Below are 144,179 nucleotides of genomic sequence, written 5' to 3'. Positions count from 1 at the left end.
AATCAAGAATTTTACTCTTCATAATAAAGGCCAAGGTCTAAAATGTTTTTCTACAATAAATATGCAGTCAAGTTTTGTAACAAACAGATTTTGTTGTTGTTATTATATCAAATGCAACATCTATATATGAGTTTGTACTTGAACCATATTCATCTTGCCAGAAGTTCTTTAGTTTTTCATGACAATATCATCATAACAGCACTTATCTTACATATTATGGATTGTGGTGTGGTTTGTTTTAAACATCTTCTTCAGACTTTTCCAAGAGCAGGATTCAACTTACACTTCAAACCAAATATCAGATACAAATAAAAAAAAAAATCTTAACTATAACCTTACTGAATCTGATTTTTCATTGTTATCATTAAGGAATGTAAGCTGGATATACATGATTTCTCAAATTCCCTTACTTGTGCAATGATTGCTTAACACTTGCATTCCGACAGTATCTATTATTAAATTTTATTAATATTAATATTATTTCATTTGCTACTTATGTGAGTGGAAGATACTGATTTCTTTGTTAGGCAACTGAATGACTATAGAGATCACATTACATCCTATGTTCCTACCAGTTTTCCATTGCGACTGAATTTTCATTGGTCCCTTAAAGTCATGTGACAACTGAACAATGTTACATAGCAACTCTATTATGTAATGGATTGCTAGTTCTGATGAAGTCCTATCATGAAGGATGGAAGCAATTAACTTTTACCTGTTTTGCTAAAAGATACGTTTCTTGAACAAATTAAAACTATTCTTTTTATTTTAATACAGTCCTTGGTGTCATTTGTTTCTTACAACAACTGAATTATTTACCAAGACTGGGAGTAACCCACATGAGCATTTTTGATTTATTTGGTTGTTACTTGATTTTTGCTGCATGGGCACATTGCTATATCCTGTAGTTATAATTCACATACACGTGCACCCTAGTCCTGCAAAACCGGATTAAAGATGGTTTAAAAATGAACAGACTTTCATCCACAGAGAGTCCCACACCCACACCAGCAGTTATAGACAATTTGTTGACAATATACACCTCCTTATTACAACAAAAAATAAATTACATGTTCTTTATACATAACTTTGTATGAAATACTTAAAACTGTGTAAAGATCACTACCATAATGTCATAAAATCTGTCCATAAGCAGCACAGTTTAAATAAAATAATAATGTTAATAAAACCAAAAGGAGCAACTAGGCTGATGCAGAGTCACAAGTGTAAATGAAAAGGCAAAATCCTCAGGTTAAAATCCAACTTTAAATGAAGAGTCACAAGTGTAGATGAAAAGGCAAAATCCTCAGGTTAAAATCCAACTTTAATTCCACTGCAGGTCAGATAAGCGCTTTCACTCATTCATTTGAGCTTCATCAGATCATGTAACAAAGACCTTCAAGTACATAGGCTACATTTATACAGTTAAAACATCTCCTATTGGCCTATCAAAAGCTGCTTCTTGTTTACGTATTCATGAGTCAATCTAAGCTTAAAAATATATGCACATATAAACATGCTGAAATGTATAAAATGACAAAGTAGATATAAAAAATACATATAAAAACTCTCCATGAACACTCAAGATGCTCTAATAAATATGTATATATAAATATATATGTCAAAAGAAATATATTTCAAGGCGTAAAAACATATATATTTCATCATTTATTATAAAATCTACAAACATTCCTCCGTTTGTTTAACATAGGTTTAATAGAGGCTCTCTCATTGAGACCTAAACCCCTATCTGCTATCTATATCGTTATATCTACTTTGTCATTTTATTTAGCTTTATTTTTTCTCGCTGATTTTGGAGCAGAGTCTACTACCAGGGAATAGCGTTTGCTTAGCGCACAACTTTTGCTTATATTTTTACCCTGCATACAGCCATATTTGGCTATTCTATTTGTTACTGTGCCTTTGCACTACTTTTTTCCTATTATGCAGAGTCAGAGTGAAACTGTAGATATTGAGCTAGACTACGAGCCCCGAGGTGTAGACCTGGGCTCAGTCGCTCATCTACAGAAGAGGTTTGAACAGAATCTTGTCTGTTCAACAGTTACTTCATGGCAATTCGGCGCTTTGGAGCACTTTGATGACGTGGATACGGCGACACCCGACTTGGATGAGCTACAACGCCTGTTAGACGGTCTAGAGAAAGACTTTTCACATTTGAAACGCTTGCAAACACAGCGTTTGCATTTTCGTTATTGCCTGGACACAAAAATTGTACCGAGAGGATTACGTATATTAAATATGCCCAATCAGGGGGAACATTATCCAGAGTTTCTTTCAAGGTGGCAGCGCGTGAACTTGGAGGTAAGCAAACAGTACATGGAGTTACTTATTGACTTTTTTGCCTCTGAAGAGGAAACACTCACTAATAACATTAAGAAACAACAGAAGAGAATTTTTTCTTGTTTCCCAAGTACTGTAATAGAACCACTATTTGAAAGCCTGTTGGATGGAATATCAACCTTCTGAAAATGTTAATGTTGTCAATAATGCTTGTGAAGCTGTGGATATTACTAACTGTGTACATAACAATGTATCGCCTAGTAATAGGGTACAAAATATAGCTAACATTAATAACACTACTACTTCCAATGATACTGATGATGTAATTACTATTTTACATAGTGAGAGTGGATCTAGCTCTATTAATACAAATACTAAAGAAGTTAGTCAGCCTATTACTGGGAATAATATTGCAGACAGAACTAACTTATATCCTGCAGTACATGTTGTGAAGGGACCGATTAATAAGAGGTTGTCAGTAGATGATGGCATAGTGAGATCTAAGTTACCTCACAAAGTACATACTACCATCACTACAGGAGTAGTAAGTGAGCTCCCTTTTCCCTCCCAGTCCGAAAGGACAAGAATATAACAAGGGACGCTCAATGAGCAGGGGAGACAGAAACGCAAATTATCAGAAGAGTATGTACCACATCAGACAATAAAGAAGATGTGGAAGAACAAAGTAAATTAGATACAGCTGAAATTTTGATACCAGCAGATTCTATGGTACATAACATCTCAGGATATTTGTTGACTGAATGTGATGAGAAATTATTAAGTAAAGGCCTAAACTTTATACCAAGTGCACACAGTAACTTTACGGACACTGTAGTAGACATGAGACTTTTCTGTTGAAACCTTATGCTTAAACTGCTATTTCATGATAAAACTGATAGTGAATTGACAGACAATAACGTTACTAGACCACCAAAGTTTAAGAAGCTTAGCAACTTTGTCCCACCTAATCATCCGTTAGTTGAGGCATATTTGAAACTAACTGAGGATGATTTGTATGAATATTTTTCTCTAAAGAAATATAGGAAGAATGGTAATTTGACTAGAGGGGAGCAGACTAGCTTACTTAAACTTCAGTCATTACAGTCCATAACCATCAAACTAGCTGATAAAGGTGGTCGGATAGTAGTGATGGACGCTAGCAAATATCATGATGCTATGATTAAACTCTTGGAAGATGATTTTTATTTACAAGTTAATGAATAAATAGTGCAAGCCACTATTAGTCACGTAAGCAATATGTTATTAGATATGTTGAAAGGTGATATCTTGGATCAAGAATTGTTTGACTATCTCTTTGTTAAGAATCCACTTGTACCAACAATACATGGGTTACCTAAAATTCACAAAGACTCCATTGACCCACCAATGAGACCCATAGTGTCTGGTCAGGGTTGGATCACTGAAAACCTTTCTGTCTATGTTGAGAAACATTTGCGACCTATATTGAATAAGAACAAAGTTGTACTGAAAGATTCCAAACAGTTTTTAACAGATTTGTATGACTGTTTAGGTGGCATTTGTGACGTTGATAACTTGATTTTTGTAATGTTTGACATCAAGTCCTTGTTTACTGTGTTACCAAATAACATAGGCCTGATTTATATCACTGAGTATCTACTCTTACATAGCGAATATACATCAGTTAAAGTAGACCTCATTGTACATTTCCTTGAACTTATTTTGAATAACAATCTTTTCACCTATGACAACAAGTTCTACCAACAGCGAGGTGGCGTAGCCATGGGCACACCTTGTGCCAACAGCTATGCAAACATGTTTTTGGCATTTTGGGAATTTGAGAGTCTCTTTAATTTAGAAATGTTTAAACAATATGTAACTTTTTATAGACGTTTCGTGGATGATGTTTTTGTTTTATGGAGAGGCAGTGTTGATGATTTGTTTGTGTTCCATACTACATTGAACAACCTCACTGGCTATTTAACCTTCAGTATGAATCACTCTAGAGAGAAGATAGAATTTCTTGACTTGTATATAGAAAAATTAGCATGTGGTTTGATCAATACAGGTGTCTATAGGAAACCTTGCTATTTCAATACTCTATTACAGTGTGATAGTATGCACCCACAGCATATTTTTAAAAATATCATTAGAGGCCAGGGGATGAGAACCTCTAGGCTAAATGCCACAGAAGAAGGCTTCCTAATGGAAGTGAGTGACCTCAAGATAAGGCTAGAAGAACGGGGCTATAGCTCACAAGAGATTGAGTCCAACCTCTCGGATGTCAATAAACTTAGACTGAACAGAGCAGCCCCTTATTTTGGACCAGTTATTACTGGTGGATCCATTACAATAGACAATGGTAGAGATGATAGATCAACTCACGTAAGGGTTTCTTTACCATATAGTATTGATTGTCCAGCAATCAAGAATATTATTACGAAACACTGGCCTATTCTCTGTACTGATGACACCATTGGCAAACTTTTGGGGACTAAACCCTCTTTTTTATATAGGAATAAATTGAATTTAAGGAGAATGCTATGCTATTCAAAAAGGGATGAACGGTCAATACCTCTTGAACACACAAAACCATGTGGACGCTGTAATTATTGTAATTCTCTTGACCCCAGCCCATTTTTTGAACATCCTGATATGCACACTAACTTCAGTATACATGCTGTGATACTACTCATATAGTTTATTTGGCAGTGTGCCAAATATGTGATGCATTTTATGTTGGCAAAACCAATCGTCGATTTAAAGACAGGATAAGAGAACATCTTTACCACATTAGGAAGGCTTCACCTCACAATGCCTTAGCTAAGTACGTAGCCCAAGCAGGTCCTGAACATTATTTTTTATTTAGAGCTCTTGAGAACATTAAACACAGTATACGAGGAGGTGACATCAGGAACCATACTGAGAGCAAGGAGAGTATGTGGATAGTTAGATTGAGAGCAGATAGGGGTTTAGGTCTCAATGAGAGAGCCTCTATTAAACCTATGTTAAACAAACGGAGGAATGCTTGTAGATTTTATAATAAATGATGAAATATATATGTTTTTACGCCTTGAAATATATTTCTTTTGACATATATATTTATATATACATATTTATTAGAGCATCTTGAGTGTTCATGGAGAGTTTTTATATGTATTTTTTATATCTACTTTGTCATTTTATACATTTCAGCATGTTTATATGTGCATATATTTTTAAGCTTAGATTGACTCATGAATACGTAAACAAGAAGCAGCTTTTGATAGGCCAATAGGAGATGTTTTAACTGTATAAATGTAGCCTATGTACTTGAAGGTCTTTGTTACATGATCTGATGAAGCTCAAATGAATGAGTGAAAGCGCTTATCTGACCTGCAGTGGAATTAAAGTTGGATTTTAAACTGAGGATTTTGCCTTTTCATCTACACTTGTGACTCTTCATTTAAAGTTGGATTTTAACCTGAGGATTTTGCCTTTTCATTTACACTTGTGACTCTGCATCAGCCTAGTTGCTCCTTTTGGTTTTATTAACATTATTCAAGTTTATCTGGAGCACTGGGCGTTTATCCTGTTTGTCAGCGAGTGGTTTGTTCCTGTTAAATAAAAGAATATTCATGAGAATATAAGAAATATCATCTGCCTGATAACAGTAACTAAGTCAATGTGCACTATCTCTGCAGAAGTAAAATTCATCTTAATAATTCAGCATTGAAGAGAACTATTACTATTGCAGAGGTTCTTGCTGGCAAACAACTTTGAATTTTAGTGCTTTATCTATACATGCTGTACCTGCTGCCCTTGAAGAATAAATTACCCACAATGCATTAGAAAATGGTGTGCTGGTGATAGTGCCATAACATTTCCTGAACTAGTTCAGCTATGCAATAGGGAATCACTGTTAAACAACAACAGATTCATGGATACTAGGTATGCAATCATGGAGGCCATTGTGAAGCCTAGCACACATTTCAAATTGCTCCAAAGCACTGTCTGGTTAAGTGACTTGCTCAACATAATGCAGTGGGTAAATCAAGGTGAAAAGATTCAAAGCCTGCACCCTTGCCACAGGAATCAGACCATTAAGAAGCCAGCACATTAGTCCTCTGTCCTAACTGCCAGAGGAACAGTTTTAAGCTTAATGCAGAAATCCTTTATAATCCAACCTTTGTAGAGAAGGATGCATCACAATAATATACAACAATGATTTGACAGATGTGAACCCCTTTACAATTGCTGGAGGGTATTAAAAAGGTAATGCAAAATATATTACTAAGATGCAACATGGTTAGACTAATAAAATTCAGCACATTTAGACTATATTACAGAATCCATAGGTTCATAGGTTCATAGGTGTGTACTAGGCTAATGGCCCTGGAACCTTTACAAGCCTAGCCCATAGGATTACCTTGGCATAGTCTCACCCAACCTTAGTTCCTGGTGCCTATGTTGAGTAGAGCCAATGGAGTGATCCCTGGGGTGAATTGTTTATTTCCCATCCACTCATCAAGATTTCTCTTGAAGAGGGCAAGTGAGGTGCTCTGCTTGACATGTATGGGAAGTCTATTCCATAGCATGGGCAGTTTCTGGGTTATGCAACTGTCCCTCCAGCATGTCCTGTTGATTGTGGTAATGAGGTTGCTGTCTCTGGAGCGTGTGGTGTGGAGGGATTGATATTTCTTTAGATGTAGCTTTTCTAACAGAACTGAGTCAGACATGGCTTTGTAAGTCAAGCAGAGATCGCCTCTCCTTGATCCAGGCCTATTATTGAATAGATTCATTCTTTACTGCAGTAGATAAAGCAGAAAAATTAAAGACAATATAGGTGATGCAGTAGCCTTTGTTCAGTAACCCACAGGTCATACAAAAATCAGAACTATCACCACAAACAACATACTTTTTTTGGAGGGGGGAACATGCTTGCAGGGCACCTTCATCTCATTTCTTTACTTCCCTGTGTCTTTTCTGTCATCAAGAATAGCTATTTTCTTTCACATTACTCAATATAGGTCTGGTCTACTTGACTGGATAACAATGTGTTATTGTTGCAGTATATATCTCCAGCACAGCTGGATTATGAAGAAACAGAGCCCTAAGAAGGATAATGACTGTTCCAATATCCCATTACTTAACTGTTTCTCCCAGGTTATCATAAATACTGTTCAATGCTGTCAGTGTACATATGATTTGTTACTTAACTTTTACAATTACCACACACATTTTGATTTCATTTAAATCTTTAATCTCAAATTTTATACAAAAGCACTGACAGACATTTTCTAAACAAAACAAAGCACTCTCACATTGAAAAAGTAGGCTACTCATCGCTTGAAAATCACATTTAATCAAAATGCATCTGACTACACATTAAACAAGAGACATGCTGGGATTCATACTTAAATAGCATATAGTGAATTACTAATTAATGTCTGTGTGACAGGAGCAGGAATTTAAAAGACAAATATGTAAAGTATTTGCTAACCGTCTGGGTGACCGCACAGGACACACATGTCTCTTTTCAGGATTATCCTCAAAGTGCTGTCTGGTGAAGTAACTAGGCAGAGTAACATGGAAGACAAATGAATGATGATGGAAACAAACCATGTCCTACAATTCACAGCTCATCTATACCGTTAAACTGCTACAGTCCAACCACAACAATTTCATACGTGTGTCTGCAAAAAACAATCTAAATTCACAATGTATTAATAGTTAAAATATTAACATTACACTTAGATGTATGCTGTCCAGTTTATTCATAACTTTTTTTTTCTCAAAACATTTTTTATTTATTTCATATAGAAGAAAAACAAAGAAGTTAATGAGCATTACATGAAAAATTGAAAATGCAGGCATATCTAATATAATACAAAGCTCTAGAACATGATAAAATATATACAATATATATACATAACTAGACTAACCTACAACTAGACTAAACTAAACTAAATTTAACTAATTTCAACTAAGATGCTACCAAAAGAAAAAGTGAGATGAAAGAGGAAAATTGTGGATATGAAGGATCAAAAGGATCACCTGGTCTAGAAGTACAAAGAATTAGTTCGAATAACTTTTTCCAAATTTTTCAAAGAAGATTTTTTTCCTGGGTCCTATTATTATAAATTTCTGTGCTGATATATAAGTAAGAGCCATCTCCCTGAAATTATTCCAAGAGAGTTTGGTGCGATCCAGCCAATTTTTAGTAATATAACGTTTAATCAATGAGCATAAAGAGATTAAAATATGCATGTCTAGTTTAGAGAGGTTTATAGTAGGTATGTGGGGGATCGCTAGCTCCCAAGAGATTTGTGGTAATCCATTTTCTCAAGACGAACTTTTAATGAAGTCCAGAGTTTATGGGAATGTGTACAGGACCAAAGTATATGTAGCAGGTCAGTGTTTGGGAAAGAGCAGCATGTGCAGGAGGGAGTATTATTGGGATCAAATTTATTAAGTATAGTAGGAGTATAGTATAAGTTATTATTAACCATTAGTTGAGTATATATGAGCTTTTTAAATGGGGAGAGTTCTAAGGTGTTTTTATAGCTGACAGTTTTTGTTTCTCTGTGAAAGGGGTTCCAACATTGTCCCAGTAGTTAGAGAAAAAGCAAGCCGAGCTATGTGTTATGGAATTCAAGAGGTTGTATGATTTGGAAAGCATTTTCTCTGAACTTGAAAGAGCTTGTATAACCTCAAGTAGTTTGGTCATATCTTGATTAATGGTCTGGTTAGAAGGGAATATTGATGTTATTAATTCTCTTAGTTGGCGAAGGATCACTGTGTACTTATTATTTACTTTGAGAATTAGGCACAGGGCAGGAAGTGTTGTATTCTTGTATTTGAGAATGTCCCATACTACAACATATTTAATGAGAGGAAACTCTGATAGACTAATCATCAAGTTGTTTATCTTGATGTTGGGGTTTAGGTGAAGGGGTTGAAGTAAAGAAAGGGCTTTATCAAAGTGGATAGATCTCATCAAAGAATGGAATATTTTGATTTTATGTTTTAAATTGCTAGATAATTTGGAATTCTTAAGAGCTTCTGGAGAGAGGAAGGGGAGAGCTTTGGGATTGATTTTACTGTCTAGAACATGTTGATACCATAGTTTTATCCAAGAAGGAGCAGAGTTATAATCTTTCATATTTAGGTTAGAGATGGACAAAATTCTATTTGCACAGATAATCATATAGTAGAACTGAAAGTTAGGTAGTCCCAGACCGCCCCTACTTTTTGGGTAAACTAGTTTCAAGTATGATAGCCTAACTGATTTGGGAAACCAAATAAATTTGGCTAATTCTTTATTAATCTTAGAAAAAAGAGTATTGGATATCTTATGATCTGACGTTCTAAATTGGTAAAGAAGTCTGGGTAAAATATTCATCTTCACTATCGCAGCTTTGAATAGGAGAGAGAGATTCATTTGTTTCCATCTGTGGAGGTCTTGTAGTATTTTAGACCATAATCTGATTAGGTTGTTTTGAAGCATGGAATCTTGGTTATTGTCAAAGTGTATGCCGAGATATGTGATACTGAAAGTTGTCTGAAATGGAGATTCCGGAAAGTAGCAGTTTATTCATAACTTAATAATAAACATGATGTCCACAGCCAATAGGGCAATTAAACCAGGGATCTCACCAAAAAAAAAAAAAAACATGGCTCATATAATGAGTCATCTGTTTACTGCAGCCAGTTTCATTCCTTTACAGCATAAGTGTAAGGTTCTTAGGTGTTTACTAGGCTTACAGCCCAGGGCACAACTGAGGAGCATAGTCCAAATTTCCAGTTGCTCTAAAGCAATGTCTAGTGTCTGGTTAAGTGATATTCTCAAAGACAGGACATAAATATGAAGCAAAATCAGCTGTGTTCATCAAACTTGAAAAAGATAAAAACAGACTACTCTAAATCACTTAAAAAGTTAACAAAAGAACAGGCTTTGCATCAACATGTAACTTGGGAGCAACGCAAACTATGAAACACAAAAACTGTAATCCTTGGATATTTATCAAAGGAAATCAAAAGATAAAAATAATAGAGGTCTGGCAGTTGGTCTAGAGGATTGAGGTTCCTGACTCTAGCAGCAGAGTTAAGGGTTTGACTCTGATCTAGTCAGTTAAATAGAAAGACCCCGGGATTCACGAAGCTTGCGCCAGGTGCAGACGTAATGTTTGCATTCCAACACCAAATATGGCCGGTGAGTGATCCAGGTACGAACTGTTTCCACGTGCACTACCTGCGTACACTATGCCAGCACAGCTCCCAGCATCTGTATGCTAATTACCCCATTTGGAGCAGTGTAGCATGCAAATGAAGGTATTTAGCAATCCCGGAAGTGGTGCAGGCATAGTGTAAGCATGCAGAAATGTAAACCGTAAAAAAACGGTTTACGTTTTTGCAAACATAAAATCGGAGCCATGACAGCTGGCCAAATACATGTATTATATTGTTAATATATGCCAATGGCTAAATATATAGCCATTGACATAAAAAACATGTACAAAATATAAATATGACATTTAATTTTTTTTTTTCGCACTATTGCAAAGTTTAAGCATAGGGCACCAGCACACAAATGGGATCACAAGGAAAATAGAAAAATATAGAATAAAACTACAATGTAACACATATCATGATTTCCCCATAATAGTCAATGGCAGGCATGTTACACCACACTATGGTGCAGCAAGGGTTTCTAAGTGGCTGTGGCAGTGTTATGCGTGGTATCAAGGAATTAGTAGGCAATTTCATGCAAATGAGAAGAGTTATAGTGAATCACAGATTCCCCACTGGTGTAAGGATGCACCTCACAGTGTAGCATTATAACACCGAGGTGTGCCTATGAGATAAAGATGACATCAAGAGAGAGGTGTGTCACCTTTGCTGTAAGCACATTGGAGCATTGCTAACCCGGTTTGCCCGTAGCTAAGCAAAACTGCAGGAAAGGGGTGTGTTGAACTGGCTTTAGCTTTGCTTAGCTGAGAGCATACAAGGTAACCGAGTATGCATGTGAACAGAGATTAAAACACGCTTAAACTCGGTAAACGGGTTTGTGAGGAGTGCACTTGAGCTGAAACAGGAAGGATATAGGAAAAAAAATAAGGAAATGCTGCAGCAGGAAAATTGTAGTACAATTGACTAATTGACACCTAGGAACCTACAGTTGGCCATTGACAACAGCTAACAAGGCTGCAAGCAGCTACCTGCAGAACAGGAAAAGGGAGGGGCTGTACTGCAAAATAAACAGTAAAGTGTCACAGCAGAACAAATCAGAATTGCATTATATCAGCTACAAAACACATTTTGAAACACATGACTGGGTAGGGAAAGTACAAAACAAGAAAGCTGGCAGGTGGATGCATGCCTGACATTGGAAGGGGATCCAGGTTTAAAAGGGAATTAAAGGGCAACAGATTAATAAAGGCAGGCAAGCATAACTCCACACTACAGGCACTACACTTGCAGTACTCACTTTAAAACTCATAATTAAGATACCCTGCAGCTGGAATTGCTCATGCACAGCCAATGACATCAGCAGCATCCACAACACAATAGTATAAAGTGTAAAAGCACCTCACATACATTTGTGTATTCCCATACACTCTGACACCATTGGTGTATACATACGAGGAACTTTTAATATGTACATGTTAGGGGCTGCCATAGCTTTGATCCACCAGCATGTGTTGGAGACTGAAGGTGGTGTGGAGGATGATGCTGACAACCGCCTTTGGAGATAGAGCATTACAGGGTGGACAGGGACACCCTACTGCAACTTGTGGAGCTGTGCCAGTCATGCCTCAGAGCCAGAACAAACAGAGAGGAACCCATCTCAGTGGATACAAAGGTATGTGTAAGCCTGAGAATACTAGCCACAGGAACCTTTCAAAGTTCAACTAGGGATAGCATGGGGACCTCACAGGCATCAGCATCCAGGGTACTTCACCAGTTCCTGGATGCCATGTTACCACATGCCAATGATCACATATACTTCCCCCAAATACAGGAGGAGTTGGCCAGCAATATGCGTCTCTTCCACCATGTGGCAGAATACCCAGAGGTACTAGGTGCAATAGACTGCACGCACATACACATCAAGTCACCACCCAGTGAGCAGGGTAGGCACTGCATAAACCACAAGGGATACCCCTCCATCAGCTTCCAGGTCATGTGCAATGCCCAGGGCATTATCATGGATGTGTGTGCTGGCAGTCCTGGAAGCTATCACGACTCCCACATCTGGCATGTCTCACAGCTGTATTAGGTATTTGCCAGGGGGGGACATCCCATATGGCCACCTGGTGGGGGATGCTGGCTATGCACTGGAACCGTGGATGATGACTCCCATCAGAAATGCATACACACCCATGCAAGAACGCCATAATGAGGCACACACACAAACCAAAATCATCATAGAGTGTATATTTGGGATGCCTACATTCATGGTTCCATTGCTTGGACATATCTGGTGGAGCCTTGCAGTACTCTCCAGGCATGTGTGCCCACATCTTCATAGTATGTGCCATGCTACACAATATGATCCTGCAGAAACAGCTGTAGCAGGGACAGAATGGTGAAGGCCCTCACAGCCCACCACCATTGCCAAGGGCCCCACAGGCACAGAGGTACTCAGACCATGAACACCCTGAGCCAGCTCCGGTAGGCAAGGGGGGAATGTATAGCACACATATTGACTAGTGTAGGCACCTAGGGACTGACACCTTTCTCCATCTGCACACACAGTAAACATTGATGGCTCACACACACAGGACTACCTGTAAATTGTAATGTATAAGCAGTCTACTGTGTGCATCCAACATAGGCAGCCCTCAACTATTGCACAGACAACTGCTATTGGCACAAGGTAAGTCAACACCTGAGCAGGAAATTAAGCTATCAGCATGTGCTGATACTGTATGTATAAGTTCATAGGTTCATAGGTAGGTACTTGGCTAACTGCCCAAAGGCATTCATAAGCCTAGCCAAAATGTGTCAGCTGTTATCACCCCATTGATTAATTAACTGTCCCTCTGTGGAGCAGAGCCAATGTAGGGATCACTGGGGTGTATCTACTGTTCCCCATCCACTCTTCAAGGTTTCTCTTGAAGAGTGTTAATGAGTGTCTCTTTATAATGTAATTAGGGATGTTGTTCCAAAGCATGGGGAGTTTCTGTGACAGGAATCTGTTCCTCCAGCATGCCGTAGTTATTGTTGTGGCAAGGTTTAGCTCACTACAGTGTGTGGCTCACTGTGACATGGATTCCCATTGGTGGAGCATATCCATTAAGCCTGAAATGGGCATGGCTTTGTAAGCCAGCAGAGATCATCTCTAAGTAAACGAGATGCCACTGAGTAAAGCAAGAGTTTATTCAGTCTGGCTGCATAGGACATATGTTTGAAGCCAGTAATCCTCTTGACGAGGTACGTTCGTGGTCCTTCCAGCTGTTGGAAGTGTCTTCTGAGGTACATCCCAAATGGGTTATTATGCTCTATGATGGGACTGATGAGTGATGAGTAAAAGGGCACTATAACCTCAGTATGCCTAGATTTGAACCCTTTAGTAATCAGTTGGCCTACATAAAAGGATGTCCTAACTACTTTGGAGATATGATAGTCAAAGGAGAGATCACTATCTACCTTAGTCCCCAGATACCCTATTACCTCATCTGTATTAAGTTGGCTGCCACTTATGTGTTAATATGTGGGTGTTTAGTTTTCCCCACATGGAATGACCATGCATTTTGTGACACTTAGCTTGTGCCCATGACTTTGACATCCTGTGTCAGTCTCTGTGAGGCCCTTTGAAGGATGTCTCTGTCAGCTGGACTGTCAATTATGGCTACCAGTTTGCAGTCATTGCCAAACATGGTCTGCCGTAGTCCACCTGTGTTTGCCTGTACCTCTGAGAAGTATATGCCAAACATTAGGGTTCCCAGGACTGAGTCCTGTGATACACCAGTTGTGACTGGTTAAGAGTTGCACCTGGAGGCTGCTAGTCTTATCATGTGGGTTCTGTGTGTAAGCCTGTTGGCAACCCATCCTGTGATGTATGGGTTTATGTGCAGGCTGGTGAGTTTATCAATAATACCCAAGTGGGGAATAGTTTCAAAAGCCTTGGCGAGGTCCAGATAGTATGTGTGAACCACCTCTCCCCTCATCTAATGCCTTGGTGACTGTCTGTAAGATGTCAAACAGGTTCAGTAGGCATGATCTGCACTCAACCAAGCTGACCTGGGTTGGGTCAAGTGTTTGGAGGTTACCAATGTCTTTGTCAATGAGTTCCATGATGATGCACTCCATAGCTTTGCAGACCAGGCTAGTCAGGCTTATGGAGTGGTAGTTACCATGGTTAGTTGTGTTTCCACCTTGGTGGAGTGGAATAACTGTTGCTATGTGCCATTGTATGGGCATGTAGCCTGTGTAGAGGCTGAGGATGAAAGCTTATTTAGGTGGGGGCTTAGGTCATCTTGTAGGGTTTGCAAGACGCAGTCTGGGACACCATCTGCCTCCATTGATGCTATGTTTTGCCTTTTGAGAGGGCTATTTCCACCTGTGTGTGTCTGATGTCCAGGATACTGTACTTTTCGGGTATTGTTGTGGGCTCTTTAGGGGGTGAAGATTGCAATGAATGTATCTGCAAAGATGTTGGCAATATCAGTAGGTTCAGTATATTTTGTGCTATATTGCACCGGCACAGCACAAATCTGTGAGCTACCACTTGGATCCTTGACATAGCCAAAGAAGGCTTTGTGGTTATCTTTGAATCCTTGGCTGTTTTCCTGTTGAAGTTAGCCTTGGATGATTTCATGAGGGACCTAAGGTTCTTACTAATACTGGTCACGGATGTCTGTCCTTCTTGGGATTTGCTGTTTTTCTGGACTACTGTCCTACTTCTGTTGTATAGCCTGTTTATTTCAAGGAGACCAGCAGACTGGGGTCCTTGTCTTGGAGGAGCGAGTCTTGGTTTACCAGTGATGGCACGATCCATACATCCTTGTAGGTACTTATAGAGTGTATTTATAAATCTTTCTGTATCTTGAGCAGTGTTTTCCTTTAGCGTGGGGGCTGTGAAACCTCCCACCTCTGTCTTTAGTAGTGTGAAGTTCACTGTAGGAAAGGTTTTCACTGTGGTTTTCTTGGGTGGGGGAGATGGTTGGGTGTGGAATCAGTGAATAGTTCATGCTCAGATCTAACCAGTGACTGGTTTACCTCTGCTGTGGTGCACCTGTCGCCCATGTTGGTGATTACCACTTCTAGTATGTTTCCATCTCTGGTTGGGGAGTTTACCATCTGATACAAGGCATTTGAGGTGATAAATTCCTGGAAGCGCTGGGCCTGAAAGTGAGTACTCAAGTAAGTTTTCCAGATAATGATAGGGTAGTTGAAATCAACCAATACTAGGGTGTTCAGTTGGACTGTCATGTTTTTCACTGTCTGCAGGTCAGTGGAGTGGTGGTCCTGGGTCATGGAGGGTGATCTGTAGCAGGCCACAGTTTAAATTGCAGTTGTGGTTGATTTTAGCTGCACATGGATGATCTCAGAGGTATCATGCTGCCCCACTAACTTGGAGATGTAGGTATCCCTGATGAATATCTATACACCCCCTCCATTTCTGTGTCAGTCCATGTTCTGTGGCCAAAATGTGTGATATGGGTTGTAGTCCAGTAGTGCTGGTTTGCTCTCAGGAGCCTTAAAACAGGTTTCAGTTACTGCACAGATGTTGACGTTGTCCATACTGAGGAGTGGTGTGAGTGCCTGCATTTTGTGATTACAACTCAAAGCGTTGAGTAGCATAACCCTCATTGACTTTTCTATTGTGCTGTTTACGGAGGTAGAACTCAGCTTTGAGCCTTGCCTAAAAAAAGTTGATTTTCCGTAAAAATAGTTTTAAATCAATCGTGATTTAAAACTATTTTTACGGAAAATCAACTTTTCCTTGATATATCATGATAAAATTTATAACGAATCTAGTAAATTTAATATTAGTAGCATATTCAATCCACCCTTGCATCCGAAACTTTTATTGTACAAGAAAATGTGTGAATACCAATTGAAATGTTTAGACAATTATAGGAAAGTAGCTATTAGTGAATCCAATTTATCTTTTGAAGAACAAAATATTTTAATGGATTTAAAAAAACAAGAAGTTAGAGTCATGAAGCCAGATAAAGGAGGAGGAGCCGTTATAATGAATAATGAAATTTATAAATATAAGTTAAATTCAATCTTGGAAACCGATACATATGAACAGATATTTATTAATGAATTAAATATAGCTTATAGAAAAATAAACTCTCAATTATATGATTTATTTTTAGAAAAACAGATAGATATTAATTTGCTTAATTATCTTAATATTGTTTCTCCCAGAATTCCCATATTCTTTGGGAACCCAAAAATTCATAAGAATATGAGCGATCCACCGATGAGACCACTAGTTGATGGTCGGAATTCTATTACATCAGCTTGTGCTAAATATGCTGATTATGAATTAAAAAAAGATTATCAAGAATGAAGAACATATATGTAAAGACTCATGGACATTTTTACAGCACATGAATGAGGTTCAATTTGATGAGAAAGATATTTTGGTCACTATAGATGTATGTGATCTTTATACTGTTATCCCCCAAACAGTAGGACTTGAATGGATCAATGAATTATTTCAACGAGGTTTAAATCAACAATTAATTAATTTGATAATAGAACTTCTTGAAATTGTTTTAAATAATAATTTTTTGACTTTTGATAAAAAATATTATTTGCAGAAAAAAGGTATAGCAATGGGCTCCCCTTGTGGAGGCACATATGCAAATCTTGTAATGGCTTTCTGGGGGAAAAATATATTTTTAATAGTCAATATTTTAAATATATTAAATCTTACTATAGGTTCCAAGATGATGTTTGTCTTATGTGGAATGGTACTTTGGAATTTTTAGATGAATTTTTAATTTATATAAATCAAACTACAGACTTTTTAAAATTTACCTGGAATATTGACGAAAAAAGTATTAATTATGTAGATGTACACCTTACGAAAGATTTACAAAATGCAACATATATTGCAAATATTCATAGAAAAAAATCATATTCAAACAGTTTTCTTCACTATAATAGTTCTCATCCCGAACATCAGAAAAAATCTGTAGTGAAAGGACAATTGGTTAGAGCTACTCGTATGATAACTAAGTTTGATGAATTTCTAATAGAATGCGAATTTTTAAAACTATGTTTATTAATAAATGTTATCCAGGGACATTAGTTGATTCACTAATATTAGAAGTAACAAATAAGAGAAAATGTGGGCATTTTAAACCTATTTTGAGAAAACAAATTATGTTAGAGATGATTGATCAAAATAATGTACTGAGCATAAATGAAGATCATAATACTAATAGCTTAATAAACAATACCAAGAAAGATTTTACTAAAGCTTTAATAATTACTTATTCTCAAGAATATTATTTACTAAAATAAATATTTTATGATAGTTGGACAGTCCTTATGGATGATCCACAGTGTAAAAATATTTACCTGATCTACCTAGAATAGTGTATAGAAAAGGAAGATGTTTTAAAGATATATTAATAAATGGATCTAACATAACAACTAACAAAAGTTTAAATATGAGGATGAATAAATGTGTAGCTTGTAATTGGTGTTATAAAACTAAAGAAGGTAATAGTTTTTTTCTAAGAAATAAAAAATATTTTTTAAAAAGTAAATATAATTGTAAATCCAAAGCAATAGTTTATCTAGCCACGTGTAATTCCTGTCCTATATTTCATATAGGAAAAACAGAGAGAATGTTATCGCAAAGAATTTATGAACATGAATATTCTATAAAGAAAAATAAATTAAATAATGCTCTTGCGAAACATATTAATGAGTATATAAATCATCAATTTTATTTTATGGCTATTGATCATGTTGAAAAAGATGATAAATGCCCATGTGGACTGTTTTTAGAGAAGACAGAATTACAATGGCAAATCAAATTGCAGGCTGATTTATGGTCAGGAATAAATGAACGTAGTTCAATAATGCCAATTTTAAAACTAAAAGCATTAGATAGGAAGAAAATCAAAGATTAATCCTTTTATATTATTTATAATATTAATAAATTTATAATAATAGTAAGGTATGTATTTTTAAATATTTATTAATATATATTTATTTATAATTTGTATATGCTTAATAATTATTTATTAGGATTTTAAGAATTAATAATTTATTCTGATTTTATACATGTGTTATACATGTTTTATATGGATAATATATGAATCATTTATTTAATTAAGTATTCATTCCACATGACAAACATAATTTGATTGAATATATATATTTTTTATTCTATTTCCACATTTCTATTAACTAGGCATGCGCAAGTTTTACAATGGTTGTTTGGCGGGCTTTTTCAAATGTATAGGAAGTTATAAAAGGAAGTGATATAATATGGAGGTTGTCTGAAGAAGTTTAATACTAATTAAACAAAAGCGCTTACAGTTTCTATATCGTGATTTTTTAGCATTGTTTGTTATTTCAATAAATTGTTCGTGGATTTCCAGCTGGTGGCTTTTCACTTGTTTTTCGTTCCTCACAAGTAAGGCAAAGGGACAACGCCCAAATGGAGTACTCAATTATACTCCACTGTTGCCATGGTATTGGCTACTTTGGAACACCAGTTGGTGATCAAGATAGCACATGTCACTGATCTCTAACTATAAAAGGATGGCTTGTCACATGTTCAAACCATCTGTAAATACTTGCAGAACAGTGCAAAATACCCAACAGATTGAAACACAAACTGAAAAAGATTAAAATACTAGTAAATAACTCCTCCAGTTACCAATAAGGCATGTATAACTTTTAGTATGTCTGTGTATGTAGTACCTGTTCTGTAATAATTACAATGTAATCAATGCATATAGTGGAAATTGCTATCTTGTAGTGATGTATTGTTAAGCAGTAGTAATGCCTGTAGCATTCTATGTGTGTACTGCTGTAGGCCACAAGGCAAACTCCTCATACACCACAAGGGATGATTATATATGGGCTTGGAATTCACCATTTCTTTTCCAGCCACTGTCAGTATCAGGGTTGGTCCAACAAGTATGTGCTATAACAGGGGATAGTATATGTTGATATATTGTAACAGTAGACATATGTATGAGTATATTGGTGAGATGAACGTGTCAAATGTGGGCTTACTTTGCAAATATGATTTGCATTGTGGGATATTGTGCCAATAATTGTGTAATGTACAGTATTGTAGGCAGATCTGTATTCCATTTTACGTAGCATTTGTGTTATGTTATGCAAACATTAGTTATGTCTATTGGCAATTACAATACTCAGTAACAGGATACATATGAATTGTATTCATCTGACAGTTTAGCAGCATGATAGCAAAGACAATTGGAAGAGCTAGGTAACTATCCTTGCACATAAGACACATAATATCCACCTCTCTAGTATCATTTGCAAGCAATAACAGCTGTGCATGTGTACATGTTATGCAAATGTGTAGTGACCCTTGTTGCAGGGATGGGCCAAATGGCTATGTGCACACCTACATAGAGTGGATATTGAGAGTAGAGACACACTGGTTGAACTTTCAGGTTTGTGTAGCCTAACCTCGCATTGCCAACTGAACAGCCGCTTGCAAATATTGTATATAAGGCTGTGTACAGTATTGGTAATGAAACATGTTGCATATCATCTTTAACTCCAGTGTAACATCTGCAGTAGGAGTGGAAGATGTAGGAGACTGCTGCCCATGTGCAATAGCTACTTCATAGGAGATGACTTACACTATCTGATTATATCCTGATCATGTTGATAGTGGCAGCAGAGTCTATTGATACTTGACTCTGTTTGGGGAGTGGGTGTCCGTGCCCAACAGAGCTCATGGTTCTGGTGGATATGTGAGTATATATCTAGAAAAGGATACAGACCTGTTGACACTTGCATCATCTGTAATCAACTATCAGGATGTGATGTGCTCCTTAGAGGAGGATTGCTGCTAAAGTTAGCTACTATGTTACTGTAATAGCCAGTGTTGTCACGTCCATAACACAAAAGTTTAATTGTGAGCATCATCGTCTAAAACATCTTCATAAGCAATAAGTAAACTAAATACAGTACTTGGTACTTGTAGTGCTGAATGCTCATACAGGCATGTCCACTAGTCAGCTACTGATGTTTACTAATGTCAGCTTTGTGTATGTGACCATCCTGGGGGAATGTAATCTCTATGCCATGTACACTGCCAAACCCACCTACAGAGGTAAGCTTGGAGGCAGTCCAGTCTACAGCCATGACTGGACTGGACAGTCATGTGGTGTAGGTTAACACATGCATCTCATCACCACACTCAACACATACCCTTACCAGAACACAGTAAGGACACCCACACATACCACCAGAATTCACACACATTCACAGAGGCTTCTAAGTATCTGGCCAAGCAAGAGACCTCCCAAGCTGGATTAGACAGACAACAAAATACACCAACTGTATGACATAGTTTGCCTAATTGTGCCACTCCTTAGAACACGTGGCCAGAAACATGCCCAACAGTACTCATTTGTGAATGCAAACTCTAGCACTATGTTACACACCAAGCTATATGAAGGCAGACATACTGTCAGCTGCCTGTCTGCCATGATTAGCCACATACCCATATACTCAGACCACCTTGTGAACTATACACATGGCTCTGGCATATTCCTTGTTGTTGTGCAGGACCTGTGATGCAGTAGCCTGAACTGCATGGAAACACACATGTAGGAACTGTCAGGTCTTGTTGCCCATGCAAGTATGTCCCAAGGCCAGGGTAGCATTCTGCCATTGGCGAGAATGATGCTGCAGTACAGGAGCAAAAGGATTGTATTCCACAATTGTCTAATGTACTGGTGTAATTCAAAGGGTATCCAGTATCTCTCTGCCTGGGATAACATGGTTGACAGACCATGATGCTTTGCCAGACAGGGCCTGCACCTGTCACCTCTGGGAATCTGGATACTGGATAGGGCTCATGCTTCCCTTATAGTGCCTTCATCATGCAAGGTTCAAGTGAAAGTCCACTGCTGTAACAGGGACAGCCTAGCAATAAACTACAGACCTCGCTACTCAATGATACATTTCAGAAACTCAATATGGACTCACTTATGTCAATCCTTAACATGGAGAACATATCTCTGCAGTGACTGAGATATGGGTCAACACTCCGGAGAGCACCCCTGCATGACCATGTTATAATACATACCTCATCTGTTGGCCATTATCCTTTAGTGGAACACACAGGCCACAGGTGTGTCCATATTCCTGAAGGATATGTACACCCCCACACTAGCTCTAAAATGATTTTTGTTTGCAGCAAAACAGTTAGCAGAGTGCCATGTCAGCGAACAGTATCTGATGAAAATTGCCCTGAAGCATCCAGCCTGTGTAATGGCCATATAAACTCTGTGTGCACTAACATAATCGTGTGTGTGTAAGAGCTTATTAGACTGTCGCAGGACAGTCAGTACTGAATCTTGAGTTTGAAAATGCCAACTTCCATGAACATGAGTGCCAGTACTACAGATGTTTGTGATGTTAATAATGTCAATTCTATTTAAAATAACATCCCACAGCTTCCTTCCTGTTATGAAAATTATTTAGTTATCAGTTTAAACAGCAGAATGAATAAAAATTATATGCATGCGTCTTTTTAAATTGAATTGCTTCTCTTATGGCTTATACGAGCCGCATACATCAGGAAGTGCATCAAGTAAAAAGGTCACATCAGTTATCATTCAGAACGTTGTATCAATTGTTTTTTTGCTTACTTTGTGAGCATTGCATGGGCTCGTGAAGACATTCAAGTGAAGCTTTTACTTTTTTTAATATTCCAGCAGGAAGTCAAACTGAGAAAAAGAAGTTATGTCTTACCATAACATTCCATCTGTGTTGTAGATCTTTGTTCATTCATTACAATTAGGACTTCGGTTCCATCCTCAGAACTAATACAGCTGTTTCCAAGCTCGCACCAGACAAAAAACTCTCAGCTAAGACCTACCCATAATGCCCCTCTCCTAGTTACTCCAGATCAAGTTTGCCCACCCCTATATAATAGAGGAGTAATAGAAAAATAATAGACGGCTCTGTCTAAGCAAATACCCTAATCAGGAGTTCCTAAAGTCCACCAGAAGTCCAGGCAGGGGGAAGAAGGGCGGGAAGTAATGAATGAACAAAGATCTACAACACAGATGGAATGTTACGGTAACACATAACTTCTTTATCTGGTGTAAATCTCTGTTTATTCATTACAAGTAGGACCGAGTCCCCAGCTACTTGAGTCCTGGGTGGCCCTAAGGAAGGATATTCCTGAGCACCACAAAACCAAAAGATGCTCGTCCCCTGGAGGCCAGATCCAATCTGTAATGTGAGATAAAGGTATGAGGTCTAGTCCAAGTGGCTGCTGCCCACGTATCATCCATAGAGGCTCTGGAATGAAATGCTGCAGAAGTAGCCATATATCTGTTAGAATGAGCCTTTATTCTGGAAGGTAAGGATAGCTTTTTCTGTTGGTAGGTAAAGGTAATGACTTTTCTAAGCCAGGAGGATAACGTCACTTTGGAAACAGGTTTACCCAATCTGGGTCCAGCAAAGGCCACAAACAATTGACCTGTTTTCCTGAAAGATTTAGTCCTGTCCAAATAACAACGAAGCTGCCAATGCACATCAAGGGTGTGTAAAAGGTATTCCCCTCTATTAGAATGCTGAGGGAAGCAAATCGGCAAGCCAATAGATTGGTTAATGGAAAATCCAGAAATGGCCTTGGGCAAGAAAGAAGGGTCAGTACGAAGGGACAACCTATCCGTGTGGAAGATCAAATAAGTTCTATTGACACTCAAGGCCTGCAGCTCAGATACTCCTCTCGCTGAGGTAAGTGCTACTAGAAGTAGGGTTTTCCATGACAAAAACTTTAAATCACATGAATCAAAGGGCTCCAACTCATGCAGATCCAAACTAGTAAAAAAAGAGAACCTTGGAATACCACTGAGCAAGTTCTTTAATGAATTTGAGCACTTTCATCAGGCGTTCGCCCCTTGACATCTTCAGAATACTTTAACAAAGTCACACATATTCCTGGCCAGTTAAATACAAAAAAATACAGTCACGTGATGTTAAAACAGTCTATACATTGGTTAAAAAAATATTTCAGTATATTTCAAAATGAACATAACTAAATGTGTGGTTTCCTCCTTACTAACCATAAACTGCCTAGTTAGTACAACAAACAAGGTCCATCAATCAAATGTTCATCACAATAAAATAATAATATGAACACATATTGTAAAGACACTCCCTAAATATATGTCTATAAATTAATTACTATAAAACTAAACAACTGTACGGGACAACCTCCTACCTAAAAAGTTACTCAAATTTTCCATTTTATTTTATATTATTGTAAACTTTACAAATCCCCTATTCAGATGGTTAAAATGCCACATAGGTGTGAAAAACTTCTTGATAAATGACACCATATTGGTTGTAAACTAAACCTCATAATTGTCAAGAAAAATAAAACTCCTATTTAAGTTTTCAATAACTAGAAATAGACAATGTTTCATTCAACCCATAATTATTGTCAGTTGCATTGTACCTCAATTGCCAGAGCAACTCTTTGTATTCCAAGACTATTTCAGCTGGCCCACCCCTTGTGTCGTCACTTTGAACTTGTTCAAGCACAAAACATTTAAAATTATGTTGTGGGTACTCTAAAATGTGTTTGGCCAGTGCATCCTTTGAATTGCCTTTTCTGATGTCATATAAATGCTGATATATACGTTTGTATAATTTATTAATAGTTTTTCCTATATAGAATTTTTCACATAGCTGGCAAGTCACTATGTACACCAATCCTCTGCTCTGGCAATTGAATTTTTTATTTAGGTGCACATACCCATAACCTTTTATGTGTATTTTGTTAGTCTCTTCAATAAGTGGACATTGTGAACAATGTCCACATTTTTTTCATTTGTCCAACTTCTCTTCTTGTATTGTTGGATTCCAACGTGTTCTTGATACTTCTATCCTTTTTATAAATCACTTTCGGTTTTTCATCTAGCAAGGACTTACATTTGTCATCTAATGTTAACACTATCCAGTTGTATATAATTTGTTTGATATCAAAAAATGCACTGTTAAACATGAGCAACATTGCATGAGTTAAAGGGGTAACTATCCTTACTATTTGAGAATCATTGTAAGAATTCCCTAAAATAGGTCTATCCGTTTCTCCCCCAGTACCTAATAGTGGAAAAAAACTGCCCCAACATTCTTTTGTTCAGAACCTCATCTAAAATAGGGTCAATAAGACTAATGGGATAGTCTCTCCGAATTAACATGTCTCTAAGTTGTCTCATCTCATACATAAAGTTGGACAACTCACTGACCATCCTAGAAATTCTAACACCATGTCTCTTGATTAATGATTTCGTTTGATATATTGGATGGTGGCTGTCAAAATGTAACAGGGTGTTAGAATATGTAGGCTTTCTATAGAGAGTTGAGGAAAACTTCTTGTTGATCACATCTTTACTGATAGCAATGTCCAAAAAATTGATGGACATAAGGTTGCTTTCCATGGTGAAAGTAGAAAATCAGTACTTGTGTTCAAATAGTTGTAAAATTCTAACAACTGTTCCGGTATGCCCTCCCATAACACCAGTAGGTCATCTAAAAACCTGCCATAAAATTTGCATTTTTTTGAATAAATCATGTTTGAAAAAGTAATTAATTTCCCATTGTATGAGAACAATATTGGCAAATAAGGGGGCGCATGCTGGCCCCATTGCAACCCCCATTCTTTGCCTAAATAACTGTTTTTTAAATAACAAAAAAATGATTATGCAAAACAAGTTCCATCAGTGTTCTGTACATTAATAATCTAGAATGCCCCGGGTAGTAAAAGAGCACAAATAATCGTAGAACATTTAGAGTCCCTCTTCATGAGGAATGGCAATAAATAAATCTCTGATGTCCATGGTTACTAAAATCAAATTTTCCTGATATATATCCTTCTGAATTTTTTTGAGACAGTTCCTTGAATCTTTTAAGACATGTGGATGTTGCTCCAAAGTATGTTTCAAGTTGTTGTCAATAAATTTGGCCAAATTAAACATCTTGGATGCCTTTGCATCCACAATGGGTCTAAAAGGGGGATCGTTTATACATTTGTGAAGCTTGGGGATACTGAAAATGGTAGGTATCCAGGGATTTTTTTGCACCAAATAAGTACATTCATCAATAGAAATTTGGTCATTAAACAGTAGGTCTTGTAATATAATGTCAATATTTCTGTACGATATATTTAGCTGATTCCTTGAAACTTCTTCATATGAATTGGAATACAAAAGTGCAAACATTTTTTCAACATATCTATTTTGGTCCATAATAATTAACCCACCGCCCTTGTCGGGTTTCATAACCCTTATAGATTTGTTGTTTGCAATCTCATTCAGCAGTTCTATTTCCATGTCTGATAAATTATTTCCATCTTCATCATTTTTTTTCTTGTGTATTTTTCTTATTTGTTCCATACAAAGATTTTCAAATACTTGAAGTGTAGGATATAAAGGTGATAAACACTAGTTTTTTTACATGTGAAAGTGTTACTAGGTTGAATAGTTTTCTCAAATTGCATTCTTAAATTAAGTTTTCTAGTGTAAACTTTAAGGTCAAGTAAAGAATGCTCTATTCTAGGTCTCCTCTTGGGCACAAAGTTAAGCCTCTTTTGTAATAAATCGGCCCATTCACCAGAAATATTCATGTCAGTATAATTGAAAATTTTAAAATCACCGTTTTTATTCAAAATAATGTTGTAAGTCCCATCTCCCCTTTCTTCTGGTTGATCTACCATCTGTTCGTGTATCCCCACCACCTCCATCTCCCCCTGTACTTCCTGCCCTTGTTCGTGTGAAAGTCCTCATAGTTGCCATTGCCCATCTCCCCTTGATTGTAATGTTGGCGATTTCGATTTTGAAGGCGTTCTGACCTTCTTGGTCCTACATCTAAAGGGAACCTATGTTCGTTCATTTCACTATTGGTGTTGTCAGCTGTCCTAGTGGTCCCCTCATCATTGCTAACATACTCGTCTACATGCCCCCTGGTATTAACAAGGGGGTATGCTCTCCCTTGTTCATATTCCCCTTGTCCCTGTCAAGCTTTTTCATTTTTTTGTTTTTTTATAGACATAATAATTTTGTCCACATTCACCAGTACTGCATTGTAATCATTAATTTTTGTGTGAAATAATAAATCATTGCATAAGCCTTCATTTGTACAGTCAATAATAGATTTCAAACTCTGCATTTTTTTGTCATTGTCCCGTATCAAAACTTCCAATAATTCATATCCATGTCTGTTGAACATGGCAGTCAAGTCAATTCTATAAATAGTTCAGAGCCTGAAACAGTACCTGTGGGATACTTCCATGTCCTAAGTCCTTTTGGTACCTGTTACCTACGTAGGCACTCTTTTAGATAGGAATTCTTGACCTGAAGTTTGCAAAACTTCAAGACTTCTTTTTCAAAGTCTTTTAGTTGTTGGTCTATGGTACCGCTTTCAGGTGTATTGTTACTTCTTGTAATGTTCCATTCTCTCCCCTTGTTGATCTATTCAGTTAAAGGATCGAACGCTCACTCCATTGTTGCCAACACTGGTGGCTCCATTATTGCCACTCCCCATAGCCATTGACGTCATCAAGGGTTCATTCGAATTGGATAGCATGCATGTAAGACTGCTTGTCCCAGTGGAATAGAATCATTTAAAGAAGACGCAGTCACTTGCAAATAGGTTCTTAACCAGCCAGGCTGGTTTTGTAAAGCACTTAGATTCCTTCCAAAGGCAGTCATCTGAATCAAAGGGCTCGAAAGAAGGACCTGTGAGAGATTGAAACACCAAAGTCAAGTCCCAGGGTTCTAAGGGAGGCTTGACCAGAGATTTAACGTGTAATACTCCTTTCAAAAATGTCTTGCATAGGCGGTGTGATATAATTGAAGAATTATCAGATCTATTATGAAAATTGGCGATAGCTGCTAAATGTACAGTAATCATCGATGCTGAGGCTCCTGCATGTAAAAGAGTCATCAGGTATTGAAGGATCTTTTGAATAGACATAGAGAAGGGATCTATGTTCTGATCTTTGGCCGAAATAGAAAACCTAGTCAATTTACTAGAATAAACTTTCCTGGTGGAAGGTTTTTGTGAAGCCAGAAGAATTTCATGAACAGGAGATGGGATGTCAGGCTGCCTGGCAATCACTGGAAGTAGAGGAACCAAGCTGTGAGCTTGAGACTGTGGAGATTTGGATGAATCAGTCCCTGAGGCTGAGATAACAGGTCTTGGGAAAGATCCAGGATCCACGGGCTGTGAATCAGATGATGCCATAGAAATGGGAACCAGACTTTACTGGGCCAATAGGGGGCAATGAGGATCACTTTGGTTCTGAACCTCTGAGCTTCCTGGAGAAATTTTGGAATGAGGTGAAATGGGGGAAAGGCATTCAGAAGACCCGGGGGCCAATTGTGTGTTAAAGCATCCCTCGAGGGTTACCCCTGAGGGGGGATCAAGGCAAAGTAGCTTCTGCATTGGTTGTTTAGGGGGGAAGCAAACAGGTCCTGCAAGGCTTGCCCCAGCATCTGAAGATCTGATCCGCTGTTACAGGTTTGAGGGACCACTCGTGATGCATCAGGATGTTCCTGCTCAGACTGTCCGCAATAAGGTTGGAACTCTCAGGAATGTGCATTGCTATAAGAAAGCGGTTGGAAGCTATCGCCCAGTGCCAAATCCTCATGGCTTCCCAACACAGGGGGTAAGACCTGGTTCCACCTTGCTTGTTGATATATCAAATGACTGCCATGTTGTCTGACTGAATTGCAATGGTCCCAGAAGGTAGGGATGCTTGGAATGCTTGCAACGCTAAGAAAATTGCCCTCAGTTCCAGGACATTTATGTGAAAATTTGCCTCCATGGGGGACCAGGTGCTTTGTACAATCTTTCCTTGGAAATGCCCCCCCCCTCCCACACCCTAACAGGGAAGCATCAGTGGTCACCGTAGCCATGGACTGGGGAAGACAGATCAGTCGACACCAAAGATTCGTTTGTGGCTTCATCCACCATAGCATTTCTTCCTTGCAACAGTTTATAAGACATATCATGTGGTCGAGTGGGTTAGTTAAAAATGACTATTGTGCAGAAAGGAGCCACTGCAGGATTCTCATCTGCAACCTCACCAGTGATACTAGCATAATGGCAGCTGCCACGGAGCCTAAGTGTTGCAGTACAAGGCATGCTGGTACATAGGTCTGAGGAAGAAGGTCTTTGATTTGGTGTCTTATTTTTAAAAGCCTGTGAGGGGGGAGAGAAGCTTGACAGGATGTTGTGTCAAATACTGCTCCAATAAATTCCAGTGTCTTTCTTGGGGACATTTGAGAATTTTCTTGTTGACTGTAATCCCCAAGCAGAGAGTGAGACCTTGAGTGTAAGAAAGGCTGTGGACTAGGAGATCCCTTGTTGCAGTGGTAAGAAGCCAATCATCTTGATATGGAAACATCTGGAATCCTTGTAGTCGAAGATGAGCTACCACAACTGCCATACAAATGATGAACACTAAGTAGGCTGTCCAGATACTGAATGGCAGTGCCTTGAACTGGTAGTGATTAGCTCCCAGTTGGAAGCAGAGAAACCTCTGGGAGCAGTGATTGAACTTTATGTGGCAGTATGCATCCTGGAGGTCTATAGAACATATCCAGTTGTCCCTCCCTAGGAAGGGGAGAATGGACTGTACCATGACCATCCGGAAGTTTTGAGGTTTGATAAATTTGTTCAATAGGCTGAGATCCAGGATTGGTCTCCAGTCCCCTGTTATTTTTGGCACTAAAAAGAACCTCAAGTAAAACCCGGATCCTATCTGGTCTGGTGGGACTGGTTGGATAACTCTTTTTCTTACAGCTTTTCTATTTCTAAGGCTGTAAATTCCCTCTGATTGGGTGGGACATCGGGGATTCATTTGATGGGTTAGGGAGTTAAATCAAATGGCATTTGGTAGCCTCTGGATATTATTATCTTCACCCAAACATCGGTAGTAATAATTTGCCAGACTGGTAAGTGCTGAGAAAAACAACCCCTGACTGCTTCCAGAGGAAAGCAATTGGACCGCTGCTCAGGATCGCTGTTAGGGTCTGCCGAAGAAAGAATCTCTAGTGCCCTGGTTAGGTGGACCCCCTCTACCCCAAAAGGGGTGTTTTCCAGATGAGTTGCCCCCTCTGCCCCGTGGTGATTGCTCACAATGAGTGTCATGAAAAGATCCTTGGGATTTCTTGAACCACATTTTTCCTCCCTTCTGGTTCCTGGAGTAGGACCTCTGGGGGTTGTAAAAGCGTATGCCCACAGCAGACAAGGTCTTTCTGGCTTTCTCACTTTGTGCAAGTGTGTCTTGTACTTTGGGTCTGAAAAGTGCAGATTCATCGACAGGTGCATTGATGAAGGAAGATTGAAATGGGTCTCAGAAGTCGCACAACCGCATCCAAGCATTACATCTCATGACAATGCCTGATGCAGCAGCACAAGCTGCCCCCTCAGTGGTGTGAGATATCAAATGCATTGAGGAGTTTGAGATGGATTCAAGGATAGCTAGCTGCAAAGTGACTGTGTCACGCACCTCATCAGGCAGTACCCCGGCCAAAGAGGAAGACATTTCAGAAATTAGGTCTCTTTGGAGGTGAATGAAGTGTGCCAGATAGTTCAGTGACCAAATGGCGAAGGTCACTGAAACATAGGTCCACTTTCCTAGTCTGTCCATGGTCTGAGACTCCCTGTTTGGAAGATGGACAGTGGAACTATCTTCTGCCAGTTCCCTATTTTTGGCCACCGCCACGACCATGGAATCAACTGTCAACTGCTTGGATCAGTGGCGCTGGTCTTCAGGTGTAGATAAAATTTTGTCTGGCCTCCGGGGGACAGGTTCTACATTGTTCAGGGCCTTCCAGGCATGCCGTACAATGAGCCTAACAAGGTCATCTGCCAGTGGGGTCAGCCAGGAAGTAGATGACTGGGCATGGAAGGCCTGCAAGAACACCAATTCCTCAGAAGAAGGGTTAGAGGACTTCCAGTCTCCCTGCTGCTTGAGGATTTTGAGAATGTCTCCGAATGATACATCATCTAGGGAGACCATGGGGACCCTTCCCCCTCATCACAATCAGTTTCTTCAGTGATAGATTCCTCTGGGGAATCAAGGTGCTTCCTCTTACACCATTTCTTCCAGGGTGGCTACCCAGTGGGATCTTCTGAGGAGGACTCGGGAGAAGGTGCTCCCTTCAAAGGGGGGTCTTGTTGCTCCTGTGCCCGGGATCCTGAAATAGAGGGTTGGGACAGCTTCAGGCTAGGGAGGGGTTTTGATGCTGATGTCATTGGTGCTAATTGCAAGACTGCAGAGGCAAGGACCCTCTCCATCACCTGGAAAACAGGCCTGCCTGAAGAGGGATGGGAGCCCAGAACTGAGAAGGAAAATCTTGGAACCGGGGTCACACCCCACCCTGAGGAGCCCATGTCCAGGTGAGGAGCTCTGAGAGGAGTGGAAGCCATTGGAGCTGTGGACATAGATGGCACCAGCAAGGAAATAGGTGCCGGGCTAGGTACCAAGGTATGGATGGTCTAAGCACTGCTCCAAGAGAGCATCCGCTCCACCAGAACTGATGCAGCAAGGGTGGTTGGTGCCAAAAGGGGAAATACTACTGTTGGGGCTGAGACAGTATGCACCAGGGTGGACATCGATACCAAGATCTATGTGACCTGGGTAGAGGCTGGAGGAAGATAAACAGGGGAAGATGTTGTAAAAGATTCCAAGCCAAGACGGATGGAAGGTCTAGCTGGAATGGGCTATCCCTTAGCTGCCAGAAGCTGGTCCACAACCAGCACTAGGTCTAATTCAGAAAAACTCCTGGTGGATCTAAAGGAGACTGCTGAAGGAGAATCAGGTCTTTCTAGAAAGGGGCTAAACCCTTGCCCCAAAAAAGGGTTGTAAGTTGGAGAGTATCTTGTCCTTGGCAGATATTCAACTTTAGGAGCCGATGGAGCTGAAGAAACTATCGGCACCGTGGCTGGAGATGGTGCCAAAGCAGGTACAGTCATAGAAGCCAGTGTCGGATCCAAGGGCTGGAACTGAAATAGGGGTGAATATCATAGACAGCACTGAGGAGGACGATACAGAGCCTAGTGCCAAAGAGGTCTGTGCTGTGGGCACCGGAGAAGCACGGAGCCAACTTGGTTCCGTAACTGACGGAGATGCAGGATCCGAGTGACTCAGTTTTTCCTTATGTTTTTTGGTCTTAGGAGGGGGTGAGACCTCCAATCCAGATAGAGCCTCTAAAAAAGGTGTCTTAATTAAACCTTTTAAAATAAGCTTATTTTTATGTTCTGCTAGTGTATGATTACTAAAACTAGCCTAAATGTCACAGTCAGCTTTAATATGGTCCACGCCCAAACAGAAGACACAACGAGTGTGTCTGTCTGAGTTGGGCATATTACTCCCACACTTGCCACACTGTTTAAACCCTAACTTAGCTTTGTCTGACATAGTAAGGCAACAAGGCTATCGTAATAGAAGAAACAAAAGAAGGGAGAGAAAAAAGTGAGAGAATACCAATGATGATATTTAAAAAAAAATACCACAAGTGGTAAGGAAGGGCCTACCAAAACAGTACAGGTGATGGTAGGTATTTAATTACCAAGGTAAAGGGTAGGGAATAGAAGTAGGTTATAGGTGACAGTGAGAAAAGGCTAAATTGACTAAAAATAAGAAATTTTGAGGAGAAACTATATTAAAAATCACAATTTTCCACTTAGTTTTGAGAAAGATGGCTAGCACGTCTAACAAGGAATGCGGCAAATGAGATCTGGAGTTACTAGGAGAGGGGCATTATGGGTAGGTCATAGCTGAGAGTTTTTTGGCTGGCATGAGCTTGGAAACGGCTGTATCGGTTCTGAGGATGGAACTGAAGTCCTAATTGTAATGAATAAACAAAGATTTACAACATCAGATGCAGCCATTACTATACTATATGGCTCATACAATGTGAGATGATCTCGGACATGTTTGGAGGGCACTAGTCATGGTAAAAAAACAAAACAAAAAAAAAAATTTTAATATCCTTTAAAACTTCAAATATAGATTATATAAGCTAACCACATCAATGTATATCGCCTCTCCCTTTACCCAAATAATTAAAGCATTATCACAGTATATAACAAAAAAAAAAAAAAAAAAAAACTTCTATATTTTATTCCTTTTTCTGTTACTTAGTTACCAAAAACTTGTACAGGAACAGGAGAAGTGTTTCTAAAGGACCCTTAACTCTTACTACATTTTCCTATATATTACTAGACTCCCTATCAGATGATCTAAATTCCGTTTCCGCGAATACAAACTGATCGACATGAATTGCATGAACTACGTAAACTCCGAACATCCAAAAGAGCGAAATCCAAAATGATGAAGTGTTTTGGTTGGCCCATCTGCGGTATAGCTCCGTAAGGTAAGTGTGCGATAGGTATGGACCTTAGGGTAGGGTACGGGTTAAGGTAAGTGTATAGATAGGTAATTATGTAAGATTTAGTGTAGTGTTAGAAGTAGGGTTTTGTTAAATGTATTTATGTGTATTATTTATTGTGTTAGGGTATCTCTCCGTAGGGGAAGTGTGCGGTAGTTATGGACCTTAGGGTTAGGGAGCGGTTAAGGATAGTGTATAGATAGTTGTGTATGTGAGGTTTAGTGTAGGGTTAGAAGTTGGGTTTTGGTGCTTTACTTTAGGGTTAGGAATAGGTTTTGGTTAGTGTATGTATGTGGTTTATTTATTTTGTTTGGGTAGGTAGTATGTAGAGGGTGGTGGGGTTGGCCAACTATGACCATTCGATGTTTTAGATTTCGCAGTTTAGTGCATTCGGTCTATTCGCGGTTTGAGTAATACGTGTCACTCTTTTAGTATTCGCTGAAATGGATTTTGGCGGAACTGATATAGATCCCTATTATTATTATATAAAGCATTAGACTTGCACTAATATGCATCTAATTCCCCCTCCACAAACCCCACTGAATCATCTACAAGTATGACTAATAAACATATTTATTGTATGTAATATTTCTATATATCTTGACTTAATGAAAACAAATAATAAAAAAGGAACTATAATTTATAAATTAAGGCAATATATAGAATTGAGTTAATGTATTATAGTATGTATGATCTAGTCATACTAATATTTAATAGTGTATATATATATATATATATATATATATATATATATATATATATATTATTTTGGGGAAAAAAGGAGAAGATAGAGAGACTGATTGTGAAATAGAAAAAGGTGGAAAATGAAGGGAGAGGAGAGAAAAGAGCAGCTTACCTTAGTTGTAGTTTATACATGTGGTTTTGAAGTGATTTAAATTAGAACAGTTCCATGTTTTACTTGTCTCTAGATTTCTTGTTGCTTTTTTCTTTACTGCTTGAAGTATTTCTAGCAGCTTGTCTCATCAGACTGGGGAGAGAAATTTCCATATCTTCCTCCTTGTCTAACAGATTTCTATTTTTAACAAAGTCTATAGCTTCTTCTAAGGTATTGAAGATTCTTTGTCCTTCTGTTAGTGTGATTTTAATTCTACCTGGGAAGATAATTTGTGCTTTGATACCTGCTTTCTTAAGATTTTTGATGACAGGAACACATGCTTATCTTTTTGTAATTATTGTATTGGTATAATCATTATGAAACCTGATCTTTTTCCCATCTATTTGAATTGGAGTTCCCAACCAGGCAGCTCTAAGTATCACATCTTTGTCCTGAGATGACAGGAATTTAACAATTATAGATCTTGCTGCAGAAGGGCTTTTTGGGAATGAAATATTTCATAAGGATCTGTGAGCCCTTTCTATACCAAATGATAGAGACTCCGGTAATTTCAGAGCTCTAGCAAACCAGTCATTTAAAAATTGAACTACATTATTATCTTCCATCTTTTCTGGTATTCCATAAATCCTTATGTTATTTCTTCTATGTCTGCTTTCCAAATCCTGTTTTTTTTCAAATAATAAATTATTTTGCTTTAGAAGGAAATCAACCTGGTGTTCATTTTCTGTCTTCCATCTAGTTCATTTGCAGTTTCTTCTATTGTTATTTGATCTGTATATTTTGTTATTATTTCCCTCAACAAGTCTATTTGTCTTTTATTTTCTTTCTTCATATTATCTATAACTTGTTCTAAGTTATCCATCTTTGTAGATAGATCCTGGAGGTCCTTCTTCATTGAATTATCTTGAAGACAAGTCTCTGAGTGACTCATAGTTAATGTTGTTTGAATAACTTCTGACAGGAAAAAAACTGTTAAATGAGCTATTCCAGTTAGAATTTTCACTTCTTGTAGTTTCAGACAATAAAGCAATCCAGTATAACTGTGTTAATCCAATAGTTTAGTGATTAAATTAATAAAATCCTGTCAGAAAAAGTAACTAAAGAGAGAGCAAAAGATTTGTGGTATCAGCTCAGCATGCTGGCCACGGCCCCAATAATAATTTCTGATGATCATGCAATATGCCTTACAGAAATAAGCATTTTATGGAGGACCTCATCTGCCATTAAGTTGTACACTGTAAAGAAAAAAATTGTTGTAATAAAGAAATGTTTGGATGAAGACATGCTATAAAGAGCATAATGATTTTGGAAATAAGTAATTCCTGTGAGTAATGAATGACATAATAAAATATTAGCATCTTGTCATTTTCAAATGCATGTCATTAGAGATATCAGACAGATACATATCAATCATGGATGCTAAAGAAATACACATATTGGTTGTGTAATGAAGAATACCCTTGAAGGACTTGCAGTACTTTCCTATCATAAGGGGAATGGATACCCTACCTTGTAGGCATACCTCTCAGCCTCTTAGTACAAGAAATCTGAAAAAAAGACTAAAATAATGGGAGTTCAAAGGCCCAAACATATGGGCATATTTGAAATATTGCTCTTATAAACTTAAAAAGTTGATAGAATAGCAGAATTTCATAAAATGCGTTTTATGAAGGATATGAAGTCGGAAACTCAAATGTATGTCATTATTTCGTGACATCATTCCTCAATGATTTGCCGCAAAACCACAAATTTTATGAAGCAGAGATCAAAAATATGAGCCAAAATCTTGGCATTCTGCAAAAATCTGGACAGTTGAGAGCTATGCTTGTAGGGGATCTATGTTTACTCACAGAGGGTTCTTTCCTCAAGCCTCTTATAAAAGACAAATAGACTTGTTGAGGGAAATAATAACAAAATATACAAATCAAATAACAATAGAAGAAACTCTAAATGAACTAGATGGAAGACAGAAAATGAACACCAAGCCTCTTATGAATGAACTCTGGACCTCAAACATTCACTTCAGCAAAAGTGTGAGATGGGGAAAATAACTAGTTGGCTAATATTTTCCTGTCTCACACACCACGGTATTTCAAATCCTATATATATATATATATATATATATATATATATATATATATATATATATATATATATATATATATATGGGTTTACTTTGGAAGACCAAAATACCAGAAGACCAATTTTCAAAATACCTGGATGAGAAAGCCGACAACCTCAGAAAACCAACTCCCCGGAACATGACTTCCAACTCCAGGTAAGTAACCACCTGGCAAATAAAAATAAAATAAAATTAAATTAAAACCAAAGCAAATGAAACCAACTGATGTGGGAGCTTAATCCCACACACTCCCCCTAACTAAATTACCAACTCCAAGGTCACACTACTGTGGGGTCAAGGGGCAAAGTACAACATGGTATATATAAAAGCATAATGAATATCTGTGTTGGCTGACTAGATAATTAATGCCATGTCAGTCAGTATACTTATACAACTAAGGGTTGTTTACAGCCCTAACTTCAGATTGCCATTAGTTTAAGAGGTCCTGCTTGCACTTTTTCAGGTAACTACAATGGTGTCGACATTTTTTGCCAGTGCATGGAATTCCAGTTGTACTGGAGACAGCCTTGGCCAAGCTATTACAAGTTTCAGCCTTACACTGAGACCTGGTATAATTTCCCTTTAGCAGCTTATGTCTGTAGTGTTTTACAAGGAATACCACAAAAAAATTCTGGACTCCTCAACAACCCGCCTATGTGCTGTAAATTTATAACTATTCTCTCCATCACCTGCAATGTCTGCAGAAGTCAAGCTAACAGTATATGTCTGAATTAGCAAGCAATTCAGATCTCACATGTAACAGGTTATGCACAAAGAAGCAACACCTTGCCAACTGTGCTTGCACAGTTGTAAGCATATGGATTCCTTGGCATACACATTGACAGAACTTGCATGAAATAGAACTGAATGTGTAAAACATGGCAGTAAGATTCACTATTTGTGATGCTCAAACTATTTATACATGTTGCAGTGTTCAACAATGAAATATTTAATGGCTTGGATGTAACCCTTCATATTTAGAAGGATAAAAAGGATGCATTGTGGCAATTTTGATGTTGGGACTTAAACACTCATTGATGCAGGAAATTTCTTTTTAAACATGATAATTTGAAATATACTAATTTCAGAATGAATGGAAATACACTTGAGAGAGGCCTCTATGTGCATGACATTATGTAGTCCTGGGAATGCATTCCTATGTAAAGGGCAGAATTTCTATTTGTAAATATATTTCAGATGGTTGTATGACCTAAGTCATACAGGCTGGGGTGTGTTATATACATACTTCATAAGACATACCATCCTAAACACATAATTAGTATATGTGATGAGTAACGGTGATTAGAAAAAAATATTTTGCCCATCATACCATACATATGCAAGTGCATTATAAAGTAAATATCATTGTTGTCATGTTTAAGAAATTGAACACACATTAGCTTGAGCTTATATGTGAAGCTTTAATGCTATATTCTAAATAGAAAACTTTAGTTCTGCAAACATTACTGATACATTGTTTGTAATAAACATATTTAGCAATATCATATGTCTTTGGTTTTACATTCCTGTTCAAAATGTTGTGAGAAAGTGATTTTGACACACTTTGTAAAAGTATATTTAAGTTGGATTTGAACCATTAATCACTTGTGTTGTTTATCTAAGATCATTGCACTTACACCTTGTGCCACAGAAAATGTTACCTGAGCAGTGAACTTTCTTCACCATGTACTATCCAGAGTGCTGCAGTTGTGCATAAGTACCAGGCTTGTTTGTGCTGTAGAAGACAGCCTAAACTAAAAGTTTCACTTTGTTTCCTTAGGCAGTGAATGGTATTTGCATGCTGCTGAGTGAAGAGCAAATGCAAAATGCATTAGAAATAAATATATGAAACAGAATAAAGCTGGTAGTATAATGCATTCAATCAGTTGTTATATTTAGCAATACCAGAGCAAGAAATCCATTCAAGTGACACATTCATCCTTCTCCCATCTCCTTGCATTAGACATGTAATTTGTGGAACACATTATCAGACTTGTAGTTAATGACAAATAATGTGAAAGTGGTCAGACAACAGCTCACATGTTAGCAATACTGAGAATAGTTGATTTTTAAACAACATAATGGTATCACACAATGTGAGTAAATATGTATTCGAACCCTGCATTAGTTGTCCCTTTCCCTAAACACACAGCAGCCTAAACTAAATTTTTCACTTTTTTTCTTTAGACTGTGAACCATGTCTGAGCACTACCAAGCTGAGGTCAAATACAAAAAGTGCTAGAAATAAATACATGAAAGATAATATAGCTGACCGTGAAATGGAAATGGATTCAATCAATGGGTGTATGAATCAATGACAAAAGCAAGCAGTGCGTTAAAGTGACACATTCATCCTTCTCACATCTCCTTGCAACACCAGAAATGTAGTTTATGGAACACATTATCAGACTTGTAGTTAATGGAAAACAATGTGAAAATGGTCAGACAGTAGATCACATGCTTTTAGCAATTCTGAGAATAGTTGAGTTTTATGCAACACAGTTATAAAAAATAATTTGCATCAATATGTATGCATAACCCCCTCTGTGAACGTAACAATTAACTGTATTCAAAACCTGCATCACCTGTCTTATTTCTCTCAATTCACTTCAATGACACATTACACCACAGGGATATTTATTTGAGATGGGTTAGTCACTAAGTACTATGCAGACTACTGATATCCTTACATCATTGCCAGAAGAGTTTGCACTACAAAAGGCAGCCTAAAGTAAATGTTTCACTTTTTTCCATTGGTAGTGAACCCTGCTTCCACACTGCTGAACAGCATGTAAATGCAGATTACAAATTAAAAAAAATATGCAGAATAATTTAAACATGATCTGTAAACAGGATTTGAACACTGCACCATTTGTCTTATTTTTATCAAGCCACTTCATTAATACCTTGTGTGACAGACTTGGACATCTGTCATGTGCATTCTCTGCATTCCTTACTACCCAGTTTGCAGACAGACATGCACTGTTGCCAGGATTAATTACACTAGTGAAGGCAAGCCAAATTACATTTTTTACTTTTTTCCTTGTTATGAAAGCTGATTACGTGCTGCCAAGTGGAGTGGAAATGCATTTATAAAAATATTTTGGATAACAATTTAAAGGAACATGAAAATAATCAAAATATAAATCTAGCAATGATAACTAGTAGTGTATTCCCTGACACATTCGGCCTTCCTACATCTCCTTGCCACATCTGTATGATCATTTATAACTCACAATATCAGGACATTAGATAATACCATGGGAGTGGAAACATGGACAGGGGCAGCAGAAATGTTTTATTTTGCATGCAGCACACACAATTAATAGTGACATCATTTCAAATGACATATCTGTCTGTCAGGTTTACTCAATACTGACATTACCTGAGTTTGCCACCTCAACAGAGTCATGCACCAAAACAAGTGTCATATTTATTATGATCTCCCTCAGGAAAATTGTCTGTGAACATATTTTTAGCCCTGCATCACTATACCTACAACTTGCCAAAGAGATAAGTGTATGACAGCTTGAATTTCTTCACTCAGTACTGATCAGGGTGTTGATGAAAGCCCACTGATATCAGTCTCAACTGTGCTATTGATGGAATTCCAAATTAAGTGTGTCTATTTTTACCTTGGAAAGTGTACTGTCATTCACTGCTATTGGCCACTGTCAGTCAATGGAAAGCAGTGCCAAATGACAGACAAATAATCAAGGAAAAAGACACATTTTGAAAGCAGTATTTTAAATGTATATTTTATTTCTGATTTTACCCTAAACTTTATCTTACAACAAGAACCTTTATAGATTTGAACCAACAAAAAAAGGTTATTAAGAACAATTATTTAAGATTATTTCCATATTTCCTACAGACAATGACATATATGAGCAGGGAGAAAAAGTGATTATATGCACTCAGAATGTGACATTGTATCAAGTCACATTGAAAGTACAACAGAAACATGTTGTAAAAGTTCTTCTTTCTCATTTCCCTTAAATGTCTGGATGTTTGGGATATTGGCAGAAGTTAGGATATCCATGTTCTCACAAAATATTAAAAAAAGAGTGCAAACACTGCAAGAGTGTTCTTTTCTTTCTTTATAGTTCCTCATTCCCTTAGCTATGCTTTCATCAAAGCAATGCTATCTCATTGTTATTGTGCATGGTATCTGTATCAATGGTTAATGTACTCCCTTGAATATGCACAGTACTTCTTAGTAAAGGGTAGTAGCTGTCGTCATTAAAACAGCATTTTAATGTTAGGAATATTGTTTTCCAAATTCAGTCAATGCATTTTCAGCCAATGGGGTAAGTCTCTTTTCTCTGACACACTCTTAGTAAGTGGACATCAAAGAAAGGAGACTGTGAAACACTAATCATTCCTGCAGTCACACTATTCATAGAAAGCTGCAAGCCATTAGCAAGTAACACTTTTTAATGCTTGTCCTTGCAGTTCTAGGGTGTGTGCATGAATTGAGTAGCTCATTACACCATGTTTTCCTTCCCTACACTTAGTGCGGATTGTAGTATTCAGGAATGCTAATGATTTAACAACTCATTTGAATACTCAGAGTAATCAGAGGGCTGAATCTGCATTATATAAAGGTAATCATGTAGATATTGAAGGTTTATCATATTGGATCTCTTTGTATCCAGAGAACTCAGTACTGCTAAATACATACTTTGAGGAGAGTTATCTACTTTCTAAACTGCTTTATCAACAAAGTATGTTGATATTTTTGCATAATGCTTTTAGTTTAACATTAAGGATAGAGTGCAATGCCCAGTACAACCATTTTTATCTGTCGGCATTTTCTTTGTCATTTACGTTTGGCATAGCCCATGTATATCAGTTATCTGTATACATTACAAAGTTTGCTAAAGAGTACTACCTGACATAATTCTGTTATATTTTCTGGAAATTTGAACAGTTATTGTATTAGAGTATAGTATAACTTCATTGCAATGTTGGGTATTTTTACACTAGCATAACCCCACCCCAACTATTAACCATAAACAGACCCTGGCTACCCTTGATAAGGCCAAAAACACAGCCTCAGTGGACACCAACAATATCCTGGGATGCCTCCTAAATAACTGGAAACATAACCTATCAGGACTACTTGAGTCACTTTTCAATTATAGCCTCTGAACAGGTATTGCACCATGAGAATGGAGGGCTGCATTAGTTATTCCAGTTCACAAGGGTGGACCATCAACCAAGCCCTAAACCTACAGACATATTAGTATGACTAGTCTAATATGCAATGTCATGAATCAAATTATCATGGAAATGAACAACAAAGACATAGATAACCTTCAGACACTGTACCCAACTCAATTTGTCATTGTCAAGGGAAGATTATGTCTATTAAACCTAGTTGACTTCTTTGAGAAGGTCATCAAGGCAATGGATGAGGGGAAAGTGATGCAATCGATACAATACCACACTCATGCATAGTTGACAAACTCACTGAATTGGATATAAACCCCTACATAACTCAGTGAATTGCCAGCTGGCTCACAGACAGGACCCAGGAAGTCAGGACTGGTTATACCACCTCCACTAAGAGACTGATCACCAGTGGGGTACTTTAGGGTTCCATGCTAGGGCCACTCCTATTTGGCATTTATGTCTCAGAGGTAAAGGTTAATGTCAAGCTCCTTTGGCTAACCAAGTTCACAGATCACTGAGAATTGGGAGCTATCATAGAGTCCCCCCATGAAATTAACATCTTACAAGAGGGTCTAACACAAACAAATTACTGCTGCAAAAGTCATGGACTAAAACGCAATGCCAATAAATGCATTAGAGTGCCTTTCAGCAAAACTGCCACCAAGGTTAATTACACCATCAATAAGACAACCCTAAGAGTTGACCCAGTAGTCAGGGATTTGGGAATGTATGAATGAAAAAAAAAGGGTAATGTAGTTGAATATGTAAGCTATTATATTTGCTGAAATTTAATGATATACGTATGTGTGTTTTTTTGAGACATAATAATGTTGATAGATAATTCAAAATTAAAGCCATACAATGTTGCTAATGCAGTAACTTAAATGACAGTTAGGCAATTACATTGTTACTGCTCTGCAATTTTGTATTTACCACTGATATACTATTGTTACTATAGAATTGCATACAATATCCCCAGGATTCATGAATCCTCTGTGTAAGACTAAATTAGTCTTACACAGAAATGCCAGTTTGAGAGTAAGAAGGCAGCGCACCATGCATATTAATGAGGGCACACTGCCTCAACTCTAAGGCTAACACAGAACATGCACGAGTGCAGAGGGAGTGTCGGACTGCTGAGCAGTCCAAAAATCCAATCCCCTGCAAGTCTCTCAATTGGGAAATGTCAACTGACATAAGCGAGTCCGCTCAAATGTGTACATACCCAACACTACACTCCCCCACATTCTAAACCCCTGTATAATTATAAAATTTAAAACTTTTATTTATTTTTTTATTATTCCCGATATAGCTGCCCATATTTGCACATGTTTGCATGGGTTAGCCCATTGCTTAGCTACAGTTAGCAGTTTAGACATCAAAGAGGATAATAAGAAACTTATATGCAAATTAAGCGAAATAGCGATAGCATAGTGGTAGAACCTTCGCACAAAGAAGAGGCATTCCCAGTTCGAATCCCACCACTCCCCTTTCTATTTTCTGTTGGAAATCTGTATATAAAAATAATTCCTGACATTTATCATTTAAATTTTAGTATAAAGCATTGAAATGGCCTATGTAGTAGTGAACAAATTTTATATATATATATATATATATATATATATATATATATATATATATATATATATATATATATATATATATATATATATATATATATATATATATATATATATATATATATATATATATATATATATGAAGGTGAAATGGTTATGCATACTGATGAATGCATAAGTAACGTAACTTAAGCAATGTGAAGCACTGCTAAGCAAAGTTTACCAGTATTAAGCACATTTAAGTATAATTGCTCATCGCTTAGCACTGCTTTAACTAGCACAATACCTTTGTGCGGAGCTGCGCATCGTGCCAACTAACGCAAACAGAACATGTTTGCACGTAGCTGCGCACTGCGTTAACTAGCGCAATGTCGGGCAATGTCAGTCAATGCCGGGCAACATCGAGCAATGTAGAGCACCATAGAGCAATATAGAGCAATGTTGGGCAAAGTTGAGCAAAGTCAGCCAAACACAGCCACACCTCCTAGCCGGTCTGGCCAGTAGTAAAATAAAAAGCAATGACAGGCCTCAAACCCAGGATACTGTGCAGCATAATCAGAGTACTGAACCACTAAGCCATGACAGCTTTTCATATGCATGCACTTTCAACACACACATACATATCAACGGAAGTTTACACATTGCTAAGCCGGTGTGCTTTCAGCTGAGTTTTTTCAAAACCGGCCAATCACAGATAAGTGCAGGAAATGAGACATATTTAAGTTCCATAGGCGGGAATACTTGCCATAACTGGTTGTAGCTCCCATCTGCAGTCAGCATGGCTGGTGTTGGAGAGGGCTCTCGATTTCAAGTGCAATGTTGGGCCACTGAAGAGTCAAAAGTAATGGTTTGGCTCCTCGTCCATAATCATGAAGAGAGATTCCAGCAGGGCCAGTTCCAGGGCACCCAATACAAAGCGGAAACCTGGAACCATCTACCTCATGATCTCACCAGTGCCACAGGCGTCCCTCGGACTGGTGAGCAGGTCAGACACCACTACTCAGACCTGAAGAGATGCAACGAGGACCGACTGAACCAGTAGATACAGGAGGCATGGGGTGGAAAATGCCCCACTACTGAGTAGGTAGCCATGGAATGAAGTATGTAAGAATTGCTATTGTAGTCTATATTATGGATAGGTATGTCTCAATATCACTTAATTTACTTCACAGCTGCAGGTGTCCATGCTGAGAATCAGCAAGCCTATGCAGATAGGCTGCAAAGGCTGCGCCACCAGGCAGGTTAGTAATTATTCTGCATGTATTGTTATATAAAATAAGTGAGAGAGCCTGAAAAAAAGTGTTGTAGCCCAATAATAAAGGTATAATAAGTCTTGAATAACTTCTCTGCATGTACTGTTATATAAAATAAGTGAGTGAGCCTGAAAAAGAGTGTTGTAACCCATTAATAAAGGTATAATAAGTCTTGAATAATTTCTCTGCATGTACTGTTATATAAAATAAGTGAGAGAGCCTGAAAAAGAGTGTTGTAACCCATTAATAAAGGTATAATATGTCTTGAATAAGTCTTCTGCATGTACTGTTATATCAAATAAATGAGAGAGCCTCTAGAAAAGTGTGTTATGCAATTAATAAAGGTATAATTCCTGGACTGTGTCCGTGTCACTTTCTTTGATATGTTGTTGTACGCTTGCATTATAGAAGTAGGACTGTTGTATTAAGCGCTGTCAACCCACACTTGGGTAGGCCCATATAAAGTGGATGAAGGGAGTGCCAGTAGCTGTTAAGCATATGTACAGTCCTCAACTGTTGGTTCATGGCCGGTATGTACAGGTTAATCTGGCACATGAGTAACTTGTTATTGTGTTCCCCAGAAATGTCAGTGTGCTGCTAGAAATATAGGGGGCTGTTAAAATATAACTGATAATGTCACCTGAACACATCTAGATATGTAGATATATAAATATAAAGATAATATATAAATACGTAGCAGTAACATCTGCATCCTGGATAGTTTGTATGTCAGATACAGGTCAGGTAAATAAACAACTAGCAAAACCCATTACACAATTTAATGGACATTGCCTAGTGTAATAATACATGTAGGGGATATATACCTGCAGTCAATAGGAATTTAGTGTAAACTATAAGTATATATAAGTTGTTAATGGAGGTATCTTTTTACACCCTACTGTATGTGCATAAACAATGCAATTCCACACCTCAGTGGGTATGTCTAATCTCAAAACATTTGTTGGGACATATGTCCTATTGGTTTATAAATATCTGCATTTACTTTGATGCATGTGCCCTGTTCAAATACCACAATCCTGGTGGCCTGTTGCCACCAATTAATCCTGAATGCTGTTGGAATGTCCACTGTTGTTCCATATATGCATGTGTTATGCTTGCTGTTCAACTGTTGGAACCCTGGTGTGTTGGGTTAACGGGAATACTACTGCATGCTGTTACAACTAATTTGGAATGCTGTTGGCTGTTACCAACCCATATTGTCATTAAATCCTCCTAAACATAGAACGTATGGGAAGGCCGGTCCCAGCGGACCCACCTGTCCCACATCAGCTAGCGATGTCACCTTTCACCAGCAGGTCTGGTGCCCAGTCCGGGACCTCTTCCTCCATTGGGCCTGTGCCACCTTCAGGTGGAAGCGCGGCAAGGGATGGGGCTCTTACCCCCCTCCATTCAAGTGTGGGCAGAGGAGGGCCACCGATCACCCTCCGAACGGTCCGGGCTGTGGTGCGTAGGGGGATCCAGCGTTCTGTCACTGATCCTCTACGCCAGCTTGAGGCACGAGTGGCACGACTCATGGGTGAGTCTGCCCCTCCTATGGAGCCCCCAGCACAGCCACCCTCTGGGCTGTGAAGGTGGAGTGGTGACTGCTCATGGGTGGGGATCTCAGTTCCACTGTTGCCATCTGTGGGCTCATGGGCTTGTGGTTTCCAAACATCCTTCCCCATCAATGTTGTTCACCCCCACATGTGTCATATACCGCCCCTTTATGCGTCTTGTTTGTCCTGTCTGTTTACCTCCCCAACCTACCTCCCCAAATATACCTATATCCCCTACCCCACATTCCACTCTTACCTGGAAAAAAAAGGGCAATCTGCTCCAAAAAAAATTACACCCCATACATAGCTGCCCATTTTGCACACATGTCTGCTGGACATATAAAATGTAATTTAATTGGCAGTACAACATACTTTGTTGTCCTCACCCCTCTCTCAGGGGTGGAAATTTTCATATTTCCCTCCAAAATTATTGCATATGCACAGCTGTTGCTGTAAATGAAATGGGCAGCTATGGGCCTTCCCTACACCCGTCCTGCACATCCCGCGCTGTTTTCCCTACTGTCTTTCCCTCTTTGTGCCCCTTTTTCACCACTTTCCTATCTCCCCATTTTCTTTTCTTTCAAAGAAATGAGTGCGAGGGTTAGCGGGAGTAAGCAACTTTAAACAGTAGTTAGCAGATTTGCGCGAGTGTGCGCTTGAATGCGCTTAGCTAAGTATTGCTAAGTTTCGTGCAAACCCACTTACAACTGCTTAAAAGTGCCTTAGTCACCCTGCATGTGAGGGCCCTTGTTCTCCTCAGCAGCAAAATAAAACACCTCTGTCAATTTCGAACCCTGGACACACTAGACTGCATGAAGTATCACTAAGCCACTGTAGATATACAGCAGGTTGTTGCTGAAATAGATATATCATGCATCAGAATGAGTGAATGTAAAGGAAAAATAGGAATGCCATAACACAAAACCTGTTCTGTGGAACTTTACCAGCAGTTGTTGTGGAATTGCATTACATGACTGTGATAAGAGAACCAGCCATTCTAGCAGTAAATAATGTTACAGCAACACTTTACAACCCCCCACAGTATCATACCAGGACAAGCAGTGGCATATCTGATTAGGGCAGAGGACATACATCCCAACAGTGACTACATTTCAGGGATGGCCCTGATTTTGAAACATATGTCAGCTGTGTCCCTCTGAATCCCCTGAAAAGTACTGACATTAGGCAGAAAGGTGGGGTATTACACCTAATAAATAATGGCAATATGTAGGAGTTAGACACCGCTTGTGCTTCAGAAAAGGTGTAGTAATCCATATGCACTGGTTCTCTCAAAGTCTCCACTTACTGTCGCTAATATTTTGAAGGTGTACCACACTTTTACCTACCTTTACTTCACTCTGTTCAAATATGTACCTGAGTGTTTCAGAGGCCTGGCTGAGGCAGAAACACACATGCATATCAGCTTTTCTGCTTTTACACACTGTGCAAATAGCTTTGGAAGGAGTTCCACAAGCATACCCTTATGTAGGAGTACAACATAAAATACCAAAGGATGTAGACATGTACTGGTAGCAAATGACTGTAACAATGCCACTGTACCAGTGCTGAAAAGACCTGTGCATTTCACAGACAGAGAATAACAGTCTAACGTCTGGCTACCATCTGGATAGATCCATAGTTGGGAGCTATGCAGACAGACTACTTGCCTTGCTAAACTAGCAGATACACAGCAACCCTTTAAGTCCAGCAAGATAACATTCATACAATAATACATAATGCTGTCTGTATGTCTGCATCCCCACCCAAATGTACAATATACCTGTGTGTTCAGGGTCTACCAAGGATGTAGGTAGGCATAGTCAGTACTGGAATTGTCCAGTTTTCTTAAGCATCCTGTGCTAATGTCAACAATAAAAAAGCACAAACTGCGCAGAAGTGAGTACATTAATATTCACAGTATAGCAGTTCACAAACAGTTCATGTGCCAAATGAATACATCTCAATAACTACTTTTGTATGGCAGTTAATTGTATAAGTAGAAAATAATCTACATACTCCCATGTATCTTGTGTTAGCATTTTAGGGGTGAGTACAATTCTACACTGACAACTGTGTACTGGAAGTGGCAACATTCAGGTCTGAGTACAACATTTAAATCACTGGCTACACCACTAGCGTCAGATATAAGAACTATACCAACCTTCTGACTTAAACAACGGTGCCCACAGCAAACAAGCATGGGTCCCACTTTGGAAAGCTGAAAGGGCTACGCCTACCTGACTTAGCAATTTATAGCATTGGGTTGCTATGACAGTGAGTACTGCAATTACCACACAGCAGGCTGCATGCAGTTACCAAATGTTGGCCACCAATTAGTGCAGAGGCCATCACATGCACATGTGCAGATACCTATAAAAGCAGGCTGTACTTGCTGCCCACACACACAATCATTCCATTGTAGATATTGAGAGAGAGAGACAGAGACAGAGAGAGAGAGAGAGAGAGAGAGAGACACACACACCCAAATCAACAGAAAAAAAAAAAGCCAAAGACACACGGAATGTAATACTACTAACACATACAAAGGAAAGGTATGTAACAGATATGTATTTACTGGCATGTAGTAGATGTTTTTGAAGAGTACTCTACATACTTTGAAACATCCATATGTGGCAGCAGTACGTATCTATGCACAGATGCCCTGCATAACTACTGCCATGGACAAATCAGTGTGTAGCTGTGTGCAGTGGGACATAACTGTGACATATGTAGCTCAGCATTAAATGTCAAACATCTGATCCATGTTATCTGTGTTCTGTACAGTAGTGTGGACAATGGCTGTTTGGGGGAGTAGCGCATACAGCTATATAAACATGGATGTGACAGAGTAACACATGCATGATAGTCATATTAACGTGTAGCTTAGCACTGGCAACTGCTGTGCTAGGCTAGTATGCTAATCTAGCATTTGCAGCTATATATATATATATATATATATATATATATATATATATATATATATATATATATATATATATATATATACACCCTCTAATATTACTGTGTGCTCACATGTGACACCTGTTCATGTTGCAGCAAGGCCCAATAGGTCAGCCGTGAGGTCCACGGCCTTACAACAGTGTGGACCTTGTGTGTGTATAGCACACACACACACACACACACACACAGATATATCTGTGTCAGATATATTAGCATCTGTACATGTGCATAGAGCAAGGGACATACTGCAACTGTTTGTGAAGGGTGGACATATATATGTTAGTGAAGGTTGTTATGTGCATATTTGTATGTAGGTTGTTGTAGTGTGTGGCAAACAATCAGCATACAGTGCTGATATATGACATGTGGTGGTTAAACGCTGTGGGTGTGATTTATTAGGTTTGCAGTGTTGCAGTCAGTGAGGCCTGCTAAAGCTACATGGGCTGAGAACACCTTCAATGCATTTCGCACAAGACTGTGCAATATTATTACATAACTGTATACCTCACATCCTTCGCATAATTGATATTCCCACCATGAAAGGTGGACTGGATATGTGCTTATATGTATATCTATATGTACACCAATGGATATTTATATGTATGTGTGTGTATAGATATATATATATATATATATATATATATATATATATATATATATATATATATATATATATAGAGAGAGAGAGAGAGAGAGGGAGACAGAATCATATTTACTGCGACAGATACCTGGTGACAAAGCCATGGCCTCAAGCTCAATGTTGAAAATGCATTGGCATCCCTTTTGGTAAAAACTCTGTACCCATGAACTACCACATAGGTGGTAGTCTATTTAACACTGAAAGTGTGATAAGAGACCATGGGACACAGGTGGACAGTAGTTTCCCCTTTGATATTCACAGTGCCACACTAGTCATGTAATCTGTCTACGTGGCACATCTCATCACAAAACGTGTGTTATCCAGGGAAAAAGAGGTCAGTGTTCCCCTCTACTCATCACTCATAAAACCTATTATAGAGTACAATGCCCCTTTTGGTATGTACCTCACAAGACATCTACAGCAACTAGAAAAGCCGCAGACATACCTCACAAAGAGTATTACCGGCCTCAAACAGATGCCCTATGCAGACCGTCTCAAAAAACCACAGCTAGACTGTGTCACATACCGCCTACCCATAGGTGACCTCTGCCTAACATACAAAGCTATGTCAAACCCAGAGCTGTTGTACATGCTCCACATAAACAGATCACAATCCCTATGAGCTACATGCTCTTGGGACCTAAACCTTGTCACCTCAATAAACAGAACATGCTGGAGGGATAGATTACTATCTCAGAGACATCCCATACTCTGGAACAAACTACCTATCAATAGCAAACAAAGCTCCTCATTAGCAATCGTCATGAATAATCTTGATGATTGGATGGGAGATAGGAAATAAGCCCCAGAAATCACCTCTGTGGCTCTGCTTGACAGGGGCACATGAAATTAAATTACTTGGGTGTCAAAGGCCAGGGTACCATCTGGCTAGGCTTCTATAGGCCATAGGGCCAATAGCCTATTACCTACCTATGAACCGATACACACCCACATGTACTTGTTGCAATAATTGCTATGTGAGCTTGACTGAGTGTGATGGTGAATGTGTTGGTGAATGTGTCAAAGTTGTGTCTATGTGGGATAGCTTAGTGGGAAACTGTTTCTGTCATGGCATTTTGTGTCCTAGCTCTGATCCCAGCAAAAGATGTGTGTGCTAATGCTAGGCAGAAAAATCAGTATGGCATACGGTCTGACGTAGTCCCCTGGTGTTAACAGGAGTGTGCCATTGGAGGCTAAAGCAGTACATGTATGCTTATTGATTGGTAATGCTGGTGAATCAAAATCCTGTATGAACTGTAATACTACCTGAAGCTGTAGGCCTAAACAGCACAGTATGCTGTATGTCCACATTGCTTGGAACCACTGTTTTGTGTGTTCCCTGTAGTCCTCACAGATTACATACCTCAGGCATAACGTTTTGTAAGTACTGACACACAGTACTGTATGGTACACACGTAAAGCTCATCTGGGTTGCCATACCTTTGTGTCTTGTATGTATGTCTGATGTGTGTGTGGGTATGCCTGTAACATGCCCTCGGTCATATGTGTGTTACAGGATATAAGTGCGTATCTAGCAACATGTATAGTCTAGTACAGCAGTATGCCACCTATATTCATGAATGTTCACATATTTTAGGCAGGGGTTTGCCATCAACAACTAGTGTGGTATACTAGTAATACTGTAACTGGACTTTACAATCATTGCAATGGATGACATATTTCTTTATGCATTAGCTTGATATATACCTCCTGTGGCTAGGTGGTGCATTGTGTCGCATACAGTGTGCCATGTACTATTGTATAGTCTTGCATAGTGGTTTCTCTTTGTTGCTATGCAGAACATGGTTTAATATATAGAGCATGCCAGGCACTGTCAGGCAGTTGTGGGTTGAGCACTGATATGTGGTATTGAAAGTGTGTATCCTCTGACAGCCAATAGGTTGCTATATATGGCAGTTCAGTGATATCTGTACTGTAGAATGTTAAGTGTGCCACATGACTTGCTCACACATATTGTTTCATTGTCTTCCAGGGTTCATGGCTCATCATCACAACCCAGCCTATAGTCCTGCTGAGGATGACATCATAACAACCAATCTGGTTCAGCACTACACACTGCTTTTCTCAAGAACCAGCCAGGACCAACATGAGCGGACTGCACTGTGGCAAGATGTTGTCCATAGGGTAAATGTCATAGGCATGCATAACCGGACATATGAGCAGGTACGCCATCACTGCAGTGATTTACTTAGACATGTCTGGCAGCATGCGTCTGATGTCCTTAGACAACAGCTTGCCACAGGTGGTGAGGTTAGCATCCATCCCCCCCTCACCAGAGTGGAGGAGCTGCTCCTGAGTCTGGTGGCTCCTGGCCAACAACAACAACAGCAGACATGTATCATCATGGAGGGTGGAGCCACCCAGCAAGTTCACATGAAGCATGCAGGTAACATGGCATATGTGTAGACTACTGTTACCTCTATTGGTAGATCATGCATATGTGAGATGTGTACTGTGTAGTTAGAAGATGTGGAGCCTGGTGTTATGCAATACTGATAATTTGGAACATAATCTGTAGGCCTGTGACTGGCGACCATTGTACTACTGTAAGATTGCAAACCCACAGTAGCAATGCCACAGTTGTTGCCACTGACAAACTGTCTCATATCCTTGTAGGTCACTCTGGTGTGACAGCAAGGCAGCAGACCCATGCTGGTGAGTGTGTTCTACAGTTAATATTGCAAATAAAATGTGCATGTCATAGGAGAGGTGTAGGCCATGTACACATGTAACACACCTACGCATAATGCATGCTGTGCATGTTTGCTGTGAGACTATGCACATCTCAGTAACGTGAGTAGCTGTCTCAAACACATGCAATACACAGAGCATCCCAAACAATTGTGGCCACACTGTAGTGGACATTGGACAGACAGAGTCAATACACATGCATACAACATACACAACTTTGTCAAACGCCTTACATATTAATATGCTACACATGACGTATTCAGACACCCGCTGTAAGGTCACACTCCAGTATCCCAAATGTCATCCACACAGCACACATAATATACCTGAGGAGTAGAGGCCTATCATGGGGTGGTGCGACACTCTTCAACACACAACAAACTCATGTTAGGCAATGCTCTCTATTGGGCACCTAACAAACCCATATAACAACTGGCTGTGAAATGGTGAATGTAGCCATGGTACTGCAGCTGAGGTACAGCATGATAGGTGCCGGTCTGGCACACATTAGTAGCCTTGAGTGACCAGATGATGCTGCATGATGATGGCTCATGGTAACCACAGTACTACACATAGCATTCATTGCTATACACCTCAATGTTGTGTGTGTGCAAACATATGCACCTATACACAATATGCAGAGCAATCACCGTTTGCACAAAGTGACACATATATGTCTTATAATGCTATTGAGTGTATAGGTCACATGACACAAATTGGGTATGTGTGATGTTTAATGTTGCAGTTGTGTTGTAGCATGCCATGTCATGGCTGGCACTGGTATGTCCACAATATTTTCTACACTCACCATAACTACTGTACAATGGCTATGTTGAGCAACGGTATTCCATCAGGTATACATGCACCACTCATCCTGTGTGTATACATAGCATGCATGAGCTAAACATGTGTCCACAATTATCTGGTAAAGACACAGACGCTCTAATCAGAAATGGATATCTATGTGACACACAGATACACATCCAGCCATGGTATGTATACCTGTGAGTGATGGTGCACAAGACATTGAAGAGCTTTTAATACTTGCACAGCAATGTTGTGTCCATGTACACATTGCATTCCAGGGTGAGGCCAATCACTGAACAACAACACACATGCATCAAAGCCATGTATGCTGTTATTAGCAAGGACTGTCTACACTCGCACTGCATGCTGTTGAGCAACACACGTCCTGCATGCTGACATGTGTGATATGACTGTTTGGCTTGTGATACTGTACCCACCATCAACCGCTATTGAGTATGTTCTGGATTGCTGGTGGTGTGTGTGTGTGTGTGTGTGTGTGTGTGTGTGTGTGTGTGTGTGTGTGTGTGTGTGTGTGTGTGTGCGTGTGTGTGTGTGTGTGTGTGTTTGCTTTAGTGAGGAGTATATTTGTGTGCATGTGTGCATGTGTTCATGTGTGCATTTGTTCATGTGTGCATGTGTGCATGTGTTCATGTGCTTATGTATTCATGTGTGCATGTGTGCATGTGTTCATGTGTTCATGTGTTCATGTGTGCATGTGTTCATGTGTGCATGTGTGCATGTGTTCTGACATCATGTACAGGTTGTAAAGTGTGTTTCCTGTCTTCCTCTCACAGGTGCTGAGGTTGGGCTGGTTCACTGCAGCAGGGAACCTGATGTCACTGACACAAATAGTGATAATGAGGATAGGTGTGTTGAGGCACAGGCATGTTTGCCAGAGTCTGTTGTTGGGCCACCATTCGACAGTAAACAAGTGTCCACCCCATCCATGCACACAGTCATACTGCCAATACATCCATCATCACCAACGCCCTTAGCTGAGGGACAGTGTACAGTCAGCAATGGCCAGGACAGTGTGGTATCTATGGCACATGCATCCAGACACAGCAGCCATACCCAGATGTCTGGAACGGTACCACATAGGCAGATGTCCAGGGGATCTTGTCGGAGCACTGCTGGTCATCATGCCCCTGGCAGACATGCCACAGGTCTTACAACCTCATGCATGTTTCAGGCTGTCATGGAGGCACAGGCACGTATGGAACAGTACACCAGACAGGGACTAAGGGCACAGAGGGCACATAACACCTCTTTAAATGACAGTATCCATGACCTAGCAGTTGCCAATCCATAATTACACTGAATTCACTTATAGACGTTGGGGTGAGACATTAGATGTCCTCTGCAATGTCATGTCCATGTGTCACGACAGTGCGGGATGGTTGAGACGTGGACATGGATGTATGCCAGCAACATTAGCAGCTGGCAGACGCTGTGGACGTCCCTCAAGTCAAAGCCACTCTCGTAGTGCCAGTACCAGCCCTAGCAATGTTGGGTGTGGGCTGTCCATAGACTGTCCTAGAAGACCACGTGCATGTGGCTCTGGCCAGTCCCAGCAGGGACCTGGGTCCAGTGTACATTTGTCTACCTCTGAGGATAATACCCAGTCTGGCTTAGTACCTGATATTGTCAGTAGCACCCCTGCCAGGCACAGGTACTGTATCCATGGCCAGAGACGGTGATCTGTAAAGCCTGGCAGGTACAGTCTGTGGCTGTCTCACAAATCCCCATATATGGCAGCCACATGGTGGAACTGTGTGCATGCAGACACACACACACACATAAACCAGACACCTAGGGCTAACACATACCCGCACACATTACATAAACATTGGCCCATACCAGTACTCTTGGCCCTCACACACATACACGTTGATTGTATGGCTCATTGTAGGCCTCTGGCAATTTGAAAGACATTTATGATTTAAAACATTTACATTCTTTAAATTATACACAATATTCATATAGGTTTGGGACACAAACTATTATTTATAAAGTCTTAATTTCTGACAGATTATTCTACAAAATTCAAGATGTCTCAATCATTGCTTGCCCATTGTCTGACCACAGTGCAATAGTTTTAAATATTAATCTTAAATCGAATAACTTGGTGTTTTTGCAAACAATCCCAGCATACATAATTAAAATAAATGGGTTTATGGAGTGGTTGTTAAAAGAACTGAGCCTGTTTCTGGGAAATAATGAGAATATTGTATCTCCAAAAACTATAATATGAGATGCTTTGAAAGCATATCTTTATGGAAGAATTAAAACTTGGCATATAAATAAAAGAAATCAATGGGACAAAGAATTATTATATCTGCAAACAAAAGTAAACAACTAAAAATGTCAACTTAAAGCAAAAGACATAAACACAAATGTAGAATTAAAACAATTTAATTTGAAATGCCTTGAAATACTAAATAATAAGGTAGCAATAAGTTTGGGGAAACTAAAGATGTAATCATATTCAATACATTCAGAAAAGCTACATAGATTAGCTGTAAAGTCTAAAGGGATTAAAATAGAAATCACATTAATGAGATCTCCTATAAAATAAATAATAAAACTAAAAATGCCTCAGATTTAGAAGACATTCTAGAGATTTTTAAAAAATACCATAACAAAATAAATAGTGATAATATCTTTTCAATTAATGTTGATCTAAGAGATACATTTCTTATAGAAAATGTAAACAAAAAATGAACAAAAGAGCAAAATGCAAAATTAAACAAACCAATAAATTTTAAAGAAATAAAAGTCCAAATTAAAAGTCTCAAAAAAAATAAATCGCCAGGATTAGATGGCATAATACCAGAAATATGTAAATTAATACTAGATAATACACTGAAAATCTTACTACGAGTCTTTGAAGAAGTTAGAAATAATCTAAGTAGTTTCTCTTCATGAAAATATGCCATGATTTCTCCAATATTAAAACAAGACAAAAACCCAAAACTTTGTTCTTCATATCACCATATATCCCTTTTAAATGTAGAGTATAACATTTTATGCCCATTTTTGCTAAAAGATTAAACCAATTTCTAACAACATTAATAGATGAGGATCAGACAGGTTTTATTCTAAACAGAAAAGGTCAAGATAATGTTATAAGACAGATTTCATTAACAAACTCACCAAATAAGAAAAAGAAAGAAATTTCAATCATTAGCTTGAACACTGAAAAAACATTTGATTCTGTTAACTGGTCTTATCTTTTGCAGTCCTTAAATAATATAATTTTCCTCTAATTTTAACTTAATACCTAGAATCTATGAAAACTCAATTTCATATGTCAAAATTGGTGCTTATCTTTCAGGACCTTTACAAATAATGAAAGGTACAAAACAAGGATGTTCATTGTCTCCTCTTTAATTTGCTTTATCAATTGAACCATTAGTTAACTTAATAATAGCAAATTCTAGAATAAAAGGATTTTAAATAAGTGAAAGGTGTTGCTCTAAGTTACAACTCTTTGTTGATATCTTGTTGATCATTTGAGTTATAGACACATCCTTAAAACATATTATATATTCCCTCAATCTCTTTGAAGAAGTTTCTTATCTAAAATTTAATCAAAATAAAACAGTCTCTTTTGATAAACAAAGAAATAACATCCTTGTTAATGCAAAAAAATAGCTTTAGTTGGGGTAATGAACAATTAAAATATTTAGGAGTAATTAAAAAAGCCCAACTGAATGATTCACATAAAGGAAATGAGAAAAAATTAGCTAAAAGTATTAAACAACAATTACAAGAATGGAATAGAATATTCTTTACATTTGAGGAAAAATTGATGTTAATTAAAATGATTATCTTGCCAAAAAGTTTGTTCTTTAAGCAAATATTAGTAGCTACTCCTGCAAAAAAGTTAATTAAGCAAACTAACTAAAAAGTATTAAGATTTATTTGGCATCCACAGAAACCAAGAATCAGTTCCTTTTGGCATAAAAAGTGTTGTGAACAAGAGGAAATTGCATTCCCAAATATTAAATTATATGTTGATTCAATCTCCCTTAATTTAATACGTCTTTGGTTAAATGCAGAGTACTTTTCAAAATGGAAAACTATTCATAAATCTCTATTAATTTCTAACTTTATGATAGAAGCAGAAAACGCTTTTTTTTCTGATGCAGATAAGATATCACTATTCCTGAAAGATGCAATATTCAATAAAAAAAAAAAAACATGAAACGTACCCCTTTCTTAGTTCCATAAGACATAACTTCAAAAAAATAGTGCACAAGAATTACTTAATTAAAAATACACTGTTTTTAATGTTTCTAATAGCATTTATTAAAGGTTATTTAGACTCCTTTAGCTTACCAACATTAAAAATAATGAAAATTAATAGATTAAACCATTGTTATCAATTTTTGAATAACAATAAGATTTATGATTCAAACCATCTTTTGGCAAGATATAACTTAAAGGAGGGTAATTGGCTAAACATACAAACGTTTAGAGAATTTCTTGTAAATGAATTAAAATCTAATTTAAATACTAATTCTATAATAATTCCTAAGATATTATTCTTATTTTTGAAATTAACTCAATGACTAGCTCTAAGTTTATTTCTAGATCTATGATCTATAAAATACTGATAGGTGAAAAATGTTCCTCAAAACCCACCATTTGGAGATATTCAACTAAAATTAACACTAAACCTTTTTTTGAAACTGAAAAATCTTTAGTTTTCAAATCTATAAACAATTCATCTTCCTGTATGTATTGGAAAATCTTTACATGCAAGTTCCTTCATAGACGTTTGTTAACCCCGCATAAAATAGCTTTAATGTATAATAAAGAGGCAATTAAGAGATGCAGAGAAACACTAGATGCTGACTGGATGCACATGCTCTTAAACTGTTCAATGGTAATACCATTCTGGTCTAAATTTAAAGATTTTCCTAAAGCATTATGGTCAGATAACTGTGAAATATCTGATTCATGGGTTTATATTATGGTGGCAAAACACAGTAACATCAAACACCTCAATACTGACAAGTATGGAGCAAAATTCACTTCCGCAATTTGCTGAATACTTGTTAGGCAAAGATGCAGTTAGCCATCTACACAATGTTGCCCTTTTCTCCACTGTAGTGTGATCTCAGAGTTGGTATATTTAGTTAGGTGGGTGTGGGGGGGGCACATATCCCCACATCGGGGTGTGGAGGCTGCAGCCCCCCACACATGGGTGGGTTTAGTTTAGTTAGAATTAGTTCTGTTGAGTTTCAGGGCAAGTATTTATTTGCCTGACAAGTATTCAGCGAATCGTGGAAGTGAATTTTGCTGAATACTTGTCAGTGTTCAGGTGTCCGATGTTGCGGCGTTTCAACATCATAATATAGACCCCTAATTCATTAATCCTGTTTAATGCACCAATACCAGACTCATTTCCAAAAATGCAAACACATCTTTTATGGCTACTTCTTGCAGTTGCAAGAAAGATTGTTACAATAAATTGGAAATGTCAGAATCACCTCTCATTTCTAGATTTTTTTCTTTAGCCAAAATGACAGGTAATAGGGAATTACAAACAGAATATATCAGAATGCCAAATATTACTCATAAAATACTGTCATGGTTGAAACTGAAAGATCTTTTAGATAAATATTAATTTAGAAAAGGAATTTGCTTACAATTATGGACCTTGTATATAGTTTCGCTTTGGATTTGATGTGTTTTAATTTTGTTGATTCTTATTGTTATTGATGAGTATATAGTCATTGTATAATCCAAGTTCATTTAAAACTCAAAAAAAAATATTTTGAAAAAAAGAAATTGTCATTGGGCCACTGTTATGACATTTTCTTGTGTGTTGTTGCTGTTGAATTGCTGCTGTTATGTTACTGTTCCCTGTATTCACTTGTGAGCATGCCCAATGTAATATATGAGATATATGCCATTTACCAATGGAAAACCTGAAATCATGGAGTGTCATGCGATCTGTGTTGTCATTTGTCAGTTGTATAAACTGAGTGTTAATATATTATCATTTAGCATTTACCTGACTGTACAACCCATACTCACCTATTACATGCTTGTAAGTGATAAATCCCTTTCCTCCGGTTGCCAGTAACAGTTATTTGCAAAAATATGTCCATTTCTAGTGCGCCAGACACAAAAAGGTGCTTGCAAATGTGTAGATGCAAAGTGCAACATGCATATTTGATTAGCATTGCTCCTCGTCATGCTAACACGCTTAAATCATGTAGATTTAGAGTGAAGCCTATGTAACTTTAATGAATCCCAGGGTGTATCTATATCTATCTATCTATGCACACAAACACACACACACACACACACACACACACACACACACACACACACACACACACACACACGCGCACACTCTTGTGTTTTGATTACCATGTAGGTGGATAGGTCTGAAAACCCTTGTCATAGTTAAGCCATAACCTTAGTAAAGGCCTGCACACAAAATAGAAAAACACAAGCAGACATACATTGACTAGAAATATCGACAGAGAACAAAATAATTAGAGCACATACATCAAGTTGAAACAATTACTTTTAGTGATTATAGCCAGCAAAAATCTGATTTTGCAAGCAGGTATAGAATATTCATACAATCAGACAATTTTATTCAGAAAAAATAACATTTTCAGTTACAAAACAGAAAATAATATTTGTCAGGTTAGATCATATAGTTACTAAGATAATAGGTAAGAGCCAAATATTGTTTATGTTTAATCCATATGGTTTTAACAAGGAGGTAGATGATACAAAGGGAAGGAGGAAGGAGATGTTGCACAGAATTATAGTTAGCCGTTGTCATTGAAACATTTACAGGTTGTTTCATTATGTAAATGCTCAGAACAGGCGGCTTTGAAATCAGCAAGAATTTCTTTGTACAGTAACTTGGAGGCATAATTTTTATAATGTAGGACTTTGTCTTGAAAAGGTCTGCTCACCCATAACTATCTTAAATACAATTCTATTGTTTGGGGGTGGGGTGATGATGCCACCGTGGGTGTCCCTTGGAGTGTAAACCCAAGTACATAGAATGATGTTTCAGTCAGTGGGAGTGAAATCGGTTTATACAGCAGCAGGTAGCTGTGAGTTTTAGCAAGTGCTGGGAACATGCATATCTTATTTTCTGTTATCTGTAACCTCTGTGTATTTTTTAAACACCTTTATTGAATTATCACTTGTGACACAAATTTACATTTATATAAAAGTAATCAAACTATATTAACAAGTTCATGTTTGCAAACATTATACTTCACATATATTGCTGTGTATCATATAACCTAAGCGACATTACATAAATTATTCAATTCCTCCCCTTTTTTAAAATAAGAAACATCTTTATTAAACCATCACTTATGACATAGACAATCATACAGTTATATAAATAAAAATAAACCACACTGACACAATTCTAGTTGCAAGCATTATTAGTTGAATGAAAAGTCAACAGTGTTAAGACTCTATTCCAGTTTATGAAGAAGATCAATTCTGGCTAAGGTGACTCTACATGTAGGAGACAGAAGATGGGAAATTCTACAGCAGTTTCATTTGGGGAAAGGACTTTATTAATGATGGTGTTAGTATGGATAGAGAAGGAAAGACAGTTGACAAAGTTGAGGCCAATGCATTTGTACTTAGAAATAAAGGGGATAGTGCTGTTATTATTGTGTTGAATAGTTGTGCTGTTGTTGTTGTTTGTCTTTTGGCTTTTCCCGGTTAGGGGTCACCACAGCGAAGTCCGGACCGCTAATGATTGGCAGTAGACTTTCATAAATGCCAAAGTGCCAGCTCGACGTTCAACCTTCAAAGAAGGCACACCCATTTATGTATGTCTTTCGAATGCCCACCCAACCACGGGGAGGACATGCAGTCTCCACACAGAAGGCACCCCCCACACTCCAGTCGAGAATCGAACGGGAAAACCTCTTGCTGTGAGGCAGCAATGCTACCGTTAAAAGTATGAAATTGATGGGATTCATGCAGTATGAAGAATAACGTCACAGTCGTTTTATTGTAGTTGATCAAAAGCTGATTATTAAATGTCCAGTGACAGAGACTGGAGAAGGCCTGTTGAAGCTGACCTTGTAAACGACTGTGCACCTGTGTGATGGTAGTACAAGGATGTCATATGTGTATAGTATGATGTTTATTCAGGGATGATCTTGCTATTTTAATTTCTCCGCGTCTTTTGGGTTTCTAATACCATGACGGGAATGGACCCCATTCCTAAGTCAAAGTATGGTTAAAGTTCATGAAATTAGTATTGTTTCAATCTTTGATGTCAGCCAGAAGTGCTCTTCACAGCACCCACAATCTGCTCAATAATAACTCCTTCTGCAGTCCGTATGGAGTTACATGTATTGGTAACATATCTAAATACAACTGCAAATTCTTTTTTATAAGATCCATTACTCCTACTACTATTGGAATTGTCTAGGTCTCTTTCTTCCACATTGCTGCCTGCAGATCCTGATATTTTATGACATTGTGTCTCTCTGTATGCAAGACACTGTAGTCACTGAGTGTGTCAGTTTCAATGATCAATGTTACTTTTGTCTTCTTTTCTTGGACCACTATATCTGGTTTTCTAGCATCTGTCTTTTAAACTGTTGGTAATGGATGATTCCATGTGACATACACTTCTTCATTTTCTATGATGCTTTGTGGCTCATGTTTCCAGTGTTTTTCAGCCACTTCAGTACCATAATGTTTGCACAATCCAAAGTTCAACAGTCTTGCCACATTATTATGCCTTTCAGTATACAGTCCTTCTGCCATTAGTATGTCCAACCAGCAATGAGGTGTGCAACTGTTTCCAATTCGGCTTTACAAAACCTACATTTGTCTGTTTCTCCCACATGTTCAGTGTACTTTATAAACCAACGTGTATGAATCCCACTATCATGGGCCACTAATATTAACCTTTCATCTCTTGGTTTGAATATGCCTCTCCTTAAACATTCCCGTGTTCATTCCTGATCAAAACGAGGTTCTTCCAGAAGCTTTCTACACTTACAACTATGTTTATGCTTTTTTCACATTTCTTGCCATCTCATATGATCCTTCACCTTATATTCTTTCTTTTGTTTTTTGGGATATTCAGTTGCTGCCTGATATTTATCTACTTCTGGTTTGATTTCCATTCCTGCTTGACGCCGATGGTCCTATAGGAGGCTGTTAATTAATAAGTAGAATAGTAAGGAACCAAAGAATGATCCTTGAGTGAGCCCAATATTCTATGTTCCAGAGGAGGAGGAGAGATAGTTGTTAGAGTTGACTTGAAATGTCCTATTCTCAAGATAGCATTGGAACCAATTAATAGAGGTTTTCCCAAAGTTCAATTTTTCCAGTTTGGAAATAAGTAGGTTGCGGTTAACCATTTAGACTTCCCTATTCATATCTACAAATATTCCAGCTGAGATATGTCCATCACTGATATTATTATAGATGGAGTTAGTTGTGTAGATTAGAGCTGTATTAGTCCTGAAACCCAATTCTTAAAACCATGTTATTTGTATGAAAGGAGGCCAAAACTGTTTAGGTTTAGTAGTGACTGACAATTGCTTATTTTGCAAATATGTGGTTGAGTTACTTGTTCTTTTTTGTTTTCATAGACTGAGGTAAGTTTGCAAAAAAATTTTTTTTTTGCTTTGGTTCGACTCCCAGGTAGACCAGGTATTATCCCTCTGTTTCATGAGTTTCTTAATGTACTTGGATATCCATGGTCATGTATGTCCCCTTAGCCTCCTGCATATGCAGGGAAGGAAGGAGTCCTGAATTGTACAGAAGGTCCTGGTAAAGAAGGAGAGAGTTGCTACTGGGTCATTAAGAAGGCATACAGAAGATCAACTATTCTTTATAAAGTGGTAGTTCAGGGTGGAAAGTTTTTGTTCAGGAAAAGGATGACACATTACTACCTGAGACTGTTAGCTTTAAAGATCTGAAAGACAAGGAAGAGATTTGCCTGTTCAGGTACATTCCAAAGGGAGCATTTTACACAGTGATGGGCTGATGGATCTGTTGAGTTTTAAATCATGGTTCTGGTACCAGTTATCTGTCTGCATTTACCCTTTCTGGAGTATGTTAGTGACCTTGGGAGATTCTATGACTGCCCCTAGTGTGCAAACATCAGCAAACCTGGTCACCCCGAGGCCTGTAATGTTGGCCTTGACTTCTTTGAAGTAGATGGGGAAAAGGAGCAGATCCAGCATAGAACTCTGAGGGACTCTACTAGTGACCGGTTTCTTTGTGGAAGTGTACTCCCTGAATCTAACTTCTTGGGTCCTATCTGAGAACAAGCTTGATATTCAGCATGTAATACAGGGGTTTATGCCTAATTCTTTGAGTATGTTTACAAATACCTAAGTGAGAGATTGTATAAAATACCTTTGTCAGATCAAGGTAGGCAGTATGCATTATTTTGCCCTCATTTCATGCCTTGTTGACCTTCTCAAATAAGTCTATCAGGTTGAGTAGGCATGATCTTCCTTGACAAAAACAGATTAGGTTGGATCCAGTGTCTGAAGGTTTCCTATGACACTTTCATTTCCATCATAAGTCTTTTCCAAGTTTTTATATGCAAGGCTAATCAGACTTATGGTCTGTAGTTTCTGGGATCCATAGAAGGCCCTTTCTTATGCAGAGGGATGACCACTGCAGATCTCCATTCATGTGGCATGAAGCCTGACTGGAGGCTATAGTTGAAAATTAACTTCAATGGTCCTGATTGACAGTGTCCATGCTATATAGGAGGCTTCCTGGGATATTATCAGGGCCTACTGATGCAGTGTTCTTCACCCTGGAGAGCGCATTTAGAAACTGCTCCATTGTGATGGTTGGGAGAATTATGTTTGATAGTATTTGCTGAAAGATAGTCGGGGAGAGAGGTGGCTAAAACTGGAACTGAATTTTTCAGCCTGTAGATTTCTTCTGGCTTCATGTATGTGGTTCCATTTACTAGTAGTTCTGCACATTACTTTGCATTGTCTTTGAGGCTGTGGACATAGTTAACATAATACTTTTGGTTGTCCTTAACCTGGGATGCTATACAAACCTTAAACTTAGCTTTGATAGACATGATTTACCCTCTGAGGTGTTCACTTATATTGATGAGGAAGTTTATATAATTTTATTGCATTTCTTCTTAAGTTTTGGCACACAAAAAAAACAAAAGACACCAAACCAGCAACATCGAGGAATAAAATTTAATAGCACTCTCACAATGAAATCAGACACAAAGCTTTAAGATGATTATACACTGAAGAAGGGTTTTTTAAACCTGAAAGCTTTGTGTTTGATTTCATTGTGAGAGTGCTACTATTAATTTTTATTCCTCAATGTTGCTGGTTTGGTTCTTTTGATTTTTTGTGTGCCACAGTTACCTTTAACCAGCCTTTACACGAATTGCTTTCCACTTTTTCTGCATTTTTTAACTTTTCACATGATTGTCTTTCTTTTGCTTTTCAGCCATTTTATGTAAGGATTCCACCAAGGTAGCCTGTTTTTTGAGTCTGCTCTGAACTTAATTCTGGTGGGCACAACTGTCTCAATGCTTCAATTAATGTGGTTGGACAGAGTATTTGCAAAAATTTCTGCATAGGCAGCTGTGTTCTTAGGGGATTTGTTGTGTTTTGAACTCTTGTCAAGTTATCACTCAATATTAGGAAGTTTAACTGCTAGATGGTTTTCTGAGGTCACAAATTTTGTTTTTATTTTGAAGGAGACAGATTTATGTTCTGACCTTACCAGAGAGGACATTATACTAGGGTGGACTGCCTCATCCAGGTTGTTTGTATTTACAAAGTCGGGGATTTTTTTTGGGCCTCTAAATTAGTGGACATGTATGAATCCCAGTTTATAGTGTGGTACTAAAGGTCATCCATGAATATGGTATTGGTTTGAATGTTGAGCATCTCCAATATGTCAAAGTATGAATTATTTGTTTCCTGAGCCATAGAGGGAGAAATGTTGTGCTTCTGCATCTCTGAGACCCAGTTCTTTTGGCTTTAATTTTGTATGACTTATTTGAATTGGGGATGCACTTTCTGGCTTTCCCTCCTGTTGCTGACCATCTAGACTTGTAGCCTGCCAAATTCTTTGTCCTGCATGACTTGATACATTTTCAGATGGGCACCAGAGAAGCTAAGTCTAAAATAGTCATTCTACCTAGTCAAGGAAGACTCAAACATCTTCTAATGCACCCTGCCATGTATGACACACTGCATTTTAGTATATATCAACCAGGCCTGCCTTAGCTATGTAGTACTCCAGGTCCTTTGGATCCACATTCATTTAATAAAGATAGTCTAACATCCTTCACGATCCTGGCCAAGTATGGCCTTCTATTTCCCAATCAAGACAAGACCAAAATTCCTTTCAAACTATTCAAGGATGGCCTGCTCTATCATGGATCTAGGTTAACAGATTATTTAACAATATCTCTTTTCGCAAAGAAAACATATATATATGTATACCGAGATGATAAAACTGAAACTCCAGAAGACTGACCGCCTGGGAACACCAACATTTTACTCCAGCTAAGTAACCACTTGGCCAACCCAGAAAAAAGATTAAAAACCAAAGCAAAGAAAATCCACCTCCCTATGTGGGAGGCTGTGCCCCCCACATCCCCCTATCTAAATATATCAATTCCGAGTTTGCACTTCAGCAGGGGTAAGGGGAAAAGGTCAGCATGGTGGCCAAGAGGTTACTTACCTGGTGTGAACTGTCGGTGTTTTGGGTGGTTGGTCTTCTGGAGGTTTGGTTTTGTTGTCTTGGACATATAAAAGTCAGGTAAGTGAAATTTTGGGTTTGTGAAGTAGACCCATATATATATATATATATATATATATATATATATATATATATATATATATATATATATATATATATATATATATAGGGGGTGCATTCAGATGCTTTATGTAGAGCTAATTCTACTTCTAAAATCACATTGGTAAACAACTGACATGCACAAGTGATAATTTAAGATGCATTCGTACTGTTTGGTTTACTGACATGGAAACCAAATCACTAAATGAAAAAGCACAGACTACTAAACAAAAACTAAAAGGAAACAGCACTCAATGGTACAATAAAAACTCACAAATAACTTTAATGAAGTGAGTGCTTTCGTACAGAATAGTGTCGATGCTTCCTCATTCTTTACAAAAGGGTTAAAAGTAATGCATTTACTTACTAGCCAACATAGTCACATGATACTAATTGATTAATTATGGCCATCTAATTGACCTCAAAGAATTCCCATAGTACACAAAATGGAATACCATGATCACACACTGAATACTAAATCATAAAAATACCATAAATCTGCTAATCAACTTAATAAAATAATCACATAAAAAAGTCACTTAAAAGGGCAATAAAAACTTTTTATGGAAGATTGTGGTTTTCTTATTATAAAGATCACCTCATTAGACTTCATAACTTCAAGATGCATGCTATAGAGCATACATTATTAATGCCTGAATGCCTGAAGGCATCTACTTTGAGTTGCAATAATAATTCACATCTCTATAGCCATAAGGAAATGGGTCCTCCCCTAATTCTAGCTTCAACCTGGTCTATAACCTGAAAAGTAAAACTATGTTCAGGGTTAATAGCCACATGCTTTGCTAATGCATTCTCAACTTTCTTATTTTTGACTGCTTATTGATGCTCATATATCCAGTCCCTTAGTCTTCTATCAGTTCTGCCTATGTAATAGACTGGACAGAATTTACATTTAGCCAAATAAATAATACTCTTGGAATTACAGTTATATCTCCCATTACAGGAAAATCTTGTGTCTTTTATATAAAAATGTAGGTCTGTGTCAATAAGTCTGCTATAAGGGCAGGATTCACATTTAATCATGCCCCTGGTTCTAGAGCTGTAAGTCCTCCTGTATTCTAAATAGGACTTCAAATTCTGCCCTCTTCTAAAAATAACAGTTGGTTTAATTGGTAACCTATACCTAACATTTTCATCTGATGGAATTAAATTCCAATTCTTACTCAAAATTTGTCTCAACAAAAAAGCTTCATTACTAAACGGGGTTATAAACATTAAGGAATGATCTATGAGGGAAGATGTCATTGATGATACCCAGATCAAATCTAAGTTCCTCTGGATTTGAGTTGTCCCACCTGGAATCATTCAAAATAACTTCAAAGTACCCTGAAGCTCTTTTAGTTGTAACCTTCTTAACCAGGTTGTCAACTAGAAATAATGGGTAACCCCATTTCAAGAATAGATCTTTAAGAAAGTCACATTCATCAATAAAATCAGAATAGCTAGAAACCATTCTGGTAGCCCTAACTAACTGACCTTTGACAATGTATTTTTTCTGGCATTCCAAATGAGAGCTGGAATAATGCAGGAAGGAATTGGAATATGTCTTCTTTCTATAAATAGTGGTCACATATTGTTGCATAACCCTGTCTTTTTTTAAACAAATGTCTAAATAGGAAATCTTATCAGTCTGGAAATTGTTTGTAAATTCTAGGAATTCAGTGCTGTTATTCATATAGGTAACCAACTTTTGAACTAAATCAACTTCCCCTTTGAATATAATAAAAATATCGTCCAGGTATCACGTATAGTAATAAATGTATTCTAAAAAGGGGTTGTTGTTTAAAATGAATTCCTTTTCCTAATAAGACATAACAAGGTTAGCAAAGCTAGCCCCACATGGGGACCCCATGGCCACCTCTTTAGATTGTACATAGAAAGTTTCACCAAATAGGAAAAAGTTATTAGTTAGAATAAGGTCCAAAAATTATTGTACTAAATATAATTCATCAGTACCAATACCCTTCCTCTTAAGAACTCGGCCAATTCAGTTGATCCTGAGCTCATGCGGGATCACAGTGTACATGTCCCTAACATCTATGATGGCAAAATTGTAGCTGTCCTTATATACCAAGCCACTCACATTCTCTAGAAAGGACCTTGAATCCTTACAAATCTGGATTTCCTCAGTCAAATAGCTCTTCAGGATGTGATCCACAAAGTTCACTATAGGATATATAATGGAATTGCGTCCATTCACTATTAGACGAAGTGGAGGGTTCCTTATGTCCTTGTGAATCTATGAGATACCGAAGATGACAGGGACTTGTGGAGCTGGGACAGTAAGAAAATTAAACATTTCTAAAGAAATACGGGCTTCAATAAATAAATTGTAAAATAAAGTCCTAATCTTCCTGTAGGCAAAATTAAGTTAATTTAAAGAGACATTGGCATAGCAAGCAGTATCTAAAATCTTCTCCATTCTATGTATGGAATTCATTGTTCATTAATACAATGCCACCACGCTTATCAGGCTTAGAAGTCCTGAGGCCACTACTAATCAAAGTATTTAACACATTCTATTCTGTTCTTCAGGGGCATGTTTAAATGTGAATCCTGCCCTTATTGCAGATTTATTAACACAGGCCTATACTTTTATATAAAAGACACAAGATTTTCCTGTAATGGGAGATATAACTGTAATTCCAAGAGTATTATTTATTTGGCTAAATGTAAATTCTGTCCAGTCTATTACATAGGTAGAACTGAAAGAAGACTAAGGGACTGGATATATGAGCATCAATAAGCAGTCAAAAATAAGAAAGTTTAGAATGCATTAGCGAAGCATGTGGCTATTGACCCTGAACATAGTTTTACTTTTCAGGTTATAGAACAGGTTGAAGCTAGAATTAGGGAAGGTCCCACTTCCTTATGGCGAGAGAGACGTGAATTATTATGGCAACTCAAAGTAATTGCCTTCAGGCATCTAGGCATTAATAATGCATGCTCTATAGCATGCATCTTGAAGTTAAGAAGTCTAATGAGGTAATCTTTATAATATGAAAAACACAATCTTCCATAAAGGTTTTTATTGCCTTTCTAAGTGACTTTTTTATGTGATTAATTTATTAAGTTGATTAGCAGATTTGTGGTATTTTTATGATTTAGTATCCAGTGTGTGATCATGGTATTCCATTTTGTGTACTATGGGAATTCTTTGAGGTCAATTAGATGGTCTTAATTAATCAATTAGTATCATGTGACTATGATGGCTAGTATTTAAGTGCATTACTTTAAACCCTTTTCTAAAGTCTGAAGAAGTATCAATACTGTTCTGCACAAAACCGCTCACTTCATTAAAGTTACTTGGGAGTTTTTATTGTACAGCTGAGTGCTGTTTCCTTTTAGTTTTCGTTTGGTATACTGACATGCCAAATTCTCCCAAAATAAGCCTGCACCACTATTCTTGATCATCATCATATTTTCCTAGTTTGGAATGGTCATAACAAAGGGTGATCACTCCTTAAGTACTTTAGTTTTTCTAAACCACATCTGATTTTACCTTTGCATCCTGACTTTAAATACAACCATATACTTGCTTGCCTTACTTAATACTTTGGAGTGTAAGTCACAACACTGATCTTGTCCTTTGGCCATGGGAATCATTTTTCTCTTCCTGCTTAGTAAGTATGATGAGTATTATTTTGCACTGCTCCCAAATGCAGTTATACTGCTGTGCTATAGCTCTGATGACAGGTATTGTACTTCTGCAGTTATAATAAGTATCCTAATGTGAAATTGGTTCTGCATACAGCTGCTTGTTTTACAAATCATCTTTTTTTTGTAATTGTTTGTTTATTTTTTTACAGCCGATTGCCTTTGCAGCCAACAATCAGTATCACACGTTTGCAGATAAAATACCACATGATGCAAAATAGACCAATTTGAGGCTTTCATTAATGATTTGTGGGGAAAAAAGAGCGAGAGATTGTCTTGATGATAACTTTAGAAACTTGTGTTACAGAGTTCAAAAAACAAAGCAATTTTTACCCAGCCCCATGGCATAGAGGGATTAAGCCTTGCCTATGGCCTAGGTGAACTGTATTTGATTAGCATCATGAGTGCCTGAAGAATCAGTACAGAGGAGGGTATGCTTGAGTGGTCAATTCCTGCTTGCTGTACTGTTGCCTATATCTATCATCCAGGAAGGTTCTAAGGTAATATGTTTTTAGTTTTGAAATTTAATCACAAAACAAAAACTTGTAGTATTTTTTGTGAAAATATCACAATGAAAATATTCTTATTGCTTCTGAAGTTCAATATAGATTTTCCTTTATAAATTAGTAATGAGCAATGCTTTATGACACTTAAAATGCTCATCAATACAAGTGCTCACTTCCTTTCACTAACGCAGCTTCTCTGATTGAAAACATAGAGTGCTTTAGATCTCAGCTTATCTGCATTTCTTAAATGGTGTAATCAGGGATGTCATACAATTGTAGGTGCTCTATTGAGACAGTTTTGTTACATTGACTGAATAGCGAATGTGGTAACATACTTAACATATATGTTTAACAAAGGACTACGTAAGAATTGAATATTACTAGTAGCAAAACAGAGGATTATGATTGGCTCTTTAGTAATAACTGCATTATTATATGTCCAAGAAACCGAGTGAAAGAAATTCATCTCAGACATGGAGCCAAGCAAAGTCTGTGTGTTGAATCTTGGCATCAGTTTTTAGAACATGTGACTACTTTGTTATAATAGGAGAAATGGGATCATAATTCATTGTGTAATGCATTGGGCTTTACCTGCTATAGTTATTACCTGTTATAGACAAAGAGAGACAGTGAGAGAAAGTGTAATTGGATTAAATGTTTTAATCATTGTCACTGCATCACACTTAAAGCTATCACACAATTCTTCACATATTTATGCAATGAACTCTGCTAAATCATCCCTTTCAAAACTTCCAGGCTTCTATCTATGTTCCAGGTCATTACACTTTTAAATCAAATAAAGAAAGAAAGGCAGGAAGAAAAAAAAGAAATGCAAAAAAGAAAGGGGGAAATATAAATCTGTATTTTATCACGTTACTCCTTATACTAATTTTGTTTGAGGTTTGGTTGAGGAAAACATTTTTAGGCATGTCTTTAGACTCTAGCAACCACTCAGTAACCTCTTTCCAAACTGATAATGCCAACCCCCGGTAATAGCCCTCCATCAGCAAGGTACGTTCAGGAAATTCCTTTTTTACATTGTTTTTCTGTGACCTGTCTGCAAGAACAAGAATGTTACAATCTAGCACTATTCATACAATTTCAAGTATGTGGTGCTTAACTTATATTTTTAATAGCTTATTTCAGACATGGGGTGAAATATTAATTAGATCAACAGATACAACCAAGAATAGGATTAGAATATATTGAAAATCAGAACATAATCAACTCCAGGATAAAGATGAAGGTAATAATAAACTTTTACTTTGGTACTCAGAACTATTAAGATTTAGACATTGCTAGTACACTGAACATTTATTGTCATGCTAAGCTCAAAAATCTATTTATCCGGCTTCCTGTTTATTTCTGAAAAGTGGTGCCTAGAGGCATGTTATCTCATCCTAGCAGAAAAGCACCTTGAGTACCAAAGCAGTCTGAAGGCGACAGATGTATTTTGTTGAGGAGAATTGGAGAGGCAGTAAATGACACTGATATAGGTATTCTGTCTGTGTTTCTCCTAGCAAAGGGCTGAATCTGGTCAAATAGATATTGTTCTGATGAATTACAGGCTGCTTTTTCTTAGCTTTCTATAGAAAACAGTGAAGAGCAATTTGTGTCATAAATGTGAATGTTCCAGGCTTTCCTACAGTAGAGAAATATCATAGTTACAGCCTGTACTGTTAAAAAGTACAGAGTGTGTATTTGCTTCATAGAAAAAGATAGGTGCTATTCAAAGTTTTGCTCCTTGCCATTATGATGAGTAATACTCTGTTATTAACACTACAGCTTGAGTGTCACATGGCATTACTACATTACACAGGTCATAAACTGTGGTAAGAATTATTTAAAAGAGAAATAGTGAGTTGAAATGTTACAGTGAATGAATGTTTGAGGGTAGCACTGTGCTGCTTATGTGACCTGCTGGAAGTGTTAGCTTAAGGACAGTGATATCTGTGCACCATTAAAGTGACACTTTATACGTGATATATTAAGGACAGTGATGTTTTCTCATGTACCATTCTGTAAAGCACATGTAAAGGAACATCACAGTGTTGAAGCTTGCTTTATTAAAATGACATAGTTGAGATTATATCTCTTACATATCATGTTATGCTGAACAGACCATGAAGATATTAGTCCCTACCATTTCCTGCTGCTTGTCTTTGAATGATATTCTTATAAGATATACCACCTTTTGGAAATATTTTCTCTGAAATTACCTTGAATGGAAACATGCAGTACTGTTGGCAGCGATAGTGTAGTGTACTGGCTCACCTTCAGTTCTGCGCATGAGTGGGTGTGGCTACGTTGATTGGCATTAAAAGATGCATATGAAATGAGGCATGATTGATGTGCCATTCATATTAGCAGTGTCATCATGCATACAATTAAGGTGGCTGAATGTAAGTCAAGTGTACAAGTGTAAACTCCCGTTACAGTTATCTACTCTTCCAATGTACAATTCTATCATGAATTGCATATCATAAATGCATGTTTTCTCAGCATCAATATTCATTGACACCAGATGAATATTTAATCTGTTCAACTGACATATAACTACGGGGGAGGGTTTTGGGCATGGCTTGCTACTGCGCATCTGTTGAGCCAGTACACAACACTATCGTTCTGTTAGCATGTATGCAGCTCAAGGAAACATTTGAATTTTAAAGAAATATGCAGTTTTGTCCAAATGTATCAATTTCAAATAATTAATCTAATCTAAGAAATAAAGGCATTGAAGTTTATGACTTAAGATAAAAGACAAAACTGAACAGATATACAATTCTACAGTTTTTTTAAGATCTTAAAATGCATACATCTCCACAGAGTGCATTATGCAGAGAGGTCGTATTTTGAACAGAATTCTTCTAAGGTTTTATTGCCTGAGATGTGCTTTTTTGTGTGTGTTTTGTGTGTGTGCATGTGCTTGTGTGTGCATGTGTGCGTGTATAAGTGTGTATGTGTGTTTGCATGTATGAGTGTGTGTGTGTGTGTGTATATGTGTGGGTTTGGGTGTGTGGGTGTGAATATGTGTGTGTGAGTTTGCGGGTGTGGGTGAGTTTGCATGTGCGGGTTCGTGTAGTTTATGTACTTCACTCAAATTATGAGACAAATAATAGAACAGAATGTCATTGATTATCAGAGCTACAGTGTGGCATTGCAAATATGCCTTCTGAGCAAGATATTTAATATGCTGCCTGTCTTTTCCTTAATTCATATACATGGATCACAACAAGGACAGATGGCAAATATAAAAATGGATATGTGTGTGAACTGTGCACAAGTCTATATACTAGAGATAGGTGTACTATATCCACTGATACCAGTTAGGATAACCTCAGAATCATGGTTGGGGCATCATCAACCAGAATAATGCTTAAATGGGCTGCAGCGAGGTCTATATAAATCCCATCTTAAATACAGCCAGTGTACTTCTACTCATACCTGGCTGAAAAGTATAATTAGAAATGGCACTGGTGCATTCAGCATCAAATTTGGGATGAATCAAGAAGAAGAAGGAATGGTTAGCCACAAGAAGGAGGGTATCATTCAGCAATACAGTTAATTTACAATGTAGACAGAGAAGAAAAACCTAGAATGGATATCTGCCCAACAAACAGTAGACATTTTTCTTACTGAGAAATTATGACAAAGATTTTTAAAAAATGGACCGTATTTGTGGTACAAGCCTTCACTATAAAAATAAAAAATGGAAATGATGGTGTTACGCCACTCACACCAGATCTGAGATTTGCAAGGAGGCATTGCTGATTACCAATGTTGGTGAAGCATTGCTAACAGAAGATCTGAGACCCTGAAAGCAAGACTAGTACTATGCCTGCTGAGAGACTATCAGACCTGTGGGGCTATAGAATGCATGGAGTTGCAAATCCCTGTAAATTTTGTTAGATTTCTACTGTCAGATTGCACTGGAATAGATCACACCAAAACTTTGACTGAAAGGGCACAAAGATGTACTAATACCCCATGGACTGAAGCAGTTTATACTTCCAGCATACAATAATGCAGTTTGAAAATTGAAAGAGATCGATATCTCCTGTGGCCAGATACTGTATGCAGGTGCGATTGATGCATGGAGCTACTCTTGCACACTGGTTATAAACAATAACATGTCTAAAAATATGTAGTTTACTACCCAGAACTGTGGAAATTGCATCATTTAAATATCATGGTAATGAGGACATCTGATACACTGAGATGCAGCAGCATCATTAAGCTTGGACAGGAATAAGAGCGATTGTGGTAGTATGGTTACATGCACCATGATGAATACAATGCCATTAGGGTATCTCCTTTGTGCAAAGGATTATTTGTTATTTATTTCAGCACTGATGTGTTGCTAATCTCTCTTGGCAGTGCAGTGCATCATCAGGCAAGAGGGATCACTGTACTCACAACTCTAATGCAATTTGTTGGTTCATGGTTGCAGTTTCATGTGTTACCCCATTGGGACCAACCAGTATACAGATGCTGTTTCCTTTGTGAGTCATGCATAGTCACGGAGTGGGCAGATTTGCTTGTCTAATGAGTGGATAGCACCAAAATTGTAAACTGTGGGACTTGCCCTTTTGTATTGAAATCTTTCGTAATCTCAAATGACTTTGGCATGCAGACTGCGAAAGATCTCTAATCATTTGAGAGCAGTCTTTGTATCTGTGTCTCTTGCTGCTTCTGGAATGAGAAAAATGTCATAACAGAAATGAAAACAGAAGATTTAATGGCACTATTACTACTAGATCAGGTTTTTTTTTTGCCTTGTTCCTGATTACTTGTAGTTGTTTGAGATGCATGTAATGATGGAGTTTAACTGCATGCTGTAAGCGATGTCCTGGAAACAGATATTCTTTTTAATTTCCAACTTTAACCAAATCAAAGCAAAGAAGGGGAAAGAAAAGAAAGGGGAAAATATTTGGTAATATTCTAACTTTATTTGACCAAACCAAAACAAGAACAAGGAAAGAAAGGAAAGTGAAAGCAAGGAATCAAATGTAATAAGGCCTTGTCAAGCAAATATGTTAAAACCAAACTCTTTTGAACAAAACAGCCATGCATGCAGAATATTTACCTTTATTGCATGCAATTCACAGGCAGTTCTACACATCTGTGTTATCTATCAGACGGGCAGGCATTCCAAACCTAGATCGTCCATATTTTATTTAAAACAAAAGCTTGACCCCCTTCCCAGCTTAACCCAGAAAGATTTGGTCTTAGTAGGAGCTTTATGCCCAAAATATTCAGTGGTCTCCATTTAATAATATTTATAAACCATCTCTTGTGACATATATACAAACATGCTATAGATACATGTTTGCCTACATACATACATATGTACAAACATGCTTACAGGGATGCAGTTTGCTTCCAGCATGTGTACATTTGTTAATGTGTTATAGAACAATGGGACATGATATAATGGAATTGATTATGTGATAGTGCCCCCAATAACCTAACATAATTACTCAATCACACCTCTCTGAACCATATTATTCCACAAGCCCCCTCAATTTCTTTCAGATGAAGGAAAGCAGCATAAATCTGGAATGCACATGAATACAGTCCCAAGTGTTATCCTCAGAACTCCTCCCTCCAGCAATGATCTAAACACCATTGACACATTTTAGTTAACATATATGGGGTGAAAAAGAAGTGTATGCACCTTCCATGGAAATATTTGCAAATACCTCAAGGATAAGAACTAGAAATAGTATAGTAAACATCAGGGCTACACCTTTTTCAGTTTAACCATCATAATATAATTTCCCATTTTAATCAGAATGAGTGTGTTAGTTAATATATCTTATTTCCAAGTCTCAGTACATTGCTGTCAAAAACGTTATGCTAGTGTCATCTCCATTCTCCATATATTCCCATAAATTAACCATTGGTATTCTAATTGTTGTGGCACATTCCCCTCCTCATAATATCCTTGTGTACCATTACTGTATTATGTATTTATTTATTTATTAAAAGTAAAAACGTCTTCTCCACCTAAGCTAAACTGTAGTCTAGCCTCTCTAAACACATTACCTTCCCATCTATTAGTAACTGAAACCCACTCTTCATCAACCAGTTCCTGGTCCATCATCTTAATGCAAGTGCGCTTTCCACTGCACCCACCTCCTCCATTGTGATAAGATCAAGTGTAAAAGAAAGCTATATTCTCTTCATCTGTTGCTGTCAGAAATATTACTTGACTGTCAAAGTAATAGCTCTAACTAAAGGTTATTGTGAGGAAGTAGCACTAAATGTAATGCATGAACTTGCAAGCTAATGCAAAGGCCCAGGCTTATCATCATGTTACTGAACATCACCAGAAGGTCACTGTCTTAACACCAGATTATCTTCGCCCACTTTCAAGAAACAAAGCCCGTGCCTTCATCCACTGTGTGAAAAAGTAGATGTAATGAGCCAAAAATGTGAATTAATATCCAGAAGATGAATCATCCTCTCACTTAAAATTTACCATTATTTTGTAACTAATGCAAAGATGGTTACCGTCTGCTAAACCATACATTCTCATCTCTCAGAAGTGGGAAAAATAAATGTGCCAATTGATTTTTAAAAGCCTAAATGCAAAGGCACATTGGTATACCTAAAATCGTCCCAACGAATAATGACAGCATCAATAAAAAATGTCCTTAATTAACAATATTTACAGCATATGATGCCATCCTAGCTGTAGTAACTGAAATACGAATGAAAGAAATTAACAGACACCATTTGTTGAAGGCTAAATGGTCTAATATTGCAATAGTAAGGAGTATCACAGCATTGCAAGTGGAGTTTAATTATCGACAAAAGGCAACTGCAGAGTCAGTGATGCACAATATTTTGATAATGCAGACTGTGTAAATGACATTTTCTTAGTATATGAATGCCACATATATAAAGACCACTGAAGCAAAGAAACAGTAGCTGGAAGAAATTTCACATGATATGTGTTTAAATAATCTCCACACTTCTCAGTATATAAGTTCTCTACAGAATAGGCAATGTAGTACAGCTAAAACATTACTCTACTGAGCTATCACTGCAATAAAAAATACTAAATATCCTATGTATTTGTTAAACAAGCCACTCTTTCTTTCAATGCAAATATATCTGGAATGCAGTCCTGAAATCACCAAAGCTCCTTGGGTTGTCACAAGGATGTGGTGTAGTCAAATTCAACAATATGATGTAATGATAGCACAAAATGCAAAACAAATTCTTACTAGCATTATAGAGCCAAGTATTCTACTGCCTTTTATGAAGGTTTTGTTTGAAAGTTTAAAATGGAGGCCGGAATATGGCATGCTTAAGCAACAAAAGTAGGGTTCCACATGCTTTCCATTATCATAGTCTAGAATGCTGCTTTAAACTTGGTTTCCAAAATGGATGGACATATGACTTCTTCCCAGACTGGTATTTTCAAAACACAATTAGAATATACTCACTTGTCATTTCACCAAAAGTAAAATTCTATGCTTTCATCAGAAATAGCAAGACAGCAGTCTTGGCATCACAAAAAACTTCATCTTCAGAGGGAAGCAATTTGCTGATACCAGATGCAGTAAGAATGGAATTTTAGTGGTTAAAGTCAGTCATAGGTGTATTGTATAGCTGATTAACCTATACTTGTTTCCTAATACACTTGTAAAGCAATCTTAAAGGAAACTTGAAAAGTGGCTTTTACACATCAATATCAATCATAAGATTTCAGGAGAAGTTTGCTACCAAAGTCTTGCTCATTATATCATTCTTAATTTCCATTGCGTGTAACTATGAAATCTGCTTTACACAGTATATCTACTATATGTCTAAAAATACATTTACTGAGTTGTTCTTAAATCAAAAGCAAATATATATATATATATATATATATATATATATATATATATATATATATATATGTATGAAGTTCTGTTTGATACCCCAGTTTTTGGACCCACATGCAGTAAAACCTAATGCTTTTTGATGTACAATTACAGGTTCATAGAAGATTACTAGGCTAATGGTTCAAGTGCCCTTACATGACTAGCCAGTTTTACCCAGATTTTATCTAATTTGTTATCCCAAGGGAACAATAACAATGATCAACAAGCAGGGTTTTGACAATATTTACAGACTGCCTCTGTCCATAAGGGACATGGGTGCCACCACAGAAGTGAATTTGTGATTTCCAATCCATTGGTCCAGCTTGTGCTTGAAGAGGATCAGGAAAGGGCTCTATTTCACATGAACAGGAAGCCTTCTTCCAGAGAAGGGGGAATCTTTGGATCACAAATCTGTCTCTCTGACATGATCTATTCATGTCAGAGATCAAGTTTAGATATTTGGAGTGCATAACCCTTGTCCAGTTACTTTTGTGAATATGTAACATTTCCATCAGGGCTGGGTCACAGACTGCCTTGTAGGTCAGGCACAGATCACCCCTTAGTAGATGGTAGGAAAATGAATACAGTTATAGGGCTTTTAATCAGTCCATGTAAGACATCTTGGTTAAACCCTGTATTTTTTGGTAAGAAATATCTGAGAATGCTCCAACTGTTGCAAGTGCCTGGTTATGTACATGCCAAAGGGTGCATTGCACTCAATTATTGGTCTGATGAGGACTGACTGCACTTGTACTATGACATCCTCAGATCTGGATGCCATGCTCTTACTTATAAACTGAGGCACAAAGAAGGATTTCCTCACCACTGTGGACACATGGTGTTCAAAGTTCAGATTACTATCTATCTGAATACCCAGATCTGTCATCATTGGGTCCTCTTTTAGGGGGTTCTATCAGTGCTGTAATTTGCAGGAGTATTTGATGTCCCAAAAGAAATTATTATACACTTCTTCACCAATCATTAATCTGCATCAGACCTTTCTCTAGAATATCAACATCATTTGCAGTCAATGATTGCCCCCAACTTGCAAGCAACAGCCAACCTGGTCAGCCAAAAGCCATCTATGTTTACCCTGATATCTGAGAAGTATATGTCAAACAGGCATGGCCCCAGCACTGAGCTCTGTTGTACTCCACTGATAACTGGCCTGCTGCTGGATGTGGATTCCCCCACTCTAATAACATGTGTCCTATCCATGAGCCATTTGACTATCCATTAGTGATGTAGAGGTTTATGCCCAATTTTGAGAGTTTATCTATAATGTCCAAGTGGGGTATTGTGTCAAATGCCTTGGCCAGTTCAAGGTAGGTTGTATGCACTATCTTATCCTCATCCATGGCCTTGGTGATCTTCTTAAAGAAGTCCACCAGATTGAGTAGGCAGGACCTGCCCTTGATGAAGCCAAAATGGGTTAGGCCTACAGTCTGGAGATGTCCTATGTTGCTGTTAATCAAGTCCATGATTATCCTTTCCATAGCCTTGTATATGAGGCTAGTCAGACTTATAGATTGGTAGTTTCCTTGCTCCGTTGATAGTCCACCTTGTGTAGAGGGATGATTGTTGCTGTCCTCCACTCTACTGGAACAAAGCCTGTCTGCAGACTGTGATTAAACAGAGATCTGAGTGAGTTTGCTAGATCATGTTTCAAGCTATATAATAGATTTCCTGGAATTCTGTCAGGGTCCATTGATGCTGTGTTTCTAGCTTTAGACAGAGCAGTAATGTCCTTGTGTTTTGTGATAATAGGAAAAGGAATGGTAGAGAGTATTTCATGGGAGTGACCAGAGATGATGAGGGGGTAGAATGTGAGCTGAAGATGCCAGCCAGCAGGTTTGTTATTTCTTCTGGCTGAGTATATGTAGTGCCATCTACAGCCAACTCAGCACATTACTGAGTGTTTCCCTTAAGATTTCAGACATAAATAAAAATATTTTGTGGTTATCCTTTGCTTGCGAGGTTATTTTAGTCTTGTATTTACCTTTTGAAGACTTGACTAGTTCCCTAATTTGCCTATTGAGACTAATGAGGGATTTTTTGCTCTGTTGTGTACTCTCCCACTTACTTCTAGGCAGGTGTTTCCTCCTTCTGTTGTGTAATCTGTTTATGCCAGGGGTCCACCAGGGTGACTTGTTTTTCCAACTAAACCTTAGTTTAATTCAGTCAGGTACTGCTATTTTTATGCAGTTAAGTGCTTGCATAGAAAGTTCATGTACACTTCTGCACAGGCCTCTGAGTTTTCAGGGTTAAGAGGATCTTTAGAATTACCTATGCTATCACTCAATGGAAGGTAATTTGCCTTGGAAAAATTCTTTGGGGCTTTAAGGTTTGATGGGGTTTCTACCTTTACACTCATTTCAAAAGCAACTGACTCATGATCCAATATTACCAATAAGAGGATTACGCTGGGGAGGGGGGATGCAATGCTCCCTCATGTTTGTGAGTACTATGTTAAGGATATTTGAGCCCCTAGTGGGAGTGCAGACCAGCTCTTCCAGAGCATTTGCATTGACAAAGTCCAGGAATCGCAGAGCCTGCATGTCAGAAGTCATGTATGTTTCACAGTTTATGGAGGAGGAGTTAAAATCATCCATAGTGATTCTAGTAACTTCAGGTATGTGAAGTAGTTTTCATGGGTCATGGTTTGGAACCTGTAGCTAGCTATGAAATGGTGGGGTGATTTTGTCTATGGTCAGCTGGAAATGGATTAGATCATGCGAGTTATCCTGCTTGACCAATCTAGAGGTCTGATAGTTTATTATGTAAATCAAAATGCCACCTCCTTTTCTTTTTTCCTTTTCAGAAAGCTTTGTAACATTGCACTGCTGGGGTGTTTTCCACTATCTTGAACCATATCTTTGTAACTACATAGATGTCAGCATTCTGCAGAATGAGGAGGGCTTTGGAATCCACTTTCTTGTTATGATGCCTAGTATTGAGCAGTACTACCTCCAGCTTGGCATTAGAAGAATGTGTTATGCTGGTAGGTCTGTTGGTTTGGCATTGCCTAATAAAGGTACTGGCTAATGCCTTGGCCAGTATTTGAAAGCCTAGTGGCAACAGGTGTAGAGCATCTCTGGAAAAGCAGCATGGTCTGCTGATCATGTTGTCCCAGGATGACGAATAAGAGATCCCTTTGGAATGACACTGGTAGCTATGCCAATTATAGAAGTCAATCATTTCTCTTTGTATTGTGGTATAATTCCTGGTGAGGGCAGAATGCTGCTCATTGCGAGGCTCATACCAGATTGTAACACATATTCAGTGAGGTCCATCTTGTCCCTCTGCATATAGTCCATAGATTCATAAGTTCATAGGTGCTTACTAGGCTAACAACCACAAGGGCCTTTTTAAACCTAGCCATGCATCCCAAATCTCTGACAAGTTCTGATACCATTGAAGAAAGTAAGTAGGGGGTTTGGGAAATGAAACATTAACACTCAGGGTATGAGGGAAGAACCATTTACAGGTTGCCTGTGTCCATTAGAGACATAGGTGCCAAACGAGGGATGAATTTCTTGTTCCATATATATAGGTAAGTACTAGACTAATTGCTTTTGTGGAACATTTAAAGTCTACCCAATTTCCTTTAGTGGGAATCAAACCCTGTACCTTTCATATGTGAGGTAAACACATTAACCATTTTGCCCAGAGAGGTACGTCTCAGGTTATTCACACCCACATGGAATTTGACTGAGTCATACTGGTACTTGTGGATGAGTAACATAAGTTCCTGCATGATCTGACAAAACGGGGCCTCTGACAGGCAATTGACTGCAACCTTATCTTTATCCAGCCTGGTGAGAGGGCATCAGTGTGTCTTACGATGGAGTCTCCTATGACCAAGATGTTTGAATGTGTGGTGTTTCACCTTAGGGACTTGCTTGTGGAGATACTGTGATGTTCATTTTTATGTGTAGTGGTTGGTGTTGAATTGATTTTGTTTCCATGTGGTTTCTGAGAGCAGTACATGTGAAGCCTTTGAGATCTCGGTTAGCTACACTTGAGTAACTCTCCATATGTGGGTTTATGTGTCAAGACCTTATTTATGGATGAAAATGATGTGCACATGTTGACAACCTGGATGTCATTTGATTTGTCTGTATGTGAGAGTTGTGTCTCAATTTTCATAATGTAACTACTTCTCTCACATACTGTGTTTGTTTGCTTGTTTATTTCAGGAATATGTGCTTGTCAGTGTACATGACACAATTGCTACATTGCCTCAGGATGCCCCATGTTCACTAGGCTGGCCACAGAGATAGCAGGAAAGTGATTATCCATGATTTCATTTTTTTTTACCATAGATTTAACCAGGGAGAAGAGTGGGGAGATTTAACTGGACTGGGATGATACCACATGGACAAAGAATGGGTGCTATACCCTGTGTGAACTGCAGCTATCCAACAAGGTGATGTTGCTCTGCCTAAAAGCTCAGATGCTCCTAGAGCCACAGGGGGACTAGGTTTATTGCAGGTATAGTTATCTTATGGGAACTTTTAACTTGGAAGCATTTGTGTCTGTATAGGACACTGCTAATCACTGTTGTTCGGAGATCAGACTAGCACAAACACTAGGCTTAGATAGAATCAGAAAAACAAATTTTACAACAGCAAGGCCTACGGCCAGTTAGGAGCCAGCAGCTCCCAACTCAGATACATTTGCTAAGCAGACTTCTGCCACAAAAGAGCAGTTAGAAAACCCTCTTAATGTAAAAATTCTAGTTTTAGAGCTCAAGTGCAGGGAAATACACAATCTTGATACTACTGTCATGTAAAACTAGTAGACACAGTGTAATTAAGTACTACAGCAGCAGTGGAAACAGCTAAGCTCTGAAACTCTACTAAGTGGGGGAAATGTAACAATTAATACATGATTCTTATGAAATACAGTAAGAATATTCAGCAGAAGTATAAAGTGATACTTATTTTCATTCTTTTAGCAGCAGATGTCTTTAGATACAACAGATTCTCTGTGACTCTTATGTAAAGTAGCCAAACAAAGATCAGCTCTGAGGAATTTGCTTGAAAAACCAACTAAGTGCATGCAAGTACTGACTCTCATGATGTATTATTTTGAGAAATTTGCTAGAATATTTTAAATGGTTGAAAATATGTGATTCTGAACTGGCAGATATAACCAGAAGCCCTATATTGCCATTTGCTTGCTCTGTTTATTGACAAATATATGCACCTCATATTTGTTAGGCTGACAATCTCAAAACATCTGCAAAGCACACCATCACTATCTTCTCATGAAAGGAGAATGATAAATCAAACTCTTTCCTTAGGAAAAAAGAAATACTTGCTATTATTTTAAATGTTATTGCAAAACACACATTTTATTTAATCTGACAGATAGAGACACACGAGGGATTTTACTGTCTAGTTTACTTAATTGCCTTAAGGTCATATAGCTCCAGTAGATAGTTGTTTTATTGTGCAAATGTTATAAGAATATTACAAAGCAGTAAATACAGATATAATCATTTTAGGAAGACTCAATGTATAGCCTTTTGAAACTGACCGGCTGCAACCAGCTATATACAAAAAGTAGTGTTGAGTTAACAAATGATAATGCTATTAAAATGATGTGTGTGTGTGTGTGTGTGTGTGTATATATATATATATATATATATATATATATATATATATATATATATATATATATATATATATATTACTTTTGAGATCTCAAACCAACCATATGTAAATCTATTCAATAATTAAATTTCATGCCTGAGACAGTGATGTATAGAAATAAAATTCTGACTACAGCCCAAGCAACATATTTTCAAATAGCAGCATTTTTGCATAATGGCACAGGCAGGGAGGGAGGAAGGGCATACGCATCCTGGGAGTAGAGGGCAGATGCTTACTACCCAGCTATTTCTTCTGGAATAATGATCAGGCCTTAGCTGTACATTGGAGGCCCATCATGATGAGGAGATCTGGTGCTGAGAATACTTTGAGTGTAAACGCAAAAAAAAAAAATGGTGACAACGGTTCTTTCTGACATGAACGGTGGGGCACAGGTGGAACAATTGGTAATACAAGTGCTTATATTACCAATGGGGTTGGGGATAGGTCAAAAAATGAAAAGTGCTCATATTTCTTGCATTCCAGGGGAAAACAAAGTATCCTCATGACTGTCAGGCTGATGACTGACCTCAGACAGCATATTGTAAGGTCAAAAGCAGGCTTAATTGCAAGCAGAAAGGGGGATAAACTCATGAAAAAATGATATCTTGCTTCTTTTATGTGATACATTTTGTTAATATCAAAATTCAAAATACAGCTGGTCTTTTCCCTTTGAAGGTAGGAGTACAATTTAAATTTTGTGTATGGGAAATCATTCCAGTGACAGTATCAGAATATTTTCAGGAAAAAAATATCAAGCAGTTTTGGAGACTCATACAGGCAAGAAAAATATCCAGAAGCAGTAAGTACACTGATGACAGTCCTCTAAAAAACAAACCTATAGTAAATGAGGTTAATGCTTTTAATTTGCTAATTATTCTCTTGTGTGGAAAAGTATTGAGTGCCTTAACATGATGCAAGCACTGTAAATCCTTTGTCACATGCAACTGCTACCTCTTCAAAGAATTCAAGATTTAAAAAAATCACCTTAACAAAGCAAAACTGTTTAATACCTAGGAGAAATAGGCTGTGCCATCTTGCCATTATAACTCTCTTCATTATTTTACTCAGAATGCTGTTCAGGCTGATGAGTATCAAATTGTTTGAGTCTGATAAGACCCTTCCCCATTTTGTGAATTGGTGGTTCCACAATGAAATGCCAAGCGACAAAATCCTGAGCATCAAAATACCGATAAAAACTGATGCCTGAAACACAAAGAGGTAAAAAAAATAAAGTGCACATATTTTTGGAGAGTTGGAGTAAACCTCTTACAGCTTCCATACCCACCAGACTTAGTTATACCAACTTCACTGTTGCACCATCTCAAGGAAGGAGGAAGTCTCCCAAAAGAAGAGAATTTATTTAACATTTGTTGACCGGGAAAGTCTGACTAGGTTCCACAGATCCAGTTTTCAGTGGAGGCCTGGGGAGAAATGCTCCAGAAGCATGACTTTAGAATGTGGGAGGAAACCGGAGTACCCAGAGGAAACCCACGCGAATGCAGGGAGAACATGCAAACTCCACACAGAAGGCACCCCAGCCGAGAATCGAACCAGAGAACCTCTTGCTGTGAAGTGACAGCATTAACCGCTGCACCACTGCGCTGCCCACATTCAAAAATTGTACTGGCAGTGACTTCCTATGGCAAACAGAATCACTGTCTTAAGCTTCAGGCAACCAATGCTCAGAGAATTACACCATGGTCACCTGTCAATCCATCATGGACTGGTACCATTACAGCCTTTAACTGTAGTTGAAAGATCTGTCCACCTGCTTACATTTTTGTTTAACATGACTGGAAGGGTCTTAGATTTGCCTTGATTCTGTATAGGAAATACACAAATGGTTGTTGGTCTTCTGTCCGATTATTTATTTATTTATTTAATTATTTTTACTTTTGGCAGTAGTTATACCTATAGTTATGCAATGAATGTCTCCCCTGCCGGGGTGAACTTAAAATTACCCATCCAATCACCCAGATTGCGCTTAAAGAGGGCCAAAGATGTGCTCTCCTGTACATGAACTGGGAGTCTGTTCCACAGGTATGCCAACCTTTGGGAGACAAATCTGTCCCTCCAGCAGGTTCTATTAATTTCACATACCAGGTTACAGTCTTTAGAGTGAGTAAACTGTGAGACATTCGATTTACAGACATGCAGCATTTCCAATAAAGCAGAGTCAGAGATAGCTTTATATGCAAGGCAGATATCACCTCTGAGTAGTCTGTATGAAATGGAGTAAAGTGACAGTGATTTCAGTCTACATAAGACAGATGCTAAAGATACTGAATTATCCTTGTGAGGAACCTTTGTGGTCTCTCCATTTGCTGTAGGTGCTTGAAAATATACATATCAAAAGGAACATTGTACTCAGTTATTGGCCTAATGAGGGAAGAGTACAGGGAGGTTGTAACTTTTTTTCTGAAGGCAATGCCTTTACTTATGATATGAGCAATATAGCATGCCCTTCTTACCACTGTGGAGACATGGTGATCAAAGTTTAGGTTACTATCAACTGGTGTGCCCACGTCTCTCAGCACTGAGTGTTTACTTAGGGTGTGTCTATTAATGTGGTAGTTAGCCAAAATATTGATCTTACCAAAAGGGATGATAATACATACTTTTACATTTAGTTTAAGGCCATGACTTTGGCCCCAATCATTTGTGTGTGTAAAACTCTCTTGTAGGATGTAAACATTGTTTGGGGATTCTATGACCACTCCAAGTTTGCAGTCATCAGCAAACTTTGTCAGCTACAGACCTTTAGTTTTTGTTTGTACTTCATAGAAATAGATTCCAAACAGTAGAGGTCCCAGGACTCCACTGCCTCAGTAGACCCATGTCAACCAGGCTGGTAGGAGAAGCGGAGGGAAATTGAGAGTTCATAGTCCTAGGAATAATCTTGGTCTACCAATAACATTTCATAGGTTCATAGGTGTGTACTGGGCTAATGACCCTGGAGCCTTTACAAGCCTAGCCCATAGGATTACCCTGGCATCATGCCACCTGACCTTAGTTCTCAGTGCCTCTGAGGAATAGAGCCACTGGAGTGATCCCCAGGGTGAATTTTCTATTTCCCATCCACTCATCAATATTTCTCTGGAAGAGGGCCAATGAGGTGCTCTGTTTGACATGTATGGGAAGTCTATTCCATAGCATGGGCAGTCTCTGTGTTATGAACCTTTCCCTCCAGCATGTTCTGTTGATTGTGATAATGAAGTTGAGGTCTCTGGAGCGTGTGGTGTGAAGGGATTGGGATTTCTTTAGATGTAGTATTTCTAACAGAGCTGGGTCAGACATGGCTTTGTAAGTCAAGCAGAGATCTAAGCAGGCGATATGAGGCAGAGAATAGTTGGAGTTTTTTGAGTCTGTCCATATAGGACAAGTGTTTAAGGCCTAGGATCCACTTTGTGAGATACTTTTGTGGCCTCTCCAGTTGTTGCAGGTGTCTACTGAGGTACATGCCAAATGGGGCATTGTACTTGATGATTGAGCTAATGAGGAAAGAGTAGTGGGAGACAATGACCTCTTTCTTTCTGGATGCAAAACCCTTAGTAATGAGATGTACCACATAGAAGGACTTTCTGACCACAGTGGCAATGTGGTGGTCAAAAGAGAGGTTGCTATCAACCTGTGTTCCCAGATATCTTATAACGCCTTCTGTGTTCAGTAGACTACCATCGATCTGGTAATTCATGGGAACCGGGTTTTTCCCAAAGGGGATGACAACACAATTTTGGTATTGAGCTTAAGGCCATGATTCTGACACCAGTCGTTGGTCTCATTGAGGCTTTTCTGTAGGATGTCAACATCACTTGGGGAGTTAATAATAACTCCCAACTTCCAATCATCTGCGAACTTTGTCAGCCAGAGTCCCTTCATGTTGGCCTGGACTTCAGATAAGTAGATACCAAACAGGAGAGTACCCAGGACCGAACCCTGTGGGACTCCACTTGTGACTGTTCAGCAGTGTCAACTGGAGTCAGCTACTTTCACACTGTGGGCTCTGTCTGTGAACCAGTTTGCAACCCACCTAGTGATATACGGGTTGATGCCTAGCTTAGTGAGTTTTTCTATGATTCTTGAGTGGGGAATGGTATCAAAGGCCTTGGTCAGATCAAGGTAGGCTGTCTGAACCACCTTGCCTTCATCCACAGCTCTGGTGATAGACTCAAAGAAGTTGACCAGGTTGAGCAGGCATGATCTACCCTTCACAAAACCAAACTGTGTGGGATCCAGAGTTTGGGGATTCCCTATATCCCTGTTTATTAGGTCCATGATGATGCGTTCCATAGCTTTGCATATCAGGCTCATCAGGCTAATGGGGAGATAGTTTGCAGGGTCTGTAATTGCTCCTCCTTTGTGGAATGAGATGGCTGTAGCCCTGCATCATTTGGTAGAGACAAAGCCTGAGGTGAGGCTGTGGTTGAACAGGGCACACAGGTGAGGTGCCAGTTCACTCTGTAGTTCATGTAGAACACAGCCAGGGATATTTTCAGGTCCTATAGAAGCTGTATTCTTGGCCTTGGACTGTGCTGTTTTAACCTATGTAGCAGTAATACTGGGTGCCTGGCAATCTACTGGCATTGTAATTGGTCTTTTGGGAGGGGTAAAGTTGGCACTGAATCTGTCGGCCAGTATATTGACAATATCTATTGGTTTGGTATAGCAGGTACTATTGTGCAGTAGCTCAGAGTAAATCTGGGTGTTGATGTGAAGATTCTTTACATAACTATTGAATACCTTGTGGTTGCCTTTACTATCTGCTGCAATCCTGTTTTCATAGCTAGCTTCAGAGGATTCAATGAGGGATCTCAACTTTTTGTTGAGGCTGATAAGGGAGTTTTTCCAGTCTTGGGACTTCACCTTATTCCGCATCAGTTTCCTTCTTCGTTTGTAGAGTTTGTTTATGGCAGGAGACCACCAGATTGGGTTCCTTTTTTGGAGGAGAGAGTCTTGGTTCTATTGGGTATGGCAAGATCCATGCATTTGTGTACGTGTTCATACAGTGCATTGGTGTATGATTTGGCGGTCATGCAACTATACTCCATTTGTATGGGTGCTGTGAAGTTAGCCACCTCTGTTTTTAGGAGCCTAAAGTTAGCTTTGGAGAAGTTTTTCATGGTGGTTACTTTTGTGTGGGGTGGGGTGGGAGGGATGTGTATTTCCAACTTGATTAGTTTGTGGTCGGATCTAACCAGGGAGGAGTTGACTATTGGTATAGAGCAATGGTCAGACGTGTTAGTAATGACCAGGTCAAGGATGTTGCTACCTCTAGTGGGGGTAAGAACGAGCTTGTCTAGGGCATTTGAATTAATGAATTCCAGGAAACGTTGGGCAAGTGTATTGGTATATGAGTAGTTTTCCCAGTTAGTAGAGGGGTAGTTGAAGTCGCCCAGCATGAAAGTGTTAGGTTGGACCCTAATATTCACCATGGTGCTTAGGAATGTGGAGTGTGAGTCTTGGGACATGGTTTGGGACCTATGGCAGACTACGACCTGAATCACTGTCTTACCTAATGTTAGCCGCACTTGAAGTATCTCTGATGCTTTATGTTGGGCTATCAGTCTGGACATGTGCTCATCCTTTATGAATATGGAAACACTACTGCCTTTGGAGCTTTGGTCCAAGTTCTGGGGCTGAAAGGTGTGGAATGAGTTATAGCCTGGTAGTGCAGGGGTGCTTTCTGCTTCTTTAAACCAGGTCTCTGTTACAGCACAAATGTCAATGTTCTCCATTTTGAGGAGTGCTTCAAGCGAGTACATTTTGAGATTTAGACTTCTAGCATTGAGCAGCATGACCCTCAGATTGCATTTGTTTGTATCTGTTATGGTGGTAATTATGTCTTTGGAACACTGCCTAAAAAAGGCACTATAAGGGTGGCAAGAGCCTTGGCCTATATCCGGAAGCCCAGGGGTGACAGATGCAGGCCATCTCTGGCAAAATATTGAGGTCTGTCAGTCATGTCATCCTAGGCAGACAGATACTAGATTCCCTTAGAATGGCACCAGAAATTTAGCCAATTGTTGAAATCAATCATTTTCTGCTCGTACAGTGGTATTATTTTGGGTGATGTTAGGATGCTGCTCAGGGCTAAGCTCATACCCCCCTGGGCTGCATAATCCAAGAGCTCCTCCATGTTACTTTTCATGTTGTCCAGGAAGGTACGTCTCAGGTCATTCACACCCACATGTACAATGACATAGTCATATTTGTGTCTGTTGTTGAGGGACCTGAGTGCATGCGTTATGTGGTGGATCCTGGTACCTGACAGGCAGCTAACTGTTATATTCAATCTAGTGAGTGGGACATCAGTGTGCCTCACTATCAAGTCACCTATGACTAGTGTGTTGGGCATGCTGTTTTGCCTTAGGGGATTTGGTTGAGTGGTACACTGTTTAGGAGAGTTATGCATCTCGTGATTAGTTTTGTGCTGTGGAGGTCGAGTGCATTTCTGCCTTGGAGGTCTCTGCTGCTTGGGTAGATTTTTATTGAGAGCCTCCACAAAGAAGGGTGTGTGGTTTGTGTTTTTATGTGAAGGCAGTGCTGGTGTGTGTTCTGGAGGGCTACATGTTCCACATGGTGTGGTGCAAGTGCTGACCTTCTCCTCTTAACCAGCTATTCCAGACTTGGCTAGAGAGTGCGTGGCTTCCAATTTGGATATATAAGTGCATCTCTCACAAGTCTTAGTTTTGGAAGGTAAGAGGAGAGGGTTGTCAGAATTTAGCAGAGGAAGGTATTAGTAGGTTTAGGCATGAAGAGCTCAGGTTTAGGTAATATTTGTGAAGCTAGAGAGTAGGCATCTGTAACTAGCAATCCCTCTGCGCAGTAGTAGACAATGCTGTGTGATGAACAAACAGGTGCAAACATGAGCAAACTGGTTCAAACATAGGCTTTTTAAAGCAGAAAAACAGGAAACAACCAAAGTTCAAAGTAATCAATCAAAATGCCTTAAATGGAGCCTGCAACTGTAACTCTAGCTAGATCAGTGCAAACTGCACCTTCCTGCCATGAGGGTACAAGGAAGCCTCTCCAGACAAAAGATTAACTGTTTTACAAGCTCTGAAGGTCACAAACAGTACTAGATTCAGAAAAAATCCTGGACCTAGTCTATACTAGTGTTTTTTAAGTGCAGCAAACAAGTCAAATGAAAAAACAAGCAGATGAACATTAATTATAGTTGTAAGAGCAATTCAAGTTGCAAACAATCTAAAAAAATGCAGTAAAATGCAGTTGCACAGTTTGAACAAACAAATATGCAGCAAATGTTGTTTTAGTTAGTTGAAAAGTGCAGAAAACAGTTGATAATAAGTACTTATCATTTGTAGTCTTTCAGCAGGTATTTGAAAAAAAAGTAGAGCAAGGGCAGAAGGCCTAACTCACTGCAACTTTGAGCAAACAAGCTTGGCATGTTATGTTTGCTAACTTTTTATTCAGCACTTTCTGTTCTTAGTTATATAACATGCAACTGAGAAGCAAACTTCAAAAATCTATTGCAATTTTTCATTATGTAATTTCTAAAAACTGTAGAATGTTGCTACATGGTTAATAATTTTACTAAAACTAGGAGATGTTTCTGAAAATAAAGCAATGAAAAAAATTAAATATAATCTCGCAGTCAGATACCTATAAGAAAGCATTTAAAAATCTCTTTAGTGGGAATATTCAGAGAATGTTATACACATACAGTGCATTTGTTTGATCGATTTAACTACCTGGAAGATATTCAGAGAATTTAGTTGATGTAATATGGTGGTTGATAATCACTAAAAAAACTCACAGAAATTGCAGGGCATTCTCAAAGACTCTCTAAAAATAGGCACTTTTTGCCAACAGTAGGGTCGACAAGGATCTGGGTGATTGAACAGATGTGAACACCTCTTTCTTTGTCTTAACTACAACATTTTCAGTTATAGCCTACCACTTCTTTGTAGACATCAAAATGGATTTACATTCAGCAAGGAAAAACAAGAATTTAGAATACAATGCAGCAGAGAAGTTAATGATTTAGTACACTTATGTAAGGGACTTTCCATAGCATTTCATGTTTAGGAGATGTCACTGTAACACAAAATCATAGCAACTAGGTTTACTTACCTTCTGTTTTCCCTTTGTTGCAGCCAACAGTCTTCTGTTCATAGGATCATAGGAGGTTACTAAGCTATTGGCCCTGAGGCCCTTATAAGCCAAGCCAAGAGTTTCGCCCATGTTTAGACAAGTCAGCACTCGATGCCTCTGTCCAGCATGGATACAGGTGGAATCCCATGGGTATATTTTCTGCTTCCCATCCAGTTAGCCAGGTTGTTTTGTTTTCCCTTTATTGCAGCCAACAGTCTTCTGTTCATAGGATCATAGGATCATAGGAGGTTAGTAAGTTATTGGCCCTGAGGCCCTTATAAGCCTAGCCAAGAGTTTAGCCCATGTTTAGACAAGTCAGCACTCGATGCCCCTGTCCAGCAGGGATATAGGTGGAATCCCAAGGGTATATTTTCTGCTTCCCATCCAGTTATCCGGGTTGTGCTTAAAAAGGGATAAAGAGGTATTCTACTTGATGTGCAGATGGAGTCTATTCTATAGATGGGGTGTCTCTGGGACACAAATTTGTCCTTCCAAAAAGTCCTGTTGATGTCATAGACCAGGTTGAGGCCACGTGTGTGAGTTACTCAAGTAGATCCTGACTTGTGGATATGCAGCAGTCCCATCAAGGTGGGGTCCGTGATCACCTTGTATGCAAGACAGAGGTCACCTCTGAGGACTCTGAATGAAACTGAGTAGAGGGATAGGACTTTTAGCCTATCTGTGCATGGTAGATATTTGAGGGCCTGGATTCTCTTGGTGAGGAACCTCTGTGATCTCTCCAGCTGCTGCATGTGCCTTGCAAGGTACATGCCAAAAGAGGCATTGTACTCAATAATGGGCCTTATAAGAGAAGAATACAGGGATCTTATGACCTCCTTGTCTCTGGATGAGACACCCTTACTTATGAGGTGGGCCGTGTAGAAGTTCTTCCATACATTGGAAGCAACATGGGGGCCAAAAGTCAGGTTGCTATCAACCTAGGTGCCCAAATCCCTCATGAGTGATTGCTTGCTTAGGATGTTATGTATGTGATAATTTGTAGGGATGTCTCTCTTTCCAAAGGGGATGATGATGATTTTTTTGGTATTCAGCTTGAGGCCATGTTTCTGGCACCAGTCATTTGTCTGAGTGAGACACTCTTTTAGGATGTCCACATCACAAAAGGAATTGATGACAGCACCCAGCTTGCAGTCATCTGCAAACTTGGTCATCCATAGCATACTAGTTTTGGTCTGCACCTCAAAAAAGTATATCCCAAATAACAGAGGCCCCAAAACTGAACCCTGGAGTATGCCGCATGTCATGAGTCTAGTGCTTGAGGTGGCTTTCCCTATTTTGACTAAGTGGGTTATATCAGTGAACCAGTTTGCTACACATCTGGTAACATACAGATTGATGCTTAGTTGAGAGAGTTTATTTATTATGCCCGAGTGGGGAATAGTGTCAAAGGCTTTGGCCATGTCAAGGTAGTTGGTGTGCACAACCTTCTCCTCATCCATGGCTTTGGTGACTGTCTCAAAGAAGTGTACCAAATGTAGCAGACATTACCTCTCTTTGATGAAGCCAAACTGTGTGGGATCAAGTGTTTGGAGTTTGCCAATGTCCTTGTTAATGAGGTCCATGATAATCCATCCACAACCTTGCAGATCAGGCTAGTTGAGCTGATGGGTCTATAATTTCCTGGATCGATGGATGCCCCACCTTTGTGTAAAGGGATGACAGTGGCTGTCCTTTACTCAGCTGGGATGAAGCCAGTACTCAGGATTTGGTTGAACAGGGTGCCTAACGGTGCTGAAGTTCCTGCCTGAGTTCACGTAGGATGCAGCCTGGTATGTTATCAGGTCCCATGGAGGCTGTATTTTTTGCCTTTGAGAGAGCAGTGATGACCTGTTCCCTAGTTATAAGGGGAAGGGGGCAGGTACTTTGGATGTCCTGCTTTACTGATGGGGGGGACAGAGGGGTAAAGTTTTCACTGAATCTGTCAGCTGGCAAGTTTGCTATATATATGACATTTGTATATGTGGTGTCCTTGATCACCAGTTCTGAACAGATCTGGGTGCTTCCTTTGAGGTTGTGGACATATGTGAAAAAGGTCTTATGATTGTCTCTAGTAGATGTGGCCAATTTGGACTCAAAGTTTGCTTTGGAGTTTTCTCTGAACCATGCCCTTTCTTTGTCTCTACATAAGTATATACTAATTTTGCTCATGGCCCTGCAGAGACATGAGCTTGTGGTAGGTAATAAGTAATGGAAACAAATATATGCACTGCAGAAGTAAATGCATAAATATTCTTATGAAATTGCATACATCATACAAATGTTGTATAACTATGTACTAACCAAAGTATTAGAAAGCAAGGAAGAATTGTTTTACTGTTATAGTGTCTTCTCTTCAAAGATCTGCTGATGTGACAATTACCTCACACAGCTCTGTGATCTTCTTCAGGGATAATTATTGTACTAGTAAACTGTAACAGTTGGGGAGAATCCCTGACATTACTTGATTACTACTAGATGGTGAGCCATTGCATCATCCCCTGTACTGCAGCTGTACCAAAGCCTATCCTATACCTACACAGAGATTCTAATTTGTAAAGTTTCATGAAGGGCTTCATAATGAAATTGCAAGACTCATATGGCCATGTCCCAAAAAAAAAAAAAGGAAACACAGGAGTAGGGCAAATATCAAGCATCATTCTTTCCTTTAAACTTGTTTTTTGGCAGGGGGCACCCCCCTCTGAATCTCCAGTGTGGGGTGGGAAGACTCCAAAACTTATGTCTGCCACCTTCAGGATCACTATACCTTAAAGAAAAAGAAACATTTTGAGAAATGCCAATCTCAGACATGGAATATCTAAGTCCAAATTTTCAGCCATTTGATTTCCACATTTTAGAACTTGTCAGTGTGAGTCCCATCATTTTAAACAGTTACCTTCATGAAACTGTTTACCATTGCCCACATGAGCCTCTAATATATCTTATATGCATATCTTTCTAAAAAGTTGCTAATTAGATGTTGCCTTTGCAAGTATACTTTGACAGTGGCTTGCGATGGTCTGTAATATTTGTCATTGCAGAAAGCAATGCAGTGGGGTGACCATTTAAAATTTACTTCAAAACAGATGAGCCTCCTTTTCCATTTCTAAGTGAAAGAAAAAAGCTAACTGGACTTTGTGTTTGTTTGCTTTAAGATCTGTGCACATCCAGTGTCTGCAACAGATGTTTTGTATTTCATTAATCTGCATAACATATAGACAGTTAGATGTACAGATATAGATGCAAAGCTATGTGAATACTGTACAGAAGGAAAACAGAAATATTCTTCATGACTATTCTGATTGATATATAAACAGACAGAAAGATTTTACTTATCTGACTTGGACTGTACTGCTATAGCTAGGAATATATGTTACAAGAAATTGGAAATCTTCTTCAGAATCAACATATGAATACCTTCTTATCATATTGAAGGAGGTAGCAATTAAAGAAATTAAAGTAAAAGAGAGAAAAATCTATCCAAACAATTTAAAGAATAATACTTGGTTGAAGGTTTTTGCCCTTATTGAATCAATATCTTCGTCTATTCAATTATTTAGACTGTTGTTGGGGTCTTTTTTCTTTGTAATTATCTTTTCATGTATTACCTTTTTGTTTCAAGTTTATTGTACATATTGTAAATAGTTGTAATTCCATTTTAAATGATTTATCTTATTCATTTATTGTATTACATTTTAAAGTTTATCATTTTTGTAATGTTTTCTTTTTCAAAATGTAAATATATTTCAAGCAAAAAAAAATGTTATTAAGAAGCAAATAGAGACAACTGAATAGCTGAATAATATGATTAGACTAGTACAAGTACACAATGTTTTCATTTTATTACTCTGCAAGATCTGAATAAAATAAGTAAAAATGAGCATTACCCGTTGCTTACATTTTAAAAATTGAAGTCAGCAATCTCAAATTCAAAGTATGGCTTCTGGAAGTTGAAGATAGATTTAAAAGCTCAAAATGGGTATATTTGATACACCAGTAGGAAAGCACAGACTGCTTAGAATTTAACCTTGTATTTTATGAATATCAGACATATTTCAAAGAGCTGCTGCCTGAGTAAATGAAGTTTTGGAATGTGTTGAAGGGATAGCTGATTATCTATAACTGTGGCGCTCAGACATATGATGATCAGATAACAAAGCGATACACCTGTTGCATAGTATAAGATTAACTTCAAGGTAAATAACAAGATATTTTAAAAAGAAATGATAAGACTGCGAATGCACACAAGGAGATAGCGGCCAGTAGTGGAGGGCTGGGGGAGGGTTTTTTTCCTACACAAATGTAGTCTAGCGCAAGTATAAGAAGAGTTAACCTCATGGACATCAGAACTGATTTCTAAAGCATAATCTAGGGTTGCGCTTAATGGCAGAGTGTCTCAGATGCATATGCACAGAGATGTGTACAACACTATGACACTGTTTATTTATTTTATTTATTTATGTATTTTACATTTGATGACTGGTAGAGTCCGACTGGATACATGTCTATTTTCAGTGGAGGCCTGAGGAGAAAAGCTCCACAAATCAATTACAAGGAGTTTTAAGGAGTATAACAGCAGCAATCATATTTACATAGAGAGTACATAAGTATGAAAATTAAAATTAGCTACATAGAATTAAAAACAAAAAACATCTTTTACGATTGTTTATAGTTAGAATGAGCCAATACGTAAGTAAAAAGAATTACAGAATAAGATACAAAGGTGAGAGCTGCATCTTGAAAGTTGCATCTTTTACAGTTTTATATAGTAAGATTGTGTACAAGTTTGACGTAGTCAGGTTGATAGTAGTAGTAAAACAACAGAGTTAACTGGTAAGATATATAGATTAAGTATAAAAGCAAGTGTGAAGATGGAGAAAGAAAAGTAAATTATAAAAAACTGTGCTTAACCATGTTTTAGTGCCCTATATGTATAGGTATAAACTGAGAGGCCAGGTGCAGAGGTGACACTGTGAGGTTGCTGGAAATTAAAAAAAAGCTGCAGTTCCTCATAGCAGTATAGTTCTGAAACAGAGACCAGGAAATTAGAGAGGAGGGTGGATATTGAAGAAAAATGTTTGAGCCTGTTACCAAGCATATGCGGTTTAACTATGACAGCACAATATCTGCAACCATTCACCAGACATCAGTCAGAAAGATGTGGAGAAGAGAACTGACTTATTGTCAAAATACACAATGAAGAAAATGCATTGTTAAGTGGAAGTGAAAGATCCCACAGTATACCAAAAATGGAGTAATGTATCATAGACACATAACTCTTTATATAAAAATAATAAAAAAATAAAATAATAATAATAATAATAATAACAATTGCAAAGTAAAGTGACAGATCAGAAATACACATGTATTATTTTCATATCAGAGAGTACGAATCATGACCAAAAAAAAAAACACTTGCAAATGCTAAAGTAAGAAGACAAACAAGCATTACAAAAGCTCTAGTAGTGATGTGGCATCTCGCAAAGCCAGTACCTAATATGTTTCAGATAACTTTATCTTTATGAAATTTGTTAAACCAGGACTTTGCTTGGAATGTGGGCTCTGAACAACACAAGAGTTTTGAAAAAGCTAAGAATCTAGTTGTAAATATAGCAGTATTAAAATGCTATGTTGTGAATAACTTAGGAGTGCTATAAATAGACAACAGTTAGAATCTTATAAAAAGATGTGATCCTACATGAGAAAAGAGCAATTGCGTCTGGGCTAAACTATTTAAAGATGTGCGAAGTAGACCCACTTAGAAAAGAATCGTAAGCAATAGTATATTAATATGGAAAATTTCGTAAATATCCTAAGGGTAAAGAAGTTCAATTGTATAAAGATCTTAAACTGTACAAATAATAAAACATATTTTTTTCCCTCGATCTCCGATGTTTAAGCATAGCGCAGCGCAGCACAAACGTGCGGCACACTAAAAATCAGAAAATCAAAAATTAAAAGCCACAAATATGGATTTAATTCAAAATATTAATCTGCCATTCAAGTGAATGGCAGGCTGAAGACAACATGGCTGCTGAGTAGTGGTTGCTAAGGGGGGAAGCTCAGTCTGAGAGATGTAACCAAGCATTAGTAGGCAATCCTATGCAAATGAGGATAAGGATAGTGAATCCCAATTTTTCCTGCTATGTGAATCATGTCCCTAGAGTGTAAGAGTAGGATAAGGAGAGTAACAGAGTAGAAGATGGGTGACATCATGAGTGGGTATGTATCAAAAAGACTGTAAGCTTATTGGAGCAGAGTGGCATGTGTTTGCTGTGAGTTACTCAGGACTAAAAGAGGTGTGCCTACAGTTGTCTAAACTGAAACCCAAAAACTGAAGGTGTACGCCATGGCTATCACTAAAGTTTCTTGCAAAGCTGCTTGCAATGTGTGCGCGCGTGTGCACGCCTGTAAACCCGTCTAAGCCTGTGTGCGCAGGTGTGCACCCGTGTAAGCCTGTGTAAGGCCGTCTAAGCTTGTATACATGAATGTGCACCCGCCTAAGCCTGTGTAAGCTTGTGTAAGCCTGTGTGCACGTGTGTGCGCTTGTGTGTACGTGTTTGCGCTTGTTTGCGTGGCGCTGCCCCCTGCGGAAACAGAAAGGGAAAAGGAAGGAAAAGAAGTAGTAGGAAGTTAACCAAGGAGAACTAGCAGAGCTGTCAGGTGAAATCAATCAGAATCAGCCACATACACAGGCAGTAGACTAGCCTAGCCCAGCCCAGCACTTAAAACTCTGCAAACAACATTCCCCCATGTTTTTCTCAGAAACTCTGCAACACTGCAGTCAACAAAGAGAAGTGAAAACTTAAAAAGCTTAAACTGAGACATAAAAATGTTAGGGGATGCCATTGCTGTTATAAGGCAACATGTGCAAGATGCTGAGGGTGATGCCATTGCGAATGCTGCTGAGCAATCCACAGTGAGGAGACGGAGAAGAGTGTACAGACCCAGGGTAACCTACCAGGGGCTACATGAGCTGGAGATAGTGGAGTGCTATAGAGTGGACAGAGTGCTCCTGCAGCAAATTGTTCAGCTGTGCCTCGCTACGCCTCACACACAGAACCAACAGAGGGGAACCCATCCCAGTGGAAACCATGGTATGTGTTGGCCTAAGAATACTAGCAACAGGTACCTTCCAGAGACCAACTGGTGATATGATGGGGATTTCACAGGCATCAGCATCAAGGGTACTGCACCAGTTCCTGAATGCCATGTCAGCACATGTTGGTGATCATGTATATTTCCCCAATTCCCGTGAGGTATTGGCCAGCAATATGCGTCTCTTCCAGCAAATAGTGGAGTGCCCTTTGGTAGTGGGTGCAATTGACTGCATGCACATGCACATCAAAGCACCAGATGGTGAGCGGGATAGGGCCTACATCAACCGCAAGGGCTTCCACTCCATCAACTGCCAGGTCATGTGTGATGCCCAGGGCATAATACTGAATGTGTGGGCTGGCTGCCCTGGAAGCTACCATGATTCCCATATCTGGCATATGTTGCAGCTGTACCAGACATTTGCCAATGGGGACATCCCTGACAGTCACCTAGTGGGGGATGCTGGATATGCACTGGAGCCGTGGCTGATGACACCCATCAGAAATGCACACACACCTGAACAAGAACTCCATAATGAGGCACATGCACAAACACGAAATGTAATTGAGCGTGTGTTTGAGAGGATGCTCAAGTCACGTTTCCGGTGCCTGGACACATCTGGTGGAGCCTTGCAGTACTCACCAACTACATGTACCCAAATTGTCATGGTATGTACCATGCTACACAATATGATCCTGCGAAAACAGCTGCAGCAGGAACAGCATGGGGCAGGGCCAGACATCCCCCCACCATTGCCAAGGCCTGCACAGGCACAGCGTGACTTGGAGGAGGAACAACCTGAGCCTGCCCCAGTAGGCAGAAGGAGGCATGCCCAGTATGCCTTGTCCTTAGCAAAGAAGCAACGCATAGCACATACACTGTCTCAGTAGGAACCCTGGAAATGATTCCTCTCTCTGACTCGCACATAAAATAAAAGGGATGCCTAACTTGACACTACCTGTTTCCAAACATGTATAGGCAGTGTAGTATGTGCATCCAACATAGGCAGCCCTGCAGCACCACCTGAGACATGATTGCCATGTTTTAAGCAATATAAAGCAGTGCTAAGCAGTTTTCACCAATATCTAGTATATGTAAACAAAATTGCTCGTGCAATGTTGGGCAAGGTCAGGGAAAGTTGAGCAAAGTCAGTTAAACATGCTCATATCTGCTTTACTGTTCCTTAAGCAGTCTGGTCTGGCCAGCATGAAAATAAAAAGCAGTAACAGGGCTAGAACCCAAGATACTGTGCACTATAGTCACAGTACTGAACCACTAAGCCATGATAGCATTTCAGTGTCACAGACACAGCAGGACAATTGTACACTAATGCAAACACAAAGCAATGCTGTATCATGCCCCTAAAGAGGCAAATGGGTAACCTCACCCACACACCTATGCAGACAGAGAACATCAGGACAGGCATTGTGATGTGGGTTGTGTAGGCTATGAAGTCGCAAGCTAATATACGTGACATTGGACGCTAAGATCTGTAATACAGTAGTATGCCTCAAGCCAGTATGATAGGCAACAGTACAGACTGTAATGGTGTCCTGTACATAGCAGTGCAGGCACAGCAAATGTGTATAAGTGTCAGGTGAAACCCACATCCTATGTACACCCACAGTAACAATCCGGTGTGCCCACGGGCAGAAATGGACAAAGAATAGCTGTCCCCCCTGTATGTAGAAATGTTGATAAGTCTATGCAAAGTGTCTCATGGAAGCCATGCAGGCACAGCATGATCCCTGTTGATCTATGACACAAAGGTGAGCCCTGCTGTAAAAATACAACTTGATTTACCATACACATATAGTATAAATGTGTATACTGTGTGTGCTCACACACTCCAACAAATGTAGTGGATTTCATTCAGCATCACACTGAAAGGTCATACTGGGCATGCTCACATACTTAAAGAAATGAAGCAAATGTCAGGCAGGAAGATACTGAAAGGTCATACTGGGCATGTTCACACACAGGCTAAATAAGGATGTGATAATAAGGGATCTATGGACAAATGTGTATAGTCATCTTTACTTCTAGAAACACATTCACAAAGTGGTCTGAAAATCCTGCTATGTGTTCACACAAACTGCCAAGGTGTGTGCATGTAGGTCAAAGGAGGTTGGCACTACTCAGCATTCATCAGACCTGTCAGAGAGTACCACAACACATTTGCGATGAATCTGACTAGGCACATTCAGCAGCTAGAAAGACCAATGAAGTACCTTAACAAGAAGATTACTGGCCTCAAATAGTTGCCCCATGCAACACGACTGAATGTAACCCAATCTGTACTCTGTTGCATACTGTCTACTCAGGAGATCTCTGCACAACAGACAGGTCCATGTCATGGTTACACTCAGATCTGTTCTGAGTTACTGCTCAATGGCACTAAATTTACAGAGCCAACTGATATTGCCAGCATCCTGGCAGATAGGATCAGTGTTAACTTTACCCCCCTCTCACCCATGAAAGAGCACATCTCTATAATGGAAGACTGCAAAGTTGCTGTCATCATGGCTGCACAGGTAAAAAACACTCTCCAAAGCCAGTATCACAGCAGCCATGGGACTAGATAACTTCCCAGGCTGTGTAGTATCTACTTCCCTGAAGTAAACATTAACATGGAAGGCCTGTGGCTACTGAAGTTTCCAGAGGACTGCAAGCTAGGAGCCATCATTGTAAACACTAAAGATGTGGACATCCTACAAAAGGGCCTCACTGAGACAGATGGCTGTTGTCCAAGCCATGGGCTGTAGCTCAATGCCAAAAGGTGCATTATCATCACCTTTGTTAAAAACTCTGTAGCCAAGAACTACAACATAGGTGGTAGTATACTTCACACTGTAAGTGTGACAAGAGACCCTGGGTCACAGGTGGACAGTGGATACAACTGTGATAAGCACATTCCCACAGTAGTCAGGAAACCCTCTTATGTGGCACACCTCATCACAAAATATGTCTCATGCAGAATAGAAGAGGACATTGTTCCCTCTACTCACCACTCACTAGAACTATAAAAGAGTACAATGCCACTGTTGCTATGTACCTCACAAGACAGCAGCAATACCTCACAAAGAGCATTAGTGGCCTGAAATACATGCCATACACAGACCATCGCAAAATGCTCCATCCGTACTCCCTTGCATATCGCCTACTCAGAGGTGTTCACTGCCTAACATACAAAGCTATGTCAAACATAGAGCTGTTGGATATGATCCATGTAAAACACTCACAATCACTCTGACCTTTGGACCCAAAACCACGCGTGAAATACGAAAGGAAGGGGTGTAGCCATTTACCTTATGGATATCCACACCTTCAGGTTACTGGCACAGCATGAGGTCTTGGAGACCATGCAAGTGCAACTAAGATTGGGCAAAGCTGCCCATCAGATTGTAGCCTGCTACAGATTACGTACCATGTCTCAGGAACCTCACTCAGTATTCTGGAGGACAATGGCAAATGTAAAGGTCCTATCAAACACCATTATATGAGGAGATTACAACTACCCAAACATTGAGTGGGTGGATTACTTGTATACAATGTCCTTTGCCCAATGTGTCCTAGAGTTAAGAAACTATAAACACCCTGGAACAGCTGGTCAGCATGTGCCCACTAGAGGTGACAACATACTGGACATGATCATCACCAACATGGGGTACCAGTGTTCCACAACAGAGATAAACTCCTCGCTGGTAATATCAGATCATTAAATAATCACACTGGACATCCACAACCCGCTCCCACACCCAGTCAATGAAACCACTATGAAGACATTTGCAAAAGCAAACTGCACACTTCCCAAGACCAAAGTGGAACGTTCCGAAGACCTCTTGCTATAGGATAATGGTATGCAATCTGCAGAATCATTTACAGGTGCATCCTATGAGCATCTACAGGGATGCATGGAATGAGACATCACAAATAAAACCAAGATGCACTCCTACAAAAATAGGACAACAAGCAGGTGGTTGTTGTCCATAAATAAGCTAGACAAGAGAAGGAGGAAATGAACACATAATAGATACAACTTCACTAAAGGGAAGGCATCACTGATCATTATCAGGAAGAAACAATGATCACTCATAAAATAATCCAAGGATGGTTTCTAAAGACAAATAACCAAGGAATGTAAGAATAGCAACCACAAAGCCTTCGGTAGCTATACCAGACATGTAGGTGTCAGCTTCCAAATATGCTGTCAGCTACTGAAAAAAGGAATGAAATACACCAAACCAACTTTCATTGCCCACATCCAGGGGAACAAGTTCAGTGTAAACTCCCCCCCCCATCACTCCAAAAGGGCCTGTGTCCATCACAGAAGGATGCAGAGACCCAGACGTCATGAACATGCAGGTAAAGACAGCCTTCACCAAAGCTAAGAACATAGCATCAATGTGACTGTATGCTGTCCCAGGCTGCATCTTACACTAGGCCCATAAGAAACTACACCCTCACCTACATTCACTGCCCAGACTAAAGCGTACCACAGGCTATGTACCCAAAGAATGGCAGACACTAACAGTCATCCAGCTCCACAAAGGGTGTGCGAAAACAGAACCTGGAAACCATTGCCCAGTATGTCTACTCAGCTAGGTCTACAGAGCTATTGATCAAATTGTCATGGAACCCATACACTGAGACATTGGAGATCTCCAGACACTGGACTCTACACAACTTTGCTTTGTTAAAGGCAGAGCCTGGCTCCCAAACCTAGTTGACTTATTTAAAACCATTACCATGAACATAGATGGAGGTGAAAGTAGTCCATACAGCCCACCTGGACCTCACTAAGGGCTTACTACACCATTTCCCACTCTGTCATCATGGACCAGTGTACCAGCTTGAACATTTACAGCTATGTCACAGGATGGGTGGCCAAGTGGCTCACAGATCAAACACACATGTTCATAGTTGCGGGTACCATGTCCAACTCTAAACCAGTTACAAATGGCATCACACAGGTCTTGGTCCTGGGACCCCACCTGTTCAGTAGATACTGCTCAGAGGTACAGGCAAGCATGGCAGGTGTATGGCTGAACAGATTTGCAGATGAATGGTAACTGTGGTCCATAATCGACTGTACAGCTGACACAGACATCCTCCAGAAGTGTTTTACAGAGACAGATACCTGGTGTCAAAACAATGCCCTCAAGCTGAATGGCAAAGAATGCATAGTCATCCCCTTTGGGTAAAACAAAGTGCACACAAATTACCACATAGGTGGTAATCCAGCATGTACGGAGAAAGTCATTATGGCCCTGGGGACACAGGTAGACAGCAAACTCACCTTTGATGATCACATGGCCAAAGTGTTTAGACATTCCTTCAATGTAGCCCATTTAATGTCACCTAATGTAACCCACTTCGTATAGTCTGATGATGTCACCATCCTACAAATATACCTGTGGAAAGAATAACTCCCAGTAATGTCTATAGTGTGTCGTGTTAATGCGTACTCCTGTAGTATCATGAAGTAGTTAGGCAGGGGTTTGAATCCTGCACTGGATGACTGTGTGTGTTTGTGTGTGGTCTCCTTGGGAAGGAGCAACCTTTTAGGAGAGTAGTAAGAGACGTTAAAAGCGGTAAACTAAACTTTGTCAAGTCTGATGATGTCACCATCCTACAAATATACCTGTGGAAAAGAGAGCTCTCAGTAATGTGTATAGCGCGTTGTGTTAATGTGTACTTCTCTAGTGTCATGAAGTAGTGAGGGCGGGGTTTGAATCCTGCACTGGATTATTGCGTATGTGGTTTCCTTGGGAAAGAACAACCTTTTAGGAGAGTAGTAAGAGACCTTAAAAGCGATAAACTAACCTTTGTCAAGTCTGATGATGTCACCATCCTACAAATATACCTGTGGAAAAGAGGACTCCCTCATGCATAGCACGTCATGTTAATGCGTACTCCTCTAATATCATGAAGTACTTAGGTAGGGGTTTGAATCCTGCACTTGGTGAGTGTGTGTTCTGTATGTGTGTGACACTGTTGGTCAATGTGTTGTGGGTTTTGCTTTTACCACTGTATGACATATCAGTATGCATTGCACATGTAAGCTAGCTGTGTGGCAAATAGATATAAGTGCATGTTACCTCAATGATTGCATGTGTGGGAATCCTGCTTTCTCCAAGAACACAGCTGTCATCCTTGCCAGACTGTACTGCTGCTTCCCAGACCTTAGGTCACATCTGTATGCTTGTGACAAGCCCAGCCACTGCAGTGATCCCTGGCCTATGTCATGTGTGTCACACAAACTCATTACGGTTCCTATTGGAATGTTTGAGTGAGGGTCTATGGCCGAGGTATATGTCAGACCTGTTCAAAAGCAGCAATGTCTGTCAATGATGACTATTCATAACAGGTGTAGAACAACCTTTGTGGATATGCATGCAGACCCCTTATTGCTTATGTGATCCACCGAGTGATTCCAAAATACCTTTGGAAATGTGATTAACAAAGGAGAGATGACATAACACTTGGTTGCATGTACACATCGGTAACTGTTCATCATGTTGGTGGCTACTACCTATGTGGTACTGTGGGGATAATATGTTCCATAAAGGTGGATGACTATGCTTAGTTTGGCTTATAGCTTTACAGCATGGGTTTGACAACAGGCATCTGTCTGTATGATACCCTTGTGGAGGATGTGTGTGTCATCTGGAGAATGCATTATAGGCCACAGTATGCATTACCAGACGTGGACGGACATATCCCTACTGTGATTGCTTGTGCTTAAGAGAGTTATATGCCAAACAGGAATGGTATCAGTAATGGGTGCAGGTGAATACCAGTGGCTACTGGCATTGTATGGTACCTGAATGATCCAAATGTTGATGTGTGTCCTACATCTGTGTGTCAGTTGTCAAGACATCATCTAACGATTGGTTATGGTCAGGCTGTTGAAGTGATGTATACTACCAGAATGCAAAACAATGACAGATAGTAACAGTATCACCCACAGCACAGTGTCAAACCATGTCATACACACATGTGTAGTCAGGTTCTGGAATGTGTGTCGTACAATGCATACTGGCCACCAATAGAAACTATGGAGTGTTACTGTGTAATACAGAGCATGTCACCCTGGCCATGTGTCCAGCATGCACGTACATGCAGACAGTGCACCTCCACCATGTTCACAACTGTACACCTGCAAATCTGTGCTACACACATCCCACACATACTGTCCACTCTCTAACACATGCTGCCAATACTGCACACATCAGCCAAGTGTGCACATGGCTGGACAATACACAATTGGAACCAATACTGGTGTAAACAACACCACAAAGACAAACATAGCTTTAATGCATCATGCCTGCTCAGCTACACCTTCAAGCATATCATTAAACTCTACTACTGCTGACAACATGCTAACATTGCTATACTGCTATATAGACACCATGTGCATCAGCACCATGGTAGCCTGTTCCTGCATCGATGTTACAGATGACAGGAGGCGGCACAGGTTTCATCATATGCACAGGGTGTGTTGTTGGTTTGCCAGAGGCCTACAGTGAGCCATCCAATCGACATGTATGTGTGTGTGTGTGTGTGTGAAGGGCAGGAATACTGGAATGGGCCAATGTTGTTGTAATGTGTGTGGGTATGTGTTATCCCTAGGTGTCTGGAGTATGTGTGTGTGTCGGCATGCACACAGTTCCACCATGTGGCTGCCATATACGGGTATTTGTGGGACAGCCACAGACTGTACCTGCGAGGCTTTACAGATCACCATCTCTGGCCATGGATACTGTACCTGTGCCTGGCAGGGGGGCTACTGGCACTATCAGGTACTAAGCCAGACTGGGTACTATCCCCAGAGGTGGATGGATGTACACTGACCACAGGTTCCTGCTGGGACTGTCCAGAACCACTTGCATGTGGTCTTCTAGGATGTTCTATGGACAGCCTACTCCCAACATTGTTGGGGCTAGGGCTAGGTCTGGTACTGGCACTATGGGAGTGGCTGTTGCTTGAGGGACGTCCGCGGCGACTGCCAGCTGCTGATATTGCTGGCATACGTCCATGTCGATGATTCATCTGTCCCACACTGTCTTGACACATGGACATGACATTGCGGAGGATATCTAATGTCTCTCCCCAAAGTCTATCAGTGACCTCGGTGTAATGACAGATGGCACCTGCTAGGTCATGGATACTGTCAATGATGGTGGTGTTATGTGCCCTTAGTCCCTGTCTGGTGTACCGTTCCATATGTGCCTGTGCCTCCATGACAGCCTGGAATATGCATGACGCTGTTAGACCTGTGGCACGTCTGCCAGTGGCATGATGAGCAGCAGTGCTCCTATGAGAACCCCTGGACATCTGCTTATGTGGTACCCTTCCAGACATCTGGGTATGGCTGCTGTGTTGGGATGCATGTGCCATGGATACCACACTGCCCTGACCAATGCCCACTGTACCCTGTCCCTCAGCTATGGGCATTGGTGATGGATGTATTGGCAGTATGACTGTATGCATGGATGGGGTGGACAGCTGTGTACTGTTGATTGGTGGTCCAACGACAGACCCTGGCAAACATGCCTGTGCCTCAACACACCTATCATCAGTATCACTGTTTTGCTCAGTGACATCAGTTTCCCTGCTGCAGTGAACCAGCTGAAAGTCAGCACCTGTGAGAAGAAGACAGGGAACACACTTTAAAACCTGTACATGATGTCGGCACACATGCACACATGCACACATGCACACATGAACACGTGAACACATGAGCACATGCATACATGAACACATGCACACATGCACACATGAACACATGCATACATGCACACAAATGCACTCCTCACTAAAACACACACACACACACACATCACCAGCAATCCAGAACATACTCAATAGTGGGTGATGGTGTGGTACAGTATCACAAGACAAACAGTTATATCACATGTGTCAGCATGCAGGACGTGTGTTTCCTAACTGCATGCAGTGCGGGTGTTGATAGCCCTTGCCAATAACACTATACATGTCTTTGATGCATGTGTGTTGTTGTTCAGTGATTGGCCTCACCCTGGAACGCACTGTGTACATGGACACGACAGTGCTGTGCAAGTATTATAAGCTCTGCAATATCCTGTGCACCATCTCTCACAGGTATACATACCATGGCTGGATGTGTATCTGTGTGTCACATAGATATCCATTTCTGATTAGAGCGTCTGTGTCTTCAGCAGATAATTGTGAACACAGGATTAGCACATGCATGATATGTATAAACACAGGATGAGTGGTGCATGTTTACCTGATGGAATACCATTGCTCAACATGGCCATTGTACAGTGGTTATGGTGAGTGTAGGACATATTGTGAACATGCCAGTGGCAGACATGACATGGCATGCTACAGCACAACTGCAACATTAAACATCACACAGACACAGTGTGTGTCATGTGACATATACACTCAATAGCATTACAAGACATATATGTGTCACTTTGTACAAATGGGGATTGCTATGCATATTGTGTGTAGGTGCCTATGTTTGCACACACACAACACTGAGGTGCATATCAGGTAATGCTATGTGTAGTACTGGATGGGGTGTACTACCATGAGCCATCATCATGCAGCACCATGTGGTCACTTAAGGCTACTAATGTGTGACCGGCACATACCATGCTGTACCAGAACTGCAGTACCATGGCTACATTCACCATTTCACAGCCAGTTGTTACATGGGTTTTTAAGGTGCACAATAGGGGACATTGCCTACCATGAATGTGTAATGTGTCAAAGAGTGTTGCACAGCCACATGTGAGGCATCTACCCCTCAGGTATATTATGTGTGCTGTGTGGATGAAGTGTGGGATACTGTAGTGTGACCTTACAGCGGGCATCTGAATATGCCATGTGTAGCATGTTAACGTGTACTACGTATGACAATGTTGTGTATGTTGTGTGCATGTGTATCGACTCTGCCTATCCGATGTCCACATCAGTGTTACCACAGTTGTGTGGAATGCTCTGTGTATTGTATGCATTTTAGGCAGCTACCCACATTACTGGGATGTGCATAGTCTCACAGCAAACATGCACAGCATGCATTATGCACATGGCTTACACCTCACCTATGACATGCACATTTAATTAGCAGTATTAAAGGTAGAACACACTCACCAGCATGGGTTGGCTGCCTTGCTGTCACACCAGAGGGATCTACAAGGATATGAGACACTTTGTCAGTGGCAACAACTGTGGCATTTCTACTGTGTGTTTGCAATCATACTGTAGTACAATGGTTGACAGTCACAGGCCTACAGATTGTATTCCTAATTATTACCATTGCACAACACTAGGCACCACATCATCTAACTACACAGTGCACATCTCATATAAGCATGCTCTAACAATAGAGGTAACAGTAGTCTACAGCTATGCCATGTTACCTGCACGATCTATGTCAGCTTGCTGGGTGACTCCGGCCTCCATGATGACACACGTTATTGTTGGGGTTGTTGTTGGCCAGGAGCTAACTGGCTCAGTAGCAGCTCCTCCACTTTGGTGAGGGGGGGTGGTAGATGGCTACCCCCCCACCTGTGGCAAGCTGCTGTCTGCGGATATCAGACACATGCTGCCGGACATGTCTAATTAAATCACTGCAGTGATGGCATACCTGCTCATATGTCTGGTTATGCATGCCTATGTCATTTACCCTATGGACAAGCTCTTTCCACAGCGCAGTCTGCTTATGCTGGTCCTGGCTGGTTCTAGAGAACAGCAGGGCATACTGCTGCACCAGGCCAGATGTTATCACCTCTTCCTCCTCCGTGCTATAGGCAGGATTATGATGGTGGGACATAACCCTGGAAGACAATGAAACAATATGTGTGAGCAAGTCATGAGGCACACGTATATTTCTAATGTACAGATATCAGTTAACTGCCATATACAGCAACCTATTGGCTGTCTGAAGATACACACTTTCAATACCACATGTCAGTTCTCAACCCACAACTGCCTGACAGTGCCTGGCACACTCTATATATCAAACCACGTTTTGCACAGCAACAAACTTACAACAGTATGTAATACTATACAACAGTACATGGCACACTGTATGCGACACAATGCACAACCTAGACACAGGAGGTATATATCATGCTAATGCATCATGAAAAGTGTAATTCATTGTAATGATTGTAAAGTCCAGTGACAGTATTAGCAGTATACCACACTAGTTGTTGATGGCAGACCCCTGCCTAACATATGTGCACATTCGTGAATATAGGTGGCATACTGCTGTACTACACTATACATGTTGCTAGATACACAGTTATATCCTGTAACAGACATATGACCGAGGCCATGGTACAGGCATACATGCACACACATCAGACATACATACCAGACACATAGGTATGGCAACACAGGTGACCTTTACCTGTGTACCTTACAGTACTGTGTGTCAGTAGTTACGAGACCATATGCCTGGGGTATGTAATCTGTGAGGACTACGGGGAACACACAGAACAGTGGTTCCAATAAATGTGGACGTATACCATACTCTGCTGTTTAGGCATATAGCTTCAGGTAGTACTACAGTTCATACAGGAGTTGGATTCACCAGCAGTAACACTCAATAAGCATGCATGTACTGCTTTAGCCTACAATGGGCACCCCAGTCAACAACAAGGGACTACGTCAGAACGTATGGCACACTGCTTTTTCAGCCTAGCAATTGTATACACATATTTTGCTGGGATCACAGCTAGGACACATAATACCACGACAGAAACAGTTTCCCACTAAGCTATCACACATAAACCAAATTCTGACACATTCACTAGCACATTCACCATCACACTCAGTCAAATTCACATAGCAATTATTGCAACAAGTACATGTGGGTGTGTATCACTTCATAGGTAGGTAAGAGGCTATTGGCCCTAGGGCCTATAGAAGCCTAGCCATACGCTACCCTGGCCTTTGACACACAGGTCATTGCATTTCACGTGGCCCTGGCAAGCAGAGACACAGAGGTGATTGCCTGTGTGTATTCACTATCTCCAATACAATCTTCATGATTATTTATGGTGACTGCTAATTAGCAGCTTTGTTTGCTATGGATAGTTGATTTTTTCCAGAGTATGGGATTTCTCTCAGATGGGAATCTATGCCTCCAGCATGTGCTGTTTATTGTGGTCAAAAGGTTTGGGTCCCTAGAGCATGTAGCTTGTAGAGATTCTGATCTGTTTACGTGCAGCATGTCCAACAGCTCTGGCTTTTACATAGCTTAGTATGTTAGGCAGAGGTCACCTCTGTGTAGGCGGTATGCAACACAGTGTGGTTGTGGGTTTGTGAGATGGTCTGCATAAGGCATCTGTTTGGGGCTAGTGTTACTCTTTGTGAGGTATGTCTTTGTCATTTCCAGTTGTTGTGGATGTCTTGTGAGGTACATACCACATGGGGCATAATACTATATAATGGGCTTTATGTGTGATGAGTAGAGGGGAACACTGACCTATATTTCCCTGGATGACACACCTTTTGTGATGAGGTGTGGCAGGTAGACAGATTACATGACTAGTGTGTCACTGTGATTATCAAAGGGGAGACTACTGTCCACCTGTGCTCCATGGTCTCTTATCACACTTTCGGTGTTAAGTAGACTACCACCTATGTGGTAGTTCATGGGTACGGAGTTTTTGCCAGAAGGGATGCCAGTGCAGTTTCAACATTGAGCTTGAGTCCATGGCTTTGTCACCAGTCATCTGTCACAGTAAATATGACCCTGTCTCTCTCTCTCTCTCTTTATATATATATATATATATATATATATATATATATATATATATATATATATATATACACACATAAATATAAACATACATTGGTGTACATATAGATATACATATAGGCACATATACGGTCCACCTTTCATGGTGGGAATATCAATTATGCGAAGGTTGCGAGGTATACTGTTATGTACTAATATTGCACAGTGTTGTGCAGAATGCATTAAAGGTGTTCTTAGCACATGTAGCTTTAGCAGGCCTCACTGGCTGCAATACTGCAAACCTGACAATTCATACCCACAGCATTTAACCACCACATGTCATATACCAGCACTGTATGCTGTCTTGTTTGCCACACACTACAACCTACATAGAAGTATGCACATAACCTTCAACAACATATATATGTCCACCCTTCACAAACAGTTGCAGTATGTCCCTTGCTCTATGCACATGTACAGATGCTAATATATCTGACACAAACAGATCTCTCCGTATGTGTGTGCCATACACACACAAGGTCCACACTGTTGCAAGTCCATGGACCTCACGGCTGACCTGTTGGACCTTGCTGCAACATGAACAGGTGTCACATGTGAGCACACAGTAATATTAGAGGGTGTATATATAGCTGCAAATGCTAGATTAGCATACTAGCCTGGTACAGCTGTTGCCAATGCAAAGCTACACGTTAATATGACTATCATGCATTTCTTACTCTGTCACATCCTTGTTTATATAGCTGTATGCGCTACCCCCCCAAACAGCCATTGTACACACTATTGTACAGAACACAGATAACATGGATGAGATGTTTGACATTTAATGCTGAACTACATATATCACAGTCATATCCCACTGCACACAGCTACACACTGATTTCTCCATGGCAGTAGTTATGCAGGGCATCTGTGCATAGATACGTACTGCTGCCATATATGGATGATTCAAAGTATGTAGAGTACTCTTCAAAAACATCTACTACATGCCAGAAAATACATATCAGTTACATACCTTTACTTTGTATGGGTTTGTATTATTACATTCCGTGTGTGTAGTAATAATTTTTTTATTTATATATATATATATATATATATATATATATATATATATATATTTTTTTTTTTTTTTTTTTGTTATGTTGATTTTTTTTTTGTTCTTGCTGTGGCTGTTGCTGTTGTTGCCAGTGTCTGTCTGTGTGTGTCTCTGTGTCTCACTTGCTTGATTGCTTGCTCACTCTCACTCTCTCTCTCTCTCTCTTTCTCTCTCCGAGGCTGCAATGAAATGATTGCATGTGTGGACAGCAAGTACAGCCTGCTTTTAGAGGTATCTGCACATGTGCATGTGATGGCCTCTGCACCAGTTGGTGGCCACCATTTGGTAATTGCATGCAGCCTGCTGTGTGGTAATTGCAGTACTCACTGTCATAGCAACCCAATGCTATAAATTGCTAGGTCAGGTAGACGTAGGCCTTTCAGCTTTCCAAAGTGGGGCACATGCTTGTTTTCTGTGGACACCGTAGTGTAAGTCAGAAGATTGGTATACTTCTTATATAGGAAGCTAGGGGTGCAGCCAGTGATTTGAATGTTGTACTCAGACATGAATGTTGCCACTTCCAGTACACAGTTGACAGTGTTGAATTGTACTCACCCCTACAAATGCTAACACAAGCTACATGGGAGTATTTTGTTTATTTTCTACTTATACAATTAGCTGCCATACATACGTAGTTATTGAGATGTTTTCATTTGGCACATGAACTGTTTGGGAACTCCTATACTGTGGATATTAGTGTACTCACTTCTGCACAGTTTGTGCTTTTTATTTTGTTGACATTATCACAGGATGCTCATGGAAACTGGACAATTCCAGTACTGAGTATGCCTACCTACATCCTTGCTGTACCTTAAACACAGTTGTAATTTGTACATTTGGGTGGGATACTGTGTGCGGGTTGTAGAGTGCTGCAGTAAAATTATTTCTTGCTAGAATGTGTGGTTCTGTTATCACAGTCATGTACTGCAATTCCACAACAGCTGCTGGTAAATTTCCACAGAACAGGTTTTGTGTTATGGCATTCCTATCTTTCCTTGACATTCACACATTCTGATGCATGATATATATATTTCAGCAACAGCCTCCTGTATATCACTGTGGCCTAGTGGTACTTCATGCAGTCTAGTGCGTCTGGGGTTCGAGAGTGATAGTGGTGTTTTATTTTGCTGCTGAGCAGAACAAGGGCCCTCATATGCAGGGTGACTAAGGCACTTTTAAGCAGTTGTAAGTGGGTTTGCGCGGGTTTGCATGACGCTTAGCAATACTTATCTAAGCGCACACATGCACACACTCATGCAAGCCCGCTAACTATTGCTTAAAAGTGCTTACTTCCGCTAACTCCCGTGCTAATTTCTTTGAAAGAAAAGAAAATGGGGTGATAGGAAAGTGGTGAAAAGGGGGTACAAAGAGGGTAAGACAGTAGGGAAAACAGCTCGGGATGTGTAAGACGGGTGTAGGGAAGGTCCATAGCTGCCCATTTCTTTAACAGCAACAGCTGTGCATATACTAGTAATTTGGAGGGAACTTTTAAACCATCCACCCCTGAGAGAGGGGTGGGGACAACGAAATATGTTGTACTGCCAATTAAATTACAGTTTCTGTGTCCAGGGGACATTTGTGCAAAATGGGCAGCTATGTATGGGGCATAATTTTTTTTTTTTGGGTGCAGATTGCCCATTTTTTTTTTACAGGTGAGAGTGGAATGTGGGGTAGGGGAAGTAGGTATATTTGGGGAGGTAAGTTAGGGAGGAAAACAGACAAGACAAACAAGATGCATACAGTGGCGGAATATGACACATGGGGGGGTGAACACCATTGACGGGGAAGGATGTTTGGAAATCGCAAGCCCATGAGCCCACAGATGGCAACAGTGAAATTGACATCCCCACCCATGGGCAGTCACCACTGCACCTTCACAGCCTAGAGGGTAGCTGTGCTGGGGGCTGCGTAGGTGGGGCAGGCTGACCTATGAGTCATGCCACTCTCACCTCAAGCTGGTGTAGAGGATCGGCGACTGAACACCTGATCTCCCTACGCACCACAGCCCAGACCGTTTGGAGGGTGATAGGTGGCCCTCCTCTGGCCACGCTTACATGGGGGGATGAGCCCCATCCCCTGCAGTGCTTCCACCTGAAGGTGGCACAGAGCCAATGGAGGAGGAGGTCTCTGGCTGGGCACTGGACCTGCTGGTGCCAAGTGCCATCGCCAGCTGAGGTGGGACAGGTGGGTCCGCAGGGACTGGCCTTCCCATACGTTCTATGTTTGCGAGGATTTAATGACATTATGGGTCAGTAACAGCCAACAACATTCCAAATTAGTTGTAACAGCATGCAGTAATATTCCCATTAACCCAACACACCAGAGTTCCAACAGTTGAACAGCAAGCATAACACATGCATATATAGAACAACAGTGAACATTCCAACAGCATGCAGGATTGATTGGTGGCAACAGGCTACCAAGATTGTGATGTTTGAACAGGGCACATGCATCAAAGTAACTGCAGTTATTTATAGAACAATAGGACATATGTCCTAACAAATGTTTTGAGATTAGACATATCCATTGAGGTGTGGAATTGCATTGTTTATGCACATACAGTAGGGTGTAAAAAGATACCTCCATTAACATCTTATATGTACTTATAGTTTACACTACATTCCTATTGACTGCAGGTGTATATCCCCTACATGTATTATTACATTAGGCAACGTGCATTAAGTTGTGTAATGGGTTTGGCTAGTTCCTTATATACCTAACCTATCTCTGACATACTAACTGTCCAGGATGCAGATGTTACTGCTACATATTTATATATTTTATTTATATTTATATATCTACATATCTGGATGTGTTCAGGTGACATTATCAGTTATATTTCTACAGCCTCCTACATTTCTAGCAGCACACTCACATTTCTGGTGAACTCATTAACAAGCTACTCGTGTGCCAGATTTACCTATGCATGCCAGCCATTAACCAACTGTTGAGGACTGTATATATGCTTCACAGCTACTGGCACTCCCTTCATCTACTTTATATGGGCCTGCCCAACTGTGGGTTGACAGGGCTTAATACAACAGTACTATTTATATAATGCAAGAGTACAACAACATTTCAAAGTAAGTGACATGGACACACTCCAGGTATTATACATTTATTAATTACATTATGCACTTTTCTAGAGGCTCTCTCATTTATTTGATATTACACTGCATGCAGAAGAATTATTTAAGATGTATTATACCTTTATTAATGGGTTACAACACTCTTTTTCAGGCTATCTCCCTTATTTTATATAACAGTACATGCAGAGATATTATTCAGGACTTATTTTACCTTTATTAATGGGTTACAACACTCTTTTTCAGGCTCTCTCACTTATTTTATATAACAGTACATGCAGAGAAATTATTCAGGGCATTTTATGCCTTTATTATTGGGCTACAACACTTTTTTTCAGGCTCTCTCACTTATTTTATATAACAATACATGCAGAATAATTACTAACCTGCCTGGTGGCACAGCCTTAGCAGCCTATCTGCATAGGCATGCTGATTCACAGCACGGAACCCTGCAGCTGTGAAGTATATGAAGGGATATTGAGACATACCTGTCCATTATACAGACTACAATAGCTATTCTTACATACTCCATTCCATGGATACCTTCTTAGTATTGGGGCATTGTCCTTTCCACGGGCCTCCTGTATCCACTGGTTCAGTTGGTCCTGCTTCCATCTCTTCAGGTCTGCGTGGTGGTGTCTGACCTGCTCACCAGTCCAAGGGATGCCTGTGGCACTGGTGAGATCATGTGCTAGATGGTTCCAAGCCTCCGCTTTGTACTCCGTTCCTTGGAACTGGCCCTGCAGGAGACTTGCATCATGATGATGGACAAAGAGCCAAACCATCAGTTTTGACTCCTCAATGCCCCACCGTTGCGCTCGAAAACGAGAGCCCTCTCCAGCACCGGCCATTCTGACTGCAGATGGGAGCTACAACCATTTATGGCGATTATTCCCGCCTATGGGGCTTAAATATGGCTCATTTCCCACACTTATTTGCGATTGGCCGGTTTTGAAAATTCTTAGCTGAGTGCAAACCTGCTTAGCACTGAGTAAACTTTCATTAATATGTATATGTATGTTGACAGTGCATGGGCAGAAAAAGCTGTCATGGCTTAGTGGTTCTGTACTTTGATTATGATGCACAATATTCTGGGTTCGAAGCCTGTCATTGCTTTTTATTTTACTACTGGCCTGACCGGCTAGGAGGTGTGGCTATGTTTAGCCGACTTTGCTCTACTTTGCCCACTGTTGCTCTACGTTGCCCGATGTTGCCCAACGTTGCGCTAGTTGGCGCGGTGCGCAGCTCCGCACAAACATGTTTTGTATGCGCGAGTTGGCTCGATGCACAGCTATGTGCAAAGGCATTGTGCTAGTTAGAGCAGTGCTAAGCTATGGGCAATTATTCTTAAATGTGCTTAATACTGGTAAATGTTGCTTAGCTGTGCTTCACATTGCTTAAGATAGGTTACTTATGCATTCATTAGTATGCATGCCCGTTTCACCTTCTTATATATATTTAAAATATCGTTCACTACTACATAGGCCATTTCAATGCATTTTAATAGAATTTAAAAGGTAAATGTTAGGAATTAGTTTTATGCACAGATTTCCTAATGAAAATGGAAAGGGGAGTGGTGGGACTCGAACCGGGAATGCCTCCTCTTTGTGCGAAGGCTCTACCACTACGCTATTGCAATTTGGCTTAATTTGCATATTAGTAGTTTATTATCCTCTTCGATGTCTAAACTGCTTACTGTAGCTAAGCAATGGGCACACCCGCACACACATGCGCAAATACGGGCAGCTATTTTGGGAATAATAAAAAAAAAATTGTTTTACCTTTTATTTAATTTGTACAGGGGTTTTGAATGTGGGGGAGTGTAGTGTTGGGGGTATACACATTTGAGCGGACACGCTCATATCTGCTGACATTTGCAGATTTAGGCACTTGCAGGGGCGTGGATATTTGGACTGCTCAGCAGTCTGGCACGCCCCCTGCACTCCTACGCGGTCCGTGTTTATCTTAGAGTTGAGTCAGCGCACCCTCATGAATATGCATGGCACGCTGACATCATACTCTTAGGCGGCCGTTTCCGAGTAAGACTTTGTTAGTCTTACACGGAGGATTACTGAACCCCCCCCCCCCATATACTATGCTAAAATACTGACTTAGAAATGCAATTACTGAAATTATTTATTAGTAGCTAATTTGGACAAATAAAACTGGTAAGTAAATAAATTTAGTACTAATTTTTCTGCCAAAGAAGAAATAAGTCAAGTCTGGGTCTTAATGTACAAAGCTGATATAATAATAGTGAATAAACAACAGAGGGGCAAATTATGGAGAGGATACAGGAATCAAATCTGGGAATATTAAACTATAAAGAAAAGGCAACAGATGTCATGTACCTCCAAGGTCTGATGATTCAAATACAAAATGTAGCTCAGAATTACAGCAGATGCGATACTTACCATGAAAGAAGTCTAGAAAAAGATATTCACTGTTAATCTCCATAGTTGTTTTGGTAAGGAACATAACTGTCCATGGAGATGAATGAGTCTAGATTCAAGAAAGCCATATATTTCATATGTAGAGATTATTATAATGGATATCTTTTAGTAATCAACCTCACTTATGGAAAATATGCTAATGTTTTTATTGCGTTAAAGTCTATGTTCTGAAGACAAAGGATTCCTGATGTCGTCAAATCAGACAATGGTGTGCAGTAAAAATTGCAGTATATATTAATCTGTGCTCATTCTATCTTACAACACAAAAATAACATGTTTTATATTGCCTAATTTTTCTTATTTGGCTAACTTATAAATACTGCTCTGCTGTGAATGCTTATAAATATACGTTACTCACTGTCATGCTTTGTGTTACAGTGTTACATACACTGCTGTAGGGTCTATATAAGTTCACCGAAACGGCTGAAGTTCAAACACCATATGGTCGAACTTCTAACCACGAACTGCAAAAACATCGAAGTCTTAGAACAGTGATTTTTTTTCTCAGGGAAAAAAATCACTGTTCCAAGAAACACACACACAACACAAGCACACCAAAAAAACAGCAATCCACACACATACACTTAAAATCCTACATTTAACCCTACACTAAACTGTACATACACTACTATCTATCCTCTTACCTTTACCCAAATCCTAACCCTAAGGTCTGTCACTATCGCACACTCACCTGACCCGCACCCTAACCCTAACTCACCTATCCCGCCCGAACCCTAAAGTCTGTCACTATCGCACACCCACCTCACCCGCACCCTAAACCTAACTCATCTAACCCACACCCTAACTCTAACATCCACACAATTGCACACTTACCTGAACCCGACCTGTAACTTCCCACCACAGTCCTGATAATTGCGAAGTCACAGAAACGGCCCACCAAATTCTTTCCCTGGGAAAGAATTTGGTGTTCCATGGCTTCGCAATAATCAGTGTTCAAACTTCACAGTTCAAACATCTGATATTCGATCGTCAGCTGTTTCGACGGACTGATATAGACCCCTGCTGTATATAGTGACTTGACTGATTCACGCTTACACCCCAGAACCAATGTTTACTAAATTGCATTAAGTTGCCAATTATTTATACTTTCATATGTTAATAGTTTGTGAGTTGACATTTGTGTTTCCTATGTAATTACATTTTGAATATTCTGCTACCATTATTGCTTATATGTACTTATGCTGATTATGTAATATACTGTCATGTTTCTGCAATGCATTGCTGAGTAGCCAGGAAGAGTCTGAAAATGGTCTTGTACCATTCCACAAACCGGTTAATTTTTAAATAAATAGATAGCTAGATAGACAGATAGGTAGACAGATAAATACAGAAATAATATATTCATAAACTTTGTGAGTGAATTGGAAATCAGATACATAATCTCTAGTCTATACTATGAGTACTGTGTTGGACATAAAAAGAAAATATACATGCAGTAGAAAATTTCAAGAAAAAGGTGCAGCAGTGAAAATTATGAAAATGTCATTTCTAATATTGTTATATCATGGTTTTGGAATAGAGGACTACTCTTTTGCAGAGACTTTTTTGCCATCTTAGCTGTTAAATGAAGGAAGGTTGAAAAGCAAATTGCCACCTTCATCTACATTACTAATTCATGAAATTAACATGAAGTAAAAGAAATTCCGGAAATGATTATCAGGCAAAAATATGATCATGGCAGAAACTGCTGGTGTCTGCAAAATTAAAAGCTGACATCCAAGTAAGTATACAGAAGCCATGGAAAAGTTTGCATTCTGAAGATAAAAGAGTTAGCTGAACAATCTTACAGCCCAAGTTTGTATCTTATCTTGATTGTTCAATACTGTTATTTGTATGTGTGGAGCTTTTCTCCCCAGGCCTCCACTGAAAATGGGCCTTGTGCCCAGTTGGACATTACCTGGTAAACAAATGAAATAATAAATAAAATAAATTATTTGGAGGGAGATGTAAAGCTGCACAGAAGGAATCAGAGGCATATGGCACATGCAATAAGATGTTGAGCAATTACAACTGTTACATAAAGGTTTGATGATGAAGTGTGACTGTGAGAATCTTTTTTTTTCTTTTTTTTTTTTTAAGAAAATTTTTATTAATTTAACATATTTACAGCAGAGACTGAAATTGCATAGAGGAGCTTCTCTAACTGTGTCCATAAATGATGCTCTAATGCAGCAGGAACTGTCACAAAAGCAAAGAGTCAGTTGTCCAGAATGTGTAATACTATCAAATATTCTAGACTTGGCAATGTTCTTGTGGGACTAGCTTTAATTCATATTGTTATCCTGGAATGAAATTTCCTTTTATTAAAATGTATTTTGAATGGAAACAGACAATCCTGTATAATTAAAAAAGCCCACTACATGTTAGCATAGAATTAAAGTTTATTTACAATTATCAGTATAATGTCATGTGCACTTTATTATAGACTGTAAATAAAGTAAATAACATATATGTACTATAGTCTAAAAAGGATCATGTAGCAAATGGGGTGTATAGGTTTAACATCTAATGCTTAGCTACATGGAATTTACACATCATGTGATATACATTTATTGATTTGACATTGTTTACCAGGAAAATCTGACTGATTCAAGAAGCTCCCCTTTCAGTGGAGGCCCAGGTAGAAAAGATTCATAATTATCAGAAATTACAAAATTATACTGAGAAGATATTCATATCTATTAAATAGCAGAGAATTGTATAAAACAGATTCATATCAATTAAAGTAGCAGAACATTACCTGAAATAAGACCAAGATAGAGGAGACACATGTATATAACACTTTATATAAGTAAAAGAAGTATGAGATAAAAATCACAATATATAATATAAAAGTTGCCTATTCATGTAAAACATTACCCAGTTTTAATGCTATGAAGGAATAAGAAAGACAAGGCAAATTAGGAACATATAATGCAATAAGGCAATACATATATTTGAAGGAAGAAAAATAAAGTCAAAATGAACAGGAGATTAAATGAAACAATCAGTCACAACAGACAGACTATGTATAAATGTAAGAGACTATAGGAAGAGGAGTAAACAGAAGGTTAGATTGAGAGGAAGGAGAAGGACATCTGAAAATAAGCCTGCAGGTGGAGAGAGCATACATGAGTAAGAAAGAAAGAGTAAGGACAGGACAGAGTGGTAGTTAAAGAAAAGTATGCTGGGAAGGTATAGGAGTGGAGAATGAGATGGAGTGAGTAAATTCCCCCAAGGTTGGAGCAGGAACACATCCATGTTTTGCTTAAGTACTATTGTAAAGATAATTTGAATGAGGACAAGTTAGGGATAGCTTTTATCAAGGATGGGAGTCCCAAACTTTTAATACTGGTGTGAGTATAGGCTATGGCCAGAGCATCAGGTGGGATGATGTACAGAGAGGAGCTGTTTACCTTCTAATCTGAGGATTCTATTTGTGATGTATAAGTTAATTATCGGACTAAGGGCTGGACAGGATGAGGGTTTGTAAATAATGTTATGTGCAGTTATAATTTAAGATAAGAAAGATGGTTGAAGAGTTCAAACCATTAAAGGGAATGTAATGTTTTGCAGTGATGTCTGAAGTAATTTGCTGTAGTGGCAAACTTGGTAATTCTATTATAGCAGATTTCAAGTTTAGATTTTAGGTCAGTCTGTAAAATGGTCAGAAAACTCGGAGGACAAAAGTTTGAATTTGGTAGAATAATTTTGGTTGATGCATTCAAGACGTGTTTGTTCCCATACAGCTTGCCAAGTTTCTGCTGTATTTTATTTCTCTTGGTACTACTTTCATTTGGAGATTAAACTTAGGTTTTTCATTGCTTATGACTCCAAGTAATTTGGTAAGAGGGACCATTTCAACTTCCGTGTTCTTGATGCAGTAAATCTTAATTCCAAGTTTGTCAGGGGAGTAAGAATCTGTAGTAAAGAGGAGGAGGTTTGATTTTTAGGGCTGAGTAACAGTTGAGCATTGGTAAGCCAAGTTCGATTGAGGTAAATGCTTGTTAGTTATCTGCTGCAAGTCTATTAGGGTGGCTGAAGAGCAGATGATAGTGGAGTCATCTGCATATTGACTAAGTATGCCTTGACAAGAGGAAATGTGTAAATTACTGATGAAAATACTGAAGAGCAAGCACCAGTGGTAGATCCTTGTGGCACACATGTGGCAGTGGAAGATATGGTGAGATACAGCATTGCCATTTCATTAATTGTTGTGTGTTAGGTAGCTGGAGAAGAATTAAACTGAGTGAGGTAATAGACCAAGGGTGGAAAGTTGATTCAAATTTCAGAGTGAGAGAGCGTATCAAAAGTTTTTGACAAGTCTACAAATACTGCTGAAACAAGTTTTCCAGAGTTTTTTATTTTGCTGGCAATGACAATGGTTGATAATAAGGCTGTAGGTATACTGTGGGTTGGCAAGAAATCATGCTGGGTATTTGTGATTAGTTTATTTTGTAAGAGAAACTGTAGACACTGTCATTGAATGCATTTTTCTATATTTCTTGAGGGATGAACAAGATGACTATAGGTCAGAAATTTGTTATGCCAGTGGAATTGCCTGCTTTGTATAAAGGGGGATATTATGAGACATAAGTCTGGAACATTTGATTCTACAATAGAGCTGCAATAGACCTATTAATACATATGCTGATCGAGTCTGCTGTGGCATCTTCAGCTAGTTTTAGGCACTCTGTAGGGAGGCTGTCCCTATTTGGCACAGCAGGGTTTCAATTTATATAAAAGTTTTCTATTAGACTTGTAGGAACAGGCTGGTAGGACAAAAGTGGGCAGAATCAGATAGGAAAGTACTGGGGAAGTGATAGGTATGTGAATAATAAGAGATGGCTGTATTAGGGGCAGGACTGAAGGAGTTTAGTGAAGGAGAAGAGGGACATATTAAAGGAGTTTGATGATCATTTGGCTATGCATTACATGAAATATGTGTTAAGCTTAGTTGCTATTTGAAGAGGAGAGATGTCTGGACATGGGCTGGGGTCCATTTTAGTTCTAGGATTGAATAAGAATGTTATGGAGAATCACAATTTTTGGGGTTATTTTTATGTTTATGTTTATTTTGTGTTTAAATAGAACATAACATTTTATCCCTTGTTACCTGTTTCTTGACCTGATTGCATAGCTGTTGAAATACATGTAAATGTTTGTCATTTCTGTTCTTTTGCCTTGTATTCCATGCGTTGACTCTTTCATAAGAAGTTTGTATGATTTTATGCGCCATGGGGCAGGATTATTTTTAATTCTTTTTGTGCAGTGTGGGACACATGTGCTTAGTATGTTTAGAAATACTATTGAAATGTTCCACATCTTCATTTATTAACTTGGCAATCCTTATATTGGTTTTATAATAAAGAAAAATAATTGTAGTGTAGAAGTTGATTGATTAAGGTACACAGTTTTTTTATTATAATGGACTTGATTTTGCTTTTCATAAAAAGTTTATTGGACTTACATTTAAGATTATTTGAGTAGATTTGTTATCTTTCGTTAAATGAAATTGAAACATAAAATCAGTAGAATCACTAAAGAAACTAGAAAGTTAAGATGGTTCTTGTAATTTAGAGTAATATGGCAATTACTCTCTGCTAAAATATATGTAGAACTCTAGTTAGTTTGCTTGCGTTCATTACTAGAGAAATATATAGTTGCATGAATAAAATAAAGAAAGAAAGCATTTAATGCTAAAAGTTAAAAAGTTAAGCCCTGCACCTTATACTTTAATTTTGAAGATAACCAATTGCCACAATCAATTTGAGGAGCAGAGGTACTTACCAGGACAGCTGAAAACGGAGATACTTAGTTTGTAGGTAGGGGTTGCCTCAAACTGCTTGCATGCTAAGTCAATCTAAGACAGTGTTCATATGTTTTATCTTTTGCGTTATCTATTTTATATTTACACAGAAGATGTAAGAGTTAATTCATTCCTACTTTATAAGTTCATCAGACTGCCTGGCAGGGTCTTGGTCTAGTTTGCTGCTGGAGATAAAATATGAATTCTCACACAAGAAGACATACTGCAGTAGACTGGGGAGTATTTTGGTACCTTAAAAATAATTTACAGTGTAGATAAATAATATATAGGGAAATAGAGAAAAGGGTTGAGTTTATAACCATATCACATTAGTAAGTAAACTATAGAAATAATCTAAAAAAGAAACCTTTAAATTTAGGTTGTATATTAGAAATATCTTCTGATATATAAATTAACTATAAACTATGTAGGATAAGAGAAGACAAAAGATGAATAAATACAACTGGCTCAAATTCACTGTTAAAATAAATCTCTATAAATAGGAACTATAATCTGCAATCAATCTAGGCTATCTAATGGTGGAATAGTTCTTAAAGATAGAGAGATCATTTATACTACTACTACAAGTGTTAACTGAAACAAGAAAATATGGGATGGTATCTGCTGAAGTAGCAAGTTATCTGCAGAAAAAAGGGTCAAAATGGATAAAGTCCTTCATTAATTGAGAGGATACTTTGGCAAGTAGGATAATGTATTTTATTTTTGGAGGTGCTGCCTGTCCATTACACATGAAGGGTAGATTGCTCTTCAACGTTAAGCTTTCTAAATATTTGAGGACTGATGCAGAGCTCAGAGTTTTGCCTTTGATGTGGACTTGGTAAAATGTGATGGCACAAAAGTTTACATTTCTTGGAGAAGGAATCCACAGTTCTAAGTGACATAGCTATTTCATAAGAGGGCTTGTACAAGATAGGCAAGTAGGCAATGAATGAAATGATATAGTTTACTTTCCAGTGCTTCTAGTCTCCCTTCATCTGGCAGTGACTCCATTACAGAGATTTTATTCAGCATGCACACAAGAGCTTTATTTATTTTATTTTAATGATTGATTGATTGATTGATTGATTGATTTTGGATGACTGCATAGTACTTTCAAGAAGCCTTATAGAAATATGTGAGGTTTAGTGGATAGTCTCAAAGAATGTTCAATGTGGTCTGGCCTGAAAGTTAACTTGCATAAATCTCAACTTTTTTCAGCCAAAACAACAGCTAAAATGCTTAAGGAAAGGTGAATGCCTTCCTTTCAAATCAACTGTGAAATGTCCTTGTTTTTGGGGTTTTTACTTACAACCTAATGCCATGGTAATGTTGGACTATATTTGAAAAAAAAAGTTTGAGTACAAGTAATTTGTTATAGACAAACAGCTGAAAGAGATAATGGTTGTCTCTTTTTTGTAGAACTGTTTTAATAAAAATGCTTATATCACAATTGATGTTCTACAGTGTCACACATTCATGTTATTACTCCCAACAGATATTTGATCAAAATATCTTATCTCACTGTACAGTCTATTTTATTTTATGTTTGTTATCTAGATAAATGAGCTGAGGACTATTTTTATCCATGACCCAGGCCAATCAAGTAAATACAAAGTACAAAATTATTAACAAATATGTACACATAAAGGAACATTGTTTTGTACTACAGAAAAGCATAACATACAGCATATACTACAAATTATAGCAGGTAGAATAGATTTAAGGAAAGAAATGGAAAAGGAAAAAAAATAATGTTTCTTCATCTATGATACCACTTATATATGTCTATTAACAGTTTAAATTTATTGGTATGTTAGTCTAGCAGACAAGATGTTACAGGAGACATTTTTTCATAGATAAGTAATCAGGGATATTCAGTTTGTCTCAATGATCATCTGGGATTAGGAGTCCATGACTGGTATAGGTATGCTGCAGTTTTAGTTCTATCACAGCAGTTTGGCTACAGAAGTTTGTCCTTTCCCCATTTAGGCTAAGGTGAAACGTGATTTATAATGCAACTGTTATATGGGCAGCACATGGTTTTCAAAGCATTTTCCTTATTAGTTGAAATGCTCAACTATCTGAACTACGCTTTCAATTCTGCACGTTATGTAGAGTTATTTCTCATTATACTATTTCAGACACAGTTCCAATATGGGGTTATTCAGCTATGATAGTACAAGGAGTATCTCTTCTAGAGAAATTTGTCTGGACCTAGGGATCTGCTGGGTCACAGATATTATGCAGGAAGTCAAAGATCAAGTTGTATTTGACTGTTTGCCTGTTTTCTAAATCATTAGTAATTGTGGGGATAGCCTACCAAACCATTTTGGCAATATTTTCACCTGAGGTTTGCCTTTTCAAAAGTTAATAAATAATGACAACATCTTCATTTTTTCCCCTCTGGACTCACAGATCCATCCTAAGGAAAGCCATCTAGGTCAGGTTGGTGAACTTTTTTTTTTTTTTTTTTAACATTTGTTTACCAGGAATGTCCGAATTTGAACAAAGCCAATTTTCAGTGGAGGCTCAAGGAGAAATGCTCCAAATTCATGTCTTTGTAATGTGGAAGGAAACCTATACTAAAGGAAATAGATTTGTATCAAATTAATGCGCAACCCACACACCTAGAAGTTATGGAAATTTTAAAGAGGATGTATATAACACTTAGCCAGTATCAGGTAGGAAATTTTCCAGTTCATCTTATGATGCTATTATGAACATTTAGAGACAATGCACACATATTTGAAATAACTCTTCTTTTCTGGCATTATGGTTACTGGACCCCTGCCCACACTGTCACACTAGGCTTTAGCAATTTTAATAGCTGTCAGCTACCTATCTCTAATTCTACAGATAAATTCTGGAGCTATACATAGGTCAAATCAAGAGGTCGTGGACCAAGTTGACAGAGCTATTAAATGCATGTTTTCAATCACATTTAATAAGTTAAAATCATCCCACAGTTGATGCATTAGGCACCTACTTTTGAGATGGGTTACTTTAGTTAGTAACTCTTCTATGTACTGATACTGCCTCATATTGAAAGTATGCAGATGAGCTATATTTTTCACAACTACATAAATGGATATTGTGGCTGGGTCATGAAAATTGACATTTGCATCCAACGGAGTTCTATCAATTGGAAATAATGTTCCTTCAACTTCCATTTTATTATTTGGGTCACTTTAGTTGTTTTATGGAAATTAATATTATTCCATAACACAGCTCTTCTCTTTTGCTAATGGTATGATTATTTATTATTATTGTTATTTTGCGATATAATTTCTATGTAGAATTTGATTGCTGTTTTTAATTATTGCTGATGTTGGATTTCTTACCATGTCTTTCCTGTGTACAATAAAGTTAGCTGCTGTACAATAAGTAAGAAAGAAAATATTACGGATTTTCTAAACTCTCTTCCAAGTACACTAGGATGATTTGTGATGTAAACTGCAGTAATGGGAAATATAACGATAAAATCATTGATGACTTATAGCAAAACCAATGTGATTATGAATAAATAAGAAAGTTAACTTGTAAAAAGGTAACTCAATGTTTTTATAGATAAGATAGAAAGTGGCAGAGCAAAAGGAAACTTGAACATGATGTGCCCACAGTCTAGTTAAAAACAGTAAACTGAGTAGAGATATTGATTAACATGTATACTGTTCATGTATTCTTGAAGGAAAAGGAGTACAAAAAATTAAAGAAAGAATAGCATATTTAGTCAAGAGGGGAGCATAAAAGTATTACATGCATTGGGGAATAAATAAATTCAAGTAAAGGGATAGGAAAGGTTGATAAATTGAAGGATGGTGTGGCCAGAACAGGAAAAAAGGCAGGGCTATTAAATGAATAGTATTGTTTGGTATTCTCAGAAGAAGATATGCCTACCTACCACCATGTATGAAAAAAACTGAAAATCACACTAAACTCTCTCTCTCTCTTACACAAGGCAAATAAACCTAATAGTATTTATCCTGTGATTCTTTATGAGACAAAATGGTCTAGTACAAAAGTGTAATAATTTCAGGATGACATGCAATGAGGATGATATTCATATGGTATGTAAAAGACAAATACAATTCAGCTTCCCAAAAGGTGGTGGATATTGGCTGGATTTTTTATGTTAACTCAGTTCAAAGAAAAATAACATTTCTGCTAATAATATGTTATAGTAACATCATTGCTAATTACTGATTCCCCCATTAAAGCCCTCAAAATTTCATAGAAATCACCTTAACATCATTGAGTGGACTTCAATTATCTAAGCATGGAGCGTTATACTTATACCTCAAAAATAGTTATGCTCAACTTTTCCTAAACTTGTTAATACCAATGTACTGGAGCAAATTGTAAAACTACACACTAGGGGCTCTAACGTCCTTGACCTGTTCCTAACCAACCTAACGTCATCCTGTGCCACACCATGCATCTCCTCATCCTTGACTAAATTTTACCACAAATTTGTAATCTTCATTGTCAAGCCTAGTTGCACTACCCCATCAACAAATGACAGCGTCTTTAGAAACTTCTTCAGGGCAAAACTGCTTTGGCTTGAAGAAAACATATACAAAATTCCCAACAATCCCGTATAAGTAGATCAAACTGAGAGGACTGCTATATTCACCTCTGATTTTTATCAGCATCTAAACAGCTATATAGAAAAGTCAGTACCATTCACCCTAAATATAATGACAATTCAGAAATAAACATCTCTGGTGAAAGTCCCCTATAAATATATTTCATAACAAAAAAAGGAAAATAATGAAAAGTTGCAAAACATTCCCATCCTCCCTCCAGCCTCAAGACCACACCAGAATTTGCTAGCAAATGACATAAGAGCACTACTAGAAAATGTACAGCAGAATATGGACTTAAGGCTACTACAGATACCAATTGAAACTACAAATCTTTCTTCATCTGTATCAGAAAATTAAGGAATAATGTTTAATAATGTACTGAGTTCATCCATAATAATATCACACACTCTGATCCCAAAGATACAGCCAATATATCAGATGGCACAATTACGGCTAACTTTACCCCACTTACCAATCTTAATCCCACTATCCTTGAAAACATATTTTGTCCTGAAATAACCTTGGATTAAGTCTCCCAATCACTGTCAAAGGCTAAGAACAATGCTTTTGATGGGACTAGGCAACATACCAGTTTGCATTCTTTTCAGCACTGAGTATGCACTGTCTGAGCCATTTAAATCACTCAACCTCAACCTGTGTACAGGATTTGTGTCTGATGCCAGAAGAATAGCCAATATGATTCCCCAAAACAAAAGTGTCCCCTGTACAGATCCAGGTAATTATAAGCTCATCATCCTCTCCAGCCTTATATGAAAAGCCACGAGACACATCAAAGCAGAAATCATTTATGCAGATATCTGCAATTTAAATATACATCACACAGTTTGGTTTTGTAAAGGGTATTTCCTGCACCTAGTTAGCTTCTTTGAAAGGGTTACAGAGGCAGTGGACAATGGCTAATTTGTGTACACTGCTTAACTAGACCTGTTCAAGGCTTTTGATACTATTTTTCACACTGGAATTATTGAAAAAAACATAAACTTAATTAAACCCTTATGCTGTCCACAGTGGATTGCAGATTGGCTATCCGAGAGATCCCAGGTTATGAGAGTTGCAGGTACCTGCTCTGAATATAAATTTGACCAAGTATTATCACACAGGGATCTATGCTAGGCACTCTCCTACATAGCATTTATTTTTCAGACATTTAAGTCAATGTCCTGAAGTGTATTTGACTAAAATTGCTAAAGACTGCATGCTGAATACTGCTGTCTGTTCAACCACTGAAAATAAACAGCTCCAGCTAAGATTGGAATGTGCACATAACTGGTGTAATGAAAATGGTTTAAAATTAAATGCAAAAAAGTGCAGCATAATAGAATTCAGCAAAAATGTGCTCCCATCTCATATGTTGTAAACAGTACTCTTCTGAAGCCAGAGAATGTCATAAGAGACCTGGGCACTCATGCAGGCAGCCCTCTCTCATTCAATTAGCATGTTTTCACCATAGTCTGGAAATCCTTCTATCTGGCCCAGTTATTTGTCAAAAGAATATCTTCAAGAGCCAGTGAAGTTATTCTACCCCTCTATTCTTCCCTTATCAGACCCATCACTGCATACAATGCCCCCTTTAGTATAGAGACATCCGAGCATGTCATTCAGCTGGAAAGGCCCCAAAAATTTCTAACCAATACAATTAAAGGTCTTAAATCCTTGAACTATCCTGAAAGATTGACATAACTCTCCTTATACTCCATAGCCTATTTGAGGTGACCTGCCTAGCTTTAAAAGCAATGAAATATCTAATCCTAGCTGATCTCCTATTTCTTTGCAAGAACACTGTCTACAAAATTCCACACTAGAGATCTAAACCTATACCAAACCATAAACAAGACTAATTGGAGGGATAGATTCCTAACACACTATGTTCAATGCAATGGCATAAGTTGCTACTACATTTAAGGATAGTCTTGATAACTGGATGGGTATACACACATTTACACCTATCTTATCATGTAAATCTCTGACTGATTTATGAAATAAGCAGGATGAAGTGCATGACAAGGGTGGTAAGAACATTAAAGATTGTTTTCTTAGAGGTATAAAAGGCTAGAAATGTTATGGGCCCCAAAATCGCCTGCCTAGTATTACCGTATGTTCCAATTGTCTTTTGAAGGACAGAATCGGAGGATATCTCCTGTGAATTTATCTTAAATATTAGGAAAATAATGGAATTACTGTTGAAGAATGGACTCTGGGGACATATCAAAGTCACAGTGTCATAGGAGCCATAACAACATGAATCTGCAACAGGACGATAACGGTTGGCAGATTTTTAATTTGATGGTGTAGACAGGATATTCTGAATGAGTGCCAGACATGGTCGACTTAGGCATGACATAGTAACACACAAAAGATTTGTAAACAAAGTAGGAAATCTTAGAGTGCAAACATAAGTAGGTAAATGACTGGCCTGGACAATGAGCTACATCTTGACTCAGACAAGAACTGTTTGTAGTATTCAAGAAGAGATCTTGACACATACCTCAATGCAATTATATTTGTCCCCACTCTTTTTTATTTATAGAGAGATAATAGATAGATAGATAGATAGATAGATAGATAGATAGATAGATAGATAGACAGATAGATACAGATCATTTTAGATATAGACATATGTCTTTCCCAGGGATTCAATAAACTCTGTGCAGGCTTAGCACAAAGCCTGCACAGAGTTTGCATGTTTGTCGGATAAGACGCAATGCTAATCTCATATGCATGCTGCACATTATGCTTACAAGAATTCAAGTGAGATTTCATGGCCAGCAACAGTGTTGCTGGTCAGAAAACCATCTAAAGCAGCATAAATGCATATAAAACATGCAAACAAGTTTACCTATCGGAAAACTTATTATGCAAAATTGCACAGATTGTAACAATGATCACTAGGGATAAAATTAATGCAGTGAATGTAGTAGTAACATATTATAGAAAAATATACTCTGTGCAATGTACACTATAACATGTTTTTGGCATACCATAATAAATGATTTGTGGTGATCATCAAGGGTGCATAGAATGCACTTTTCTGGGGTAGTGTGCATATTGGAAAGGGCCACAGATGTGAATGTTAGGAATGAAAAAAGGGAAAGAGGACACAGTATACATGGGAATGTATACCACATAAGGGTATGTCAATGTATGTACACTCCAAAGACAAGTTAGTAGCATAACATTAAGCCCATATGTAAATAGCACAGTATGTATTGCTGTTTACACCTCCTATTGCAAGGATATTTATATCATCACACATTATACTATATTATGTGACTGTCACAAAAGTTTACATATCAATGGAGATGATTAGTTGTGATCTAAACATTGTGACATGATCACTGGGCAGGACATTTAATAAGGACAAAGAAAAGACATGAAGACAAACTGAGAAGAAAATCATCAGGATCCAAGCTGAACAATGTGGGATGAATAAACCAGCCCTCAGGTTGATCCACACTGAAGATTTGGAGTATACCACCAGAAAGCACACCAACATATAGAATCCAATAGAAGTCTGTTTTAAATGCTAAGTACTTTCATCCTTTAAATGTATTTAACAAGTAAGGCATATACAATAGGGGTATGTGCAATTGCTTGAATATGACTGAAATGTCATCACAGATCTCAACTAATCAGGCACACATAGCAAAAGGCTCAGGACAACATTAGACAGAAGCAGCAACAATCGTGGACAATTTTTTAAATAATACCACCATTAATATTTGACAATAATATAAGATATGTGATTGTTACATGTCCTGCAAGAACACACATTTACAACTGTAATTATTTGTTAGTAATCTATGAAGGGAATCCAACACACCTTTCTCAAAATTGACTACTTTTTGGAGGTGTTAAGAGGGACAATGTTACATCTGCAGTTTATATTAGGGCAATCCTGCCCAGTTGAGAGGTTTTCATGACACATAAACCACAATCCACACCATCAAGAATTTAACCCATGCAATCAATGTTCTCAATGAACTGTGCATTTACTGGGTGTATCACAGAAAGGCTTATCACACATACATCTTGTAGAACACCTTGAGGGGAAGTCTACACTGTCAACTCCTAATGGTTATGCATCACAAAGAACACTTAAGTATGGTTGATAAGATGTGTGGGAGCTCACTGTGCCAAAAGTAATATGCTTGAGTAAAGCATCCCTGGATGGCATAGGTATCAACCATAGGGATAGCAGCACTTAACAAAACAACATTAACAGTAGATTCCCTACACACAACTGTGTATTGCATGCATCTGTCACATGTAATAGCAATGGCTATTGTCTGCAGCATCAGCAATTGATGTGAGAATTAAGAAGTGTTCCATTATAATGAATGGTCCAGCATTATGAGATACCAATGGTAATGCATCAGTTATGCCCATGTGCACAGAAACTACAGCACTGCAAATTCTAGCATCAATGAGGGTGGAAGCTCTTCACATACCAAATAATGCATGGAGCACACTTTCTGTCAGCACATGTCAAACCCAAGACATGTGCCACATGATCACTGTCACCCTGACATTGGCATGGAAAATTTTATTATGTTTATTTATACTCCCATGAGATCTTGACATGCATGCATACGTGTCCATGCAAACTATCTAGTGGTAATACCGATGTGATGTACTAATGCATCCCTGATGCTGCACAGTCACACTATTGTATACACACACACACACACACACACACACACACACATATATATATATATATATATATATATATATATATATATATATATGTATATAGCTGTACCTAGGATACAATTGAACTTCATAAGTTTATTGGTACATAGGAGAGTACTAGGCTAAAGTCCCAAGATCTCGTAAAAGCCTGGCCATATTTAACGAGTTACACAATTTTCAAAATCTTTGTGAACAATGTTCACTCTGGTATGTGTCTATGCTATGTTATCTATTAACAGCTGCCTGTATCCATGAAGGACATAGAAACAACAACAGGAGTACTATCATGATTAAGTATCCGTTGATCTATGCTGTACTTGAACAGGGTCAGAAAAGGCCTTGCTATACATGAATGGCAAGCATGTCCAGAGAAAGAGTAGTGTCTGAGAGATGTATCTATCTCTCCAACATTATTTATTATGCTAGAGGCTAGGTTAACATCCTTGGCATGTGTGACCCTTGTGCAGTTTGTGTTAACAATATGTAACATTTCCATCAGGGCAAGATTGGAGGGTGCACTGTAGTCCAGAAACAGATAAAGCCTTATTAGTCTGTTGAAGATATAATAAAGTGATAGGGTTCTCAATCTTTCTGTATATGACTTGCTTACACCATGTATCTTCATTGCACAAAAACTCTGAGGTTGTTCCAGTTTTTGCAAATGTGTGGTGAGTTGGATGAAAAATAGTGCATTGTACGCAATTATTGGTGTGATGAGCACTGAGTACAATGGCATTATAATGTTCTTTGATGTGGTTGGTCTCCCATACTTGTGAGTTGTGCCACATACAAGGGATTTGTCACTACTGTGGACACATGATGGTTGACATTCCAATTATTATCTAAATGAGTACCTGGATCACATACCACTAGGTGTCCATATTATAATCTGCTTGGGTATTTGTTTTCCAAAAGGGATTAATTGTGCTTGTGTGTTCATTTAGTGTGTTTCCATGACTCTGGCACCAATCATTTTTGTGCACTAATACTTTCTGCAGTATAGCAGTCATGTCCATGGATTCAATGATTGTCCATATTTTGCAGTCATCTACAAAGTTGGTAAGACAAAGGCTAAGTATGTCTTAACTTCTGAAAAGTAAATATCAAACAGGAAAGGGCCTATTACAGAGCCATTTAGTATGGCACTGGTCACTAACCTCTATCTAGAGGTGAATTCACACACTTCAAAAGTATGCATCCTGTCAGTGAGCCATTTGGCTGCCCACCTGGTAATGTATGTGTTTATGCCCAGTTGAGACAGTTTCTTTGTAATACCTCAATATGGATTTGTGTCAAATACCTTGGCCAGCTCTAGTTAGGCAGGATGTATAGACTTTCCCTCATCCATGCCCTTGGTAACCTTCTTGAAGAAGTCAAACAGATTTAACAGACATGATGTTGCCTTAACAAATCAAAAAATGGGTTAGGTGCACAGTCTGGAGATTATCGGTGTACTTTTTGATAACGTCTGTGATGATTCTTTTGTTTGCCTTACAGATGAATAAAGTCAGGCTTATGGGTCTATAATTCCCTGGGTCAAGTGATGGTCCCCCCTTGTTCAGATGGATGACTGTTGCTGTTTACCTTTCTGCCAGAACATAGTCTGACTGGAGACTGTCATTAAGTAGGGATCCAACCGCATCTGCTAGGTCAAGTTTTAAAGTATTGAAAAGGCAACCTGAGATGATGTCAGGGCCCATTGATGCCATGTTTTAGCCTTAGAGAGAATGCAGTTGTGCTTCTATCTAAAGAAAATAATCTGAGAAATGTTTACATGTATACTTTGGGTGGGGTCCAGTGTGGACAGGGGGTGAAGGCTCATCCAAATCTGTCAGCTAACTAATTGTCCATTTCCTACAGTTAAGTATGGGTGGTGCCATCCACAAACAGCTCTGCATTTGTTTGTGTATCCCCTTTAAAATTTAGCAATTATTAAAAAAAAAATTGGACAACACCTCCAAATACAACCCTGGTATGCATCACATGCCACAAAGTGGAACTGTTCACACAGTCATACAACTCTGTGTATGTCTCATAATTAGATCAATTGCACATCATATGCCTATATGTTTTTCATTGTGAAGATGTGTGTGAGGGCCTTGATACCATATATGGATGCATTACAAATGAGTTGGATGTGGTTCATACAGAACAGTAACCGACACAAATATTGACAGTCACCGAGTGCTGCTAGGGACCACCTCAACAATCCTTGTGAATAGAAACACAATTTTGTATAGAATTAATTCACCAAGGATGCATTTCAATCTGAACTAGTTATATCTCTGTGTATGTAACAGAATTACAACATGTAGATGAAACATGACATGTGTGCTGATATAATCAGTATGATGTGATACCAATGTATGTCACAGAGCATTAAATGATGGCAGGTATACACATGCACACCTGCACCATATAATAAGTGTCACTGTGATGGTTGAATGAGAACTACATAGAATGTTGATATACTGCTCTACAAAAGCACATGCCTTACTAAAGCAACAATATACATAGCATCAGCACATGTCAACAGTTATCAGGAGGCATATTAATACAGCTGTTATGGAAGTAACATATGCAGTGTTCATAGGGTCATAGGACATGACTAGGGTAAGGGCCAACATTAAATATAATTCTATTCATTATTATGGCATTTAATCAAAAATTGCTATATCTATAGGCTGGAAGATATTAAGGGTATATATGTATGTGTTTGATCATATTACATCCTTCCTCTGCCCATATGTGATATGTGCACCACCCCTTGACAGAATTAGCAACCACACATCCAGTACTCTGGACATGGCTTGCAGAGGATCAGAGAAGGATTCTGCTTCATGATGTGTGTATGCATCTTTGAGATAATGACATCCTCCAGCCTTCTGAAGAAAGGATGTTATATGGACAGAGGGAAGGAGGAGATGTTGGCTTCATGGGGTATGTTAAAGTTTCTCCTGAGTGGGAGTCAAATGAAAAGCGATTCAAAAGATCATACAATGATTGTAATATACCACCAACCACACACACAACAGTTGACTGAGGTCATATTTCAACATTAAACCTGAGTATGTATAGAAGTTGTATTTCATACAATATAAGGCTAGCACCATATTGCATGTCTGACTAAAACAGTGTCACAGTGCACTTTATAGAGGATGATAGCAGCATTGTATGCTGAGATGAAGATGTTTGAAGGAGTGTCTAATGTAGATGTGGAGTCACATCTCAGTGTAAAATTGTCTCCAAAGCGTTATTTGGATGAATAAACACTCAAGTTGACTGCTGTAAAATTAAAACCCCTAAGTGTATAGGCACAGAAGCTTGAGAACATAGTATTTACCATCAGTGCCACAGCACAAGTATGAATGAAATAGTGTCAGACTACACTTAATAGAGGATGATATCATGAGTGTCTGTTGAGAAGATATTGTTAGGGGTGTCTTACACCCTGCTTTAAAATGGTCTCCACAATGGCAGATAACTGTACACAAATGCACACACGTTGACTGCAGTGAGTTTAGAACACCTGCCTACAGACCCGCATAATGAAAGCGAGCACCACAGCACAAGTCTGACTTTCATAGTATCAGACTGCAGTTTGTAGCAGATGACATCATCAGGAGTGTCTAAAATGGTCACCCCAATGACAGCTAACTGAAGACAAACTTGACTGTAATGAGTTTAGAACCCCTACCAACCTATCTACTGAACGTAGCCCTTAATTTAAGTGTCATGGCACAAATCTGACTTTCAGAGTATCAGACTGCTATTTACATAACTACATCATCAGTGTGCTTTGAGAAGATGTTTGAAAAGTATCTCATACACTGCTCTAAAATAATCTCCACAATAATAGCTAACTGAGCACAAATACACACACATACAAGTTAACTGCAGTGAGTTTAGAACCCCATACCTACATATCTACAGAACACAGTACTTAATGCAAGTTCCATGGTACAAGTCTACCTTTCATACTATCAGACTGCACTTTGTAGCAGATGACATCATAAGTATGTATTGAGAAGAATATGGCAGGAGTGTCTCATATGCTCTTCTAAAGTGGTGACCAGAATGTGAAGTAATTGAACACACACACACACACACACACACACACACACACACACACACACACTCACACGGACACACATGCACACACGCGCACACATGCACACATACTCACACACATGCACACGCACACACACACACACACACACACACACACACACACACACACACACACACAGACACACACACACACACATACACTCACACACACACACACACATATCTTTTGATCTGCATGAATGTAAGTGTTGATCTATGTGTGTTCATATTGTGATGAATTGATCTTCACAATAAGACATGTATAGGACAATTTCAATGTCTATTCTCAGTATAAAACTTTAAATAATGTATCAATGCAGTTGTGTTATTTATTTTTGTGGTGTAGCTGACATTTGACCTATTACTGACAAATCCATTTTCAAGTGCATGGGTGCAGGGCACACATGAGTCTGGGTAAATATATGTTCAATTAATAACAAGTCCCTTCCTTTTGGTTGTGTTTTTAAATTGTTTTTGATGGGATGAAAAATAACTGGGCAATAACCATAGCAGTACATGCCAAACACCGTTTTACATAACGCATTGCCGCACAACTGATTTGTGGGAAAAACAGCAAAGTATGTGCGCATGCAAGATTCACCTTTAATGAATACAACTTGAACATGAGAAGTAGTTATGCATATATGCCATGGGAAAAATAGCTGACAGATACTATGGTGCTTATACTGTTGTTTATATTGTAAATGTTTTGTCATAATATTTAAATTAAGAACTGTTGGCATTGCCTTCCTTGTTAACATGGAGTTAAGTGACGAGCAAATGCAGGTGTTTGTTGAAATATATGAAAATAGTAATATTTCTATTGGTTCACCTTCCTTCGTGCAAACACAGTAAGTGGCAAGCCACAGCCATCAGCACTTTGGACAGTACTGAGTATAAGAAATATACCTGCTGCCTAGCTCTCACTGTGGTAGCAGGTGTAAGACTGGCAAGCTCATGTTTACAGCACAAATGACATAGAGTTCAAATACAGACCAATCTAATTTTTTTACACATGATACCATATATGATGTCAAGCTGGCATTACCTAAGTAAATGTGATAATTCCTGCAACTGTCAGAAACAATTACTACAGTGAAGTACTCTATAAAAATAAGCAGCAGTCTAGTAATTTATGTCAACAGTACACATACGGATTTTTTTAATACATTCAGCAGTCTATAAATAACTGCTCGAGTGAATGTTTCAAAGTACTGCCTTTATTCTCTTTTAACTCTGTGTTCTTTTACCATTGTGAGTTTAAGCATCATTGAGTTGAGGTAGCCATACATGAAGAACCATTCAACGTCAATCAACATTAGTGTGCAATGCCAAACTCCACACAAAAGCAGAGGACAAAAACTGAAAAGCTTTATTAGCGAGCAGTTCTGCTATGTGTGTGATACTATTTTTTGACCAGATTAAAGGTGTGAAAGTAGGGCAGATAGATATGTTTTGAAATGGGGGGCAAGCAGGAGGAAGAACAAAAGGGAATTATGAAAGAACCATAGCTATCCACTTCTTCAACAGTGTAATATGAATATGGACAGAACATTGGATGAATTTAGACTTTCACTACAACACAGATGGGTGACAACATCGCAATCATGTTGTATAACCAATTGGACTGAATCAAGTATTTCAAGAAGACCTATGCAAAGTTGAGAGCTATGTATGGGACACATTTTTTGGGGGGTGGTAGCTGCCTATTTCTTGTTTTTATTTTAAAAAGAGAGAAATGAGGAAGCAGGTGCAGGCAAACAGGACAAAAAAGACAGAGACAGGGATGGTGAGGGAAACAAAAGGATGGGGGACACCATGACTGGGGATAGGGAGGGAACATTGGAGGCACATACCTGTAAACCATGAGGACAGTGAGAATCGAGTCCTCACCCTCAGAACTGTCATCACTGTCCACCTCCTTGGCTTCCTGTTGGATTGTTTGACATTTAGGTTTTCTTTTCATTCTCACAAGCAACTTCTCCAGATGGCTGGGGCATGCACCAGTTGTACTTTCTTAAACCTCATGCACCATGCCTGGCAGCTCCTGGCAGGTGACAAAATACCCACCTCTGCCAATATTCCCAGAGGGTATCACAGCACCAGCTTCCATGCTAATACTACCTGCTGTTGAGGGCCCAAGTAGTGCAAAAACTGTAGAGGTAGTACAGCCAGGTTGCATTCCCACATGTGTTGGACATCAGTGCTGCAGCCATTGGAAGAGTGGCAGACCAGGCTACCATGTTTGGTCTAACTCCCGGTGCAGGAAATCATTTTGTTGGTTGTCAGAAAATTATGACATCAGAATGGTGTGATCACAGATATAAAAATAAAAAAAGAGACGGGGTGGGTAAGAGGAAAAAAAATAAAAAAAGATAATTAGAACTAGTATATGTCACATACAATAATTTAGTACAATAAAAGTATATATGTTCCTTTCATTTTAACTATATATTTAAAAAATCCAAGATAAGACTGAGACTTGTTCCATGTACTCCTTGCAATATGCATATAATGCACATATGTTTTTAAAGATTAATACAGATTAAGTTAACAACATGGCATTTATGCCATTTTTTTAATTAATATTAAATATTTTTGTAATTAGCATGCATTTGATACTTGTGGGATCTGAACCCACAACATCTGAATACAGTATTACACTTGATTCCTGCAATTACCTTGCACTACAGAATAAAAAGGTCTATATTATATCTGCGAACACTTAACTTAATGAACGCTGTATAATCAACCCAAATATGTCGAAACACCAAAATTCCAAACACACGGAACAGCAATTTTTTTAACAGGGGAAAAAAAGATCACTGCTCTGTAACAAAAAAAAAAAACAAAAAAAACCCACCCTACTTAAATATACCAACTCCAAGATAGCACCACAGTGGAGGTAATGGCAAAGTCCTGAAAACGGCCCAGTGATTTTTTTTTTCCCTGGGAAAAAATGCTGTTCTGTGCTTTCGGAATTTCACCATTTCGAATAAAAAGGGTCAATTAAACAGCATTTGCTATTTTAAGCATTCGCCGAGTTAATAGGAACCCGAATAAAACATGCATGCATGCTTAATTTGCTAGTAATGTATGGAAGAGCAATAATTTTAATAAATAATGTTAATTGGTGCTACATGCATACCCCTTGCTTCTCTGAGTTTTTCTAAGTGTTCACCATGGGCCTCCCTGTTTGCTGAAATCTCCTGAGTAGCTAGAAAATAAATAAGTAGAGAAAAAGAGAAGAACATTATGCATACCAGTCTTGGATATCTTCAGCTGTCTGTATCAGTTAAAGTAAGTTCACCTGTATACTTACACAACTGTGGGATGCTGGCAGTCCTAAACTCATCTAAGCACTAGTTGAGTTGTGAACCCAAAATCAAAAAAACTGGTACAGCACAGCTCGAACTGAGGAGTTACTTTATTGTCAAAAATAAAAAATAAAAAATACACTTGACAGTAAAACAGGTTAAGCGCTTTCATCTGTCATAATACAGACTTCATCAGAACCACAGTAACAAAATGATCCATGGTTTTTATACTTCATTAGGCGCCAAAAAAATAAACTCAATCACATTTAAAGACATACTCCATTTGTTAAAAATACATATGAAATTAAAACTGAGAATAAAAACATACAATTTCTACTGCTATCAAATAAATAAATAAATAAATGACTAGTCTAAAATAAGAAATGGTTTTATACTAATATGTTCATTAATACCAGGAGAACTAGTGGCATCTGTTAACATCTGCCATTTACTTTCTTTTGAGGTTAATAAGGCTTTCCATTTCCCCCCTTGTACTAAACTGTCCACTTGATCAATAATTGAGAACTTAAAATTATGGAAGTCTCCTTTAACACTATGTTTGTATAAAGCATTGTTTTTATCTTGAACCTGAATCTTGTATAAATGCTCGTATATATGTTTCTTTAAGTGTCTCTCAGTTTTTCCAATATAAAATGCAGGGCAGGCACAGCAAGTCGCAAGATAAACTACTTGTTTGGTATTACAATTGCCTGCTCTGCTTCTAACAATTGTTCCATTGATGTCTTCTAATTTAATGTATGCCATTTCATTGATAGCTCTACATTGTTTACAAGAGCCACATTTCCTAGTTCCTGTATACCTCTTTTTTGAATTATTAGTTGCTTGTTCAAGTAACTTTTTAATGTTTTAAAATTTTGATTTTGGGTTCATTTTGTTCAATACTTGAGTTTTGTTACTAGTTGAGTTGTGGCTGTTTGCACCATTTCAGGTCATTAAAGGGATGCCTACATGGCTCTCCAGTGCATGGAATGTCAGTCACACTGGTGGCAGCCTTGGCTAGACTGTTCCAAGCCTCTGATTTATACTGAAACCCAGTATATTCCCCCTCCAAAAGCCTTTTACGCTGTGTCACTTTACAAGGAGTGCAATGAATATTCTTGACTCCTCTACACCCCATCTTTGATCCTTGAATTGGGCGCCATCCTTACCATCTCCTGCCATATCTGCCAAGTTATCCAACAACAGTAAAAGTGTTTTCCCACCAATTCATGACATTGCATGTTACAACCAGTACACAAGCCTGCACAACCATGCCAACTGCTTTTGTATTATGGTGCACAGAAGGCAATATTGCCAAACAGAGAGGAATACGGTTTATTAAACAGGAATGGTATGTGACAGTTGGCATTAATTTATGGCTTGTCTGCTGCTATAACTGTTAAATGACTTGACTTTTAAGAAATAAATTGGGGGATATACATTTTATGACCTGACACATCTTTTCTGGAGTATGTAAAACAAGAATAAACATTTTTCTACAAAGGTGATTTTTACCTCACTGCCACAGAAGACATTTTAGTCAGACATGTTCATTAAATATTTATACATATTAAAGACTGAGTGGTGCTACACTTCAGTTAACCATGTATGTGTGTGACCTGACAAGGTCCTGGTTTATGCATTCTCATTTGTGATGCAGGAGCAATGTGTGGCAATATACTGGAAACGCATATACTGATATTGCTTTCAGGAAAGATTTCTGAGTTCTGGGTCAGACCACATAATACATTATGTTGTTCAGTCATATTTCTGTTATGAAGATAAGTATCAGTAAAGTATGAAGTCCATCCCAGGGCAGAAAATTAATTTTTAACTACAGAAACATAATTGTCAGGATACCCCCAGTCACATATATAATTCATATAATATCAACTGCTATACATAGTTATTGTTATGTATAATTATTTTTATATTGCTATTTTTTATCTAAAATTAAGTGTAACAACTTTAATAAAATTTGGAGTGTGCTAGATTAGAATGCTGGCTTACCTGTATTGTGGCCATAAACTTACATCTTTTGTAACAGGGGAAACTAAGGAGCAAGTGTATTTTTTATTCGCATTACTGTCCAAGTGCTGACCACTGAACAATGCCACTTACCATGTTTGCGAGCAGGAAGGCAGAACAAGTAACTATATATTTTTTATCACGTTACGATGTATCTTTTTATCTGCAGGTGTTGTTGATCTGCAGGTGTTGTGTATGAGTGCTGACTGTCATGGAATGCCTCTTACTGCATTTGCACAGAGGAAGGCAAAAGAAGTAACAATGTATCTTTTTGGAAAGTATCTTTTTTGTCTGCAGCCATAAGGCATGTTTGTGCACATATGAGCAACATGCAAATAAGGCAAAGACAAAAAAAAATTCTTAGTAAAAAAATTCTTAATATCATTTATGCCTAAAAATTAATGTGAGACTGGAACATGGTCTAATTATATTCTGTCCTGTATTCCTCAATGTCTTTACAAGGTGTGCCATACACACAGTTGATTCACAGCTGTAATTAATGCTGTCCATATCATCCAAGCAGATATTACATTTTAAATAGTGATGCATTTTGCCATGTGTGTGGTAAAATGTGTGCCACACATATATTAAAGTTTTAGAAACAAAAGCATTTTAACACATGCAAAATATTTTTACACAGCTCTAGATTTGTGCCATCTTACAATTGAAACTTCAAAACACAGTGGGTGTGTACTATTTCTCCTTGCCACAGACACATCTTTGCAGCAGGAAAACAAATCATGTACATACAAGCAATTCCCATTTCTTCTACAGTATTTACAGGACATACACTTGTACATTCTCAGTTGGTTGTACATGTGTTGCTTAGATATTCAGAGCAATGAGTGATCACGCAACCATTTGTGACTCTATTTGAAAAAATATAGCACTGGCTTCTCTTTGTATTGTGTTCATTCTTCCCTTATCTCTTTTGTAATCTCAGACATGGCATTCTACAGTGCATTTTGTATCATTCCCATTTAACTATATGATAACAAGTACATTGTGAAAAACATTTATCAGCACAGACAGGAGGGTTTTGTCTACTATTGAATATAAATCAGAATGTGTGCTGTTTAGTTCCATTTAAGACTTGCTAATGTTACTTCTACACTTTGTAAGTGTATCCTGAGTGACACACCCACTGCAGGGAAGGTAGTTTGAATTGCTGTTGTGTCTTCCTTCTGTCTCCCACTAATCATTCGCAGTTGTAATCCATTAGCAACTAACAGTGGTGCAAAGCCTATACTATGTTTACATCTGCTGCATAAAGTCAAAAGTTTGGTATTCGGCAATTCTAATGAGTTCACACCTCATTTGCATCTTCACCATGCTCAGATGCTTGAATCTACACTATAAAAAAGTAACCATGTAGCTAGGGAACTTGAAGGTGAGGAGGCTTGTCTATTTGGACAAAACAGAAGACTACTATTCCTCTGAAGCTGAGTTTTCTGCAGGGAAGGCTTCTAATTTTGCTAATGTGTGCTTGCATTATTCAAGCACATTCTAGATTTTGTAACATGTTTCAAAGCAATTTATATATTAAGTAGAAAATGCAACTTTTATCTCTATGCACTGCTTATAGTTCACTGTTGACATAGGGATTTTTGGAAGGCATTTACATTTCTCAGATGCATTTCTCAGATGCATACATTATTATCTTTCATCACAAGACTTATTGTTAAAATTGTATTTTATAATCATCTATGTTATTGCTGAGAAATGTAACGTACATGTGACACAGATGTTACGCTTCTGAGATGGCCCAGGGCCACCTGGTGGGGAGTGGTGGGCATAGTAAAAGGTTACTGGCAATCAGAAATTGACATTTCTGTTGCCAGTGTGTACGCATTCAGATAATTGCATGGAAAGCATATATACCAATTTAATTATG

Source organism: Protopterus annectens, chromosome 7.part0 (genome assembly GCF_019279795.1).
Source record: "Protopterus annectens isolate FY-2018-M chromosome 7.part0, PAN1.0, whole genome shotgun sequence".
NCBI lineage: Eukaryota > Metazoa > Chordata > Ceratodontiformes > Protopteridae > Protopterus > Protopterus annectens.
Note: the sequence above shows the minus strand (reverse complement) of the source record.